Source organism: Mauremys mutica, chromosome 14, assembly GCF_020497125.1.
Source record: "Mauremys mutica isolate MM-2020 ecotype Southern chromosome 14, ASM2049712v1, whole genome shotgun sequence".
Taxonomy (NCBI): Eukaryota; Metazoa; Chordata; order Testudines; family Geoemydidae; genus Mauremys; species Mauremys mutica.
This window is the reverse complement of record NC_059085.1, coordinates 24,013,160-24,157,338: the sequence shown is the minus strand read 5'-3', so window position 1 is coordinate 24,157,338 and position 144,179 is coordinate 24,013,160. Positions and strand designations below refer to the sequence as shown.

At 41.3% G+C, this 144,179-nt stretch overlaps 1 long non-coding RNA gene across 1 annotated transcript; it reads left to right on the top strand.

The window, feature by feature from the left end:
- The first annotated feature begins 34,004 nt into the window (after positions 1–34,004).
- On the top strand, positions 34,005–116,453 carry LOC123349230. The gene is made up of 4 exons (XR_006573424.1): positions 34,005–34,108; positions 81,688–81,783; positions 112,745–112,873; positions 115,756–116,453. It is a non-coding gene; the product is annotated as an uncharacterized LOC123349230 (long non-coding RNA).
- Positions 116,454–144,179: the final 27,726 nt, after the last annotated feature.

Below are 144,179 nucleotides of genomic sequence, written 5' to 3'. Positions count from 1 at the left end.
CCTTAAAACTCACTGATTGAAAGGAAGAGTGGAATAGCATTGTACTTTTGTTACTAGATTGAATGTCAAAAATGACTCTAGCCTGGCATTCATCCACTCAGACTTTCAAAGTGTATTTCAGAGACTGACAAGTGTTGAACCCGGAATGCCTAGTGGACTAGGGACATTGGTTTTCTGACTGGTGGGAGACTGGATTCTTCTATATAACTTGTGGGGTGGGGACATTTATTATTAAAGCACCAAGGTCTGAACTTTTAGAACTCAACTGGCAAGTTACAGAGGACACCTCTTCAGACCTGCTAATTGCCTTAGATAACAAAACAGCATTCCCTAGGTAACTGAACTATTCCCAAAGTATTCCCTTAGACAAGGTGGATGAGACGATGTCTTTTATTGGACCAACTTCTGTTGGTGAGAGACACAAGCTTTTGATACACATAGGGCTTGGCTACACTTGAAAGTTGCAGCGCTGGTGGAGGCTTTCCAGCGCTGCAATTAGTAACCGTCCACACCTGCAAGGCACATCCAGCGCTGCAACTCCCTGGCTGCAGCGCTGGCTGTACACCTGGTCTGGTTGGGGTGTAACGATTGCAGCGCTGGAGATCCAGCGCTGCTCGTCAGGTGTGGCCACACACCAGCGCTGTTATTGGCCTCCAGGGTATTAGCAGATATCCCAGAATGCTTTTATAAATTACTCTCTTTGTTTTGTTATGCAGCCTCTCTTTGTTTTGTTGTGAACGGGGAGCTCCGGAGCTCCGTTGATCCCGGAGCTGCTTATAACACAGCTCCTGTTTGCTTTGATCAATCTGTACCTGGCTGTGAACAATCAAATAAGATAATGAGGCAGGCAGGGAGTGAGTGTTTGCTTGACAGAGAAATAGCGGGGAGTCCGTTGGATGCAGGCTGTTTGCAATTAAGAGTTAAGACTAAGGGGTCGCGAACATTTTCTGATTTTTCAAGGCAGGAAGCTAAACACACAGTGTTGGCTCCAAAAATCCACTCTCTCTCTCCCCCCGCTCCCTGTCACACTACAGCCCCACCCCATCCCCCTCTTTTGAAAAGCACGTTGCTGCCACTTGAACGCTGGGATAGCTGCCCATAATGCATCACTCCCAACAGCGCTGCAAATGTGGCCACACACCAGCGCTGGTAGCTGTGAGTGTGGCCACACACCAGCGCTGTCCCTACACAGCTGCACGACCAGCGCTGTAACTCCCAGCGCTGCAACTTTCAAGTGTAGCCAAGCCCATAGGCATGTGTGGTCACAGGGGGGTTTATTTCTGTATTGTCTCTGGGTGGCCCGTTCCATGATGAGATCTACTGGTGGATTGTCCCTGTTTGAGAAGGCAGTTTTGACTGTGTTAAGGTGTACATCTTGGACTTTCTCCTCAGAGCATATTCTGTGGTATCTGCATGCCTGGCTGTAGATAACAGATTTCTTGCTGTGTTTGGAGTGGTTACTGGATCTATGAAGGTAGGTGTGATGATCTGTGGGTTTCTTGTATATGGTATATGTATATATTTGTAGGGTTTCATTGTTGAAGCTGATTGTGGTGTCCAAGAACTTGATGCTAATGTGGGAGTTCTCCGGAGAGTTTTTAAATGGATGGGTGGTGGTTGCTGAAGTTGTGGTGAAAATCTCTGAGGGAGTTTAAACTGTCTGTCCGGGAGATGAAAATATCATCCTTGTATCTCAGATATATCATTGGTTTCATGGTGCATTTGTCCAGAAATTCTTTAAGATGGCCCAAGAAGAGGTTAGCATACTGGGAAGCCATCCTAGTACCTATGGCTGTTCCCATGGTTGGACAAAATGTTTGTTGTTGAATGTAAAATTGTCACCCCACAATGGACCTCTTATGGGTATCAAACAACTACAACCCATACTCTATAGGGACCCCATCTTGAACCCCCACTTCTGGCCTTCAAACCACCTCCCAACCTCGAAGCTCATCATCCAAAGCAAACTCCCCATAGACCAAGACACATCAACTCAAAGCGGCACCAGACCCTGCTGGAACAACAGATGCAAATCCTACAGATATATCTCCACCGGTACAATGATCAACAGTACCCACAACACACCTTGTCTTGGAAAACACTGCCCCACCCAAGTGAAAAACTGCCTCTTGCAAATCCTGGAAAAAATTACTTGGGAAGTTTTCCTGGAGGCCCCTCGTTTTTTCCACCTCTCCCTCGGGAAAGCCGAGAAAGAAAACAAACAAAAGAGAAACCCAGTTGTTGCCACCAGCTAATTGAAAAACATATGCACAGACCTTTTAAGACACAAAACCAATCACGTTCTTAAAAATGGTAAATTTTATTAAAAACAAAAAGAAAGAAAATACATCTGGAACTTAGGCTTTTGTTAGATTTTAAAAGAGCAATTCCAAAAATTAAGCACCCAAAATAGCTGTCTTGGGGTTTCAGCTTAAAGGTTATAAGCAAACAAAAGCATCTGGGGTTAGCACAGAGAAGTCCACAAGCCTTACAAAAAATAAAAGAAATAAACCTAATCACGTAACATTCCCTGTCCCAATGAATCCTTTTAGGTATGCACGATGAATTTTCAAACCTGGTCCAAACTTTACACAGCATTCCAGCTTCCCCCGTCTCTTCAGCCCAGAGAGAACAACAGAGACACAAAGGGAAAGCTTTTTTCCCCCATTTTAAAGAGTTCTAGCCTTCCGACTGGTTCTTTTGGTCAGGTGCCCACTTGCTTTTCTTTACCTGGGGGCCTTTTAAACCCTTTACAGGTAAAGCAAAGTAGCCACCAAAAGGGACTTTATAGCTAACTGGCTGGCTGGGTGTCCATAAAAGGGAGCTCTCCCTTCATTTATCACAGGTGTTAATTGAAAAACATATGCACAGAACTTTTACCACTCTACCTTGAATGGTCCCTAGCTACTTATGCTAAATGGTCTGTTCCACCTTGCATTTTGCTGTGATGCTGGGTGTACCTTTCCCAGACCTGAAGAAGAGCTCTGTGTGGCTCGAAAACTTCTCTCTCTCACTAACAGAAGTTGGTCCAATAAAAGATATTACCTCGCCCACCTTGTCTCTAATATCCTGGGACCAACAAAGCTACAACTACACTGCATAATGTATTCCCTGTAATTCTAGATGCTATTAGAAATGTTGAAAAGTCTTGTGGCACCTTATAGACTAACAGACGTTTTGGAGCAGGAGCTCCAACGAAGCCGACGAAGTGGGTCTTCACCCACGATAGGTCATGCTCCAAAACGTCTGTTAGTCTATAAGGTGCCACAACATTCTTTGCTGCTTTTACAGATCCAGACTAACACGGCTACCCCTCTGATACTAGAAATGTTGAGCTAATCATCTCTCTTTAGCTCAGATAAAACTCACAAGTTCGTACCCTGAACAGTGCCTTTGTGTTTTTTCAGGGAACAGTTTACTGGCTCCAATTCCCAATCTTCAAGGATACTCATAAGTTTCACAAAAAAACACAGCCAATCAATCATCCCAAGAGTGCTGACCAGATGTTCCATATTAGCTAGCAAATGATCACTTATCACAACTAAATTGTAGTCAATCAGCAGCCAACACCCTTTCTTTGGCATGGAGAAGAGCACAACATGTATGGTCAGAACGGAGCAGGATTAACTGTGTTGTGAACTTCTGCTAATTAAACCCTCTATTAGCCTGCTCTTAATCAAAGCAAATGGCACAGGGTATGATATGCAGACAGGTACAACTGTGCGTAGCAGCCATGCAGGTGTTTAATTTTATATTTAGCAAGCGTGCTAAGCAGCAGTCAATTTTTTTTGGTAGGGGGTTCAAAGACACGTATGTCTCAGAGTAAAATTAGTTTGCCATTATTAAGTTACTCAATCAACCTCACTACCTCCACGTTCAATCTCAGCCTCTAGGGTCTGAATTAGAGAGGCAGATGTATACACTGGGAAGCTTTCCAAAAGTAATTTTAATTTTTCATAAAAGGGGAAGGCTGAATGCTAGCTCTACTAAGCAGCACGTTTCTGTCTACTGTGATGCCATCAGAAGCACTGAACGCAGGACACGATCAGAACATGATGGGTACTGGGCAAGTCAGAGGGAGATGAAAATTAGAGACACTGTAGGTATCACTCAAACTATAAAGCCACAATCTCCATAGTGTAAAAGACCTATTAAAAACAGCATGAAGGAGATGGCCTACAAGAGGATGTGTGAACAGAGAAAATAAATCCAAATCCAGGCACAGAATGAAACCTACAAAGAGACAACTGGGATGATCAAAAACCGGCTAAAATATCTGCAAAACTAATAGTAAAAGAGTCCAAGCAGCATCTAAGTATTTCACAAATGGATGGCCTAATCTGGCACTCCTTGTGCACCAAAAAGTCCCACTAAACTCAATGGGTGTTTTAGGTGTACAGAAAAGCAGAATTAAGGGGAAAGTAGAAAAATATTGCAGCTGTTAAAAGAAAATTGCCAAACTCTTTTCTTTTGGGGTAAGTGAGAGATTAGGTAAAGGACAGCAGGCAGTAGAATCAGGAACACAATGCGAAAAAATTACTTTCAGGGAAAAAAATGGAAACATCCTTTCTGACAGGCAAGTAATATGCCCAGAATTAAACCAGGTAGAACTAGTCAGTATCTTCTTATGTGTCAAAGAAATAAATACATATAGCACATCCAGGGTCGGATGTGTGGTGGTTTCTGTACAGCAGGATGCTTTTTCTTGTTAAATCAGATTCATAGTTAGCACTGGCACACTGCTGTTCTTTGGATGGCTGGATCGTAGGTACTCTAGTAGCACTGAATAAGGCACCATCAGTAGTATTATCAGCAAACCCCTCTAATGCAGTTTCTGTTGATAAAGTGGATGAATCTATAAAGTGCTTGACAAAGGATCCAATGCTATAGAAGTGGCTACAATTAATTCCCCCCACTATGGCTTAACCTTCTTTCATTCCAGGAAGGAAATATAAGTCTTTTGCCACTGCAGATAGCCACATTTATAACAACCAAGAATACAAAATGTCTAGCCAATGATTTGTATTAGTGAAATTATGTTCTTCATCTACATTTCTCACATTTACCAACAGTTAGCACAGCATGGGATTTGATCCACCACAATATTTCTCTTTATCTACAACAGGAAATATCTGTGATGTCTTAAATACGATGGTGTGGTAATCATTGATAAGAGTTGATTTTTAAGAGTGACCACTGTACAATGTTTCCTAGTTTATTTGGTCTTCACTGTAAAATTTCATCCAGAACTACTGATCTGCATTTCTTTCGCATGATATAATGAATTCATCATGAAACTTTCTCTCCAACTGCATAGTGTCAACAATCTTTTATGCTGTTTAATGTTATACCCGTCATTCTTAGTAGTTGAAGTTGACAAGAATATAGAGAATTGTTTATTCCAAGAGAACACTACTTAATTTCATCAATCCATCAGACAGTAAGGGGTGATTTTAACCACTCACAAAAAGATTATAGAATAAAAGATTATTCTACTGGCAAATGATGAACTGGATAACGTAGTACTAGGTCTTTTATTTTTGGCTTATAAGATTTGATAACATTTAAAATTTAGATACTTTGGAAACAACTATTATTTCCAGTTATAATCGTCTCATTGTTTATGATAAAGACAGCATTTCATAGGAACCTTAATAGACACGTTGTAGAATTTCCAAGTATTGTATAAGTAGTAGCATTATTTGTATGAGTTTTCCGCAAACAGCAAGTGGGGGACTCATGGAATTGCTCTACTTTACCCTATTCTGATATCTCCAAGAATTTGGCAATGACTTTCTGTTGCTGTGGAACTGACATATCTGAGGTTGCATAAAGACGAAAGAATGGTCCTGATCCTGCAAACACTTATGCATGGGACAAAACTTTAGGCACCTAAGTAGTTCCTCAATGGGACTACTCAAGTGCACAAAGTTACTCTCTTTCATAGATGTTCGCAGGATTGGAATCTAGGTCCCCTGTACACAGCTACCGTTCAAGTCTCTGTTTCCTATCACAATGCATTTTATGACTCAATTTTGATGCAAGAAGTTCCATAGTTTGCAAAAATTGGAGATAACACAAAGGGTAACCCTGACTGACAGGGAGAATAAGTGCTGACCTGTCTTTTATCCACTAGACATTCTCTATTAAGATATGGTCCATACTATGAAAAAGAGTGAAAAGCTCTGTTGTAGAGCTTAATGCAGGAGCATGCTATAGCACAATAGGCCAGTTCAACAAATACACTGGAGATGTCAATTTGACTTTTCCCACCTAGACTGCGGATTCAAGAGTAATATTAGTGTTACATGATAAACTACATGAGAGTGTATTTCCACAAATAAGTCTCCTGATGGGTGAAAGTAACATAGATGACTTACCAGTACAGGGACCTGGCTCCAGGCTCCCGGAAGGGGTGGGGCTTTGGGCAGAAGGGATGGGGCTGGGGGTGAGCCTTCCTCAAGCAAGCCCATCTGTGCTTCCTGGCCCATGCCACCCAGGCCTCCGGCGGAGATTTAAAAGGGCCCGGGCCTCTGATTGCTGCCACAGGAGTGGCAGCAGCAGTGGCCAAGAATCCAGGGTCCTTTTAAATCACCAGGCCCTGGGGCAGCTTCCCATTTTACCCCCACTGTCGGCGACCCTGCTGGTAGGGTCCCTACTGGCAGGGCTGCCGACGGGGTGTGGGCAAAAGGGGCTGTGATGTTAAAGTGCTGCTGTGGCTGCGTACAGGCCAGTACTGGAGGCCACTTATCGGTACGCTGTACCAGCCCACTTCCACCCTTTTCTACTGAAGCTTTTTCTGATGAAATTCATATGAGATTTTATGTCTTTATTAAATAATTAGAAAGTTGAGGGATAAACGTGGTCCCATGATGCACCACAGCAGTTCAGCTGGAGTGGGGAGAGCCTGTTGCATCATGGGAGAAGTAGTCTGGCCCAGGGAGCCTAGACCACAGAGAATGAGAACTTGAGGCAACCAGACATCATCATCTTGCAAGATACAGTGGTAGCTCAGAATGATGCAAGTTAACGTCGAATTGACCCAAAATAAAATGTTTTGATCTGGTTCAACAAAACTGAAATGTTTAATTTTGAGTTGACCCAACCCAAATGAAATATTACATTCTGATTTTCCAGATATAAAATAGAAAGATTGACTAAAGTTATATGGAAACTACATTTTCCATCAAAAAGCTTCTTCAACGGAAAATTTCTGAGTGGCTCTAGTGTTAAACAATTTTGGGTTTCATATGCAACAGTTGGCAAGGATGGCAAAAATCTAAATAATGGCAAAGCTCACTTGACAGCCTAATTCCAAGATGACATTCAACACCACATGGGACAGATGCTTTTTGTATATTATAAATAGAAAGAATTTTTTTTCTTATGATCAAATTTGTTGATTGTATCTAGACTGACTTTTCTTTACTCAAAGGCTGCAGTATAAAACATTAAAGTGCAAGAGATTGTTTTACTCAAAAAGCATACATAACATGGAAGACAAAGGACATTGTTGCCAGCAGTTTATATTACATTCATCACACGTTTATTAAAAACCCACAGACATTGTTTAGTCAGCACTTTTATTTCAAAACGCTTTCCTCTTCTATTTCTGGAGACGTAACAAGATTTCTTTAAATATTTAAAGGCTCCCTTTTTAGAAATAACTGAATTGGCTTCTTGTATAGCAGATGCAAAGAAAATGGATGAAACACTAGTTATACCACAGAGAATTAGAAATACTAGCATAATAGATATTCAGGTCAAAATAAACATAAAATTGAAGTCTACAAAATGATTGTAGGAAATGTCAAAATTTATATTTATTACATTAATTCAAAGACATTTTTCAGCAATAGAAATGATTTGTTCAGGCTGTTGTGTAGCTGCACTTTACATTTAATATAAATTATACCAATAAACAACATTGGGCTAAACTATATAAGCCCAGTCTGGATTTCAAAAGTGATTCTTTTTTGTATTAAGTATAATGAATTCCTTGAAATGAATAATTCACTATGGTTATTTCTGATTTTCCTCTTGTGTATATGTTCAAGAAAATAGTACCCTGAGGCTTGAATGTTTACCAAATAAATACTTGTTACCTTAATGTTTGTTCAAGATACATAAGAAAGTCTCTGCATTACTAAGGCATTCTATCATTCTTTTCTCTGCAAGACTATATAAGGCAAGTCAAGGAACCAAAATTACCAGCTGACTCAAAAAGTCTCTGTTTCTACACCAACAGTTGGACACAATAATACATACAGTATGCAGGGATATTCCTTTTGATCTTTGGAGGAGTGATTATGGTGTGTTGATTAGGAGCCTGAATTGTCACAGATTTGAGGTGTAGCAGATGGAAAGTAGAGGAAATACTACGGGAATTTTGCAGAGTGAATGAGAAGGAACTTTATGGGCAGAGAGGCAAAACCATGCTCTGAAGTGTCCCTAGCCTCTGTTTGCCAGAAGCTGGGAATAGGTGACAGGGGATGGATCACTTGATGATTACCTGTTCTCTTCATTCCCTCTGAAGCACCTGGCATTGGCCACTGTCGGATACTGGGCTACAGGTCTGACCCAGTATGGTTGTTCTTATGAATTGACTAAAATTCACCTACTATATTGACATAAGGAAGAATGATAGCGATTTCAGATTCCTTGCACACTCACACTTTGTGGCTACATTGGCTTTGACAAAAAATTGGCAAAAAATTCTTGTTGGGTCTTTAAAGGTACGATTGGGCAAACAGATATGGGGCCGAAACCGACAAGATTTGCTCAGTAGGAGCTGAGGGCTGAGTAACACCATATAGGATAGGGCCAAGATCGTGCACAAAAAAGTATGTGTTTCTTTAAATGGAGCGGAAGGGAAATAAAAGCAGGTCATATAACAGCAGCACTCCATATAGAGAGTCATATTTTAAACGTGAGCAGCTCAGCCTTTTTGGCACATTTTTAGCTTGCAATATTAAAAATTACACGTGTCTGATCAGACGTATACTAGGTAGTGGTATGTTCTCTTTCGAGAATCAAATGCTAAGCAGTGAGTTGGGTAAGCTTGGAAAAGAACAGATCCTACAACCACAAAAGATGTTTCCCCCCCCCACTGTTCTCTTGTGGCTATACAGAATCAGAATTGGTGGTGTATGGCAGGAAAGGGGCACTGACTGCAGAAAAGCATAATAAATGCCACCTTCCTTTGGCTTCCCCCAAAGAACTGAAAATATCTACTTTGACAAGGTGGCCCATATGTCCACAGGAAATGCAAATGTAGTAATGTTATTGTTAATTCAGTTGGGATTAAATTTCTAAAGTGGACTTCACTTTATCTGTGCTCCGAATTAGTCCCCTAGTTCATATGTGAAATTTAAAGATTTTTTTTAAAAAAAAATCATGTTGAATTCTTCCTTTCATCATTAAGGGTATGTCTACACTATGAAATTGGGTCGATTTTATGCAGTCGATTGCATATGTCCATACTAAGCGCATTAAGTCGGTGGAGTGCGTCCTCACTACTGTGGCTAGCATCGACTTACAGAGGGGTGCACTGTGGGTAGCTATCCCACAGTTCCCGCAGTCTCTGCTGCCCATTGGAATTCTGGGTTAAGCTCCCAATGCCTGATGGGAGCAAAAATATTGTTGTGGGTGGTTTTGGGTACATGCCGTCAGTCACCGCTCCCTCCGTGAAAGCAATGTCAGACAATCGTTTCGCACCTTTTTCCCGTGCAGATGCCATACCATGGCAATCATGGAGCCTGCTCAGCTCAGCTCCCCATCACCACTGCTGTTGAGTCCTGGGTGCTTCTGTCAGCAGATGGTGCAGTAGGACTGCTAACCATCTTCATCCACTGCTTCTGCTGCAACTCTGGTCTCCTGCTCTTGTAAATGAGCTAAGTCTCAATAGCAAATTTCTCCAAGTTGTCAGTCATCTAACAGTCATCATGCACCGCTTCCACTGCAACTCTGCTCTCCTGCAGACGGCCTATCATGGCATGCATGGAGCCCGTTCAGCTCATCGTCACTGCTGCTGTTGTGAGCATTGTAAACACCTCGTGCATTATCCTTGAGTATATGCAGAACCTGGCTAAGAGACGGCAGCATGAAGATGATCGTGAGGAGAACGTGGACACAGACATTCCTGAAAGCACAGGCTGTGGCAATTGGGACAGCATGGCAGCACTGGGACTGGTTGATACAGTGGAACGCCAATTCTGGGCCAGGCAAACAAGCACAGACCAGTGGGACTGCATAGTGTTGCGGGTATGGGATGATTCACAGTGGCTGCGAAACTTTTGCATGCGTAAGGCCACTTTCCTGGAACTCTGAGTTGCTTTCCCCCACCCTGAAGTACAGGAATACCAACATGAGAGCTGCCTGACAGTTGAGAAGCGAGTGGTGATAGCTCTGTGGAAGCTTGCAAGGCCTGACTGCTACCGGTCAGTCGGGAATCAATTTGGAGTGCGAAAATCTACTGCGGGGACTGCTGTGATCCAAGTAGCCAATGCAATCACTGATGTTCTTTTATCAAGGGTAGTGACTCTGGGAAATGTGCAGGTCATAGTCAATGGCTTTGCTGCAATGGGGTTCCCTATCTGTGGTGGGGTAATAGATGGAACGCATATCCCCATCTTGGCACTGGACCACCTTGCCAACCAGTACATAAACCACAAGGGGGTACTTCTCAATGGTGCTGCAAGAACTAGCGGATCACAAGGGAAGTTTCACCGACATCAACGTGGGATGGCCGGGAAAGATGCATGACGCTTGCATCTTTAGGAACTCCAGGCTGTTCAAGCAGCTGCAAGAAGGGACTTACTTCCCAGACCAGAAAATTACCATTGGGGATGTTGAAATCCCAATAGATATCCTTGGGGACCCAGCCTATCCCTTGCTCCCATGGCTCGAAGCCTTACACAGGCAGCCTGGACAGTAGTAAGCAGCAGTTCAACTATAGGCTGAGCAAGTGCAGAATGGTGGTAGAATGTGCCCTTGGATATTAGAAAGCTTGCTGGCGCTGTTTGCTGACTAGGTCAGACCTTAGCGCAACTAACATTCCCATTGTTATTGCAGCTTGCTGTGTGCTCCATAATATCTGTGAGAATTAGGGGGAGATGTTTATGGCAGGGTGGGAGGTTGAGGCAAATCGCCTCATGCTCCATTATGAGCAGCCAGACACCAGGGTGATTAGAAGAGCACAGCTAGGCGCACTGCACATCAGAGAGGCTTTGAAAACCAGTTTCAAGACTGGCCAGATTTTCAGTGTGTCAATTGTGTGTGTTTCGCCTTGATGCAAACTTGCCCCTTTGTTGATTTTAATTTCCAAGCCAACCGCCCTCCCACTTCAAAATAAAGTAGCTATTGTTTTGAAACCATGCTTTCTTTCTTTAATAATTAAAAAAAATAGATAACGGACAAGGTAGCCCGGGTGGGATGGGGGAGGAGGGAAGGACAAGGCCACATTGTTATTGTAGCCACACTACAAATCAAACTGCTTGAATGACAGCCTTCTGTTGCTTGAGCCATCCTCTGGAGTGTAGTAGCTGGGTGCCCGAGCTTCCCTCCCGCGTTCTTGGGTGTCTGGATGAGGAGGCTATGGAACATGGGGAAGCAGTTATACAGTGGATGCAGCGGGGGTCTGTGCTCTTGTTGGCTTTCCTGCAGCTCCAAAACATGCTTCAGCATGTCCGTTTGCTCCCCATTAGCCTCAGCATCATGTCCTGCCTCCGCTCATCACACTCACTCCATTCTTTCCTGGCCTCTGTCACTGCATGCCTCCATGCATTGAGCTGTGCCTTATCAGTGCGGGAGGACTGCATCAGCTCGTAAAACATGTAATCACAAGTGCATTTTCTTCACCTTCTAATCTGCGATAACCGTAGAGACAGAGTTGACAGAGGGAGCGTAGAAACATTTGCACCTGGGGGGAAATAAAAAGGGAGAGTAAAATTGGGTTGGCTTCTTATGCCTTCATAACATGTGGGAATGGTTTTCAAACTGCAGCGCCCCCCTTTCCCAGAGCAAGCAATGGGTTGGGTTTCACATTTAAAAGGAGGGGCTTCAGTATTCAGGTAGATGTGCAGCACATATCTACCCCCACCACACCACGTGGCTATTCTCTGGGATGATCCCTTCTCCCCTCCCCCTGCTGCATGGCTATTCTCCGGGATGATCCCTTTTTGGCCAAGCGCATACAGCTCAGCACGAATGGGGTCCTTTTACTGTTCCCTTACAAAAATTCCCCTATTTCAACCAGGTGACCATGAACACTATTGCTTTTAAACCCTGTACTGTTATAAATGTGCACTCACCAGAGGCGCCTTCAGGGTCGGGGATCCCGCCTTGGGAGGGTATTGGCTCCAGGGTGATGAAAAGTTCCTGGTTGCCGGGGAGAATGGATTCACCGCTTGCCTGCTGCGCATTCTCCTCCTCCGCGTTCCATGAGACTCCCCCCTTGCAAGTGTCCACAGACAGTGGTGGGATAGTGGTAGGGTCCCCTCGTAGAATGGCATGCAACTGTTCATAGAAGCAGCATGTATGGGGCTCTGACCCAGAGCAACCGTTTGCCTCCTTGTCTTTTGGTAGGCTTGCCTGAGCTCCTTAACCTTCACACAGCACTGCTGTGTGTCCCTGGGGTAGATTCTGTTCAACATGCCCTGTGAGATTTTGGCAAATATATTTGCATTTCTTCTTTTGGATCAGAGTTCTGCCTGCACAGATTCTTCCTCCCATACAGCTATCAGATCCAGCGTCTCCCTTTCAGTCCATGCTGTCGCTCCTTTGAGATTCTGGGACTGCATGGTCACCTGTGCTGCTGAGCTCGTCATGCTGACCAAACAGGAAATGAAATTCAAAAGTTCCCAGGGCTTTTCCTGTGTACCTGGCTAGTGCATCAGAGTTCAAAGTGCTGTCCAGAGCAGTCACAATGGAGCACTCTGGGATAGCTCCTGGAGGCCAATACGGTCGATTTGCATCTGCATTACACCAAATTCAACCCAGCAAGGTTGATTTTAGCGCTACTCCCCTCGCCGAGGAGTACAGAAGTTGATTTTAAGAGCCCTTTAGGTCAACAGAATGAGGTCGATTGTGTGGATGCACTCATTATAAAATCGACCTAACGCAGCTAAATTTGGCCTAATCCCGTAGTGTAGACCAGGCCTAACTCTTCCTGGATGGAAATCTATCCGGAAGCAGATGCAGGGGATTTTCTTCAGAATTCTTGTGTAGGCATGCAAGGTTTGGCAAATTGTACATCTCCCCTGATGGGCAGGGACTCCATTGGTAGCCTAATACCTGCCCTAATAGTAGGTCTCCAAATAGCCCATACTTACAGAAGTGCCCCAAAAGTTTTAGCCTGCATGGCCCACCTCTACTCTAAATTCCAAGTGATAGTTCAGAAATCAGTATGTGCAGCTATACATTTAGCAATCCAGGATGGGATCTACCATACTGTGATAAAAGGTAGTGTTTTGCTGTCATGAAACAATTTTAGTTTATAGCTTTCTCTAAGGGGTCCATCAGGAAACTCCTCGAGATTATAGTAAGCCCAGTAAACAAGACAGAAATAGAGTTATAGTCAGTTTGTTCTTTGTGTAAAGTGGATCCATGCTGACAATGTTCCTTGCATTTTAGGTCCAATGTAGGGGAAGAAGGAACAACAACAGAATAGCAAAGTATAATACAAAAGGTTGTCTCATGGAAAGAGATACTGTGATTATGGGCGCAATAGAAGGATCTAAGATAGATAATTATTTTACACTCAAACTTAATTACTTGGGTGCTCCTTTCATTAATAGGTTTAAGCTAAATTTTCCAGAAGTGCTTATATACATTGTCAACTGGATTTAGGCACTTCTGGAAAGTTTAGCCTTATGGCTTTCCATCATTTGGTTATTGTTACGAACAGAACGCCTGAATTCAACACTACATAATACTCAGTTGATGTGAATCAAACAATGACATGATCAGTGAAGAATCAGAGAAAAGATTCTGAGAAGACGTTCACTATGTAGCCAGTGCAAAGTTAAAACATTCAGCCTAAGTCTGTTTCAGAGCAAATGCTTTTAAAACTACTTATTCATAGTTAACTGTTAGACTCAAAAGAAAGCAATCTTTCTGAGATTCTATGAGAAGAATACGTTTGCCTACTAGACAGCTCCAGCTAAATTGTAAATGTTTGGAGAGTTTAGAATTCAATGTATTTGGTTAGCGCTCTGTGTCTTGTTTTATGTGCAATGGTTGTGATGTATTCCAGCTTCATTTTGGTCCAAGAGTTAGTTCTCCATAGGACCACACACAATGTGTGTCTCCTCTATAGCAGGCTGTATCTGAACACAAAATGGCAGCTGACTATGCAAAAGGTCTTTTCTTTCCGCTTATAAGTGCGCTGCAGGTATGCACAAAAAAAATCTCCAACTCATAATAGATACAAATTACATATACTACAATAATATTTTGCTCTTTGTTATGCAAAACCTAAAGATGATTTAAAAAGAACTATTTGCATCTGATGGATTATTGGTAATGCTAATTTCATAAATCCTGATCCTGCCACACTTGTGTGTGCGCGTGCACACGGGCATGTGTGTATTAAATAAAGACTTTCAGACACTTTTCAAAAATCAAAGCATTAGTAACTTCATCAAAAGGAGAGGATGGAATTTATTGCTATCATTGGGCATAGTACAAGAAAGATCATTTGCAGAATACACAGTATAGCCATAACACTAATCAATTAAGACTTTCCCCTGTGGTTTAATAATTTAATTGGATCTGTCAAATGAAATTCAGAATTTTTTATATTCATTGAACCACAAGAGAATAACAATATTTTGAAATCTGTGGGATACAGGAGTAGGCTGGTAGCACCCATAAAATTATTTGTAAGGTTGCTGACAAGCAATATTCCAACTAAGTCAAACAAATTACTGTCAAAATTGAAATTTAACCATGTCAGTGAAAACAGAATTTTACTTATTTCCATAGAAAAGTTGCATTGTAAAAATGGAAAGGACACACTCCTTGGACTTATTAAAATAAATATAACATTATAATTAAAATGGATGCTAAATTGTAAAAATTACCTAGAAACACTGAACAGATGAGCACAGGGAAATGGCACACATATCAAAGCACTCAAGAAGGAAATGAGAATAAATACTCCCTCTAGTAAATGTTGCATCTCTACATAAGCAGTGCGATGTCAGCGCAGTCTAATAGTGTAGCTGATGTAATTAAACAACACAATTCAGGTTTATTATATAACCAGATGGAAGGCTGTAGGCAGGCTGAAACAGCACTAAAGGAAGATTCAATTAAGTTGGCAGAAGATCTAATTATGCAATGCTAGAACCAAAAGCATAGAAATTGGATCAGCTCAGTTTTAAAACTTCTTTCCAATTGTTGAAAAGTTTAATTCTACACCGACATTTCACAGATTATTTTTTGTGTCTTTTTTAAAAAGGATAAAAGGGACATGAAAAATGTAGCATTATCTTTGGTTTTACTGGTCTGAAAAATACTGTATATTTGATATTGCAAATGATTACAGAGAGACGTGTTGCAACAGAATAAACTCCAACTAGACTAGAGACAGGCTTTCATATTTCATCTCTCAAGAGACAGAATATTCATTGGACCTGAACAAATTAAGGTGCAATTAAACCAAATGAACATTTTATTGTTAAAATGCAGACTCTTAAGCACATTGCAGATTGATAAGCATGTCCCCAAAGTCACTAATATCTGATTAATTGAGCTGATATTTAGGCCTACTGTTGACACTTTGAGTGTTCCAGCCTTTTGATACTTTTTCTAATTGTTAAACCAAAATTAATCACTTAATTGCCATCTCCAATCTCTCTCCACTCCCTTCCTATTGCCTATCAATTCCTGGGTGACCTCTCCACTCCAAATGGGCAGATTATTCCTGAACCCTACTTGCTAGCCCACCCCTGTTTTACCTCTCATCAAGCTATGGGCTCTCTGCCATCCGTAGCCAATAATGCACTTTATAGCCAACTACTCACTCCTGCCTCCTATCCTGAAACCAGAGACAGAAGTGGCAGCCTGAGAGGGCAGTGGGACAGGATGTATGAGTATTCACGTCCGAGAAGGACCGGCTTTGTTTAGATGAGCTATCTATCTTCTATTGGGCAGCCTCTTCCAGGAGTTCCTAGATCCTTGGAAGTAGGCCAGTCCTGAGAGTTTAAAAGCCCCTCAAGATTAACCTGTATTCTAAGGGTCAAAACACATAGCTAGAATCTAGCGCATCTTATTTGGGGTTTCCTTTGAAAGCCACTTATAAACTGCAGCTATAGCAGAACATTGCAGCACCACACCTCAAGGCTTTCACTCACAACAGTTCATGCTACTAGTGCTGCTATTCAGTAAGCATGCTGCATGGTCTTACTTTTGATATATAAAGCCCTTAATATGTTGGGCCAGTCTAGCTGTAGAACTGTGTGTTACCCTGTATCCTGCTCTGCATGCAACCAACAGGATCAAAATGGCTGATGAATGTCCCATTTTTAAAATAGGGGAAAAGGCATTACTAACAATGGGATATTTCTTGGAACACATTTCCCCAAGAAAATAGAAGGAAGGGATCAGTGGGTTTTTCTTTGTAAAGGTTCATTCTGTGCTATATCTTATGTAGCGCAAGCACTTCATATCCTATCAGTGTAACTACTACAGAAAGTTGTAGCCACATAAATGTAGCCAGAGACGGAACCTGGGAATTGTCTAAGAAGTGTCAGCTCACCTACATGGTCACTCAGGGCCTACTGTTTTGAGGTCTGCTGAGTTGTATAACTCCACTGTAACCATACATACTCAGCAAAGCACACTGTTGACAGAGGGCTCGCTTTCCATCACCCTGACTTCATCGGCTTCTTTTCACATAGCACCAGTGATGGAATTCCAACATCAGCTCCCAGGTTGGCAGGTGCCATTTGCTGTAGGCCAGCCTGCCAATATGCCCCAGCAGTCTTTGCACTGATTATGACTGAAAGGTGTCAATGCAAAGGTTGCTGGTAAATACAGGGAGAGTAACATTCCAGGGTTCAAACAATAGTGTTTGCCCACACTATTTAAAACTGATTTCTTCTTCATAAGTCTTTTCTATTACAATTTGCCAAGTGCCTCTGTGTTTGATCTGTGGTTTATTTATACCCTTGTCCCCTTTCTTTATGCAATGATATGATTAGACATCTGAAAAATTCAATTGTCTTATTCTTTCTCCTTTCATGTCTATCCCAATTCAATCCTCTTTCAATTTTCCTCTCCTCTCCAGCAATTCCTTAGTAGTATAAATCATCTCTCTCTGATCTGGATAGATTTTATTGGGTCACATCATCATCTTTCAGAGTAGCAGCCGTGTTAGTCTGTATCCGCAAAAAAAAAAACAAAAAAACAGGAGTACTTGTGGCACCTTAAAGACTAACAAATTTATTTTAGCATGAGCTTTCGTGAGCTAAAGCTCACTTCTTCGGATGCATAGAATGGAACACACAGACAGGAGATATTTATACATACAGAGAACATGAAAAGGTGGAAGTATGCATACCAACAGGCAGAGTATAATCAATTGAGATGAGCTATCGTTAGCAGGAGGCAAAAAAACTTTTTGAAGTGATAATTAAGATGGCCCATAGAAGGTGTGAGGAGAACTTAACATAGGGAAATAGATTCAATTGGTGTAATGACCCAACCATTCCCAGTCTTTATTTAGACCACAGTTAATGGTATCTAGTTTGCATATTAATTCAAGTTCAGCAGTCTCTCTTTGGAGTCTGTTTTTGAAGTTTTTTTGTTGCAAAATTGCCACCTTCAAGTCTGTCACTGAGTGGTTAGAAAGGTTGAAGTGTTCTCCCACTGGTTTTTGAATGTTATGATTCCTGATGTCAGATTTGTGTCCATTTATTCTTTTGCGTAGAGACTGTCCGGTTTGGCCAATGTACATGGCAGAGGGGCATTGCTGGCACATGATGGCATATATCACGTTGGTAGATGTGCAGGTGTACGAGCCCCTGATGGTGTGTCTGATGTGATTAGGTCCTGTGATGGTGTCACTTGAATGGATATGTGGACAGAGCTGGCATCGGGCTTTATTGCAAGGATAGGTTCCTGGGTTAGTGTTTATGTTGTATGGTGTGCGGTTGCTGGTGAGTATTTGCTTCAGGTTGGGAGGCTGTCTATAAGCGAGGACTGGCCTGTCTCCCAAGATCTGTGAGAGTGAGGGATCATCTTTAAGGATAGGTTGTAAATCTTTGATGATGCGCTGGAGAGGTTTTAGTTGGGGGCTGTAGGTGATGGCTAGTGGTGTTCTGTTATTTTCTTTTTTGTCCTGTAGTAGGTGGCTTCTGGGTACTCTTCTGGCTCTGTCAATCTGTTTTTTTACTTCAGCAGGTGGGTATTGTAGGTTTAAGAATGCTTGATAGAGATCTTGTAGGTGTTTATCTCTGTCCGAGGGATTGGAGCAAATACGGTTGTATCTTAGAGCTTGGCTGTAGACAATGGATCGTGTGGTGTGTCCGGGATGGAAGCTGGAGGCATGTAAGTAAGTATAGCGGTCAGTGGGTTTCCGGTATAGGGTGGTATGTATGTGACCATCGTTTATTAGCACAGTAGTGTCTAGGAAATGGACCGCTTGTGTGGATTGGTCTAGGCTGAGGTTGATGGTGGGATGGAAATTGTTAAAATCTCGGTGGAATTCCTCGAGGGCTTCTTTTCCATGAGTCCAGATGATGAAGATGTCATCAATGTAGCGCAAGTAGAGTAGGGGTGTTAGGGAACGAGAGTTAAGGAAGCGTTGTTCTAAGTCAGCCATAAAGATGTTGGCATACTGAGGGGCCATGCGGGTACCCATAGCAGTGCCACTGACTTGAAGATAAATATTGTCCCCAAATGTGAAATAGTTGTGGGTGAGGACAAAGTCACAAAGTTCAGCCACCAGGTTAGCCGTGATATTATCGGGGATACTGTTCCTGATGGCTTGTAGTCCATCTTCGTGTGGAATGTTAGTGTAGAGGGCTTCCACATCCATAGTGGCCAGAATGATCCCTCACTCTCACAGATCTTGGGAGACAGGCCAGTCCTCGCTTATAGACAGCCTCCCAACCTGAAGCAAATACTCACCAGCAACCGCACACCATACAACATAAACACTAACCCAGGAACCTATCCTTGCAATAAAGCCCGATGCCAGCTCTGTCCACATATCCATTCAAGTGACACCATCACAGGACCTAATCACATCAGACACACCATCAGGGGCTCGTACACCTGCACATCTACCAACGTGATATATGCCATCATGTGCCAGCAATGCCCCTCTGCCATGTACATTGGCCAAACCGGACAGTCTCTACGCAAAAGAGTAAATGGACACAAATCTGACATCAGGAATCATAACATTCAAAAACCAGTGGGAGAACACTTCAACCTTTCTAACCACTCAGTGACAGACTTGAAGGTGGCAATTTTGCAACAAAAAAACTTCAAAAACAGACTCCAAAGAGAGACTGCTGAACTTGAATTAATATGCAAACTAGATACCATTAACTGTGGTCTAAATAAAGACTGGGAATGGTTGGGTCATTACACCAATTGAATCTATTTCCCTATGTTAAGTTCTCCTCACACCTTCTATGGGCCATCTTAATTATCACTTCAAAAAGTTTTTTTGCCTCCTGCTAACAATAGCTCATCTCAATTGATTAGACTCTGCCTGTTGGTATGCATACTTCCACCTTTTCATGTTCTCTGTATGTATAAATATCTCCTGGCTGTGTGTTCCATTCTATGCATCCGAAGAAGTGAGCTTTAGCTCACGAAAGCTCATGCTAAAATAAATTTGTTAGTCTTTAAGGTGCCACAAGTACTCCTGTTTTTTTTTTTTATCATCATCTTTGATTCTCCAAAAGGTTCTTTATATCAGTTTTCTAAGGTGCCAAGTAGCAATGCCCACCTACATGGTTTCCAAAATCTTGTTTAATGTCACACAGTGCAGTTGCAGCACTGGTACAAAGCAGATTAAGGGAAAGCCATTGCTGTTTGACTGGTGCTTAAACTGTTACTTTTAGGCAGGGTTTCAGCTGTCTACTAGAGAAGTACATTCTTACACTATATTCAATTATGAGTAAAAATACATCCCGATATAACATGACCCGATATAACACGAATTCAGATTAACGTGGTAAAGCAGTGCTCTGGGAGGGGGGGGGAAGGGGCTGTGCACTCCAGCAGATCAAAGCAAGTTCTATATAACGCGGTTTCACCTATAATGTGGTACGATTTTTTGGCTCCCGAGGACAGTGTTATATCGAGGTAAAGGTGTAATTCTGAATCATATAACAAAAGATTGCTTCATACCATTGCTAGTCTTTTCAGAATAAAATATAAAAAACTAAATTAAAAGAATAAAATATTAAAGATTGATTGAGTCATAAAAATCAGAGATAGGGAAAAGTCAATTAGATGGACTTACCTATTTCCCATGATTCTTCCTTAAAGAATATTTTGTCTGTCTGAAGTAGAGAAGACCAAACTACTCTCTAAATGGTAGCACTTATTCCATTATTACATATTATTCTTAATACATTAAGTAATAACTGTTGTAAATCATGATATAGTATTTTCAATTTAAACTGGAGGTCAGGAACTTCAGAATCAGTCTGGATCCAATAGACTTTTCACTGACTCCACTGAGAATTGGATCAGGCCTGTAAAACTTAAGCCCCAATCCTGCAAAGACTTACTTGTCAATGGGACTGCTCAGGTGTGTGTGAATAAATGTGTGCCAACTGGGGCCTTGAACTGCATCTTTTTTTTTTTTTTTTTTTGGCCAATTTGTCACAGGTCTCCAAGGCAGTAGGTGATTTTCCATAATATGGGACCACACTCCTTTGCCATCAGAACTCATTAATTAAAAGATAGCACCTTCAGTCCAATACGTGACGTAAAACTCTGACTCTTGTTTCACTTTCACCAACATACAGAGTCACTGTAAGGTCTCTCTTAAAGAGTTGTTAGCACTTAGGTGTGCAATATTAGACAGGCCTCTGGTCCTTCCTCTCTGCTGCGCTGATTAACGAACAAGTTCAGCTAAGCTAGAAATTCTGTGCATAAGACCGAAAGTCACTAAATACTGTTGACATGACCCAAAGCTCAGTGAAGTCAATGGGAGATTTTCAATGGGCTTCGGATCAAGCCCTATTTGTCTTCAGAGCAAAGTAAAAATTTGGGGATAGATACAAGTTGTTTTTTTTTTTTTTAAATATTCAGAATATAAATTGCTCTTTAATTTGTTAACAGGCTGATCCCAGTAAACAGATCAGTGTTCAGCAGATAACTATTGGAGACATGAACGCCATTAAGCTTTGTAATCAAGACTTTCAAAATATTGGTAGAGAAGGCTCAAGTTCAAAGATTTTGCTGATTCTAGAAAGATCATTATAAATAAAGGATCTTTAAAGCATTGTTTGGTCAGACATGAATTCATTAGGCCTTCAGGGATTTGGGTAGAATCCTCTCAGCTGAACTGAATTAGATCTTAGATGATCACACATTCCATGGCTGTTGCTTCAATTGTACTTTTTAAAATGCTCCTTCAATATAAAGTGATAAAAGCTTCTTTGGCAATATCTTTACAACCACAGTAATGTTCTGTGAATATCATTTAGAACAGTTCACATTTCAGGTATCCATTTCCACCCTCTTCTTTATGCACTGACTAATACACTGCCCACGAGAGGGTTCATTTTAGGGGGAGAGCAAGAGAGAGAAAATGCTTTGATTATCACCTCAAAAATTATGATGTGCTGCTGTATATACAAGCAATCTTGTTAGTTGTGGAAGAGGTTTGTTATTTGGGAAAGTAATTATATTTGTAATGTCTAAACTCTTTGGCTATTATTGTGCTCAAAAACTCCAAGCTATTAAGAGAAAGCAATGCCCTCGTAGTGCTACATGCTGCACCTTCACCACATGGAGATTATCTTCCACGCAATAACATTATGAACTCAAAGCTCATTAAAAGCATCCCTGTAAGATCATAGGAAATCCTAAGCTTTTAAGAAGAGCTAGAGTGGGAAGGATGTCATGTAATTTTATTTGACATCTTAAGGACAGTTACTTTCCTATTAAAACAAACAGCAGCATGATGCTTAATCAGATGCTTTACATATTAACCGCCTACATTTTCAAGCGTGGAACTGGCATTTAGCTGGGTAACTTGTCTAGACTTTAATGGGAACAGTCTAGACTTTGATGGGAACAATGCCAAAATACTCTTTGTAAACTTAGGAGGTAAGTGTTAGTGATTGTGAAATAGCATGTGGTAAAAGATGTAATTAAGTTGAAATTATTTACCATTAATTTTACATCGATATGGCACCCTCTATGGACCAAATATCAATTCAGTGAATGTGCATAAAAGACTGAAGTTTGCTGTGGGTGGTCTTGAAAGTGGCTTTATAGATAAACGGAGAAGAATGGCCATGCTTCTGTATAGAGCTTTAAAGACAAACTCATTAAGAGAAGTAGTACAGCCATACAGACAGACTAGCACAAACATTAGCAAAGGCTGTTAAGCAACTTGAACGCCTCATTTCAAATCTTTACTATATTAAGAGTTCCATTTATAGAGGCCAGGTTTGCCCACTGACCACAGGAGTGGGTTTTGATCACAGGAGTCAAACCTGTGCCGCTGTGAAATAGGATTGCTTTCGCAGTCAAGCGTCTGGTTCAGTTCCGATATTAAGGTCCCCTCCTCCTCTTTTTTTTGGGTATGGCAAATTAAGGTGTGTTGGATTTTTCAGGAGAAGACTGGCAAGGTGTTTATTGTGTGAATTTTACATGTGTGCATGGGTCTTTATGTGCATTTTACCACATATGACCAACAAGCATAGCAAAATGGAAACAGTAGGACTAGGGTCAGTCCATTTAACGAGTATTAGAACTACTATTGGGCTTTAGTGCTGGGGGTAGGAGCCTAAGGGGACATACACAAAGTATACGCAAGATTCAGAATTTGCATTGTATATATAAGCTTCCCCAGAGGAGAATACTAGGCACTAACACGACTAGAACAAATCCTTGAACTCAGGCTCCGCGCTCACAGCGGCAAATAGATTTTTTTGTCTGAAAATAAAATCAGAGTACAAACTGTTTAAGGACTTTAGGACTCGACACCATTGTTAGATGGTGGGTGGTGGCGGTGGTGTGTGCGCCAGTGACAGCAGTAACACACTATTCATTATGCCCAGGAACATGGTCCAGAAGCCAACCAGTTTCAGATGAGGAAAGGAAGAGGCCAATATAAAGTTAATTTCTCATTTCGATAATGTATGTGTCCTTGTATTATAAGGTGATCAAGAATGGCATTTGAAAACCATGGCACTTAACAAGATAGCTCTAGTGAGAGCACGCCTAACTAGGCATAGACAAGCTTATTAACTGAATTACAAGTCTACAGTGGACAACTGGGTTGGAAAGTTCAACTCAGACAATACCGAGTTCACATTCTGCTAAAGGTAAGATTGCCGGAGTAAGAGCAGAGTGGGAACAGAATTCACTGAAACACCAGGGTAAAAAAGGAGCAGAGACAGGGATAGGAAAGAGAAAAACATCCTAATGAAAAAATCCAGCGCATAGGGAACTGGTTTCTGCCAGTTTAGCTTCTGGGGTTTCTCTCAACCTCAGCACAGAGCACTGTTTCCTCTTTAGTTAGAGAATATTTCAGGCCTGATCCTGTTCTCACTAATATCACAGTGGTGAGTGAAATATTGCTTTGCCAACCTGAGAATTTAAACAAACAAAAAACACCACCACCACCACAAAATCCTGAGTTATTAAAAAAAATAGATGGTTGGATTCTTTTTATTTGTCTTTTCATGTTTGAGCCTTTAGAGTTCAAGTTTTCCAGCTTTTCTCTGCAACCTCGAGGGCCAGAAACTTATTTTTGTTTACAAATGAAAGTTGAGATTCTTACATGATCACAGGACTCCTGGAGATGGCGCTTCAAAGAAAAAGATAAAGCCTAATTAAATCCAAAGATTTGACAAAAGTGGCAGGGAGCCCTGATCCCAAAAGTTCTTAAGCATGTGACTAAGTTTACTCACATGTGTATTTCCATTTAGGTCAACAACACAACTCATCTGAGTAAAGTGCTCACATACATAAGTGTTTGCACCATTTGGGCCTAAATACCTAGCAGATGTATAAGGCTATGTCTACACTACACCTGATGTTGGAATAACTTATGTTACTCAGTGGGGGTGAATAAATCGGAAGTGGCATAAGTTACACAGACATAAGTGCTGGTGTGGACAGTGCTAATTCGGCGGGAGAGCTTCTCCCACTGACATAGCTACTGCCGCTTGCGAGGGCTAGAGTAGTTAGGCCGATGGGAGAACTCTCCTCCATCAGCTTCAAGTGGCTACATTTAAAAGCTTACAGTGTAGCCATGCCTGAAGATAAAAGACAGATACCTCCTGTTGATTTCAACAGGAGCAGTATCAAGCCCTCTAAAAATAATTTGTCCTTGAAACACAATATGGGTTTAAACAACTGGACAAGAAACTTCACAGGATCAATAGTTTTGCAAGCTCTGCAAATCAACAAGCAGTTGTGCATTTAGCCTGTGGTTTTGCAAAGTTCACCTTCACCCATCCTTGCTTAAGTGATTTTTTAAAAAAAATCAATAACCTATATTTAACTATTACGTTAAATGATATCCAACATTATGTCTATTTTAAATGCCAGTAAAAAACTTTCAAGCGGATTGCAAATCAAAAGAAATCTAATATATTAATAGAATGGCTGCATCTGTTTTTATACAATAGCACTTATATACTGTCACACTTTTTATGCCTCATTTTATTAAATGTTCTTTATACAAGCTATTTTAAATTTAGAATTAAGCTTTCTATTAGAATAAATTTTACTATAAATAGTGAAAATGGAAAGCTTAAGAAACTTAAAGACTATGAAAGCCCTTTGTAAAATGTAGACATCAGACATACCGGGTTGGGGAAAAAAGCCCTTTCTAAAAATTCTCTGACAGTTATGCAGGGTTACACAGTGGAAGTACTTTAATGATTGTGTATAATTCTTCCACAGTTCCCATAATTGCACTGACTGTTATGCTAGCTGGAGTGCTAGCTGAATTTAAAATAACCCTTTGCTCTTCTAGGGTTCAATCTGCAAGAAGCTGAGCACTCTACATGTATGCACACGCTTAAAACTAAGCATGTGCATAAAAGATTAGCGAGATTGGCAGGATTATGCCAATACGTGACTTTCACGTATGCATATATACCAAAGCATTTTAGAGGAGGAAGGTAAGTATCATGATCTCAATTTTACAGAGGGGAAAAATTGAGGTCTAAATGATTTGCTGAAGATCACACAATAGGTCAACAGGTCACAACAGAGCCAGAAACAGAACTGAAATCTCAAGTTCCAGTCCAGTGCCCTATCCACAGACCATGCTTTAATTTACCATTTGAATGAAAAAACCCTTTCAGTAGGTAATCTTGATTGTCCCCTGCTCCTTACACATCAGGAATCCGACCAAACCATGCAGCTTCTCTACTCCATATTGAAAATTGTCTTTGTTTTTGCCTTATCTGTGCCCAGATGTTCTCTCTCCATAACTACATTAACCACCTCCTCTCTAGTACTTCTGATTACTTCCCTTTGGTCCCTCCAAAATGCAGCTAAAATGATCTCTTCTCTATCATTCATACCACATCACTCCCCCCCCCACCTTTGAATCCTGGGCTCCTCCTTGCTTCCCATATCACATATGCACTTCTCATCCTTGCCTTCAAAGCCTGGCAGAACTGCTCCAGCCTCCATCCAGATCTTGTTTCTGACAACATCTCTGCTCATGCCCTTCTCATCCCATTCATCTCCCCATCCTCCTTTGTGCCTCCTTTCCATACTACTCTTAGGCATGGAATGATCTTCTCATCTCAGTACACCCAGGCCCCAGCCGCTCCTCATTTGAGTCCTTCCTAAAAAGACTTGTTGGTTTAATGCCTCCTGGAAGAAGCAAACACTTTCTCAACCCTAGATTCATATCAGAGTAAAAGACAGCGACAATCAGAATAACCAGGGTATTTTGTCTTCTCTTTGTCTTTCCAACCGTAAACTTCTTGGGGTAGAGAATGTCATCATGGGTCTCCAACACCGTGCCAGCACATTTTTGTTGCTTACTATACATAATAGCTTATGGGAGCTCAGATTTTAATATTACATAGAGCAATATGATTTTGGTTATTAATGTTACAAAATAATTAACTATTTCTGCTACAAACCTCTGAATCCCATCATGCTCCTTTCATTACTTGATATTGCATATTTGTAGAGATGGTCAAACTTATGTTTTGCTTAAGAGGAGGAAGCTTTATCATTGAGATCTCTGCCCTCCCCTTGAGAATGTGGGCTGTGTGCAGTTGGAGTGGTGAAATACAAATGTGAGCTGAAATCCACTGCTCCACTTGGGATACACATAAATTCAGATCCCATGGCCCCTTATCCATAGCATCTCTCTGTTGTGATAACCCAGTTGAACCGTACTAGGGTGACCAGGTGTCCCAATTTTATAGGGACAGTCATGATTTTGGGGTCTTTTTCTTATATAGCCTATTACCCCCACACCCCGTCCCAATTTTTCACATTTGCTGTTTGGTCACCCTAAACCATACACATACTGAATTGCTCTACCAAAACACTCAGCACCTGGCAGGACCTAGCCCTTGCATAGAGAAGGCAAAAAGGTTACCGTTATTACTGCCTTAAGATAGCAGTAAAAATTCTTCATTTGAAACAGAAAATACATATTTAGCCTTGGGCTTTGTGTGGATAAACAAACTTGAGACCCACTATAGTATTAACTGGTCTTTTTAGTAATACCTTGAGCGTAATTTTATGGCTGGCACTTAGACTTCCTGTCAAAAGAGATGTTATAGATAAAGTAAAAAAAAAAAATAAAAGACAGTAAAAACAATATTGATTAAATTGCAGAAGCAGTGAACTGTGAAACAGATCTATTTTCCTGTAGGCTTTTGTTACCAACTAACTATAGAGCCATTAGCATGAATGTGCTTTTCCTAATGGTTTAGCAGAACTGATATCTGAATGACAATGTTCTTCCACCAGGTTTATACTGCCCTATAAGTGCAATGAATGAAGCAATTTTACTGGACTTCACAGAACAGAAGCCTCATTAATTTGGGAGCCTCAAAATGTTCCTTTTACATTACCAATTCCTTCCTAAAATGAATAAAAAATTATTTTAGAAAATTCTATTTTAAACATTTTTCAATTCCTTTTCTTTTTTAAGTTGTGAAAGTAAGTTAATAAGAAATTGTGTGGCTTTGACTGTACACATTCTTTCCTATGGGTTTTAATCAATCAGTGACAGAGCAATAAAATAGGACCAATATAAACTTACAGTAGGCTTCTGTATTTTTTCAAGTTCTGTAGGTGTCATTTATGAGCACATTTTGTTTCGTATTTAGTCAAAACAATAGCGTAACAGCAGCTCTAGAATGGAAGCATGCCTGGGCTTAAATAGAGGCTTTTTAAATGTGGAGAGCAGATTAAAAGTTCAGTAAACATTATAAAGAACCGAAGAAAGCTTGGAGACAGGGACTGTAAACGTCCAGGCAAAACAAAAACTATATAGCACTGAAAGAGAATAAAAAGATCCTTTTCAACATGGAAATTTGTTAGTGCACAAAAAATCCCTCCCCTTCAGCTTGCACAAGAACTCCCACTCAGCATACCCCTACATGGCAGGAGAACAAAAACAATAACTGAGCTATAAGCTCAAATAATAGAAATCTGTGGAGGTGGGGAATCCACACATTGAGCAATTACATATCTAGCAGAGTTTACTGTAACCTCCAGAATGATCCAGGGCCCAATCCTGCAAATGCTTATGCATGCATGTAAATGTATATATGTGAGTAATCCAGAGTGCGGGACTTCACCACTACAGCTTCTCTGCACTCCACCCACATAGAGCCCAAATATTGAGAGACAGAGAGAGAGAGAGAGAATCTCAGTTTAACAGCAAACTGGTACCACTGCTAGTGGTACCAGAGACCTATTATTATAACACTTAATGAATTTATGCTCTATTTACAAAGGTAGAGAAGTACCAATGTCCCCCATTTTACAGATAAGGAAACAGGCACAGAGAGATGACACGAATTCCCATCATCACTCAATGAGTCAGTGCCAAAGTCAAGAGAAGAAGTTAGGTCCCCTGAGCTGACCCTCTAGTGCACCACACTGTCCCCACGTTCAGTTAACATGCTTATTTACCATATTCTCAGGGGCGGCTCCAGGCACCAGCACCCCAAGCACGTGCTTGGGGCGGCAAGCCACGGGGGGCGCTCTGCCGGTCGCCGCGAGGGCGGCAGGCAGATTGCCTTCGGCGGCATGCCTGCGGAGGGGCCGCTGGTCCCGCGGCTTCGGCGGACCTCTTGCCTCCGAATCTGTGGGACACGGGACCTCCCGCAGGCAAGCTGCCGAAGGCAGCCTGCCTGCCGTGCTTGGGGCAGCAAAATGCCTAGAGCCACCACTGCACATTCTGATGCTCTATTCACTTGAAAGAGCACAGCATTAGGATACAGCTGCAAGTATTAATGTATTTACATAAAACCCCTAGATAGTAATAAGTCACTGTCAATAAGAACTACAGGAAAGCCTAACACACAGAAGAAAAGAGTCTGCCACTACACAGTGCTGTACTTGTGTGGGTTAGCTTGTGGGATTTTATAGGTTTCTCTTAGTCCAGTAGGAGTAGTTCAATTTAATAAGCTAATAAATATTGCTGAGTCACCCTACTTATGTCTTGTCTTATGATCTCGGACATTAAAATTTAAGAGTAGGGGAAAATAAAATTAAAATTGAAACTGTCTATAGAAACTCTGCAAATTCGGGGGCAGCGGGGAAATCTCTAACTTTTAACAGAATTCCCATCACCTTATTGTCTCAGCCAATAAAGCGTTGTTCCTGGGGGGTACAGCATGGCTTTTACTATCATCAGACTCTTGTTCACAATTTGTCTGTCTATGTTCTTCTGCTTCTTTTTTAAGCCAGAGTATTTGATAAGCTCACACAGAAAAACAATCCATTTCCCTACTAGAACTCACATCTCTGCCCTTCTTTATTTGTATAAGCTTGTTTGTTAGAAATTTTATTGCAGGACAAAACATTTTTGTAAAAAAATAAAACAAAAACAAACAAAAACACTTACAGATTCAGTTGTTCCATAACTGCCATAAAACCATTGTTAGGTGCTGGACGGCGATATCATAAGGAACACTCAGGATACGGTCAAGTCAGGTTTGTTAGGACAATTCTTTTGATTAAAATGTAAAGAAAGAGGGAAAAATTGATGTTCCCTTCAGTTTTAAAATGTGCTTCATGCCAAGAACAATGCAGTCATGACACAATATTCTGCTTTATATGTGGATAATGCCTTTCTTGCCAGAATGATTCCCACACATCAGAGAACTGCAGACACCTCTACTGTGGAGGCCACCAGCCAAGTGGACAAGTGAAATATAACATGGTACTCATCAGTCACAGGGTACTGGAGCAAACTCTTATGAAAACTGGCAAGGGACTATTAATAACAATTCAGAATAAAGGGCCTTACATTTTAAAGTTCTTATCCAAAATATGTTATGACAACATGGTAGCTGTGAAATGGAAGCTTTTTTCAGTACCTTTGAATTTAAATCCCCCTTCCCCTCACCCCAGCTTGCCTTTCAGACCATCTTGGAAAGGAAAGGATTTTGCATGTCCAAACACCTGCATATGGCAGGCTGTATGGTATACATAAAGAATGTCATGAACACAAATGCAGTAGGGCTTTCCTCAACCAAAATCCAAAGCAAAGGTGTACAGTATGAATCTCATTTCAACTAAGCACCTGATTGGAAGGAGAATCCTCTCCCTTACCTAACCATCTTCCTAGACATCCTACTCTATGATTTAGCTTTTCCATAACAATCCACCTAATTACAGCGGTATCCCTATACCTACAAATAATAAACCCCAATAATCACTAGGCTTGTTCCAAGTGGCAAGGCTGAAAGAGACAGACTTATGCATTTATTTCATGTTAAAAGCACTGAGGTACCACAATAATGGGTGCTCTATCAATTGAGACTCCTCCTTGACTCTCCCTGTCATTTCTTAGTAGGCTAGGGAGCATAGTTAGCTTACATTTATACCAACATCTTTCACCTCAAAAGGTTCCCAACGTTCTTTGCATACTTTGGACAGATCCTTCACAGTACTGAGCACTTGGTGGGAGCTGAGAGCTCTCTGGACCTTGGAGAACCAGACCTATTCACTGATACTCAGACTACATATGGGGTGCACTTTATTCACCACTGAAATGAAATCCCCCATGAGGAGAAGAAATATAAAAATGGCACCTGTAGTTTTTCCCTTTTTATTTTCCAATCTCAAATGGAGAAACAGATATTTAGAAAAAATGATATTTGCTAGTGATTAGCATATGTTTTCCAATAATTTCCATTGCCCACCCCACTCACCCAAGGTATGAAACCAACTAGGAAAACTTTCAAAACTCTAGGTTCAATATTCAAGTTGCTACTTAATTTGAAATGTTTTTCTTATATGGCTGACATTCAGATAGGAAAACTTATGACTGTACAAAGGAAAAAATACAATTCTGAAAGCCCACAAGTAACAAGAAGGCTAAGAAACCCAATGAGTGCAAAAAGAAAAATGATCAACAACCCTCAGACCAATGAAATTAGGCTCAGATGGCTTTTTATATATGATTTTTGAAAGCACAACTAGAAAGTCAAATCAAATATATTACAGGAATATATGATTGTATAATATGAGATACAGAAAATTACAAGGGATTTACATTTTATAATTCCCTTAATGCTTTGTCTCTCATGAGTTATGGGTCAGTCCCTGACTCTAGACATTGGTATATGTTCTCTCTTTGTTATAGTTGTGCATTTGCTCTCTTGGAGTTGAAATTGCCAACACAAACTATTATACAATTCTTATCGGGGTTCATAATTTAGTCATAAAAAATTTGCTCCAGGCTGAAACTTGGCATGCAAGGGCTCAATCTTGAAAAAAAAATTGTTTAGATTTAAAAAAAAAATAGGTTTCTTTGAAGTTTAGGAATGCAAGAACAAAAATCGTTACTGGAATGGGCTGATCTAAATAGATATTACACACAAAACAGTATGTTAGAAGAACATTAAGGTTGAAATGTCAATCACTCAAAAGTTCAGAAATGCCCATGCAACCTTAATTCAGCTCCCTGGTGTGTATGCTTTGTGATACACTATTTAACTACAGAATAGCACACTAATGTTACCAGAGGGTTCCGTACCTCATTCAGTGCAAGCTTCTACAAAGCATGTATGAACTGTTATTCTCCCCCAGGGATTTATAACTTGGCCAGATTTGGGTGTGACAAAGTTCCTCCTCTATCTTGGTGGGTCTTGCGCTTATTGGCGGATTTGTTCGCCTCAGAGATTCACCATGTGGGTCAGGGAACAGCCCAGAGACCTTCTCCTCTGGTAGAGCCCACAGTCCAGGTCAATGCCTCCTGTGTCTGATCAGGAGTTGGGAGGTTTGGGGGGAACCTGGGCCCACCCACTACTCCGGGTTCCAGCCCAGGGCCCTGTGGACTGCAGCTGTCTAGAGTGCTTCCTGGAACAGCTGCTCGACAGCGACAACTTCCTGAGCTACTTCGTCCCTGGTTGGGAGGAGGCCATGGGAGGCTCTAGCCATTTTGCCACTCCAAGCATGGCGGCACACCATGGGGGGCGCTCTGCCAGTCACTGGTCCTGCGGCTCCGGTGGATCTCCCGCAGGCCTGCCTGGGGATGCTCCACCGAAGCCGCGGGACCAGTGGACTCTCGGCAGGCACGCCTGCGGGAGGTCCACCGGAGCCGCCTGCCGCCCTCCCGGTGACTGGCAGAGCGCCCCCCATGGCATGCCGCCCCAAGCATGCGCTTGGCATGCTGGGGCCTGGAGCCGCCCCTGCTCCCAACACCTTCTTTATCCTCACCACAGGACCTTTCTCCTGGTGTCTGATAATGCTTGTATTCCTCAGTCTCCAGCAATATGCCTTCTCACTCTCAGCTCCTAGTGCCTCTTGCTCCCAGCTCTTCGCATGCATGCTACAAACTCAAGTGAGGTTCTTTTTAAACTCAGGTGCTCAGATTAGCCAGCCTGTCCTAATTGATTCTAGCAGTTTCCTCTTAATTGGCTCCAGGTGTCCTAATTAGCCTGTCTGCCTTAGTTGGTTCCAGCAAGTTCCTGCTTGCTCTGGAACTGCCCGTTACCTTACCCAGGGAAAAGGGATCTACTTAATCTGGGACTAATATATCTGCCTTCTAACACTCTCCTGTAGCCATCTGGCCTGACCCTGTCATAGTGGATTTTCTTCAAAATGACAAAAGGTACATCCCTGAGACTAGGGAAACCCCTGTGCAGAGTTTCAAGTCCCTGCACCAGTGTCTAGAGCTGAAGAAAATTCTCAGTGAAATGGATGTAGGCAGTAACATTGGCAAAACAATGTCTTTTCCCTTCCTTCTCCACAATGGCCAAACCATTTTAGCTAAAGCTTTCCAAACCAAGGCGGACACCCAGCATAGAAAATTGGAGCCTGAACTCTTCAAGTAGGGGACAGTCACAATGAATGGAAAACAGCGTCTTCTAACGGAAAGTGTTAGGCAACCTTAATATAAGCATTGCTGTCAGGACTACCTATAATACATGGATATATATGTACAGGCACACACACTATTACAGAGCCATTTAAAATTTAAAGTATAACATTTAACACAGGCCCATAACAGATTAGAATGCTGAAGAGAGTCTGAAAACACAGGAAATCAGAATGAGTTACGTTTACAAATTGGTTCATCCCACAGAATCTTGTGGTACCTAAAGCAATGTAGACCCCAGTCCTGCAATTGGGTCCACACAGGATAGATGCGAGTGTAGGAATCAGTCTCCCTGCAGAGACCCATTTGTCGGATTGCTGTAACCCAGGCTGCAGGAAACACTGGAATCTCAGCATTCACACCTAAACACAGCCCGTCAGTCACGAGTTCACAGCAAGTGACAACACCCAAAATACACTGGAAAGCAGGAAGAATTTAGGGGAATAATTAACCATGCTGGAATTTGGCCAGGATACTGGGATCATTACCTCTATTTTTAGGTACTGATTCTGTCTCAAAACTACAAGCATGGGCCCATTCAGTTCAATACAGGGCAGAGATTGCCTGTATTTCTTTTATACACTGAGCATATTGTCGATGCTTAAAATGTAATAAAACATTAAATAATGATAACATTAATAACAATGACAGTTTTGTACATTTTCAGTACTTGCTTTGAATTTATTCTATCATCTCTACTGTTTATATGGAATTTGTAAGGGATGGTTTTAAAACTGTAATCTCTGTTTATACATACTCGATTTTGCATATATAGTTTGTACCTCAATTTTCAGCATATCATCACTTGTGCCAAACCCATCTTCATGGACATATAAGCAGGAGTGCAAGTGACTGCACATGCTGCAACTGAAGCTATGCTGAGGCCCCTTTCAAAATCTGGCTGTTTGTGTCTTTCTTTGATGGACTTAGTTTGTCCAGTCCTTGTTCTCAGGAAGCCACAAACTCATTCCAAACATTAAAATATTATACAATAAACCGTGTTGGTGTGCTGAGCTAGTCTGATCTCTACCATCCAGACCCTCAGCAAATGCATTGGAAAAGCAGATGTCATCTGTATTTATTTCCTACAGGCTTTGCGACTTTGAATAGCTGATTACACATCTGACTGTTTACAGTTTAACAAAGCCTTATTCAGCTGTTAAAAAGGCACAGTTCTTACAAAGAACAAAAAGCCTCCTTCCTATGGAGAAGGCTCTAATTACTCTCTCTCTCTCTGACATAGGGCCAGTGTCCAAAGATAAACGAGCTCAGTTTAAATACTTCATGCTGATAAAGAGAAGAAATGAAACACTGAGCAGCTCTGGAAAGGCATTCCATTACATTCAGGTAAACCACCACCAAAGAATACATTCCATAATTGGTATCAAAATAAAAATGGATTATCCACGTTTCAGTCTTTCATCATATAGATGATGAAAGCTCTTCAGTGGGCTGGTAACCTGGTTCTCTCTCTCTCTCTCTTTTTTTTTAAATAGCCAGTCTACTTCAGTATCAGGGATACACAGAGGAATTTGTAAGACTCATATATATGATGCATGGTCCATAGAATCCTTATAATGGAGTCAGCATCAAGATCTTTTAGAAATTAGGGCCAGACACTGCTGCCACTGAAGTCAATGGAAAAATTCTCAATTGCTTCAGTCGGGGAAAGCATAAGGATCTTAGCTGTTTTCTTTTCTTACTGTAGTTGCCATCTTCTCATGAGGCCTCAATGTGGGGCTTCTTGAGGGACATACCACCTATCATTTCTAAGTCAGATATTGTATGGTTTTACTTTTCAACTGTTGCTGTGCTAAGCCCAGATTTATATGCAAGTTTTGCTTCCCAGCTTTAAGACGTCACCAGCCTCCTCAGAGGGAGACCAACTAAAAATACACGTACAAAGTATTAGTGAGAAGACTGCAGGGATCAGTTATGCATGGGCAGGGGATGAACGGGATGACTTAACAGGTCTTTTCCCCTCTTTAGTTTTCATGATCTCTATTAAAGTGGAACATATTGATATAATATGTTGGGAATGCAAGTGCTAAATTCTCATTTTAAACCATATGTGCCAGCATTTTGAAACCACTTGTTTTTAGAGTTAGCAAATGAACAGGGATAGGAACAGATAAGGTGGTCATTAGCAAAAGGACTGGAGGATTTCAGATAGATTTTAATGACAATGCTGTCTCACATCAGTCCTATTCTTTCCCACCTTATATTTGGGTAGAATAGAGAATCTTAAAAGACATTTTCTGGATTACAAACTCAAATCCTAAATGCAACTTTATCATGTTACATCCACTTTTCAGTTTAATAGTTAAGCCATTAAATGTTTGTCACTGTGTTTGCTTAGAATAAGATGAAGTCCCATTAAAATGATAAAAAACAACATTCACAATAACCTGAGTTCCAAATTGGGTTCAGTTCTCTGTACAGTATGTGCAAGATAATTTGACATGTACAGACAGTTAATTTTACTTTTGATGTAGACTCGTGGCAGACATCTCCAGGAAAGACACGCTGAGAGCTTTAAATGGCATCCATATAAAGACTTGATCCCTGCATAGCATAGTCCTATCTAAAAAAGGAATGGATATTCATATTGTTGGCATAATGAACTTTCACTGGTGGAAGTTTCCTGAAGTTAGAGCTGCTCTTGTGCATCTCTAACTTGTGGCAGGGCCCGGTGGCTCTGAACCAGAGAACCAAAAGCAACTCCCTGCAGCCTCCTTTCTCTGTTCAGAGTGAGGATCCAGCTGTAGGAGCTTAAATGCACAACAATGTTTTGATAAAGGATTGTATGAATATGAAAAGAAAATTGTTCAAAGGGTGGTGCATAGGCTTCGTGCAAGTGGCCGTGCACAATCAAATGGTATTTGGGGCTTGATTTTCAAAATGTGTACTCTGTAATTGTCCGTGGACTTGCACAGGGGATGGATTACTTGATGGATCACATTCAGTGAGAGAAAGTAGGCACCCAAGTGACCAGCCAGAGCATGGGTGTCATGTTTAATTATGAGGCATGCGATATAAATTCTGGACTCTGTACTGCTCTCAATTCATAGCAGATCTCCCACTGATGTCAAGGGGACGATTGAACCGAGATGAAGGAGAGAATACAGCATTTATGTTGTAACTACATTTTAATTTTTTTCCACTTCCTTATTGTTGCATTCAACATCACTTGGTGAGGCCACTTCTGCTTTTGCCATTTCTGTTTAACATCCCAGAGCTACATGGTCATTTGCTTACCCAAAATATCTGATTTGCATAAGATGGGATAATTGCTCACACATTTTTGCATGCGCATTTGAGCAGCTAGAGTTTTGAACATTCAGACTTGAACTGCAAGAAAATTTTCCAAAGCATAACTTGATCTGGGGTAACAAGTATTTTTTTTTTTTAAATAAAACACAACAAATTAATGCTTGTAAAAATATTGCTTGGTTGTGATTAAGAACAAATGTTGGAAATGTGGGTGTGAGAATTTGGACTCTAGCAGTTCTCTAAACTATATTACAATTAGTGTTGCATTTAGTGATAGGAGTGTGCTCCCATTTCTGTCACCAATTTGACTGGTATAGTGTTTTGATGGATTTCTAAAGGAACTGAAGCCATTACATAGATGTGTTTCAGGGATAGATTTTTTATACAATTAACAAGATGTGCAACTTTTACAGTGTTCATGTCTGTTGTGTTTACCATATTTATCATTTAAATAATGTTAGACAAAAACTGGCTTGTTACATTGCATTCAAATGGGCTTTAAAAGTGAATTTCACTCAACAGAGCCTTTGCACAACATTTGCAGGTAATGACACATCACAAATGCATTGTGGTGATTGAAACACCTGTAAATGGGACTGTGTATCCAGATGCCCAACCATAATAAATACCATGTTATGGTATATGCTGTGATTTTTTTATATTCTTCAGGAGAAGTGGCATCTTTTAAAATGTGCGCCACAATACAACCTCAGGTATCAGTTTAGATTAAACTGCATAGGATTAGATTGTCACAACGTAAAGTCTCTTGATCTGACCAAATTCTCAAACTCTGATTGGTTTTTTTGCACTGGGAGACATCTGATGCAATGCAGTGGGAGATTACTATGCTGCCCAATGAGAATATCTTTTTCATTTTATGATGAATAATAAGTGCACAATTCCTTTCTAATGGGTGCTGCTGTCTAGTGGCTAGAATGTAGGCCTGGCTTGACATGAGTAATTGGACATGGGTGAGGTCTTATTTCTTGGAGACAGGATTAGGGAGGTAAATGGATCAGCAGGCTAGAAACAGAATGTCTCTACTAGCTAAAATAAGGGGGAATAGCCAGGGAACCATTTACAATGGACAGGATAACAATGGATAAGATAAGCCAAGTCTGGAACATAAATTGAAGCAAAGAGCAAGTTGTGCATAGACAGCGCATGCTGTACAGGAATTGATTCCTACAAAGTGACCAAGCCAATCCCAAAGCTTGTGATACAATGTACAGTAAATGCAACATAATGTGTAAATGTATATAAAGGAAGGGGTTTATGCCCTGAACCCACCCCCTACATTTGACTTAATCAACTCACGTGTAGTTTGATTGGATGCCAATAAAGAAACCTCAGTGAGAAGTTTGAAGTGGAGCTGAGTTCTTGGGAACCAAGTAAATAAGGTCTTGGAGGTTATTGAGTGGAGAAGATCTCAAAAGCTACCCCAACATACAGCAGGGATCCAGGCAAACCAGGTTCTCATTTTAAATGAGTCTGACAAGATGGTGCAATAGAAAAACAGGGGCTTCTCATAACCTTTCCCCTCCCTCGCAGGCAGCCATAATTAATTTCCATGGAGTTGCGGAATATTAATGGAGCCTGATTGTACTGTGGGCCTCACTAGCAACCAAAGTTGGCCGAGAGATAGTACTTGCTACATTTGTTGAAGAGGTGTATCTCCCTGTGCTACCCCACACCAAGGCCTGTATGTCTAGGAAAGGCACAACCTATCCAGGCACCGGGACTCCAGCCCTGTTCCTCCTCCCCTTTCCTATTGTGGCTCTAGCTTGGAAGAGGCTGAATGGAGCCCTTAATGTAGGTCTGTTTGCAAAGTCTGCATAATTTTGTTTTGGTAAGACCAAAGTCCTAGGAAACCAACAGCAACAGCGTAACAACAAATCAAAGCACATACATGAAAGGAGGGAAAATTTAGGGAGAAATATTTTGCAGTTCAGCCTTCCATGAACTTACTGATTAGTAAGTAAAAAATTACAGGAATTCTGAAAAATACCCCAGATGAACCCTTTTCAATTTTATTACAAAATGCCTGTTCTGAAGTCGTTAAAAATGAGGCTGCATTTAGAGAGCGTACAGCATAGTTTTATGGCATAGACAGATAAAAAGGCATACATCACATACATATCTTGAAGCAGCATCATACGAAGGAAGTGCTAAACTAAAAAATCAAAACTAAGAAGTGCAGCTGGTTTACCACATTGTATCAAGCACAAACAAACATATTATGGTGATTCAATTAGTGCTAAGAGGCTAGAGCAAATGCAAGACTCAACATTTAATTACCTTTCGGCTATGCCAGTTGCTAAACTGTTAGCAGCATGTGTAGAGGAGTATAGAGTAGATGCCCACCCAAGAGTGGCACACACACACCAACAAGACTGTATGCCACAAACACAGCACAAGGTTCAGAACCTGGTGTTTCCTCTAAGTACCTCACACATAAAACTATTGCTACAAGGTATGCACCTGCCTTGGAACAAGCCAGTACTAGGAATATGTGGAGTAGGTAGGAGGACAAACTGCACTGGCTGCATGTTCTGCAGGAAGAATGGAGTGAAAGCTACCTTAAGGGAGGGAGACAAATGATTAAAAAGAGCCAGTCTTAAAACCTTCAGTACTGAACAAACCAGAAATCTAACTGAAACACACTCTTCTAGTGAGACTAGGTTAAAATGTGTATCTCACATCAAACCACCATGTTAAAAACAAAAGGTTGCAAAGACAAGCACTCAGACGTTAAGAAATGCCAGAATGAAGGCTGTCCCTGCAACCTTAATTCAGCTCCCTTGTGCATAGGAATCATGATACAGTTTTAATTTACTATCACAAATGGTTTTTCCACAGGAACTCTGCCTCACTCTGTGTAAAGTCCAGATCTTGTCCCCACTGCATTTCAGTCCAGAATATCTGCTCCATCTCCTCGTTGGCTCTGTGCCAGCGGGGGGTGGGGGAGAGAGAGAACAGGAGAGATACAGTATTCCTGCTCTCAATTCTGGTGCTCAGTGCCAGAGAGGCCGGCAGCAGCATACCCAGTACAATAGGCTGGCCAGACAGCAAGTGTGAAAAATCAGGACAGGGTGTGTGTGTGTGTGTGGGGGGGGGGGGGTAATAGGACCCTATATAAGAAAAAGACCCCAAAATCAGGACTGTCCCTATAAAATCAGGACAGCTGGTCACCCTACAGTACAAGTAGAATTTTCTGAGAATTTAGCTGCCAAATAAATATCTACTGAGCATGTGTGAACTGAGATTTTCCCCAAGGTTTATAAGTTGGCTGAATTTGGGTAGATAATCACAGGAACAGCAAAAAGCACATACCTGACACCTGGGCAATTCCCCTGCCAAATTTCAAGTCCCAGGTTCAAAGTATGGATGCTGGAGCTACTCAACAAAATTGTTAAGATTTTGTTGTTTTTTTCAATATGGACAAACATTTTCCCTTAATAATCTCTGAGAAACAGTGGAACCCATTTTTTGATGAAATATCCCCCCAAAAATTCTCCATCCAAGAATATTAATGGAACTGGCACTTAAAATTAGAAGTCCAATAGCAAGGATTTTTAATGAATCTGTAAACAGAGGTCATACCTTATGGCTAGAGAATTGCTAAAATGATCCAGGGAACTATAGGCCTGTTAGTTTGACCTCAATTGGAACAAATTTTGAAAGAGAAAATAGTTAATGACAGAGGTAAATGGTAACTGGGATAAAGTACAACATGGTTTTACAAAAGGTAGGCCATGCCAGACCAACCTGATCTCCTTCATTGAGAAGATAGCTGACTTTTTAGACAAAGGAAATGCAGAATCCATCTGGATTTCACTAAGGCGTCTGATACAGTTTCACCTGGGAAATTATTAGTTAAATTGGAGAAGATGGGGATTAATATAAGAATTGAAAAAAGTGGCTATGGAACTGGTTAAACAGGAAATTACAATGGGTCATATTGAAAGACACACTGACAGGCTGGAGGGAGGTTTACTGGTGGAGTCCCTCAGGGATTGGTCTTGGGACAATCTTATTTAACATTTTGTTATTAATGACATTGGCACAAAAATGTGCAGGTGACACAAGGTTGGGAGGTATGGCCAATAAAGAGAAGGACTAGAATATCATACAAGGAGATATGAATGACCTTGAAAATGGGAGCAATAGAAATGGGATGAAATTTAATAGTGCAAAGTCATGCACTTAGGGACTAAGAGCAAGAATTTTTGCTGTAAGCATGTGACATATCACTTGGGAGCGACAGAGGAAGAGAAAGACCTGGGTTTATTCATTGATCACAGGAGGACTATGAGCTGCCAGTGTTACGTGGTCATTAAAAAAAAGCTAATATAGTCCTAGGATGCATCAGGTGAGGTACTTCCAGTAGTGACAGGGAAGTGTTAGTACCATTATACAAGGCATCAGTAAGACCTCATCTGGAATGCTGGGTGCAATTCTGGTCTCCCATCTTTAAGAAAGATGAATTCAGACTGGAACAGGTGCACAGAAGGGCTACTAGGATGTTCAGAAGGAAACCTACCTTACAAGACTCAAAGAGCTTGACTTGTTTACCCTAACCAAAAGAAGGCTGAGGGGAGATATGATTGGGTTAAATAAATACCAGGGGGGGAGAGGAGTTATTTAAGGTAACCACCAATGTGGCAGACCCCTAACCTCTGGCTGAGTTACTGAAGTCCCCAAACCATGATTTAAAGACTTCAAGTTACAGAGAATCCACCATTTACACTAATTTAAACCTGCAAATGACCCATGTCCCAGGCTCCAAAGAAAGGTGAACACCCCCCAGAGTCTCTGCCAATTCCCCACCCCAAATATGGCGATCAGCTAAACCCTGAGCATGTGGGCAAGACTCACGACCCAGACACCCAGGAAAGAAATCTCTGTAGTAACTCAGATCCTACCCCATCTAACAGCCCATCACAAGCCATTGGGAAATTTTACCACTAATAGTCAAAGATCAATTAATTGCCAAAATTAGGCTATCCCATCATCCCATCGCCTCCATAAACTTATCAAGCTTAGTTTTGAAGCCAGATATGTCTTTTGCCCTCACTACTCCGCTTGGAAGGCTGTTCCAGAATTGGTTTGAGCATTGGCCTGCTAAACCCAGGGTTGTGAGTTCAATCCTTGAGGAGGCCACTTAGGGATCTGGGGCAAAAATTGGTCCTGCTAGTGAAGGCAGGGGGCTGGACTAGATGACCTTTCAAGGTCCCTTCCAGTTCTAGGAGATTGGTATATCTCCAATTATTACCTATTTTATTACCTATGGCTAGAAACCTTCGTCTAATTTCAAGTCTAAACTTCCTGATGGCCAGTTTATATCCATTTGTTCTTGTGCCCACATTGGTACTGAGCTTAAATAATTCCTCTCCCTTCCTGATATCTATCCCTCTGATATATTTATAAAGAGCAATCATATCTCCCCCCTCAGCCTTTTTTCAGTTAGGCCAAATAAGCCAAGCTCTTTGAGTCTCCTTTCATATGACAGGTTTTCCATTCCTCGGATCATCCTAGTAGCCCTTCTTTGTACCTGTTCCAGTTTGATTTCATCCTTCTTAAACATGGGAGACCAGAACTGCACACAGTATTCCAGATGAGGTCTCACCAGTGCCTTGTATAACGGTACAAACACCTCCTTATCTCTACTGAAAATACCTCACCTGATGCATCCCAAGACCGCATTAGCTTTTTTCACAGCCGTATCACATTGGCGGCTCACAGTCATCCTGTGAACAAGCAATACTCTGAGGTCCTTCTCCTCCTCTGTTACTGCCAACTGATGCGTCCCCAGCTTATAACAAAAATTCTTGTTATTAAACCCTAAATGCATGACCTTGCACTTTTCACTATTAAATTTCATCCTATTACTATTACTCCAGTTTACAAGGTCATCCAGATATCCCAGTCCTTCTCTGTATTGGTAATACCTCTCGGCTTTGTGTCCTCCACAAACTTTATTAGCACATTCCCACTTTTTGTGCCAAGGTCAGTAATAAAAAGATTAAATAAGATTGGTCCCAAAACTGATCTCTGAGGAACTCCACTAGTAAACTCCCTCCAGCCTGAGAGTTCACCTTTCAGTACGACCCATTGTAGTCTCCCCTTTAACCAGTTCCTTATCCATCTTTCAATTTTCATATTGATCCCCATCTTTTCCAATTTAGCTAATAATTCCCCATGTGGAACCATATCAAATGTCTTACTGAAATCAAGGTAAATTAGATCCACTGCGTTTCCTTTGTCTAAGAAATCTGTTAGCAGTACCAGCTGAGAGACCAGGTATCACATCACCTAATGATAAGACTAGAAAACAAAAACCGATGCCTTGTATTTTATTTGTAGATGGTTTACGTACTGGATTGATCAGTGATCTTTTTGCCATTGCAAATCAAAAATAGGATTACAATGTTCTGGCTGCTAAGTGCAATGTGGAGATTTGTGGCAATTGATAATAAAAGGGTGACTTTGTAATTTTGTAGGAAGAAGCTGAACCTTTTTGTTCCTTCTTGTCAAGTCTTCCGACCCATTGGACTTTGCACTGTAAATGAACCCTAAAGATTAGTTTAAAATAAAACTGAATTTTCCTGAGTGCCTTTTTAAAAACAACACCACCACCATTTCTTTGTATGTCTGTACTACAGGTCACACAATCTTTTCCAACAGACTGTCTATTTCTGCATAATATTTTTGGCCCATACGTCCCAATGTAGAATCAAGATGGAAACATTAAAATGCAAAGTTATTTTCACAATGCTACAATGTAAAGAATTTGTCTGGCTGCCTGTTTTCCACATTCCAATATTTCCTGTCTTTGACAGCCCCATTGCTGTGCAGAGCACAGTGTATTTCAGCATTATCTTTTAACAACTTGACAGGTCCACCTATTTTACTGTGATTATTTTATATCAAATTGGAAGCATAATAGCTCCTTTCTGACATTTCAAATCACAGGATATGTAGCACTGCATAAGGCCTATGATTTATCATCAATATTTTGATGACACATTACAGCACAATACTTGTGTTGCTAGAAGTGTTGCTTCCTTCTCTCTGCACTGCTCAGAAGTGCAGCCAGGCAGTATAGCATCCTGAAGTTACTATCGACATGATCAACAAAAATAGAATTCTAAAGACCTGAATGTGACATCAGAAAACCAGCTGGGAATCACTGCTATGGGGATACAGCAACTTATAGGAGTATAGGCTTTTATAGGACAATTTTCTTCTTGGAGGAAGAGGTGCGCTAAATGTTGGAGGGGCTTTACAGATGTTTATTTAGAAACGGGAAGTCTTTATATTATGGGATATATGTATTTTAATATACATAAAACAGCCAGAGACTAGGATGGACAGACTTGAAGAAAAGCATAAAATAAAGTTTACAGTACAAGAGGGAATATATGGTACTATGCCGTCATGCCACATTTTAAGTTTTTCTTTAAAAATAAAGAAGAGATTGTCTTATTAAGTAGGAGTGTATTGTTTTGTGTACGTGTGTGTGTGTAATTTTGTCCCTTGTAAAAGAAACCATTAATACTTCTCTATAGATAACAATTGTCAAAGCTGGGAGAAAAAACCCTCAACTATTTCCTGGACTACCAAGGCAGACTTGTTCTTTGGATTGTAACTGGTAATACTATTCGTTGTGTTCATGTAGGTTAACAGATTTGTTACATCACTGTATTTGCACCAGGCATACATCTCAGATTTTTCTTGAGCTTTATTTATTTTCTCAACAATTGCATATTCTGAGAGATCAGTAAAAACATTTTTTTCCTTAAAAGGTACATGTACTTTTCATGATAAAGACTGCTTCCATGAGACAGTTATGAAAGTGTTGATAAGCAGGGTCTGATACTATGTAAGTGTTCAGAGGGGTAGCATTGTTAGTCTGTATCAGTAAAAACAAGGAGTCCTTGCGGCACCTTAGAGACTAACAAATTTATTTGGGCATAAGCTTTTGTGGGATATAACCCACTTCATCAGACTCATGGAGTGGAAAATACAGTAAGCAGGTATAAATATACAGCACATAAAAAGATGGGAGTTGCCTTACCAAGTGGGAGGGTCAGTGCTAATGAGGCCAATTCAATTAGGGTGGATGTAGCCCATTCCCAGCAGTTGACAAGAGGGGGTGAATACCAGAGGGAAAGTTACTTTTTGTAGTACCAATGAGGACAATTCAATCAAAGTGGGCGTGGTCAGTTCCCAGCAGTTGACAAGAAGGTGCAAGTATCAGAGGGAATTTTCTTTTTTTTCAGTGCAAGTGTTGTAACTCTCATTCCCCCATTAACCATCCCCATCCACCTGTTTATAGTTATGCTTTGATGTTTTATGTCAAAATTTGATGGTAAGCTTCTTGGATCTGGGATCTATCACTATGTTTGTCTGTAAAGCACCATACACCCCCCTGTAGCTGTATAAACAACAAACCAGCTTCATAACATTATGCAAGACTGTTCAGTAAATGCTGTGAAATTCTGTGCCACATCAGAGCACATAGGGCCAGATTCTCAGCTAATGTAACTCAGATTAGCTCTGTTGCCTTCAGCTGAGCTACGTTGATTTATGCCATCTGAGGATCTGACCCAGAAAGCAGAGATGATCAGATTTGCTATTGCTTGATATGCTAGTCAGGAGCGAGAGCCCAACATTTTCAAATTTGGGTACCTTACATCCATATTTAGGCACTTAAATAAATGGCACTGAAGTTAATGGAAACTGTGGAGGCTCAGCATCTCTGAAGAAATCAGGTCACATATCTGTATAGAGGCACCTAACAAGTACTTTTGGGCTGGAATGAGGCATAGGCCACCATAGATCCATGCCCAAGGTCCCAAATCCTAGAGTCATGTACTGAAGGTCACAATCTTTACTTATTTTTCTAAGTGTCTAGCCCATGTGGCTGTGAAGAAAAACTTGAAAACATGACCTGAGCGCAAACCAATGCGCTGCCTGGTCTGCAGACAGCCTATGACAATAGCTCAAAGAAGTGTAAACTCCAACATGGAGTGAACATCCTACGTAGATACGAGACCTACTGCTCTGGGGACCTCCTACCAATACCATCCTATTAGAGGACTGTATGTGTGGCAAGAGAAGAATGGAGCTAGCCCCACCGACTCCTTTAGGCAAATACCTAGCAGAGAGATTGTAATTACTGCAAGATTCTGTTGCCACTCCTGCCTCTCATGGGAGAGCGGAGGATCAGGGATCTCCATGCTGCTTCACACTGACATGCTAGTGGGCAGGTGGGGACACAATGCAGAGGTGGGACTAGGAGGCTCAAAATCACGATTTGCCTTAATCTGATCCTGATAAGTATTTAGTTGCCCTCAGTTTTTATTACAATGACTAGACTGCAGCAGTGAAAGTTTAGGGCTCATAAAAGTCATCTTGGGTGGGACCATCATCCTACTAAATTCTCCAACCTTCACTGCCCCAACAACACTGAACACTTATTTAAAAAACCAAAAACAAACAACCCCAAACCAACAGAAACAGATACGACTTGTGACTACACACGTAAGTTTCCTATCAATATCTGGAGTAATTCCTCTGCGTCACTGTGGAACAATAGCTAAACCAAACAGCCTTACAATAGGGGAGTTGGAGCTTAGCACTTTAGCCTACAACAGAATCAGGCCCATAAGCTTGTTGGCAAAACTCAAAGGATGATAGCAAAGTGACAATATATTATGCAGTGAGTTGTTTTGGGGGCACATTTGTATAATCCACAGGTTTTGCTATAAAAAAAGTTCAAATCCCCAAATGTATTTGACTGGAGTAAATGTTTCACTTTTGGGGTACCCCATTGTGTCTATGTACAATATTGTAGCAGACATATATATAAGAATATGTGCTTTCTTGGGACCTCTGCCAGTTTTTTGTTTGTTTGTTTGTTTTAAGGCATACAGGGTGGATACAGTTTGCAAAGGAAAACTTTTTTGATGGGAGGGGACCACGGGGGAAATGTTCAGAGTCACAAAAGGGAATTAGATACCCAGCTCCCACTGAAAATCTCCCCCTTTATCTTCTGGCTTTTCATAAACTTACATTTCTATACACAGAGCACAGATGTGGCAAATGGTTACAGGTATTTCAAGTATCATTCGGGAGTTGTTTCCCAAGAATATTTGAAGTGGAGTGGGCAGTAGCATTTCTGAAATGTGGGTGGTTACCAAGCTAGGACCCTCATGCCTAAGAGGTGGCTAATAAATGCAAAGGACTGTGAAACTATAGGCTATGTCTACAGTTGGAGCTAGGGGTGAGATTCCCTGCTCATGTAGACATACTTGTGCTAGCTCAGAGCTGTAGCAAGGGCAGTGGCAAGAAGCAGCATGGGCTAGCTTCCTGGAGTACATATTTACAGGGTTCAGGCAGGTTGGTACATGTGGCGGGCTGCCAGTCTCCATGCTACCATGGCTACACTTCTATTTTTTGCCCACTAGCTTAATGAGAGCTAGCATGAGTATGTCTCTGTGAGCTGGGAATCACACCCTATCTCACAGTGTAGCTGTAGCCACCAGCATGGAGATCCTCAGCAGAGTGATGATTCTTTAATATTCAACACCCCCGAGACTGCAATGACAAGGAAAACATTAATTGGCCAAGACAAATATCTTGAGGTATCACCTACATTTCAATCAGAAGAATTCACAATAAACCTAGCCACAAATACTGTAACATGAAATGAGCTATTAAATCATTTGAGCATCAGACTCTGAAAGCTAAAAGCACAAGATAAATGATGCATAAGGATTTTATGATCCATAAGATCAAAGGGTGCTGGTAAATCAGGGAAAACTAATTATAGATCATGGGATTTAGCAGAAGTAGGGTAGATAAACCCTTAACATAGTTGTTTCTGTTGATCTGAAACCAGACTGATATGAATCAAACATATTTTATGATCACAAAGAAACAAAGATAAAATTTTGGGGAGGACAACAACATAAGTGAGCTACAGAAGGAAGTAATGGAACAGGGGGAGTGTTACCAAGAAGCTGTGAGTCTACTGATACAGCTTGTTCATCAGTTCTCACTATAGTCTGCCTAATAAAAAAATATTGGCAACATCAGAAATAAAAGAAAGAAGCTCTTGTAAAAAAGCCAGAAGGGATTGGATTGAACATAGATACACTGTTGTGAGATTAAATTAATTGACTTCAGAGATAATGCAATAGTATCAGAAGATAGAATAATAGAGCACAGAGGCAAAAATGCAGAATCATAGACAAGAGAAATGCCACCCTCTACTAGTGTGAAGGATAATATCTCATGTAAACTAACCATCTATCTTTAAAAGAAGATGGAAAAGATATCAGGAGAAAAAGAATTCATCAACACCAGCTATGCCACCTGCTACTCTGAGTCAGGCAGATCTCAAACTAGGCATAACTCTAGAGTACTTTGGTGGGAGAGCGCCCTGGGACATCTGTGCTAGGTGCCACAGGAAGTGGAGCTGGCAGTTCACGAGGTGGTACTCTCTCCTTCCGAGTTACCTTGGTGTAGGAGGTGCTATGCTTCAGAGGAGACTCAAACCAGAGCTCCTGTAGAAAACGGGAGTGTTAACTGTATTGTCTTGGACACATTCTCATCTGGGTATTACACCCAATAGCTAGGATGCTAGCCTGGATTCAACGGCCTGCTCTAGACTTGCGCTCTGACCACGGGCAGGTTATTTACTCTCTGTGCCTCAGCTCTCCATCTGCAATATGCGGATAATGACACTTCCTTACCACCGAGTGTTATAACCACAAACACATTAAAACTGTGAGACAATCAGATACCATGGGAATTGGGCACATGTAAGAACCTCAGAGATAGATAAAGTCCCCCCCTCCCCCGACATAATCTCCTAGTTCCAACTGGATAAAATATTCTTCCCTACGTATTCTACAAAGTTGTTCCATTTCATCTCAAAGGGGGCCCTAGCTATAGTTGTATACCAGACAAACACAGGCACAGAGGACATAGGACGGAAAGGGCACTTCTAGGTCACTGAGTCCAATCCCTTTCCATTGCAAGCAACTCGGTCAGATAATCCCACTTGTAAAAGTATCAAGTTCCAATTTAAAACTAGTTGCGTTGCTTGCCTCTCTCTGCTTGGGAGGCTGTTCTAGAACCTCACACCCCGGGGGTTAAAAATGTCCTTCTAGTTTCCAGCCCAAAACGTACTCAAACTATTCCAAGTACTTTGGAATCCTTCAGGACAAGAGGTGATTTAGGAAAGATCTATTCTTACCAGTTCAGTCAAGTGAATATTTAAATGCTGCACTGTTGAAATTATACATCTTTGACCAAGCAAACTGTTTAATATTCAAAATTATGTCATGAAAATATGAAGTGTATGAGTTAGATATATTCAGGGTTTGTCATCTAAAGCCATCATTGTGATCTCTTATTTGTGATATACCATGGATGTTGCCGAATAATTTGTGCACTTTAAGGAACTGCATGTTATAATGGCAATAGATTATAGATAAATATAGCTTGTGTTCTGAAGCTTATTCTTTTCTGGAATGATAGCTGTCATCAGCCGACACTGAAGTACATCTTAAAGACATAAAAGAACATCTTCCAAATTTTCTTAGGGCATCTTCAGGAGCATAAATGGATGATATTGCATTGAGATCTATAACTCATTGCTTCTGCCATCCTACCATCCATCTTCTATGTACCTGTGCAGGGCATGTGGTCCAGGCTGCTAGATTACTGTTTGTCTTTTCAAATTTGTTGGGAAGTTTTCCTGGAGAACATTAAAAGTTATCTACAGTTACTGTGCAAAACCTCTACATTGTAATTGCAGTAATAACATACTCCACTACAATTATGCTTAGAATGATACTTTAAAATTAATGTTTTCATTGTGCCTCCATCCATCTTGCTTACTTCTAAATGCCTATCAGAAAAGCAGATTTGAAGGACTAGAATTTATTCATGTAGGTGCACAGAAACTCTTTAAAAGGTGCCCTTGCAACATTTTGGGTGTCAAACCCTAAATTTAGATAAACAATATTAAGAACTGTTCTTGCATAATTAAATATCCAGAGCCCTCCCCCAGTGCTCAGTGCACTCCCATCTTCAAAAGCCTGGGGAAAGATGGATTGTACAACGTAACTGGAAAGTTAGCACATCTAGGTTCTCGTGGCCCAGAGAAGAGAGAATTCCAAAGTTTACAGTGCCTCACAGAGAATGCCCTACCATCAAGTCCTCTTTGTTAACAGCGAGAGCACACACTGTCTTGAGTGGACCCGGGAATTGAAAGGTAAAAAAAAAGGTAGCTGAAAGAAGAGAATCTGAAAAGTTTAACGTAAACTTTGTAAGCTAGATCGGCTAGGCCAGGGGTCTGCAACCCGCGGCTCCGGAGCCGCATGCGGCTCTTCAGCCTCCTTGTTGTGGCTCCCTTCGGCCTTGACAAAAGAAAAAAAAAGAAGAAAAAAGAATAACGGTTATTTATTAATTTAATTTTTATTTATATATTATTTTATTTTTGTTTATTTTGTTGCACAGTTATCTTGGAGTTCGAGGTGATACTTTAACATTGAATTTTTAAAAAGTTTTTATAATTTGTCAATTAAAATATGCATCACATCCACGTCTATAGCCCTCGCCTTTACCTGCAGACGGCTTCTTGAGTGTGCGACCCCCGCGGTAAGCTAACCATGAATACATCCCCAAAAAGAAAAATCTCAGAAGAAAATAGAGAGTTTAATTCTGCATGGACAGATTCCTTTGCCTTCACTGCCAACGATGCTGGCTTACCTGTGTGCTAGATATGTGGCAAGAAATTAGCAAACAACAAAAAATGTAACATTGAAAGACATTTTCAAAACAAGCACTCAGCATTTTCTGAAAAGTACCCAACTGAAGATGGGCGAAAGAGAGCGATTTCGGAACTACTACGGAAAGTTGAGCAGAGCAAACATACTTTCAAGAAGTGGATCAACTCTCCAAACTCAACTACAGCTGCTAGTTTTGTGGCAGCTCATGAGATCGTAAGGAGGGGGAAGCCGTTCACAGATGGAGAATACATGAAAGAATCGTTCATAAAAATATCAGAGCATCTATTCTCCGAATTCAAAAACAAACAGGAAATTATTCAGAAAATTAAAGAAATGCCTCTCTCTGCAAAGACTGTCAAGGACAGGATCATTAAAATGGCAACAAACATCACCAGTAAGCAAATTGATGACATCAATTCAGCTCAAGCATATTCAATTGCCTGTGATGAGTCAAGTGATGTAAACGATATTGAGCAGACAGCACTGTTATGCAGATATGTGAACTCTGATGGACCGCAGGAAGAACTGATTGAACTCATACCGCTAAAGGGCCAAACGCGGGGACAGGACATTTGTGAGGCTGTTTAGAGTTGTCTAAAAGCCAAAGGAATAAACACCACTCACCTGGTGTCAGTGTCTACTGATGGTGCACCCAGTATGAGAGGAGCACAGAAGGGCTTTGTGAATTTACTTCAAAAGTCGCTGGATCGAGAGCTGATGACGTTTCACTGCATCTTGCACCAAGAAGCACTGTGCGCTCAAACATTCCCCCCTGAATGTGTGGAAGTGATGAACCTCGTTATTAAGATAGTGAACAAAATAATTGCAAACGGGTTAAACCACCGACAGTTTTGTTCATGGTTAGATGAAGTCGAGAGCGCATATTTGGATCTCCTGCTGCACAACAGAGTTCGGTGGCTGTCAAGGGGAGACGTGCTGAAACGCTTCGCTGCTTGTCTGGAACATGTGAAAACCTTCTTGGAAAGCAAAGGCCTCAGCTATCCTGAACTGGGAGACCTCGATTGGCTGGAAAAGTTTTATTTCATGGTGGATATGACAAGTCACTTAAACACGCTGAATAAAAATCTCCAGGGAAAGGGAAGCATGGCCCTGCAGTTGCTGGAGGATGTTCTGGCGTTTGAGCGCAAGATGACAGTGTTTGCCAGAGATGTACAGAGAGGTACGCTCTCTCACTTCCCCTCCCTGAGAGAGTTCAAAGAAGAGAACAATCACATAAATTGTGATTATTTACACCGTGCAGTTATGGCAATGCAAGCTGCATTTGGAGAAAGATTCAGCGAGTTCAGAAAGGAAAAAAACACTCTGTCCTTCCCTGTCACACTGCTGGACATTGACCCATCCCTGCTGAACATATCCGCATTCACAGGGATAAGTCAGCCCGATCTTGAAATTGAACTGGCTGACATAGCGGATAAAGACTTATGGGTGTCCAAGTTCAAAAGCCTGACAGCGGATCTCGAAGAAGTCGCCCGTCAGAAGGACACTCTCGCTAAAGAGCACAAATGGAATGATATTGAAAACCTCCCCAAACCCGACAAACTTGTTTTTGAAACATGGAGTGCCATTCCCGACATGTATATGAACATGAAAAAGTATGCATTTGGAGTCCTGTCCATCTTTGGCTCAACATACTTATGCGAGCATGAACTTCATAAAGTCCAAATATCGCTCCCGCCTCACAAATGAGAGCCTACAGGCCTGTGTGAAGATCAAAGTCACATCTTACAGCCCCGACATAGGGAAGATCAGCATCGAGCTTCAGAAACAGAAGTCACATTAAACAGGTGAGAACACTAGCATTTAGTAGGCTATTATTATTCAGAAAAAAACATTTATTTCAGACCCGGAGCTGATGTAGTTTTTTATTGTATGTTCAGGTGCTTCGGTTGATTGCTGGCCGAGAAAGAAACCCGAAGAGGATGAGAGCACACTGAAATGGACTTGTCAAAAAACGTTCCTAATTTTATGTTTACTTTTTTAAAACTGCTAAGCTGCAACTATATGTTTTTTTATATTAAAGTGGGCTATGTTTTATTTTAATTTTACACAAATACGGGAAGGACTCAAAAAGGCCTGCATAGTTCAGTGTTTAATTTATTTCAAAGTAGGCCTACACATGCACACTGCACTTCTGTTTGTTGTATTCTGTTGTTGTAACAGGTAAAATTAAAAAAAGATTAAAACTTTTAAAAGTTTATAAGCAGTGTTATGTTTTGCGGCTCCAGACTATTTTTCTTTAGTGGAAGAGGGGGCAAAATGGCTCTTTTGATAGTAAAGGTTGCCGACCCCTGTACTAGCTGCAGCTGCTGCATTGTGTGGAGTCACTGTTTGATAGATTTCATTGCTCCCACCTGACCCTTCATAATCTGGTTCCCTCCCAAAGGGAATGCTTCTCTTTTTAATTTAGTGTTTATACTCTGGCCATGCCCAGAGATCCCAATCAGGATAAAGGCTCAATTGTCCTGGGCACTGTTCAAACATCCTAAAACATGGTTCCTACCTCAAAGAGCTTGCAATCTAAACTTAGATATTTAAGGTCTGATGGAATTCTAGTTGTCCCATAAAAACTTTTCAAAACAAAAATTCAGAGTCAAATGCACAGTACAGATCTCCACTGTATCTCTCAACTCCAGCATTCTACATGCTCAAAATCCCTTTGATGCCAATAATATGGTAGGAAGAACAGAATAGAGTCAAATGGGGAGCTGAAATGATTGATTGTCTTCAAAACCTTCTGATCTGGATGGAAGAGGAGAGATGTGGGACTGTGCTCTTACTTGGAGCTGGGCTCTTCTCAGGACTATAGCTCTCCTTTATATGTGGGACTTCTACTTCAAAAGGGAGGAAGAGTTATAGGACCAAGATACCTTATGAGAGGGCCTTTCCTTCTTACACTGGCTTGTTTTGATCCTCTCTTTTGTTCTACCGTTGATTCTCATTCTGTTCCACTAAGTAACCTCTGACTCACAGAGCTTCCTGCCAATCAGCAACAGGATGTCAGAGGAGCCGAGAGTCACTTGGCCCCATACCACCACTGGACTCAGTGTCTCTCATACCAGCAGGACTACATCCATACCACACAGGAAATGATGTTAAACTTAAGTATGAGCAGCAAAGAGTCCTGGGACGCCTTATAGACTAACAGACATATTGGAGCATGAGCTTTCATGGGTGAATACCCACTTTGTCGGATGCAACACGAAAGCTCAGGCTCCAATACTTCTGTTAGTCTATAAGGTGCCACAGGACTCTTTGCTGCTTTTACAGATCCAGACTAACACGGCTACCCTTCTGATACTTGAAACTTAAGTATATAATTCACGAGGAGTAACGCATCAGATGAATGTAACCATTTTCTGCTATGCAATATTTGCAAGCAGATCGCAGTTTCCTCAGATTTATTCAGACATATTCATCTCATTTTTCTGGTTGGCCAATGTAGCAGGGTGGACCCCTGCTCCTGCCCTGAAGGGGTTAAAAACAGCCCGGGGGTGGGGGGGCTGTGGCTGGAGAAAGCAGCCTTTAGGCTGGGGCAAGAAGCCTGAGCCTTTAGGCTAGGGGAAAGTAGGCTCAGCTGTGGCCAGGCTCCAATCAGGCCCAGCTGGCCCCTATAAGAGGCTGACTGGCTTCTGGCTCACAATCTCTCTCTAGCTATAGAGGGAGATGGGCCTGGCTGCAGGGAACTGGACATAAGGTACCTGAGTGGAGCAGGGCTGGGGAAAGGCAGAGGAGCTGGGGAGCTCCATCCTAGAAAGCCCCAGGCTGCGGCCTAGCATTGGGCTAACAGGTACTGGGGGGTTGCAGAGGGCAGCCCAGGGGTAGGCCAAGGCAGCAGGTCCAAACCCTCCTTGCCAGTGATGAATAGGCTGATACTGGAGTCTGCCCCAGGACGTGGGGCTAGACAATGACTGGCAGTAGCCATATACTGAGGCAAGGTGGGGATAGAGGGTGGGGGTTCCCCGTGGAGGGGAGACCCTGAGAGAAAGGAGTTACTGCCAGGGGGCAGCACCCCATGTAAAAGGGCACCGGATCCAGGGAGGGACACGGGGGCCAGAGGACAGGTGGATCACCAGCCTGCAGAGGGCGCTCCAGAGCTGGAGTGAGCTAATTCCCAGAAGACACCAGCAGGAGGCGCCGCAGGGGTGAGTCCACTTGTCTACAGCCAACAAGAATTATCATTGATTATTCAGTGTTAGAACTATGGCGGGTGAGTTATGATGGGCCAGAAAAAGTCTGTTATTGTCCTTCATTGAATGAGCATGCAAATGAATTTTCATGCATGTGAATTTGAAATAAACTTTTTCCATGCCAGTAAAATCTGATTGCTTGGAAAATTCACAGAAAAGGGGCATGAACACAGGTGAAGAAATTTAAAAAAAAACAAAACCAAAAATACCAGCAAGTATTTGTGGGCATCATTTCCCCAGATTATATTACATATTACATATAACACTAACACCCCCCCCATATACATATATATCATATACACATACATAGTGTATACAGTACTAAGTGCCCTCTAGAGCATGTACTCATTTACTTAAGTGGTTTCAAAGGAGGAAGTAAATGGGATCTTCAGTTACAGAACAATGTGGTACACTTTGTGCCAAAGAGATACCTACACCTACAGTGCTCTCTGTCAATAGCAATGAGAAATGGAAATGGAATACATTTAACTCCATTATCATTAAAGATTTAAGATTATTGCAATAATCTTCCACTTCTCCTTGGCTTTATGGAACCCAGCCAAGTTGATGATATATTGCTATGTATTTCATTCATTCTTGCTGATGAATGGCATACAGTATGTAGACAATGCTGATGTCCAGCCCCATAGAGAATTACATAAAAAGAGAAGATAAGCAGCTGCAGATGATGAAGAGCCAATTAACAGAAACCCCCTAGCTTAACCACATATTTTATATGGCAGGTGGCTTTGCAATTGAATGAACCAGTATTTCTAAAATCCAGAAAATGTTGAGGAACTGACTTTCTAAAAATGAATCTTAAACAGTTGCCTTCAAGATTTATTCCCCTCCTTGAGCTCCAGACAAAAACCAGTAGCTCTTTGACCTGAGTTCCATTATTTCTGGGTCACACTGAGTCCATAAAGTATTTTTGGCCTCTGCAATTGCTGCTCTTGCCTCAGTTCTTACAGAAGAGCTTTGAGCAGATCAGGCAGCACCACAGGCTTCACTAACATTTGTTAGCAGTAGGCTCAGGTGAGTGGTGATGTAACAGAGCTCACATCTTCCCCTTCACGAAGCATTAAGAGGCGATCCTCAGCCAGTGTAAATGGTGCCCAAGGTCTTACAGCCACACAGTGGAAGAGAACACATGTCGCCTGAGTCCCAGTCCAGGGCTTTATCCACACTGCCTCATCTGAAGATATTTTCTGGTGATTCCTTGACTGGAAGTCTCATTGAAAATTTAAGTGAAGGAATTGGAGCAAATACTTGGATAAAATCTGAACTGCAGTGCAGTAAAAACAGCTACATCAGGTACTACAAACAGATAACCATTGTATCAAGGTATAAAGGCACAGCTAATCTCAAACGCCTCCGCTGTTTGCCATTCAAAATTGAAAAGGGGTTTAACACAGTCCCACCACCAAAACTTACTCCGAGAGATGGATTATTTGGCAAGGGCAATAGCCAGGTTGCAAGAAGACATTGCAGCAAATTGATAGACAGTTACCTATTTTCTTGGAGCAACTATTGCAAATACTGTTTTGTTTTTTTAATTTCCATCTGCTCTTGAGATAAGTGAATTTATGCATGTTCAAGCACCATCTGTGACAAACTCCATTTCAACATTCTTCACTCCCCCCAATGCAATATGCAGGAAGATGTGATGCTACATGGAAAGCAGCAAATTGTTTTATTGCCAGTTTTCTAGGGCACTATCCTTTGTTTTGTTCTGTTAACTACATATTCAGGTGTACGAAAATATTTGTAGATCTGGATAAATTTTGAAGGCTGCTGCTATTTGACTAGATTTCCATACAGTGGCTCTATTTTAGTCTTTATATTTGCTTTCTGATGTGATAGGTGGTGATACCAGATGAAATTAACTGCATTTTCATTTATGTTTTAATTATTGCAGTGTCATAACACCTTATCATGTTACATTACTTTGTCATACAATAGGCTGCCAGTATGACATGGCAAATAATTGCCAATCAGTGAGGCAGCGAAGCAATTCAATGCATTACATATGGCTTCTTAGAACCATGTGGCATCCAAAACATCTGCATTTTGTTTTAGAGGACACAAGCTTAAAGTTGAAACAAAAAAAAACAACTGTTCTCCTTGAAAGGGCTCAGTGAACTGGTTCAGATCCACAGCACAATGAAGTCAATGGAATTCTTTCACACAGAAAGGCAGTAGGATATAGTGGATTGATCAAGTAGCTCCTGTGTTCTAAGTAGCCTCCTTGTGTCATTTTGACTCTCTGGGTGACCTTCAACAAGATAAGCTCCCCGTGTCCCCAGTTTGCTCCATCTCCAAGATAGATTATTGAGGATGGTAATACCTGTTAGAATTAATTCTTTAGTGGTCTGTGGAGTGCTCTGCAGATGTATATTGTATGAAAGTGCTCAATTAACATTTCTGATTTTCATTTACAAGCATTTGGGGGATTGGCTGAGACCATGCACAATAGTACTGAAATTCCATGAGAAATTCTATTCCCTGTTTCATTATTCTATTCAGTATCTTCAGCCCATCTGGACTGGAGAATTATTAGAAATATCTTGAGAGTCTGTTAAAGTTTCCAGCCTGATTTTGAGACCAAAGAGATTTAGGTAAGTTCATCTAAACTTCTGGATATGTACAACATTTGAATGCAAGGATGCATAGCTCAAATGAACTTGAGGTTCATCCATCAATGTAAGAAACTAGCTTATACATCTCTACTTGTGGCAAGCAAGATGCATTCCTCTACTAAAGAAGCAACACGGGATATTTTGAATTAAACCAATTACCTGTATTTTATTTGTTTTTAAAAACAAACAAATAAAAAGCTAAAGTCACCTACCCAGGGAATGGCCATGAAGTTCTGACTAACTCTTCCTTTGGGTTACTACAGAGGAAGACATATGGATAAGGAAACACAGCAGGCACACTGATTTTCTATAAGGCCAGGTCCACACAAGAAAAGTTATACCAGTATAATGGTGTCCATTAAAGTGTTTGCAGTGTGGGTCTCAGGATATGAAGGAGACAAGGACAAAATGTGTTTGTGAAAGAGATAAGCTTTCCTCAAAGGAAACCTGCACAACACCACCTTCAAAAGACAAGACAAGCCTAGAAGCTTAATTCATAACTCTGTTAGACAGCAACAATCATGGACTCAAAAGAGACACTGGCTTTATGTCTCATTACAATAATCTGTAAACCACTAACTCTCCTTTGTCCTATTACTGCAGAGGTGTTAATTGCCCACCTAGTTTTTAGTAGTTTCTTGCAACATGTGTTAACTCCTTATGCTTAAGGATCTGTTCCACCTTGTATTTAGCTGTGAAATGCTGAGTACCTACCATTCATAGGCCAAAGAAGAGCTCTGCAGAGCTGAAAAGCTAGTCTCATTCACAAACAGAAACTTGGTCTAATAAAAGATATCTTGCCCACTTTGTCTCTGTTAATTAGAGTGTGATTTTTTTTATCCGTATGTATTTATACTGTTATAATCCCTAGTGTGAATGTATTTATAATGGTATAACAGGTCCCTTATATTGGTTTAGCTTATTTCTATTCCTAAACTGGAGTAAACTATGTGTGTGTAAATGCTTTCATATAGGTATAACTGTGTCCACACTGTGTGCACTGTGTGTGCGCGCATGTGCGTGTGTCACTTTAACTATGCCAGTATTGTTAATGCAGCAAAACTTTCTCATACAGACAAGGCCTTTGTTTTACTGAAAGCTGCTGTAGATAACCTCACCATTCTTAGCTCCCAGGAGGTTGGAGGCACCATAGTCCAATGTTTCATATGCACATATGGGAATCCCAAACTTTTGGATATTTTATTCATGTTCCTTGGACGCTCACACTGTTAAAATTTGAGGTTATGTTTCTGGATCTGTCCTTCACTAGTTAGGTATCACTCTACTTCAAGCAGTGTTTTCAGAACACCCACAAACTATTTGGCTAAGGCCATGTCTACACTACCACTTATGTCAGCAAAATGTCTCTCACTCGGAGGTGTGAAACCCTCACCCCCAAGTGATGGAAGCAGTAGCGTGCACAGCGCTATAGCAGCGGGACAGCTTCTCCTGCTGGCATAGCTACCACCATTGGTTGAAGGTGGTTTAGTTACATCGATGGGAAACCTCTCTTCCATCGTCATAGAGCAATGAGAGAGCCTACAACAGCGCTGGTGTAGGCACAGCTTAAATAAACTCCTGCTCTTATCTCTCTCATTATTATAAGATTGGACTGACATTTTGATCATAAATGGTGTTCACGTAATCATGTTTCCTCAACACCTGGAAACAAACAGTTTGCAAGCATGAGTGGGTACATATTAAGGTTCTCAGTTTGCCAGCACTCCAATATATTCAAGAGCAAACTAATTTTCCCCATGCACAGAAATGGTGAGTGCATTTACGTGTGCCAATAGACTAAGCACATTCACTGTAGCACTGCTAAAGTAATAATGCCAAGTTTCCAACTCATCTTTAAACAGCATGCAGGGAGATGAAACTACTTGTTTTTCTTAGGAAACAATCTGCATATCAAAACACACAGACACAAGCTATAGATTGCAACAAAACAAACCACTACTGAAGAAAATGCTAATTTAATAAGAACATAAAACTATTACAGGGTCCAATTCCAAAGTCTTAGTCAGGGTCAACAGACCTTTTGCCAGAGTAGAGGTAGCAGAATGAGGCCCATAATACCGACCACCCCCAAGGCCAGACATAAGGGGCCAGAATTTCTTTGATGGGGGAAAATGTCCTCTCTCTGTACTGTAATTAGAGCTGCATGAATTTTTTGGTTTGCTGTCAATTAAAAAAAAAAAAAAGGAGGTCAAACCAAAAACAATATATTTTTTTAAATTTTAGACATTAAAAAGTCAAAAGAAATTTAATTTTGGTTCAAATAAAACATTTAGTTCAATCTGAAACAAAGTTTTGTTTCAATTTTGAGCATTTAACTTAATTTTTAAAAAAAAGCAAATTTCAAAATGAGACCTTGTTTCAAACCAAAAGATGGAAATGTTTCATTTTGGAAATGTCAAAATGAAACATTTGAACATTTTCAGAATTTTTTTTGAGGGGGGGTTTCTTCCAACGTGTGCAATTGGGCCAAAGAAACATGAATTTGTGAAATATTTTGGTGTTATGAATCTGTTTTTCAGCAAAAAAAACTTTCAGACAGAAAAATTCATCTCGCTCTAATTGTAATACATTGCACCTAACTACTCCCATTGCAGTGAGAGACTTACCATTATCTTCAATGGGACCAGATCTAGGTCAACAAGGAATGCTTTAGAAAATACCACTCTAACAACACTATGAAACTAACCCATTCCTGTTTTCTTGCAATTCAGCCTAGTGCACAGGGCCAATACAAAGTTGATGAGAAACAAATCTCAGATAAGATCTATTTTGAGGACTGAAGTGGTGCATACCACAGCGCAAGAAAGACAGTAGGTAATGGATGTAGTTTCATTAGGCCACGCCTCTATTCACTTAAAATATCTGGGAGCACCCAGCAACACATTGTACAGTGCTGGTCATCATCATATCTTTATAATCCCCAACCAGGTGCCAGCCATCCTGTTGCCGAGACCCTGCTGCCCTCCCCTTGTATGAAGTCAACAAAGGCTATAGAAAGAGGAGGATCAGCTTCTTGCTGTTGCAGATGTAAATACCCAAACCCTTCCTTAGGTCCTTTAAGGGAGGCTTTCCTTTTAAATCCTTTCCCAATTCATTTTATCCAATACTTGTATCCCTTCCATAGCAAGTGCATCCACTGGGCATCTGAAACTAGGAGGCACGAGCAAAATGGAAAGCCACCACATGGAAATGAACATCATCCTGAGATAATATGTTGCACAAGAGAGTAAACTGGAGTTCTAGTCTACAGGGCTGCAATTAGCTGCCAGTTAGAATTTCCAACAGCCTAGTAAATAACCATGTCTGAAAATTCTCAAGATCTTTGTCATTAATCTCTTCAACTTTGAACTGGTGAATATTTTAAACTGTTTATGATGAAGCTGATAGAAAAGGCAGCAATAGGTATCTATTAAATCCTTATATATGTTATTTTAGAAGTAGATGGTTTATTCAAGAGATCAGAATACCTCTTTTATAGAGTGGGTCTGGTTAAATCAGCTGCATAGGTAGGATTGCGTTTTATATAATGACATTTTTACTGAAGTTAGTGAGAAATATACTCTGCATGGACAAGAGCTGTTTTTCACAAAACATCCTCAGTCATTTTAAACTTGCCGTTTTTGTCAAATTACCAAGAGATTAGACCATATTTTGGGCTAATCGCTTGTAAAATATATATTTTTAATTGACGCTGATCTTGAAATAGATGTGTGGAAATATTAAGCCAAGATTTAGCCCAGAGCAAATTTTTACTGCAGTTTATAATGAAAATGCTGATGGCCCCCTTTGATAAAATGTTGCCAAGAGATACCGTTAAACATACAGACTGTATTAGAAATCCAGAAGAGGCAAAGTAATTAGTCCTCATTAACGTCTAATTGCTTGCAAAATGTTTTATATATTAAACTGGTTTCTGAATTATAGCACTGAAGAGATGCAATCTTAAAACCCTGGACTATTTATAAAATCTCTTGCAAAGAGCCCTTTGATTCCCCCCCCCCCCACACCCATATATACCTTCCCTGACACTCACTTGGGCTGAAACAGATGCAAGGGCTTGTCCCAACTCACACTAAAGTCAATGGAAGTTGGATCTTGGGTAAGCAGTTAAGCGTAATTTGTATCAATTTGGCATTGGGGGCCTGATTCTGTTTCCCTGCAGGAGCTCAAATTAGATGATTTAATGGTCCCTTCTGACCTTTAAAAAAAAAATCTATGAAACATTCCTTGGCCAAACTCCCACCGATGTGAAAATGGGTACAACTCCCATTAATCTGAGCAGAAGTTATATTGCTTATGATGGGCTGAATTAAAACACCAAAGAATATCCAATAGGTGTAAGACAAATTAGGTGCAAGTTGCACTGCTGTCCCACTTTCATAGAAGATGTTTAGAAAATGAATGCAACATACAAAATGTACGCCATTAGTATCACCGCTCAATTTGACTGTTTCTGTGACAAATTTCTGCCCCAAATGATTTATTTTCAGGATTTATAAACTGAAAACAAGAGGCTACGATAATGCTGACAAATCTTACTAGTGTAACTGCACAATGAGACATTCCATGCTCTAAACTTATGCCAATTAAATCTTTAAATGGAGAACTTAGGTGGAGGCGCAACAGAGTTTAAACCATCAACTTTAATTCTAGCCCTTTGTATGCGATAAAATGTGCTCTCTTTATATGAATGCATATTTGCCTATGTAATCAATACAAGTTGTTATGCCATTTTATACACATTATGTCCAACAGTTCAATACCAGCATTACATTCACACTGAAAAATGAGAATTTTGTTTTTTAAAAGAGAAAGTGCAAGATTTTTCATTCTTTCTGTACATACATGTACTGAGTTACAGCTGTACTGAAAGAAAGGGAATGTGAATTAACTATGTACACAAATATTGATAGAGATGTACAGAGCATTGCAGAGTTAATACGAAGTTTACATCTAATGAAGTTTGTGTGTAGGGCTGGGCAGGAAACAATGTTTCCAATTTGTGAACATATTGTGGGGGGGGGGGTGGAATTTTTCATTCCAATGCAAAACAAAGCAAAGACATTGCAAAATATTTTTCATGAAAAAACAGGGGGAGGGAAGGAAACACCCATCCCAGCATAGCCAGTAGCCCAGTGGGTAGGATACTCACCAGGCCTGTTGGAGATTCGGATTCAAGTCCCAGCTCTGCCTGATTTGGAGCAGGGACTGTTGAATCCTAGACGGTCACATTGCAGGTGAGTGCACAATCCACTAGACTACAAAGTCAGTCTGTCTCTCTCTCTGGTGCTGAATAGCTATTTATACGAAGTGGAACAGCTTTTACAGGAGAGATTGAGAAACCTTGTGTTAGATTTCCAAGAAAAAACAAAAAACAAAAAACCACCAGTACCACCAAGTTTTTGGTTCACAGGAAATTTCAATTTTTGGCCAGCCTCCAGTAATTACCTGTCACGCTCTTCATGAGGTAACTAAGTACCATTTTGCCTTTGGGGAACTGAAGCACAGACACTACGTGGCTTGCCTAGAGTAACACAGGCTACCTATGGCACAGGAAGAACTGACCCTGGGTACCCCATGGATCAGGCTAGCACTGTAACCAGTGGACTCCCCTTCCTCTCACCATCTACCCTCCTGAACGTTTGTTTTTATAGGACTATTTGCACTTTTAGGAAAAAGCCTATTGGAAAGCTTTGCTTTTTTTCCAATATTTGAATTCAGGTGAAAGTGTCATGATTTTGCTATCATCAGTATTTTGAATTGCTAGATACAAGCAGAAACACAAACACAGACTCTAAAGTGATTTCATTCAGCGGAATAAGGGTGCTAATTAGCAAATCTAACACTTATTTTTTAATGTCAGTTTGTAACTGAGTCCCTTATTACAATTTCAAATATGGTAATGACATTGAGAATAGTTTACTGAGAATTTCTGAGATAAGTGGGAAGTGATTAAGCAGATGAAGTTAAAATCGACCTTTTCTGTACAAATAGAGCAATGTAGCTCAGATCAAATATTGTGGATTCATATGTACAGTCTTGACAAGAGCACTGCATTAAAAATTAATTGATTCAGAACAGAGCATGTACATTTTGCCTCAGAATTCTATCAGGTACAGAGGGTCACAGGCAGAGAAACCATGCCGGGGTCTCTCTGTATATTAGCACAGAGGGCAATGTCAAGGGTGGGCTGGGGAAGCATCCTCTGATTACATGTGTTTAGTAACTGGAAGCCCAAATATTGAGGCCACAGATGGGCAGCAGCTGCTACTCCAGCCCACAGGCTAGAGTCAACAGAAGTGGAGCCTTGCTCTGCCCCCAATCCAGTGCAGAAACAATCACATAAAAGCTAATTACTCAGGATTTATATAGCAATCCAGATAATCTCAAATTTGCGGCTGGAGACAATGTTCAAAAGTAACCGTGCTACAAAAAAAAAAAAAGCCAGAAATCCATAGGAACTCTTTCCTATCAAGTTTAACATTTCTTCATACTTTATCTCGCAGGTGCCAACTTGCAGGCTTCTCTACTAATCAGTTGCCTGAATCTTCTCCAAGCATCTCTCAAATGAAGTCTATTAATCTTTATGCCAATGTGTCTTGAACTGAATTTTCTAGTAGCAAAAGTAAAATAAATGGTGTGTGTAATGGCAAATACTCACAGGGCTTTGAGTAATCTCGCTACAGATTTATTAGAGAAGACATTTTAAATATAAAGAACAGAAGGAAAATTAAAATCTGACTAATTACTATTTTAGGTTAATAAAACTTCTCTTTACACTGAATCTTTGCATATTAAAATACTAAACATTGTTGCAAAGTGCTGTAATTATCGGATTTGAGTGTCTAATTACACCAGCTTTCCTGAGAGAGACTGGAAATAAAATTAAGACCTGACAATCCACTGAAGTTTTTGGTTCCCCTCTGTAATTCATGTTTACAGGGCCTTGATTCCACTTGACACTAAAAGAGAGAGAGAGGGCAAATATTGTGGATGTGTACCTGGGGGAAGACGGAGATTAAATATGAACTATTGCTTGAAAATGTCTTGTGGCACAGAGTTGTGCTGGGCATGAAAACAGTGATTCTCTCTGACACTGACCCTCATTCATCATTGCATTACTCTGGTTTTACACTGCTGTGTAACTCAGTTTCAGGCAAGAACAATTTAATAGTCCCACAGCTTTATAGAGATGAAAGTTTCTCAGTTGACATTTTGTTCCTTTTTCCTTAAATGTGAAATTCTGGATCAGAGTTTAAGCTTCATGGGAAAAGCTACATTCATTCACTTTGCTAATTAGACTATGTGAAAGTTTATGAACTAGAATAGGGCTGTAATGTAAACATTTTGAACAGGAGCCTTTGACTACTCTGGAGATTTCACGTATGGGTGAAACTCATTTAAATATTTATGATTTATATGAAATTAACAGGTATAAAAGATTATCTACAATTTTAATATTAAGACTTTACATCACATTGTGTATTTTTTTTCTACCTTAGAAGTTTTAAGACATAAAATAAAAGTTATGTTTTGGGACAAAATCTCCTGTCAGGTCACTGCTCTCCATAGAAGACATAATGGGCTTAATTCACAGAAAGGAAGATGTAGGTTAGATATCAGGAAAAGTTTTCTAACTACAAGGGTTGTTAAGCTCTGGAACAGGCCTCCGAGGGAGGCTGTGGAATCCCCATCACTGGAGGATTTTAAGAACAGGTTGGACAAACACCTGTCAGGGATGGTCTAGGTTTACTAGGTCCTGCCTCAGCACAGGGGGCTGGATTTGATGACCTCACAAGCACCCTTCCAGCCCTATGTTTCGGTCATTCTATTGACTTCAGTAGAGTTACTCAGGATTTACATTGGTACAATTGAGAACAGTGCCCATTGCCTTCACCAGTACAGGGAACTCATCCTTTCGAGAAAAAGCTTTTTGGATTACAAAAACCGAGTCTCCATTTAGGTATTCTGCTTATATAAACTATGGTAATACCACAGATGGTTGAATGAACTGCGGCAAATCCCTTTGGTTGATTCATAGCCTTTATTTACTGAACATGGATTGTTTTGCATTTATTTTAGGCTATTATAGATAATGTGTGGGTAAAAATAATTAGAATTCTCTAATACACAGAAACGTAGCGAAAGAAACATCCATAAGGGCTGGAAAGCAGCTTTACAACAAGGGAGAAAAAACATGTTTCTGTGTTTTGGGTTTTTTAAATTTCTTGATTGTGCACCTCTACCCCGCTATAACGCGACCCAATATAACACGAGTTCGTGTATAGCGCGGAAGCAGCGGGGCTCCGGCGGCGCTTTAAAGAGTCCAGGGCTCCGGTTGCTGCAGGGAGCCCTGGGCTCTTTAAATCACCACTGGAGCCCTGTCACCACTACCCTGATAAAATGGGGTTTCAGCTATAACGCAGTAGGGATTTTTGGCTCCCCACTACCATGTTATAGCGGGCTAGAGGTATATTTCAAACATTCCCTTCCAGTGTGTGCTCCCAGACACTGCAAGATTGTGCTACTGCACAAAGCCCAGAAAATGAAAGTGCCAAGGAGTGAAGCTGAAGTTAACTAATCAGTATCCCAAATGCAGTGAAATGCAGAAAGGAAACAAACACAGGATTGGTGAATACTAAATTAGATAACAAACAAGGTTTCAGTTGTAATAACCTAATTACTAGTAAAAGACTGGGAAAAATATCTTCCAAAAGAAGCTTTATTTGTGCAGTTACCATGAGTGTGAATAAAAATGCATCCAGCTGGCCATGTGCGTTCACAAGCAACTAATACAAGAACACAGGAATGGTCATACTGGGTCAGGCCAATGGTCTATCTAGCCCATTATCTTGTCTTCTGACAGCGACTGGTGCTAGATACTTCAGAGGAAATGAACACAAGGCAAATTTAAAATGATCCATCATCATCCAGACCCTAGGACAGTCAGAGGTTTAGGGACAGTCAGACCATAGGGCTTTGTCCCTAACCACCCTGGATAGTAGCCATTGACGGGCCTGCATCGGACCAGTCTGCAGTTGTCTCTTTAATACTGGCGCCTTGAGGAACTGTCAGCTCTCCTTTTTCTCTTAGATTTTCTTCCCATGGGACCTTAGCTACCAATTCTCTGAGTTTGATAAAGTCTGCTTCTTTGAAGCCCATTATCCTCACTCCTTCCTTTCCTTAGAATCATGAAATCTATCATTCATGAGCACTGTCACCCAAATTGACTTTCATCTTCAGACGGGTAAGGCTGTACGGGCCGGTACGGCGTACCGGCCAAAAGTGGCCACCAGTACCGGCCCATTCACAGCTGACTTTAAAGGACCCCGCTTAAGGCGCTGCTGCTTTAATGTCGCTGCCCCTTTTACGACCACCGCTGCTGATAGGGCAAGGAGGATGCAAAAGGCTCAGCAACATTAAAGCACTGCTGCAGCAAAGGACCCTGCTTAAAGCACTTTAATATCATTGCCCCTTTTGCACACACACCCCCCGTCGCCAATGTTGGTGGTGGTGGGACACAAAAGGAGCACCTGCCCTGGGGCTGGCAATTTAAAAGGGCCTGGGGCTCTGGCCACCGCTGCCGAGCCCCAGGCCCTTTAAATCATCATTGGAGCCCCAGGTGGTGCAGCCCAGGCAGCATGGAAGGGCTGGCTGAGGAATGCCGACCCCCCCAGCCCTGCCCCTTCCGGGGGCTGAAGCCGGCCCCTGTAAGTCTTTGGCTTTATTTTCACCCCTGCCTTCAGATTAGCTACCAATTACTCCTGTTGGTCAGAATCAAGTCTAAAACGGCTCTCCCTGGTTACTTCCTCCACTTTCTGGAGCACAAAGCTGTCCCTGATACACTCCAAGAACTTATTGGAGATTGTGTGTTTTGCTATATTACTTTCCTAACAGACATCTGCAAAGTTAAAGTCCTCCATTACTACCAGGTCCTGTGTTTTGGATATTTCTGGTGTTTTAGAAATGCCTCATTCACCACCTCCTCCTCACCACCCTCACCATGACGTCGCCCCTATTTTTTAACCCTTTAATCTTTACCCAGAGACACTCAACTGGTCTGTCTCCTATCTCCTTCTGGACCTCAGAACAAGTGTATGTATCCTTTATGTATAATGCAACCCCTTCTCCCATTTTTTTCCTGACTGTCCTCTCTGAAGGAGCTGTAGCCCCATTTACCAATATTCCCACCAAGTTTCTGTGATGCCAATTAAATCATAATTTAGCTTATGTACTAATACTTCCAGTTCTTTCTGTTGATTCTCCCTACTCCTTGCATTTGTGTACAGACATGTAAAATGTTGATCAGTTTCCCCCACTGATTTACTTTGTATTGCTCCTTTGACTCTATTGTCATTTACCATGCCCCCCTCCAACATTTAAACCCTCTGTTAAGGTCACTTTTTTTTTTATACTGACCTCTGGGGTTTTGTCACTTGCCCCCACTGAATCTAGTTTACATCCCTCCGCATGTAGGTTGGCAAGTCAGTGTGCGAAAATGCTCTCTACTTTCTTGGTGAGGTGGACCCCATCTCTTCCCAGGAGACCACCTTCTTGGAACAGCATCCCATGGTCAAAGAAGCTGAAGCGCTCCCTTCGACACTATCTGTGCAGCCAGGCATTCATCTCCAGGATGCGTGTTTCCCTGCCTGGGCCCTCACCCTCAACCGAGAAGATGGATGAGGACACAACCTGTGCCCAACTCCTTCCCCGTAGCTCCCAGAGCCCTGTAGGCACTGCTAACTTGCTCAGGGTCAGACCTGGCAGCATCATGAGTGTCCACATGGATGAGTTGCATAGGGTAGCAATCAGAGGGATAGATGAGCATGGCAACCTTTCTGTAATGTCTTGGATGTGGCTACTAGGCAGGTAGCACACCTCCTGGGACGTCCTGTCAGGTCAGCAGATGGATACTTATGTTCCCCTCAGAAGTGAGTCCCCGACAACCAGCACCCTGCATCGAGCACTTGGGAACAGATTTTTAACTCCCATTGGGAGCAAGGTGCTTTTGAAAAAATCCCCTATCTGCATCTTTAGGCACCTAAATACCTTTTAAATATCTGTTCTCAGGCACAATAGTATCTGAATAGTTCTGGCTATAGTAATAGGTTCAATGACAACCTTGATAGATGAGTTAACGAATTTACATGTATACTCCTGGTAATTTCACATGCCAATTAGTGCTGCAGTGCAGCCTCACCTGAAGACAGGTCCTAGAATTTTAAAGATGTGATGCAAAGTATATTCATTTCCATTTTTACAGAGAAATGATCAATATAACTGACACTTTTCATTATCTTTCCCTAAATAAGCTGATTACATGAGCCTGTACTATAGTCTCCATTTCTCTGAAACTATTTTAAAAGAAACTCCTCATATTTAAACACATTCACATTCCTTAACACTTTGATTTTCTGAAAAATAGGCTCATGCTGAATACTTTGAATGACAGCAATACAATGTATGGGCTGTGTTTACATTCAGCAGGAACTTATTAAAATAATAATAAAAAGCAACATGGCTAAGCCATGAGGTAAAACAAATAAAAACTAACCTGAAGTGCAGTATCAGATGCCCAGTGTCAGGGAACTGTATGTCTATGGGAGACCAATCCTCTTCTATCTTAGACCTTTTCCATCTCTCACCTACCCTCACAAAAAACACCAAAAGCCTGAATCTGGAGCATACTTTTGAGACAGTCTAATAACAAAAAAGTCTGGTTATATACAATACACTAAATTTCTCCTACGTGGCCTTTTGTGCCTGGAGAAAACTCCCTTATATAATTCAAACAGCCACTACCTTATCTTTCTTTCCCTTCTTCCACAGGGGCCACAAAACCCAGCCTGCTGATCATGGCTAGGCAGGAGACTATTCCCCTTCTTTCCTTTTCCAACTCCATTTCTCCCCAGTTGTACCCCCATATAAAAGACATACAATCCATGTAACTAAAAGCTGTGCCAATACTTCACTAGACTCATTTACTTGTATATCAAATCCTCTACTCTTCATCCATGTCTTTAGATTGCAAGGAATTGGCAGGGCAGGGATTTTTCTCTGTGTTTGCACAGCCCCCAGCACAATGGAGCCGCATTCCCAACTGAACCATATATATTAGAGTAACACATGTAATACTGAATGAAAGAGGAATGGAGAACGAGGCGGGGGAAAGGAAGGGCAGAGAGTACGTTTATACAGGTAGAAAGGCAGTAAACAAAGTCAAAGAAAGAAGAACTTAAGACATTAAATAAAAAGGGACAGATACCACAGTGACTTACACCCCATTGGCCCACGGATTCTCGTGTTCTGGTTGCAGAACAAGGAGAGGAACGTGGAAGGGTGTAGTAATGGAGAGGGAAGAAAAAGAGGTTTTTGTTAATGACAAGTGAATAAGACATTTGAGACGAGGAAGTGTGTAAGTGAAGTGGATTATTTCCAGTCAACAAGGCAGCACTGATGAAAAAGAAAGACCTTGCTGTAAAGAATTGCAATAAGGGCACAGAGAGGAGGATAAACGTTTGGGATAGGAAGAAATAGGTGAATGTCTGTAACAGAAAGCAAGTCCATAAGCTTCCTTCCCCCCCTCTCCCTCCCACCAAGCCAGGGAAGATGCACAGAACTGGATTAACTACCAAAAAACCAAACCAAAACAAACAACCCACCCACCTATCCCAGAAGTCTTTAAACACCCAGCCAAAGTGTGCTGTGTATGTGAGAAGGTAAGAGACAGCATGATCCCAGCTTAGAAGTACCACACCCATAAAGCCAACTCATCTTGCTGACAAACAGAGGCCGCACGTGTACTTAAGTGATAGGATCAGCATATTTGGCCCACCTACTTCATTCTGGGCATGCTGGTAATAGCATCAAGCAGGAGGAAGGCCAGTATTCAGCTTTACCATTACAGTGGATTGAAAAATAAAATCTAGACCCTTTAAAGTGATTTTGTTTTCCTATTAAAAAAGTCAAATACTGAAAATGTTAATGAAATAGTTAACAACATTTTTAGTTTACCAAAACCCCTATTTTTGGTAAGTGAAAATCCTATAATATTTTTTATTTAAAAGTGAACGAATAAATTGGGGGGGGGGAAGCATAAAATATCAAAAACTGTTTTGTTTTTTTAATTAAAAAAATTTGAGAAATTTTCAACCAATTCTAATGACAGATTAAAAATGACTCTTACTAAAGGCAGGAATAAGACAGTGAAAAGCATGAATTAACAGAAGCAGGTATGAACTACCATTGGGCAACAGCTATATAGATTCTGGTGGTTGGTTGACTCATCTAGCACAAGCATGGCAAAGGATTCCTTAATTCTCATCAAAATCAGCAAGTAGGATATAAAGCCAGGAAAACTCACCTGCCCATACCGGGTACTTTAAATTTATTAACATCAATTCAGTGTTAATGATGGCAAGACCAGACTTAGTCTTTTTGGTCAGCGAATAATAGGTCAGTCAAACAAGTACATAAAGTACATAAAGAAACATACGGCAGGACCTAACGTAATACACAGAGAAGTCTGTGTGTCGTTCATTTATAAATGGAAGTCATTATCTAATGATGGCTTTAACCTGTAGCATCAGAAACAAACAACATATGGCCTGGTTTGCTGTTGTACCAGATGTCCACAGTTGTATTTCCGATTGGCACAGCAAGAGTTCGCACTGTAGTCTCACATCCTTGAAGTTTACTATTACTTTTATTACATAAAGGCTTTTTAACTGCACAGGTTTAATCAATTACTAAGTGACTGTTTTCAAACAGGCAAAAATCAAGCCCTAGTTTTACAAAAAAAGACACACACACTTAGGGTATAATTTGCTTTAGACTCACTCGCATGCACACATACCTGATCTGTGGATATACTTGTTACAGATGCACTTATAAAAGCAGGTGCTTAAGTGTTTGCAGTCGTCTTCTTTTTAAATTTGGGCTCTGTTAACATTGCTGAGCTGTGTTTTTATAAGCTGGGAAGATACTGTAAGAATAAATAGCATAATTCCCAGTGGAACAAACGAATAAAACATTTCACTTGTCACAGTGCTGGCATTTCATCACCTAGCAAGTTACATTGCATAAAGCAACATAATAATGTAACAGCTTGACATGTCAATATTACACTACATGCCTGCTGGCAATTTACAGTGATATAACTGATGAATTTTTTCTTTTAGTTAGGAAAGCAACTGTCTGTTCATGAAGCAGCTCAGATGAAATATTTGGTGGAATGACATGTGGCAAGTGTTTTCCAACTTTTTAGACTGCTGATTCAGGCTTGTTCACTGTGTCAGGTTGCAAACGGAATGGTTTACTCAGAGTGCTACACTTACTGAGATATTTGATTCAATCCATCTTGCAGCACGTAAGTAGATAAATTAAGGGAAAGCTATTAAGGACTACAGTGAGCTGACATCCAGAACAAGCTATGTGCTTTCGGGTCTGAAAGTAAGGCATGCTCTTTGCATTTTTAAATTTCAAACATCCAATGAAATCCTGCATTAGGCAAAACAACTAATCACTGCATACATATACTACTCAACTAATAACAGACACACATCATCTATTGAAAGCAAATTTTCCCATTACAATAACAAAACCCACTTCCGTATCACCTTATTGTCATGTACACTTACACACACACACACACACACAGGGGGGCAGCTAACCAGTTGTTTTGGGTGGCACCTCTCTTCTGTGCTAGTCAATCTCTCACCTTTTCCTCTTCTCTCCAGGATTCTTACTTTCCAGGAACTCCTGATAGATCCTCATCTAAACAGGGAGACAAATACATCTGCTTCTTCAGCTACTCACTCAGCCTCTGCCACCTTTCTGTTTACGTGCATTGCAAGGTCTCCCTGTCAACCAGAGTCCACCACCAGTGGGGTGTCTCCGCTATGGGGCAACTTCCTGCAGGTGCGGTGTGAAGCAGCTGCTAGGTCACTGGCCCATAGGTAGTCCGACAAAGAGATCTGCTTTTTTTGCAGGCTGTTATCAAAGGAAATTGGTAGGTGTGATGGTGCCAAGGGGTGCAGGGAGAGGAGAGAAAAAAAAAAAGAGTGAGAAGTAGAGGAGAGTTTTTATTCCTATGGAAGCGATGACTCCCTCCAAGCACACAAACATTCAGGGTGACCTTTCAGGTTCTCTCAGCCTGACCACAGCTTAATGGCTCCAAACCTGCACCACCCACAACACTACCTTCCTCATTGGTCTAGGTAATGCTGATAGGGATCCTCCATGGTGTTCCATTGGCAGCCTCAGTTGCACAGTGGGAGTCTTGGAGGGTCTTGTATCACACTCAGAGCATGACATTCAAGTGACACAAACTTCTGCTACAGATAAATCAATGTTGCTTGACTTGGGCCATCTAACTCTTACCCAGGAGGTTATATGAACTCTGTCACTTGTTGCATGTTGGAACTGAGATCCAATAAAAGGACAAAGTTTTCTAAAGCGAGGTGCTTGCAACTGCATGCACTCATGTGCCTAACCTATGCATACCAATGTCTAGTGTATGTGCAAATTAGGAATTTGCACACATCGGGGCCTAAACAGATATGGTGCTCAGTAGGGTATGTGCAAGAAGGCTTACAAGTGGAAACATCTGGTCCCTAAGGTTATTTAAATATGAAGAACTCCAATGCTTTGCTATATAATTTTTTGAACATACATATAAATCAATCAAGGAAACAATGGCCAATATTTTCTAGAGGAAAATATTAAAATCAAGCCTCTTGTTCTCTTGTGCATTTCATCTTGTGTCCCCATGCAGTGAAGAACCAGAACTCAGGGACCTAACAAATCAGTATCCTTCTGCAGCTGAAAAAGAACATCAGTAATAATCCAACACTGACCCATATGTTAAGAAAACCTGATAACCAGCCAAGCGCCTTTAAAAATAATCAATTTCATTAAAAGCCTTAAATGAGATTACTGAGTTTAATTACTATGCTACATTGTATTAATGTATACAGAGTGAATCCTTGATAGGCACATTAAAGGTTTCTTGCAATACTGAATAACATTGAAATATGAACAGAAAGTTAATGAATGAAATCCTATTGAAATGAGCCTTTTGAGTCAGATATCCAAAGGTATTTAGGTGCCTAGGGGTGATTTAAAAAAATGCCAAAGCACTTTAGTTGCCTAAATCAATAGGAGTTAGGTGCCTAACCTGTGTTATTTTTGAAAATCCCACCAAGCACCTCCTGGCATCTTTATGTGCCTAATGCTTTTGGAAATCTGGCTCTGTGTGTCTTAAAAAATAAAACAAAAAACAAACAATCATGTTATTTTTGGAAAATGTCATGGAAACTGTCTTGGTTTTATAAAGAATATCCTACAGATTTAAAACATCCTGCAAACCAACCATCAATACATGAACAGACGTAGTTTTTAAACAAACAGCAATTGCAGATTCATTTTTAACTAGATTGAGCAGCTGTTAACATTACTCTTTTGCATGAGAAATTATACGGAGCAACAGACAAGGGATAACTGATCTTATCTGAAGCAAACTGCATACGCACAATTTTGTTTCTTAGTAGTCAAAAAAAGCCTAGCTGAGTAAGGCAATATACAGTTTTATTTCAGCCAGACATGCAGAACAATAATGTCAGGGGAATTAGAAGGAAGTCCTTTTAAGGTAAGAACTGATTAAAAAAAGTAATTCTACTGACAGTTTCCCTCAGCCTAAGAGCAACAAATGAGTGAAAACTTTTCACATATATTGGTTGGGGGATCTGAACATAGTAGATGTATATAAAAGTTTAAAGTCTATATTTTTGCATGCCATTATATGCTAGTTATTTTTTTTAATAGAGGGCTGAATTCCCAAAGCCTTTCTGGACTTAAGGCAAAAGCCTCATCCCAGGACATAGGCCAAAAACATGTACTGTGAAACATGTGTTTCAATAGAACTGCTCCACAATTGTTACTGCAGCCTTAGGCCTTATGGAAAAGTGTAATAGGAATTAATCCAGTAGGAGTCTATAGATGTGAAATATGGTACTTTAGACATTACATGAATAAACCTATAGAATTTGAATAGAGAATGAGAGCTTTCCTGTAGGTTTGTGACTATTGTGAGAGAAATTCTATAACAATATCCTAATTCTCTATAATGGTTAGGAGTCTAGAGATAGAATCCCTTTTCTTATTAAATGCTGTAAGACTTTTCCCATAAGGGCAGGGTCTCTGTACCCTCAGTTGCCGTTGTGTCCCACACCCCTATCTGCAGGTGAGGGCACGGATAGTGTCCAGAGTCAGCTCCCCTGTGGTTACTGTGCCTTACCCACAAAGTCCCTTGTCTATTGGGACCAATGGTTTAAACATGGCCTGCTGGCTGTCATCACACAAAAGGTCTTTCCAAGCAATAAACATAAAATGGGTCCATCAGTGATTGCTATTCTAAAACAAAAGCAACTGAATGCCTTTTGCCAGATCTCTCCCCAGCTCCCAGTTGATCAGGGAATGGGACTTGCAGCATGATTTCCTTCAAAGTCATCCATCGTTGTACACACACACACACACACACACACACACACACACTGACATGAATTAGGCTGCAATACCTACAGGAATTGAAATACAATGCACAGATTGCAGGAGAGATTTTTACCATGCCTAAATAAATCACTTAGGAATATTTATTTGCAGTACAAGTCTGATATTTTAGACATGCATAAATAAATATATTGTGTTTCATAAAGCCACTCATAAGAATCAAAGACTGGAGTTTTGTTCAGACCCAAAGTAACACTTGATAAGCTGGGGAGGGCAGAATACCTTCCCACCCTATATGTACCAAGATGTTAATATCACAGCTAATAATTCCAGAGTTTTAATGATTCCCTTCCCTTAATCTTTCCAGAAACAGTGACTATACTGTGAATTATAGTATAGAAATTATACTTTTCACATAACGTGACACTGCCCCAGTTTGAGGTCAGCTGCAGGGAATTTGTTATTTAAGTAGTACAATAAGGCAGTAGAAATATTGCACAATTTAGAATAATTAAACTTAACTATGTAATTAAGTACACTTAAACTGTATGGTCCCCAGGGCAGGGACCTTGATATTTGGACAGTTCCTAGCATGTGCTGAGCACTACTGTAATTAAAAAACCTCTCAAATGTGTACCATATTTAAACTTATTACTAGTTTGATGCCAAGGTTTAATAATGGCCCATATCAGTTTAAAAGTTACCTCTATAATTAAGCTAGAAGTGATTTGAAATTATATATATATACACAAACACATATACATACATACATACACACACACACACACACGGAAAATATAAATACTAAATATTTGTGCTATTTTACAACATTTCTTAAGTTTCTTGGGCTGGAGATGTGATTGAAACGTTCTCACAGCTATAGAACAACTAGCCTTATTCTACAGAAGAATCTCTTCAACAGGAGAGACAGTGCACTCCACTGCAGAACACACAAAGCCAGTGGTTAGGACACTCTCCTGAATGGTGGGAAACCCACGTTCAAATCCCTGCTCTAAATCAAGCAAAGGTGGGTTCTGAATCCAGGTCTCCCACATCCAAGGTGAGTGATAAAGGGGGTGGCACCACCACCACCATTTTGCTTGGAAGAGACGTGATGTGGCTTAGGTGCTCAGCTCTAAAAAAGGATTCACATCTCTGAATCTTGAGTGGAGAAAGGCATCTCCCTCCAACCTGGACTTAAACAGCTCAGTCCCTTTGAGGGGTGGGCCTTAGGCCACACCCTCTGTGGCGTTTCCTACTGGCTCTCTCAGGCTGGTCAGCAAGCTGGCTTTGCATATCCCATTCTTAGGCACCTAACTCACCCCATGCATTGTGTAGGGGAGTCTAGGCCCCTAACTCAGGGCTGTCAATTCCACTAGGTGCCACGGTGCCTAAACGCTAGGTACCACAGCGCTGAGCGCTACCGCGTAATTCCCGCTTGTGAAGCCCACCCTAAGTGTCTCAAGTCAGGCATCCAAAATGTAAGACACCCATCATTAGAAAACAATAGGAAGCTTGTCACTAATGACATGCTAAGGTCACAGAGGGAGCCATTGCAAGAGCCAAGAATAGAACATAGGAGTCCCTGGCTTCCAGTCCTGTGCACCTACTGTACCATTCACCCAAGCCCAATCTGTGTTACATTTGGTCTCATGACAACCAAGAATGCAATAATCCAGAATCAGTCTTACAGAATGATAAATCCTGCTGCAAGGCATCAAGGGACATCTGTCCAGCTGAAATCCTCTTAGAGCTGGACGTTCATTATTTCAAAGGAAGAAGCGAGTTTATGGAAAGCAAATCAAACTATGCTGATCTTACAGAAATCTAAAGGCACCGATCAAATTCATGGAAGGAGGGGAATACATATAACATGGGTTACAAGTAGAAAAAAAAACCCTACATGGTTTCCATACGACAGTGTTCTTCCAAACACAAGCTGAGAAAAATGGAAATCCATTATGCATCTTAGAGAAATTCTTGAATATATACTGCTGAACTAGAGATAAAGAAATAATTACTACAAACAGTAATATATTAAACTCTCTGCAGTAGAGAGTTGTCTAAAGTTATTTTAGTTTGAAGCTAAAACCAATTTTGGGATTATAAAAAGTGATTTCAGAGTGAAGCTGGAATGCAGCTTATCACTTATCCACACATTACAATCTCTACATACAAAATGTTAGTCTTCCCCCATATATCAGCAAAAGTTTAGCAGCTAAGCATTGAGGTCTCATACAAGCTTACATGATTTTTAACAAACTATTCTGCAGTCCATGTTTACCACCATATTTTGAAATATAAATAATCAAAGCTAAGCAACAGCTGTCAACATAAATGAGCACCACAGTGGGCTCAACTAAGGAAAGTTTATTTATAAACCACCTTCCTCTCCCCTGATCCTGGGCCAGCATACTAAAGAAAAGCCTAAGGGCTGCCCCTAAGTTATGCCAGATGCAGTAGCATCATAGGGACAGTTTTGCTGGCTGAAGCTCAGGCAAAGCACTACAGAGGCTGACGCACACGCTCCCTTCCGTACCCTGAGGAAATGGGTAACATAGAATTGAGGCAGCACAAAGCATCCAGATCTGGGGCAGAGGACCGAGCCCCTTATCCTTGCTTCCCTCTTTATTCCTGCAGAGCAGCTGATGAGTTGTTCCATGCAGCCGACTTCAGTTCAAAGTAGCCCTGTGTGCCTGTAATGAGAGCTCGAACTCAGCCAGTACACAGCAGCACAGCGTACCAGCACTTCCTTCACGCTGTCCTCCAGAAACTAAGCTTCATTTAAAAAACTCCTGAAGTCTCTAACCATTATAGTTGCTGAGAGGTACACCTGGGGGCTCACATTTTGGGGGCTAAGTGACGAAGTGAGGTCTGGCTGTGTAGATATAATGGCCGATATAATGGCTTGGAGTTGCGAGCTTCCCCATACATCTCAGCTCAGATCCCGATGACCATACTTTAAGATGTCAGCATTACTAACTCACAGCTCAAAGCACGTGAGTAAGGAACGAGGATCATCTTATGAAGATCTGGTTAGTTGTCAACAGCAGCTCATTTTGGTACCACCAATGTGTGGGTGGGGGAGATGCTGCCATTTTTTAAATTACCACTCGCTCAAGAAGGAGTGAGACCCTAGGAACCTAGAAGAGCTCAGCTAAGCATCCTCAAGGGGGAGTCTCACTAGGGGAAACAAAGCCCCACGAGCCCAGCCCATGGTGTATTCAAATCTCACTGCGGGGAGAAGCCTACTGTGTGCAACCTCTCATGCAGGTACAGCTGATTCTGCGGGTGGAGCTTGGAAGAGTATTACTGCCTTTTCTCTCCCTACCTTGACCCTTGCCCATACGACTGTGCTGTGAGATAAGGCTATGGGAATCAGTGCTGAATGGGATTGTTTGGCCCCAACTATGGCCCTCCCATTCACTGCCTCCTCCAAGCCTCTCTGCACCATCATACAGGGCGATCCCCACAGAGCTGAGTGTGTGCAAAGGGGAGGAGTGGGGGTTGCATACTCTCTGAGCAGCTCACCACCATCCAGATGGAACTTTGTAGCTAGGGATGGGGAGAGCTGGATTTCACCCCCTTGCTCACCAACTCACAGATTTCAGAATGGGTTTCTCAGCCATTCATGTGGATGAGTGCGGTTCTGCTGTGTGCAGCTTCACAGCTCAGCACAAAATGAAAGACAACCCACTTCCAAAGTGTGGGTACAAAACCAACCAAGACAAAAGAAAACAAGCATAAGAAATTAAAACAAGTCACTCTTACCCCTCCCTTCATTACGCTGAATCCCCACAACTTCCAGAACAGGCCTTCCTTGTGTATTCAAATATGGGTAGATTTGCTTTCACTAAAACTCTTCTACTCCATTTGGCAACAGCCTGGGTCAGCACAGAGCTATATCCTCCTCAGTGCTGCTGAATATTCTTGCTGATGGAATGCTCACTGGAGCAGAGCCAGCACATCTAATTGCAAATTGAGCAAGTACTGGCCAAATGATCCCTTTATTTTGCCAATAGCATAGACAAGGGTCAGCTCAGGAAGTTTATTTAGGTTCTAAAAGATTAGCCTTCTGCATGGTTTCAAGTATCTTATATTTCAGTCGACTGCCTGTAATAGTCAAACACTGGGATCACGGAAAGCAATGTTAGATCTCTCCCACCAAGGGCTACCATCAGTGTTTCATGTCCCATGCAGCTAAGAGCAGAGAAAACATCTGTAGCTGCAGCATTGTAGGATATGCAAGGAGGCTAAATCACCACCAGGTTTGCCAAACCAGATTCCTTCTCAGTTTCCTCTCGCCTCTGCCTCTACTGAAGCTGGTCAAAGTTTTCCAGTGGAATAGTTTTCTCTCTGAAAACGCTGATTTGACCAAACTGACGTGTTCCTGTAGAACATGTCAACTCCATCAAAATTTTTGGTCAAGCCTGCCTGCCTGGTTTCCTGCCAATTCATCTTGGGCTCCCCTGCTCCCAGGCAGCAACGTGGCCAGCATAGCTCCCAGGTCCCCCCGCCTGCCCACATCCCCAACAATCCCACTGGCAGACAGCCCAAATTGGCCAAGGAGCAAACCCAAAAATTTTGGATTGACTTCACTCCTATGCAATTTCACTCCTGTGAAAAAAAACTTAAAAATGTTTGGCTTTTGATTGCAAAATATCAAAAAATTTCACAAGAGGGAAATTCTGTTTTTCAGTCAGCTCTAACCTCTACCTCCAGTTAGTGTGTTGTTAAGATCTATCAGAATGAAAAGATTTAGAACTACATGCATTGAGAAAATGCTCTTCAGTGTTAATGCAGTTTTTAGACCATGTTTCTGACATACAAGTTGAGTAAACTTGAGTAAACTAATTGCACAGATCTTGAGGCAAACCACTAAACACTGTTTATAATAGACTCTGAATTTAAACAGAGAACTAACAAGGACTGCTTTCCCCAAGTCCATTGAGCAGATTTCCATTTCTGTTTTCTCTAATTGCTTTGGCTTCTCGGGCACTTTTCTACTATAGCAGGTGGAAAAGAAGCTCTCAAAAACCTTTAAAACTAGAGATGATCGAATTGTGCATGTAACTGGTCTATGTGACCCCATGTTCCTATCACTGTTACCCTCATCCTCCATGCCCCATTTCCTCTCATTCTTATAGCTGTATGCTGCATCCAGTCTTAGAGATTGGGAACTTTTTAGGGCCAGGTTTGTTTCTCACTTATATTTGTACTGTGACTAGCACAATGAGGCCTAAATTCTCACTGGAACATATAAACCCTTTACAGTTATTCAAATACAGTAACTCCTCACTTAACGGTGTAGTTATGTTCCTGAAAAATGCAACTTTAAGTGAAACAATGTTAAACGAATTCAATTTTCCCATAGGATTTAATGTAAATGCGAGGGGTTAGGTTCCAAGGAAATTTTTGGGGGGCAGACAAAAGGCATTATATACTGTACAGTACTGTACTGTGGTTGGGAAGTGCCCCTGGCTTACCTCACACAGGCACAGCCTGATGCAGGCAAGGATGCTAGGAAGCACCTTTGTAGCAGCAGCTGCAGCTTCCCCGGAGAAGAATAGGCTCAGACTTTGCCGGGAATGCTCCAGGCCCGCCTCTTCCTGTCCCTGCTCCACTCCAGGCCCACCTCTTCCCACCCCTACTCCACCTCCTCTCTGGAGCACGCCAAGTCCCTCCCACCCCCAAAGTCTTAAGCGCCACCAAACAGCTGTTTGGCGGCACTTAGGACTTTCTGGGAGGGAGGGGGAGGAGCGGAGACGTGGCGCTTCCCTGCTCCTGCCCTTCCCTCACAGAAAGTCCTAAGTGGGGGAAGCACTGGGAGGGAGGGGGAGGAGGCAGAGAAGTGGAATTTGTGCAATGCTCCCTTGTAAAGTTGCTGCTCTGCCACAGAATCTTACAAGCAGGCAGCCAAAGGATGTTATAAGGGAGCATTGCACAACTTTAAACGAGCATGTTCCCTAATTGAACAGGGACGTAACATTGAAACAATGTTGAGTGGGACATTAAATAAGGAGTTACTGTAAGTAATGACCATTACCAAAAAGATATACCTGAGAAAATGGGTTAGAATCCTCCTCCTCCTCAATTTCTATCAGGGCTGCCCATAGGATTCAGAGGGTCTGGGGCAAAGCTGGGGAGCTGCGGCGCTTGTACTTACCCGGCGGCGGTCCGGGTCTTTGGCGGCGGGGGGCCCTTCAGTCGTTCCACGTCTTTGGCAGCACCGAAGGGCCCCCCTGCCACTGAAATGCCACCAAAGATCCAGACTGCCACCAGGCCAGGGTTCGCGGGGCTCCTGTGGGGCCCGGAGCAAATTGCCCCACTTGCCCCCCCCCCGAGCAGCCCTGATTTCTATACAGTCAGCTCTAAAATTGTCCAGCAGCAAAGTTAAGTTTGTAGCCATAAGTTTAACTATTCAGATCACCTCAATTTGTATGTGACATGACCCAGTAACCTGAGTGAGGGCAAACAGATTGAGAGAGACAGAAAACTTGTAGCTCATCTGAGTGATCTGTTGACCATTCAACATAAAACAGTGTTTAGAAAGAAGCTTAAACATTCACTTTAACACTGGCTGAGGCTCTGATGCAATACTGACTTCAACAGAGCTATGTTGATTTACACCAGCTGAGGATCAGGCTCTAAAGTCTGTATAACTGTGGCTGTTTCCAAACAAGCATACTCCACCAGCTTGTCTTCACACTTCCTGCATAATCTAATTGCCTTCCAAGTCACACAACAGTTCCCAGCATTCTTTGAGGCAGACTATTTGCTTAGTCCCAGAGGAAAATATGCTTTCTTCTGGATTTTCAGCAGCGCTGCCTTGACAGGTAACAAAGTGACAAAACTATGCCAGGCTGGCAGACATGGCACCTTTTACGCAGGAAATCTGCGTCAAACCCAAATTTAGACTGGAGTGAAGGCTAGAGGTATGTCCTCCATAATGCCTAAAGCACATACTGCAAATCAGTGACTAATGAAATGGGACATCAGGTATTATTTTTGCCAAAATATATTTTCAGCTACATCTGTGTGAAGCATCCTGACTATTTGATTTTGGAAAAGGCTGTACAGATGTTAAGCACAATGTCTAAATATTCTCAAAGTGCTAATACTGAAGTCCATCTGCAATTTTATCTCTGATCAAAGTCCTTTTATTTCTAATCCTAATTTTTTAACAGCTCCACCACAGTAATGTACCAGTGCTGGTTTTAACTGCTAGGGATGAGACACAGAGACTTCTGGATGTCTGCTTCCTTTATCGATATATTATTCTATGTGCATATTTAACTTCCCCCCCAAAATTTTCAGAGTGCAGTTGTGTACTTACCCTTGTTTACAAAATACTGTCCTGGCATGCACACATCATGGGCCTGTAATTTGGTGTGCAAATAAAGGCAAAATGTGGACTCTGGTGTTTGGAACTTTTGCTTTTATAATACTGATTCTTTTCCTGGTAGAAAGAAAATGCTTCATTAAAGAACAAAACAAGAGATTATTGGGTGAATTTAATGAAAGCTGCTGATTGGACGTCTTCCATCTACCCTAAGAAAGAGGTGAGAGCAATATTATATGTGCTGAAGTGTTCCCTGATCCAGCCCTACACCGCTGGGAGTGGGAATAGTTCAGACTCCATGCCCATTCAGATCCTTGACCTTTCTGCTTGGAACTTAAAGGTGATATACTACTAATTTTTTTTTTATTACAAATTCAGAACCACCACATCCTGTGCAAGTAAGTATAATTATCATAGGCACCATGGTTCCATCATCTTCTCCCAGGAGTAGCAATCTACTTTCCTAGTACTATACCAATTATATTACCAGCTGAGAGTCCACCTCTTAAGAATCTATTTTCTGGACATCACATTTAATATTTCCAAACAAGGCCCTCTGAAATAAATATTGGCTCTACAATGGACAACTGCAGAAACTTATAAAAAATGCATTGTAACGAACTATGAAAGCCATATTGAAGTAGCTAGCAGTATGGTGGCATCAGTACAGGGGCTAAGGCATGAAAACTGTTCTAGTGAACACTACGACTGCAAACTGTTATTTTTCATAGCAATTACTCCTCCAATTTTAGTTCCTAAGAGTTGACAGAAAAATGAAGCTTACTTGTCCTAAGTGCCTGCTGAGCTGCCCAGTAGAGATACATTTCAACTGTACAAAATAATTGTGGACCTCTAACTTAAAACATTTCCTGCAGTTTGCCTCTCCACTTCTACATTTTACAGCCATTAACAACCATCAGGCAGTACTGGAAAGTGGATGAGCAAATGGGCTTCTGCTGAAATCTGAAATCCAAGGTCTCCAAGTTGGTTAAGTCCCCCAAAGAAAAGGAGGAGGGAATTGTTTATATGTCTACTGAGATCCTGATACCCTCGCTCACGTTAATAGTTCCTTACTCCATGACTCTTCAATGGGACACTGATGGTGCACGGAACTATTCAACATGAGCAAAAGGTGTCAGCATACCCTGCTCTGAGAAGTTTTGGTGCACCTGTGTAACAATCACTATATTAATTTTACAATTTGCTATTATCAAACATCTAGAAGTGAAATAGAAAGTCATGAATACTACCCTGAAAAATTCTAATCCATTAAAATAATATACAGTGCATAAGTCTTCAAAGAGCTTTATAAATAAAGATCTACAGAGCATGGAATGAAATTACAGTTTTTGCATGTTTCTGGCTATCCAATATTGGGCATCACTGAGCAATTGCGGGTTTCAAGTAGAAATGCTTTAATAAATTAATTTTATCTATTGAAATCTTCAGAATACATGCCAGAGGCATTCTGAAATATTTTTCACTGTCTAGATAGCTATGTGAAACCTTCCCCCACCGCCCGTCAGCAACATTTTTGTAGCAAAAGAGTTTTAAAGTGTCAAATTTTAATCAGTTTGGTTGTATTTTGTGGATACATCCTCTAGCATATTTGGTGGTTATTTTCATAATATTTCAGGGGAAAGTGTTTTTTTGCTTATGGAAAAATTCTAAGCTACATGGATGCAAAGTATAATTTTTATACCGTATTTTTGAAAAATCTAAAGCCCATATTTGAAAATTCATTTATGCCCCACATACTTTTGTGTTTAACAATAATGCAAGGTTCATACTGGCTTACTTGTGACATTTTGGGATTTTGATCTTTTTTGCATTTATTAATTCTGACTTGTCTGTTGCAATAAGCTAGTTTAACTTCATTTTATCCATGGCTTTCTTGTAGAATATTAGCTGAACGATTTATATGAAGAATAAAATTTAGCTTCTGAAAGCTGAAAACAAGATGCATTTTGCAAAATTTACATTTGAATTGTTCCTCTATTTTCCCCTTCCCCCCTCCCACAACTGACCACAGATAAGATGCTGCTAAAATAACTTTAACGGTGTAGTAAAGTAACCTAAACAAAAACAAAAAGGGGGGGGGAGAGAGGTAGAGAAGGGTGAGAGGGAATGTCACATTTCCTTCAGTTGATATAGTGCCACAAAAAACACTGGCACGGGGTACATGCAAGATGAACTTAGCATTTGCATTGTTTGCAATGACAAAGGTATGTCTTTGTGCACCATCTGTGCATTTCACTTCAAAGCTCTCTGCATCACACCACAGCTTCAGTCGAACCTGAAATAAGTGATGCAGAAGTACAGCTCAAGGGAAAGTAGAAAGAAAAAATTTACTTGATCAGCATGAGAGCTAGTGGTTTTTATTTTGGTAAGCATTAGTGATCAAAGTAGTCTTGGACCTCTCTCAAACAGCTCTCTTATGCTGACCATTTGCTTCTTATGTTTTGATGTCTTGCTCATCACAAAAAAAGGAAGGGAATAAAATGACTGTAAAGGATACCTTAATTTACAATCTTGCAAGTCCTCATGTATTATTATAAAGGCTTTAATTTCCTTTCTGCGGAGTTGGCAGTATAAGATCTACATGTGGTGCACCATGGATCTATCAAGGCATTATAGTTTCCATGGTTTACTAGTCTGTAACCAGTGTGACTGTATTTACAGTTAGCAGTTTGGGTTATATACTGTACTAGTTTCCACAGAGTTATATGGGTTACTTTCAAACTGGAAAAAAATACAGTGGACTATGCGGAATTCCATAAAATTTACCACTATTCTGTCAATTCAAATTCCTATATTAATATTTGAAATTCTATAAAACTTGGAAGCACATTATTTCTGAAATCATTATGTAGCCAACTCAAAAGGAGAGGGAGTCATTAGTACGATTTGAGCACAGGAACATTAAAAAGTACATTAGGTCTCAAAAGCATTTCACATCCGTCAAGTCCTGAATGTGGCCATTGGAAGAGAGATGGAGGTGGAGCAGGAGATTATCATAATTCACCCCTGTGAAAGTAGCTGCAACATAAAGAAGAGAGATCTTTATTATGCAGCTCACAAGAGGTTTGCCCATAAGCCTGCTTCTAGTGAAGGGAGAGAATAGCACATTGGAAAATTAAGTTCATTCTTATTAATTCTTCATTCTTCTCAAGAATTAACAGCAGAGCTCATCCATGGTGCTGAACGCAAATCTTTCTAGGGATCTTAGAGAAAAAGATGGCTAAAAAGAAACCTGAGTGTGTTGGAAATGTGCTTACCCTGTTCCTTGTGCCTGAAGCATGAATAATTGATCTTGTTTTACTGTTGTCAGCTGCACTGTTTGTTATGAGATGTTTATGCATTGTACTTGTTCTGCTTCCTTACCTAAAAGGGCTGGTCTTGCAATCTCACATATATAAGTAATCCTTACTCACGTGCACAATCCCATTGCTTTCCATGGGAGTGTTCACAAGTGGAAAGATTGCAAGATCCAGCTCAGATTTTCAGTGGATTAATCATTGTTCACTCACATTGCAGTGAATGGCAACACACTTTTCCATTTGGGAATTGAACAGTCTTCCAGGGTTATCTACAAAATGTCCAATATGTATTATCAAGGACATGATGGACACTGCATTGGGCTCTGGCCCTAGAAACTCTTCAGACTACAATGCCCAATTTCATTTATTTGCAGGCGAGAGGCTTTTCATGCTGTCTGCACTTAAAATGAAAAAATGTGTTCCCCATGCAACTGTCATTTTCACAAGGAAGTCTGTTATCTTGCATTAACCGAGTTTGACACCTCTCTGGATAAACACCTGTATTCTATTTAGAACCTTCCACTTTATTTTCACAAAGCATTAGCAGAGTCATGGACCTCAAGGTTCTCATTGATGCATGTGGTTTATTAAAAGGGGGAGCTGGCTTTGTGGGAGTCAGGTACCATGCAAAGCTCCCAGTCAGTCTGGACTTTCTTTGGCCATGGTTTAATTCTAAGGTTTGTAGGTGAGTCTTGCTAGAGCTTGCACAGGTGACTAGACAGATCCAGACATTATTTCCAAAACATATTTTTATTTTAAATGATTTACTAGCTACCTGGTGTTTATACAAATAGGACAATCAATGGAATTATTAAGAAGCTGCAGACTAGTTGTGGACCTGAGCTGGAATTCTTGACCCAAACACGCCTGAGAACTGAAAGGGAAGTCAAAATCCAGGACATCAAACCCCTTGTCTTCCTTCAGGGTAGTGAGATAGAAGAAGGGATGGGGTCCAAATTCACTCATAGCAAAATACAGCAGCAAAGCAAAGAAATGATGGCAGCTGATTTGAATTCCTTTTGCCACTGGCTGATACAGGAGAGGACCATGTCCATGCAGAATAGTGCTTGGACCCCTATACAGGAGTACAGAACACCAGGAAGCAATGTGCAGGGAACTGAAGTTAGAGGACTGCCCCCCCGCCACACACAATGACTTTATGGTGAAAGCTTATACAATGCACAAAGCTACACAGGTAGATGTTACTCAGGGGTACTCCAAGAGAGTCAGTAATTATGCAAATAGCATGTTTATTCCAATGCCAACATAAGGGTTGCTTTCTCGCTAGCATGCCCACTGAATGTCATCGCCAACTTTATCCCTCCCGTCTTGTCTTTCCTTGTCTCCACACCAGTGAGCAGATGAACTGGTAAGCCTGCATCTCTCCTTCATTTACAAGAAACCTGCTCAGATGATCAGAACTCCCACATTTACAAGAGAACACTATACCAGGAAGCCAAGCACTGATCAAGGAATCCTCCCTGAATAACCCAGTAGCATTGGATAGCTGGTAGGCTCACAAAGCAGCAGATCCACTGGTCTCACCCCAGCCAATGCCATTTCCAAAAATCTCTACTTTGTCAAACCCCTGAATCTTCCCCATCACATTGACTGCAATGTGGAGCCATAGCAGTTCCGCTGCAGGTGTAAGGGGAAGGATTTGCCCCTCCTTGAATAGTGAGAAAACTCACTTGTGAAGGGATTGCAGAGTCCACTATGCATACATCTGTAGGTAACCCTTGTTCTCAATTATTAACGACTGTTGAGGCCCATTAGGGTAAAGATCAGGTATTTTACTTAATTGGCCATTATATACAAAAAAATCCCATGATACTAAAGTAGTGTCTCAACTTCACTAGCAATTTTTCGAGTCAAGGCACCCACCCACTTCCCTTGTAAAAACTCACTTAAATTGTGATGCCCATAAGAAATGAGTTAATGAAATTAAAAGCCTCCAAATTATTCCCTTATCTCTGTTTCCAGATACGTCCTGTTATCTCTGAATCTGATTCTTAGAGTATTTCTGAATCTTGTACAGCACCAAGCACAATTGCAGATCTTATTTGATAACTGCAACAATGATTTGAGCAACTACTATAGATGGTAAATACTAATGATCTTAGTATAATTTTACACCAGTTCAAGCACTGTGAAATCTGAAACAAACAATTAAAGTTCAGAGGATGTTTTGATGTGTAAGTTTCACAAAAACAGGTTAGTTTGCAGAAGTGATTTGCAGGATGAGAGGCAGAGTCATGCTTCACACATGTTGTTCAGGGGACTCTCCCAAGATAAGGGATGACACAAGTTGCATGAAGTCACGAGTGGGGAAGGTAGAAATGGAAGCTTGGAAGTCAAGTTGTAACTAAGGGAAGAGATGTATAAAGGAGCAACTTTGGGAATGCTTTGAAAGTAAAGAGACTGCTGTAGGTGTTTTTAAATAATGGAACCCACCTTTGAGTCACTGGAATCATTGGCCGGGCTTGTCATTGCTCCTTAAAGAGGCAATCCTGTAGTGGTATTCCCAGGACCATAACCACAATGTTACACAAGGCTTGTCCCTCCTCTTGGGTATTTGGACACTTCCCACAGGCAATTCCATGCTTAAAGGTGTTACCTTTTCATCCTCTCTCTTCTCTTAGAGGTTTTTGATATATTTTCTATATCTGAAAAGATATTGAGAACAGAAAGGATTTAAGTGCATGCTTTCTTAATAAATAAGACATAATGAAACAGTGACAGTCACATGTTTTGGAAAGTCCACGTACCAGTTAAACCACTTGGAAAGCATCAGAGGTGAGTGAATAATTCATAACAAACCTGTCTGTTCACAAATAGTCCATGAGCAGATTTCCATTTTCTTGAATTTATTTATTGGAAATCATTCACCAAAACCCCTCTGTGATTAATTTGAGGTCTGGAGACTGTTCATGAGCAATTTATCCAAAATAGTTAGTATTCAAACAGTATTGTGTAAATTAGATTGGACACCTAGGTCACACGACATTGTGTGTGTTCTTTATTACTATTTAGATTGTGAACCAAAGTGTGTGTGATAGTTAACTGGGATTAGAATGAGGCCCAAAGTTTACTATCATTTTAAGATGCACCATGTTTCCTGCATGCCAAAGAAAGATAATTCCTTAGCGCAGCTCAAACCATAACATTGAACTGGTACAGAATACAGAGAGAATCTCTCTAAAGAGGATACACAACCAACACCATGAACTGCAAGTTAGGAAGGGCTTTGAATATGTAACCAGTATTGAACATGGACAAGACTGGGATGGATTTTACTAGAATCATTATGCTAAGTGTGGAACATGGAAATCTCACTCTGACAACCAGTAACCACCGATATAAGATTGCTCTCAGACAGTGGTTTTAGTTACTGTACTTGCAAATGTACTGGCAGGAAATAACTTCAGATGACACAGGCATACTATCTTTAGCTCACTTTGGGAGATGGGTGATGTTTATATATTGTCAGTTACTAAATGTGCTTGTCCATTAGGTTCCTAATACTGGGGACACATTTTAGTTGCCTTATTCCTTGAGCAGTACCACATGAGTATGTTGAGAAGAATTTGGGTTCATAGTCTCATGCTTGTGTTTGTAGATGGTCACTAGCAAGCATCTCCACAATCTAACTATAGTAATGCAACTACTTTCAGAGAATGCAAGAACTTCTAATACACACGGCTGGTTGAAGACTAGACCCTTGGCAGAAGGCTTTCAAAGGGATTTTCAAAGGGTACATACAGAGAGCTTTCAATTTGGAGCGCAAGTAAAACCAGAGATGAGCAAACTCGTAGTCAACACATGATGGTTGTATTTCACCTTTTTTATATTAAATGTCCAAACATTTACTGGGATTTAAATTCATAATAGAGAAGAACATAAGTCAGGCACTGAGTTGGATCAGCCTTGCAAAATGTTATTAAATATAGAAGCCCCAGCACAAAACCTACTCACTGACCCTTCCTTTAAATCATAGAATAGAAAAAACAAACAAATGAAAACAAAACTAATCCTATTTTATTGGCTCATATAGTACATGTCCCAGGCAAATCCAGTCTTGCAAGACTCCATTACAGGCTACTTCACCCCTCAATAAAATCCTTCCTTTATCTGTCTGGTGGAACTGATCTGGAGAAGGTAAGGAGAGATAGAGGAGACAAGGGAAAATAATAAGGATAAGGATAAATCCAATTTTCAAGAGTGGCATACCCTAACTGCCTATATTTACACTGCAAAAAACAAAACAACCAACCGACCCACCCCATGACAATGAGTCTCAATGGCCAGGCCAACTGACTTGGGTTCACACTACAGGCCTAAAAAATAACCATGTAGATGTTCCTGCACTGGCTGGAGTCCAGGCTCTTAGACCCATCCTCCTTGCTGGGTCTTAGAGCCTGGGCTCCAGTCCAAGTTGAAATGTCTACACAGCTTTTTTTAAGCCCCACAGCACAAGCCCAACTCAGCTTTGAACCAGGCTTTGAGCCAAGCTGCCATGAGTTTTCCCCCACCCTTGAGTGCAGATATTACCTAGAGCTCCTAAGTCCCACTGTCTTGTAATTGACAGTGTAGAGCTTGTCTACATGAATAATTTGTTTGTGGCTAGCTGGGGTGTGAATCTACCTTGCCATGGACTAACCAATTGTGGGGAACCTGCTGATGTGCATTAAGAGTTCATGAATGCATTCTGATCTAGTCTCACATTAATAAACTGTTAGCGCGCTTCAGCAGAGGCTGCACAGACAGTTAGTCCACAGCAGGCTAGGGTGGTGTAGATTGTTCTCAGCAAGCTGGGGTCTGAATGTGCTAAGCCTTTTTTGAACATGGGACATACATGACTAAGGCTTTGCAATGCTGAGCAGAGAAGCACCAAAATACTATTAAAAATCTGAGCCACAATCCCTTGTTCAAGATCACATAGGAAGTTAGTGGAAGACTCAGGAATGGACCAATTTCAAGTCATGTGGTTTAAACCACAAAGCCATAACCATGCCAGAGTGAGGCGGACGTTGAAAAGTTTGCTTTATTTCTTAATTTAAATCACTGTATTATGAAATTAAGCCATAATATAACCAACAGAGTAGAACTCTGCATATATCATAAGCATCAGTTGACAATTCCAATATTGTCCATTGTCACTAACCAAATCAGTATTTTATTACTAGTACTCCTTGAATCAAAGGCCTGTAGGAGTTCAAGTTTCTTCATTCAATAGTGCTCCCTAAGGGTCCACATGTTAGGACAATCCAGAAATCTAATTCCAATCATACACCTGAGAGTGTAGGACCCTGCAAATGTAATCAACAATGAACAGCATTCTGTACCCACTGTACACTATATACTGAGTACAGCTATAGTAGGCAGTATGGGGTAGTAGTTAAAGCAAGAGGCCAAGGAGTCAGGAAATCTGGGTGATCTTGAAAAAGGCACATCAGGCTACAGTATGTAAAATGGAAATGCCACCTCTATAAAGCACTTGGGGATCTATTGTATAATAAGAGTTAAATATTCATATTCCTTTTATAGATTAAATATAACCTTTGCAGCAAAAGCATGATTGGACAAACTAAGAATCTAGCAAGGTGTCGGTCAAGCATTTCAACAATACATTCAGAGGCTTATTGCAGAAAATACTGAAAACAAGCAAGATCCGATCCTGCCAGATCTAGGAGCAGAAGCCTGTATATAACTAACACACACTGCTTTCCACATCAGACAGACAACTTCTCATCACCAATCTTTAATTAATGAGACATTAATATTTTGCAGACAATTTGCGGCAGAGGTGCTTATGCTTTCTATAGGGACAGATTACGCAAGGCTAAAAACCAGTTCTAAACCGTCAATCCTGTAGCAGATTCCTTGCTCCACCCACTACAAAGCAGCCAAGCCATACAGATATTTTATATTTTAATATATCTTCTAACTGTTTTTGTTCTTGACAAAGAGGAGGACCCCCTGAGAGCAGAACCCTGTGCTGCAGCTCACTGAACACTCCCGTTAATCTGTCTATGGCAATTTTAAAGGCTTAGAGAGTCTTTTGGACTCAGGAAACCTATTATGGCAGAAGATGACATTCATTCATCATTGCCTTTTACCTTCTAGACATAGATTAGTGACATTAACTTTGACAGCCCTAAACACTAATGTTATTACTGCAAAGCCCAGCAGTGCCACTATAGTTGAAAGTCTGTTGATGTTACCATTATAAACTGTTTTTCAAGGGGTTTGTAACTCCACCATTCGAAATGGCAAGAGGATGAAAGTCAAGACATAAATGGTCAGTCTAGCCATAAATTTTCATTTTTTTTTAAAAAAGGGGGAGAATGACTCATTTGCCCCAGTTTGTCAGTATTCTTGTGGTCTCAAATATTTTCAATGTGATTTCCCCTCTCTTCCCCCCAAGCTTGTGTGCTGGTTAAGAATGACATGTGTTTTTGTCTCCACTACTTGTGAACAGTATCATCCCAGAGTCTGAAAATAATTCTCACAGCTCAGTACGTGATAGGAAGGGAGTGTTAACTGGGTAGAGTGCTGTCGTCTTTTCCACAAACATTCTCTAGATTGATTTTGGAGCAATACTACACTTATGAAAAAACCAGCATATATGATATTTATACCAGGCCCAAACCAGACCAGCTTGGCACTACTTGCCATATACGTTGAGGACACCATGTTGGGTTCAAAATCTCAAGTCAGTCTTCAGTTGGTGTGAAGATAACCTTGCAAATGTGAATGGTGTGTAAATCATGGAGTGATGTCTGCCTGAGTTTGCAGAGCTCATAAAACAATAGGTCTGAGCAGGGTAAACTTCCCCGTTCATGTCAATCAGTTGTTGAATCACCACTGGGCATCTGCATTACTTCTCTGTGATCAAAGCATGCAAGACGGGGAAAGGTCATATTATGAAGATTCGCATCTCTCATTTTGGCAACACGCATCAAAGTCACTTGGGAGACTATCTCCACTTATTTTTCTCTCCCACTCTGGAAAGCCAACAAACCAGAAAGGACTGGTGCACAAGGGAACATCAGAGTCTCAACAAGGGAGAGCCAATCTCATAGAGAAGACGCAAGCATCCATCTTCAAGCATGGCCCTTATCTACATTAGCGCTTCCAGAGTTAAACAGAAAAAACACTTTCCAGGTTCTGACTTGTAAATGTACAGTATGTGCCTGAGCTAGGATATCAGTGTCATTGTCCAGGGCAACTGCACCTGTATTTCACTCTCAGACATCCAGCTCCCCAGCCACTGCCTTCCTTGGGTGGAGACGCACATCTCTCTCCCTTCTGACCAGGGTATGTCCAGGCTGCACAGCTCCCTGCCTTCCCAGCAGAGGAAAAGCACACCAGCTTGCTTTCTCTTCAGAGTCTGATAACAGGAATAATTGCTACAGTTATAAGGTACCACACAGCACTTCCTAAGCAAGGCTGCTTAATTCTTAAGGTAAAATCACTATAGGGAAAACATTAAACACAATAAAAGAACCTACATGCATGCTAATAAGCTTACCAGAGATCACCCCAAGCCTCACATAGGCTCTGGCAGGAGAGTTCTACAGCCTCTCCCCCACCCCCTGCCCCAGGGGGGATTCCTTGTGGTTGCAAATTTGTCCCAGCTTCAGCTCAGAACTAGCACTAAGTCTTATGGCTCCTCAGTAGGCCCAGTCCTTCCAAGCGTTACTGAAGGATTGGGGCTCGTCTGTTGGCTGGATCAGGAAAAAGGCCCCGAGTCAGTCTAAAACCAGATTATTTATCCAAAAAGCCTTTGTCTGTTGGTCCCTGGAATATCCAGTGTGACCCCAGGGGAATGTGGTTTTAAAGGGCTCATAATGGAAGTAGTACATTAGCATCCCCCATCTTACTAGAGGACGTACATACACCACCACAATATAGCACACACACAATTGAATTTTAATACAATGTGTCCCAAAGGTATTAACCCTAATTCAATAAGGTTTAACTTAATTCAGTGAAGTCTATCTTAATGCCATTAGGTTTGTTCCAGTGGGGGCATTCAATCCTCTTGAGGGGAAAAGAAACCCCACGCACCCAGCTCAGTGTATCCAAATCCCAAATGAGGGGGAGTCAAACCTGAGGAGTCCAGCAAAACACACAAGCATGTTGCAAAGATTTGCTCAATCTAATGCAAGTGGCATCTTATCGGGACATAGTGGACAGAGCTTGGAAGAGTAACCGATTTCTCCCCCAGTTCAGTCCCACATTAACAACACTATAAAGTTATATTGGTACAGAAAACCCATCAACTACTGTGCAGAATATCTAAAAGGCTTAATGTAGCAATGTTTTTTTCTGTTTAGCAATGGGTGAGCTAATGTACATAAGGTCATGTTTCAAGTTGGAGTAACCCAGGGGTAGGTGGCATGCGAGCTGATTTTCAGCGGCACCTGCACTGCCCGGATCCTGACCACTCGTCCGGGGGACTCTGCATTTTAATTTAAATTTTAAATGAAGTTTCTTTTTAAATGAAACCTTATTTACTTTAATATCTAACTAAATTATTGTTGTATGTATAGACTTATAGAAAGAGATTTTCTAAAAATGTTAAAATGTATTACCGGCATGCGAAACCTTAAATTAGAGTGAATAAATGAAGACTTGGCACACCACTTCTGAAAGGTTGCTGACCCTGGAGTAACCATTTAAAAGTTAAAACAAAAAAATGCAGGACAAAAATATTCTTGCATCCTTTCATTTATAACTGCAGTCTCATTCTAGTGAGACTTTTAAAATCTCCTTCTCTATGACATCATGGTCTCTGGAGAAAGTTAGAAATATAATCAATTACTTTGCTTGTTTATGACGTGGTGATCGTTATAAGCTGATTTGCCCTCTCCGCTACCCTTAATCTGAAAAGGCAAAGAGAAATCAATGCAATTACAGAATAGCAACATCTCCACTGTGTTAAACAGAGTTATTTGTCCTAGTGCGTCTGTAAGTGCCCAGTAATGTTAACCTCGGGGTGTGTGCTTTCCATTCAGCAAATTGACCAAAATGCTCCTCACATCACTCCACACAGTCATGTTTTAATTGTTTTAAGGTGAACCCACATTTCATTCATTAACATGGTGCTGTAGGGGTCATTCTGATGTATTTGCACTGGAGGGCCTGAAAGCTAGTTATAGAAATGCCCCTGTGCAGTGAGCTACTGCCTTCCAAACACTAGTGGAGGATTCAAACACCCCATGCCACAAATCTAGGAAACAAAAGACAAACAGACAAATCTGAGGGAGCCAATATAATCTTCACCATTTTTTCTAGTGGCTTCCCGCAACCCCATAAAATAATTTCAGCCTTATTTGGATTAAGGCTGAACCACTTCACCCTCATCCAGTTCCCGAATCCAGACAGTACTGGCGGGGGAGGAAGCAAACAATTGTATCAGTACAAAGTCAGAACTGAGTGTCATTGGCATTCTGGAAGCACTATCATACATATTGTATTGATTTCCCCAGATCATATCCTCACATGTATATGAAACAGGAGAGAGAGACTAGGACCATGAGGTAACCCACGAGAGAGCCCTTGGAACCAAATGTGCTGTCACTAGATATACCCATTGAACTTCCCCAAGAAGGAAAAAAAACCAACCACCACTCAACATATATCTGCATCTAGAGTCCATGACCAGCCAGACTTACATCATGCAAGACTTCTGGAATAAGGTCATTCCAGACAATTCTACAACCAGCCATCCTGACCATACAAACCACTTCACTAAACTGATTTTATAATAGTATTGAATGGGGAATAATTAACGCAGTAACTGAAACTGCCTGGGAAACTTCACCTCTTCCACTACAACCCTCATATATGGAATCCCACAAGGATCAATTATCTTTAGTCCTATTTAACACTTACATGCAATGACTAGGAGACCTGGTAATATGACATGGACTCAAGGATCAGCAATATGCAGATGATACACAGCTCCACTTAGTCTTCACCACATATGACTATGCCAACTAGCACCAAGATGGCAGCAGTTCTTGGATGAAACCATCTCCTGTATGAAGAACAGCTGACAAACGTAACTTGAGCAAAATAGAGGTTATGCTGCTGAACAGAGGAAAGCACTGAGCACCGTCACTGTAAATTTCTCCATCTCCTCTGGTTAAAAGTACACATTCACAATGGTCCATTCAGTCCCCTGTTTAGGAGTACCCTTGGATTCCTCGCCGATGCTAAAATCTTACATAGCAGCATCTGCAAATAATGCTTTTTTCCATCTCCGGTTAGCAAGTGAACTATTCCTGTGGCAGGCAGTGACCTGGCATCATGTATATTTGCCTGTGTCACATTTCGGTTAGACTACAGCAACACAGTATACCTGGGCACAATGTCACAGGCCCTTAGGAAACACCAACCAGAGCATGTTGGCACCTCTTCTCAGCACAAGAGAGGCTACCACGTGCACATCAACCTGTCCTCCACTCTCTAAACAGGCTTTCCATAGAATACAGAGCTACCTTCAGAGTTTCTGTCTTTATCTTCAAGGCGTTGAATGGCCTGGGCCTAGCATATCTAAAAGATTGCTTAAGGCTCTGGGATGAGGACCACAATTGTCAGCTCCACTCTTGAGGCACAATGGAGCAGTCGATTTCGATGGTACAGTTCCTATGTGCAGGAGACAGAGCTGCCTCAGGGATGGTTTCATTAACTATAATATGAATCAGTGTCTTTGGAAGAGAGATGCAGCAGAAGCTGGAGACATTCACCATTATTACTCACAAGTAATCTGAACAATCAAAGATAGCTTACTGTACACCAATAAGCAAGAGGTGGATAAGTCACGAGGCTTTGATCTTGAAAACAGAATACCCAATGGACTTGTTTATAGTCCAGATCACATTTTCTGTTCTCAGTCTTAACATGATGCTGCATACAGTGCAAGGCAACTTTAAAAACAAAACAAACCAGCTTTCAATTGGATTCTTTGTTTAAAAATCATGGAAAGATTATTTCTTGTTTTTATAAAAAGCTTGGTTTTACAAAACAAATTTTGTACAACTTCACTTGATAGTGCCCTTATCAAATGTGGCTAGACATATTTTAATATTGTCAATTTGTTTTTTTATAAGATTAGTGCAGAATGCTACTTTACAGAATGGCACTGTTCTGACTGCAAAGAGAAAACTGCACCATGCTGCAAGTGCACGGGTAACCTATACGCTTTATATTGCGGCACTGAATTTATTCCTCCAGGGGAGGGAGACAGAAGCAGCGTGGAGGAGCCCAGGCTCTTAGTTAGAAGGACCCAGAAACATTCAGAACAGGGTGTGGCAGTTTCTAGACATGCTCAGCAGCTGTTTCTGAAGCAATTTAGGAAGTTTTCACTGTTTGCAACCTACCAGGCAGGTGACACCCTCATCACGTTCTGACAGATAAGGCAATCAAACCACCGGGGGAAGGGTGTGTGTGTATACACACACACACACACACACACACACACACACACACGCACACAGGAGTTAGAGACAGACCTGTGGATTCAGCAGCTGATGGACGCAGGACCAAGAGAGGTGTCTGCTATGAGGGCTGGGTCCCAATTCTTGTACCACTTGGTGAGAGACTGACTATATCCTGCAACGTCTTGAACAAACCTTGTGGAATTACGATTAACTTAATTTAATGACGTTAACCCTTACCAAATCAGGGTTAATACCTTTGGTGTTCATTGCACTAAAAATACAATTCTGTATACCTTGAGTAGGAGTAGAGAATACTTCCTCCCTTATCAGCCCTTTGACGTCACTCCCTGACAGGTATGCACATACTAGTTCAAACTGGATTCCCCAGGGACCAACAGACAAAGGATTTTTTGACAAATAGCCTGGTTTTAAACGGACTCAGGGCCTTCGTCCCGATCCAGCCAACAGACAGGACCCCTGGTCCACGGAGGTCCCCAATCCTTAGGGTACAGTTGGAAGGATGCGGCTTACCAAGGCCCAGTAGGATTGGGTTGCTTGTTCTGAGCTGAAGATGTGACAAACTTGTGACCACAAAGGAAACCCTCTGGATGGGGCATTGAGATCCCGCTTCTTCCAGAGCCTATGTGAGGATTGCGGGGCTCTCTGGTAAGCTTATTAGCATGCATGTAGGTTGTTTTATTGTTTTTAAATGTGCTCTCTCTGTAGTTCTTTTACTTTAAGCAGGTTTGCATAAGATGTTCGGTGTGGTAACTTATAACTATAGCAATTACACCGGTTAGCGGTCTCTGAAGAGAAAGCAAGCAGATGTGCTTGGGCAGCCTGTCTCTGCTGGGAACACCACAGTGAAGGCAGGGAACTGTACATCCTGGAAATATTCTGGTCAGAAGGGAGGGACCCATGGTCTTCACCCAAAGAAGGCAACGGCTGGGGAGCTGGATGTCTGAGGGTGGGTGCCCTTGCTGGACCACTGAGGTGAAATACAGGTGTAGTATGACACAGGCCAGTGCTATTCCAGCTTTATTTACTGGGTGTCCCTCCTCTATGATAATGTTTGGTCCAACATGGTGTTTTATGGACCTAGAGAGAGCTTGGGGGGTGGGCGGGGGGAGAGAAGCATCCATTATGCTAGAAGGTACAGAGCCTGAGGAACTTGCATGTAGCTAACTGCTCTAAATTGGGATTTTCTCTCAGTTAAAGAGCAAATGGGGATGCACTTAGTGAGGTGAGGGGTCGTGAATTCCTGCCTGACATAGCTGGGCTTATGCAGAGATAGTTGCGTCTTATAGAGATCAAGAAAATGAATATTTTATACGCTGATCCCAATCCCTGTATCACTTTGGATACTGGCTACAGGTTTCTGTTTCAGCCACAACCGAGAGGACCAGTCAGCTGGTAACCTGAGGGTTGGAAGACTGCTAGCTGTGGAGATCCCCCAACTGTTTGTTGGCTGACAGGGTTCTGAAGTGTTTGAATACCTGAGCCCACTGCCATTTCCCGAGCTCTGAAGACTCCAGGTGACTGACACACTCACTCTATAGTCACCCTCTAACGACGGAGAAGTCATCTCTGAGATCAGAGGGGAAGTTTTAATATGTACATGAAAGTATTGAAAATGTTATGTTGAAACCTTTACGTGAATGTCTGCAACAGAAACAAAAGGGGAGAAGTCTGTATAAAGGAATTCCTGTAGATTTACTGTCTAATAGCTTTTGTTAAAAAGTTATTCCTATTATTCCAAACAATATGTACTATATGGTGTACTATCTGTATGCATTCAGTGTTGGTTTTACTAAAAGAGTATGTGCTTGCTCTGTGAAATTGACTAGGGATTCTTACCATCCATTTATCAGGGTTTTATATAAAACAGTCCTGAGTTTTAATGTTGTGTAATGCTTTCCGAAAATTCCTGAAGAGACTCATCTCTGACCTGTGCTTCACCACAGAGCTAAACTGAAGAAAGGAGTGTAATAATTATACAGAATATTGCCTGACCACCACCACCCTGTTACACACAGAGTTATTATTCAGGCTGTATCAGCTCAATCCCACACCGAACAAGATTTTTTGCAAGAGCAGTTTTTAAAATGTTCCTTCAAACAATTCCAATTTTCTCAATATCTCCATTTTTCCAACAATAAAGAAGTACATGATACAAGCATAATGACCCCTGTGTGGGCAATCCAGAGGGTTTGAATCCAGCACCACAAGCACGGCAGCACAGAGCTCTACTACTTGAGATAATAAAGTAGCTCCATTAGCTTGTAGCAGCAGAAGTCTGTTGACCTTTCATACACCCAGCACTATAGGGGAATGCAACACACTCAGTGTGTTACACAAGCTATATGAAAAAATGGACACTCTGAACTTTTAGAAAACATTAGTACTACTTTTATAAAAGGGTGATGATAGACTTGTCTAAGAAACAATTTAGAGGAAGTGTGTGTTACTGTTCTGACAGGTATATATAGTTGGGCAACATGTAAGACTACATAGGCGCTACCATTGCATCACATCAACAGAGCCAATAAAAAACTCTCATGTCAACATTTGAAATGTTTGTGTATTATTTGCCACAAAAATATTTCTCAAGGTCATATTATAAGATGATTGTGCAAAGCAAAGCAGCAAAATAAATAGTGAAAATATGGAATATTTCAATGCTTACATAGTTCACATGGTTTGAATTCACTATTGTACACATTAGTCAAACACTGCACATGTACCTTAATTACATATTATGATGGAAGGCGTTTTAAATCTACATCCAGTTCAGACTATCACGCAAATGTGTTAGATGTTTAGGGATTCCATCTATGCAGCATTAGAGCACTGTCCATGAATCATCTCTCAACATTCCCACTCTCTCAAAGGATTAGTCAGCAAGCCCTTGATGTTAACAGATAATCCTTAAACATGGGCATATATAATGCACAAAATGGAATACAGACAGAAGACACTCAGGTCTAAGGCCTTGTCTACACTACAAGACTATTTCGAATCAACTTAGTTCGAATTTGTGGATTCGACCTTATGAAGTCGAATTTGTGTATCCATACTAAAGACACTAATTCGAATTTCTGAGTCCACATTCACGGGGCCAGCGTCGACTTTGGAAGCGGTGCACTGTGGGAAGCTATCCCACAGTTCCCGCACTCCCCGCTGCCCATTGGAATGCTGGGTAGAGCTCGCAATGCCTGCTGGGGGAAAAATGTGTCGAGGGTGGTTTTGGGTAACTGTCATCATTCAACCGTCACTCACAAACGCCCTCCCTCCCTGAAAGCGCCGGCGGGAAATCTGTTCGCGCACTTTTCTGGTCGGTTACAGCGCGGACGCCACAGCACTGCGAGCATGGAGCCCGCTGCGATCATCGCTGCACTTATGGCCGTTGTCAACTCCTCGCACCTTATCGTCCACCTGTGCAACAGTCAGCTACTGAGAAATCGGGCGAGGAGGCTCCGGCAGCGCGGTGAGGAGAGTGGCGCAGACCTCTCAGAAAGCAGGGTACGCCGGGCAGTGGAGATCATGGTGGCAATGGGTCAAGTTCATGGTGTGGAACGGCGATTCTGGGCCCGGGAAACAAGCACGGACTGGTGGGACCACATAGTGCTGCAGGTCTGGGATGACACAGAGTGGCTGCGAAACTTCAGGATGCGTAAGGGCACTTTCCTTGAACTCTGTGACTTGCTGGCCCCTGCCCTGAAGCGCCAGGACACCCGGATGCGAGCAGCCCTGAGTGTGCAGAAGCGAGTGGCCATAGCCCTCTGGAAACTTGCCACGCCAGACAGCTACCGGTCAGTAGCGAACCACTTTGGCGTGGGCAAATCTACCGTGGGGGTTGCTGTGATGCAAGTAGCCCACGCAATCGTTGAGCAACTGCTCTCAAAGGTAGTGAACCTGGGAAACGTTCAGGTCATCATAGACGGCTTCGCCGCGATGGGATTCCCAAACTGCGGTGGGGCTATAGATGGGACTCACATCCCTATCCTGGCACCGGCCCACCAGGCCAGCGAGTACATTAACCGAAAGGGCTACTTTTCCATGGTGCTGCAAGGACTAGTGGACCATAGGGGACGTTTTACCAACATCAACGTCGCAAGGTTCATGACGCGCGTGTGTTCAGGAGCTCTGGTCTCTTTAGACTCCTCCACAGGTACTTTCTTCCCGGACCACAAAATAACTGCCTACAGTGATCCTCGGGGACCCAGCCTACCCGCTAATGCCCTGGCTCATGAAGCTATACAGGCGCCCTGGACAGTGAGAAGGAACTCTTCAACTACCGGCTAAGCAAGTGCAGAATGGTAGTGGAGTGTGCTTTCGGACGTCTCAAGGGGAGATGGCGGAGCTTACTCACTCGCTCGGACATCAGCGAAAAGAATATCCCCGTAGTTATTGCTGCTTGCTGTGTGCTGCACAATCTGTGTGAGAGCAAGGGCGAGGCCTTTTTGTCCGGATGGGAGGTTGAGGCAAATCGCCTGGCTGCAGTTTACGCTCAGCCAGACACCCGTGCCGAGAGAATATCCCAGCGGGAAGCGCTCTGTATCCGGGAGGCTTTGAAAGCAAGTTTCCTCGGAGATCAGGGTAACCTATGACTCTCCACTTGCTTTCAAGAGAAACTGACCCTGGGCCTGTGTCAGTTTGTGTCGATTTGGATCTGCGGCTACATGCCTTGTTCTCCAAGTTTCCCCCACTTCCAAAGCACGTTTTTAAGCAAAGTAATTGTTACACTCATTATTAATAAATCTTTCTTTTACTTTGCATTTCTGTTCTGGTGTTGAGACATGGACGCATACTGTGCTGGGCACGGTGTGCACTGACGTACAGAGCGCTTCCTCCATAGAGGACTGACATCCTCCTGCTCCTACATAGGTCTCTGGGGTGGGGGACGGATGACAGTGGTTCTGCATGAAGGGGAGGGTTTGCAGGAAGGGGCGAGTGGTGCCTTCTTTGCATAGGGGTTTGGATGACGGCAGTGGGCTGCGGGTTTGGGCGTAGGAAGGGGTGATGGGTGTGGGAGAAGGGTGACTATCTGTCCGTGGATGAGGGCTCTTGTTGGGGCTCAGGGCAGCGGATAGGCTCGTGGATCCGTTGCAAGTGCATCGTAAGGGCAGCCTGCCTTCACAGTAATGGCGTGACAGGCGCTAGGACCCTGGACAATTATACACATTACGAAATGAACAGGGGCAGCATACACAACACAGAATGACCCTGGTGCCTACTGACTGCAGTGTGTGTGTGCCCCGCAGTTGATCCTTTCCCCAAGTCTGTACCCTGGTACTGTAGGCTATACCGTGCAAGTATGAAACCCCTGTCCACCCCATACACCGAAAAATCCTCTGACAGGAAAGACATGACGGAAACAGTGATTAACAGCAAACAGCTTTTATTAATCTAATAAACAGTGGGGGATGAACCTTGGATTTGGGACTGGCTGAGCCTATAAGGGAAGCACTTCTACAAATTTCTAACGTGAGAAGTGCGGGGTACACGGCCGCTCTGCTCTGGTTCAGTGACAGTTCTCACGTCCTCTACCACCCCTCCGTCTTGTACTTTTGGGTGAGGGGGGGCCAGGACTTCTTGGCTGGTGAGAGCGATTGCAGAGACACTGCAGGGGGGCCCTGTCCTCCAGCCTGCGGTCCTGCAGGACATCAACAAGGCGACGAAGCGTGTCCGTTTGTTCCTTCATGAGACCAAGTAGCGTTTGGGTGGTCTGCTGGTCTTCCTGCCGCCACCTATCCTCACGTTCCATGAGTGTGCGATGCTGCTCACATAGGGTCTCCCTCCAGTGTTTCTGCTCTGCAGCCTCTGCTCGGGAGCAGACCATCAGTTCAGCGAACATGTCGTCCCTAGTCTTCTTCTTTCGCCGTCTAATCATTGCCAGTCTCTGCGAGGGGGATGCCGGGGCAGTCCGGGAAGGACCCGAAGCTGTGTGATGGGGAAAGTTAGTGATTTCCTTGTACAGATACATTTTCGCGAACAGTGAACACCGTCTAGTCAATTTCCATGAAGAAGACCGTACCGGACAACAAGTGTCACGTGGTCTCCAGAGAAGCACAACATTTTGGCCTACGCTCTGATTGGCTGCGCCATTGCACAGGAGAGCGGAGAAGTCGTGAGAGAGAGCAGAATCCCTCTAGCAGAGAGTCCTGGTAAGCCTTACAGTACATTATGCTTATCAGTTAACGGATAGCTGTGCCGTCGTGCTAACGGCAATCTGGAAATCAGATACTATGACCCTTTTGCAGCCACTCCCGACACTGCAGGGGAAAGATCAATGTATGCTTTTCCTGTGTGGCCTACAGCACGTGGCTGCTAAGCGCGGGGCTTTGTTATGCAAAGTATAAGTAAACCATTAAGAACAGTAACTATTCGCTAATTGCCCTAATTAGATGCAGCACTTCAGTAACGAGATTACCCTGAGGCGTGTCTCTCGAGTGCAGAAAGAAAGGATGTTAAGGGAAGCACTTCACCGACCGGGACCCTACGCGGCCATGCTGGTAGAGGCGATGGTTCCCCTGTATCTGAGGATGTCGTGGCGTGGAAGAGTGAGCTTCACCGGAGGACCAAATAGGGCACCTCTTCCTCGAAACCTCCTGCGGAGGGTATTTGAGGAACTGTTTGAAGCATTTGTGGAATTGTCCATGGAGGACTATTGTTCCATCCCAATCTGTGTAGACCTACTGTTCGTTTAGTTTCCCTTTAAAAACTTTTAGATATAGTATTTATAGATAGAATTTATATTTTTGGTATACATGTTTTCGAGCAAATAAATATTTTCTTGTTTATACGACTTACCGCCTGATCCTTCCCCTGACTCTGAGTCCGGGTTCACGGCCGGTGAGGGTTGGTAGGGGATCTCTGTGAGGGTGAGGAACAGATCCTGGCTGTCAGGGAAAGCGGCATTGTGTTCGCTGTCGCCTGCGCCTTCCTCCACGGACCCTTCGTCGTCTTGCCCATCGGCGAACATCGAGTAGGAACTGTCCTGGCTCACTATGCCATCCACTGAGTCCACGGTCAGTGGTGGGACAGTGGTGGCAGACCCACCGAGAATGGCATGCAGTGCCTCGTAGAAGCGGCATGTCTGGGGCTGTGCTCCGGAGCGTCCGTTTGCCGCTCTGACTTTTTGATAGCCTTGCCTCAGGTCCTTGACTTTCACGCGGCACTGCATCGCATCCTGGCTGTATCCTTTCTGTGTCATGGCTTGGGAGACCTTCTCGAAGGTCTTTGCATTACGCTTGTTGGAGCGCAGCTCCGACAGCACAGACTCCTCGCCCCACACAGCGATCAGATCCTGGACTTCCCGGTCTGTCCATGCTGGGGATCTCTTTCTATTCTTGCATTGGGCTGACTCCTCTGCTGGAGAGCTCTGCATCGTTGCAGGTGCCGCGGAGCTCGCCCCGATGTCAAAGCAAGAAATGAGATTCTAACTGTCCAGACAGGAAAAGGATTTCAAATTTTCCCGGGTCATTTCCTCTGTGGCTGCCAGAACATCCAAGCTCGGACTGCTGTCCAGAGCGTCAACAGAGTGGTGCACTGTGGGATAGCTCCCGGAGCTACTAAGTTCGATTTGCATCCACACCTAGCCTAATTCGAGCTAGCAAGTGCGAATTTAGCGTTACTCCACCTGTCGGGGTGGAGTACCAAATTCGAACTAAGGAGCCCCCTAGTTCGAATTAAATGGCTTCCTGGTGTGGACGGTTGAGCGATTAGTTCGAATTAACGCTGCTAAATTCGATTTAAGATCCTAGTGTAGACCAGGCCTAAGTGGCAGATGATCAAAAATCTTAACATGGAACAAAAAAATATTGAAAGATTTTCAGAAGCTGGTGTGTGCAAATTGAGCTTGGGCAAGAGAACACTGACATTTTTATATACAAAAATCAGGCAAATGCATTTTTTCAAGAGATGAACTAGCCTTTTGGATGCAGAGCTACCCAAGGAGCTTATGTGATCACTGCAATAGCATGCACCTTATTTGTGTGGGGGAACCAAGAAACTTTAGTTCTTGGAGAACTACGTAAACTCAAAGGTGGAAAAACCGAAGACAATAAAATAACCCAGAAAAGATGTAATAAAGTGTGAAAACAAAGCAACCCCTTAGAAAACAGTTATGAGACAAAAACATGGTATGAAAATAATAGTAAAGTACATTTGGTGATAAGCAGTGAGAAACAGCCATACACCTAGGGTAAAAATCCAGCAAACATGGGAACTTAAATATGAGTGACTGAAGCAATGTTTGGCAGGCAGCTGTAAAAAAACCCCACACTTAATATTTAGTTACATAATGCTTCATATAAAGATCTATTCAGAAGGATTGAATTTTTTTTGGTAAAAATCACAGGATCTCCTGCATCCATTTGTGCCCATGCAAAATTGAATTTGTGCAAACTTGCATTTTTACGTGTCCTTTAAATAGTTTAAGGATGGAAGTTTGCTCCTGAAAAATACATACAGAGCACAGGCACAAGTTGCTGCATACACAATTTTAGTAAGGCAAAGGGTGAAAAAAAGTCTACTCCAAAATGCTCAAACTACATAATGCTGTTGCAAAATAAAAGTTTGCTTAAGATTTGGTATGCTGGGTAAACTGGGTTTGTAATATAGTGGTCACTTGCCAAATAATCCAAGGTCCAGATCTGCAACTACTGAAGATATTTGTAACTGTGCCCATGGGAGTAGTTCCATAGACTTCAACGGGACAACTCTTGTAAGCAAACTTATATACTTGCTTAAGTATTTGCAGGATCAGGGTCTAAAAGAAGCCAGGGTGGTGTACATAGTTTGTAATAGGATCAAAGATGATTTGCTCAGATTTTTTCCTACTCTTGGGAGAAATCTCTTCCCTCAATGCCATTCACTTCCTTGTCTCAGGCATTGAGCTAAGAAGAACCAAAGATATTTTAATATTGGGTAAACTTTTTGCTACCAATATTCCCTTGTCATAATATTATATGGTACCCCATCAAATTAGTAACTAAATACCAGAGGTTGACATGTCATTTATTTGACATGACAACTCAAATTAGAGGGGTGGATGATAATATTGTACCTTTGGCAGAATTCCCCATTACCAAACATTCAATGCATTTCAAGGCGAGGCTAATGAATACACTAGAAAATGCATACTTGTGAACTCTGAATTTCTAATCTCATCTGGACCTTGTTGTGTAATTAGATTATATATAAAACTGTTAGACTGCAAAGTGCCACAAACAAAGCAGTGACTGAGGTACAGAAAATAACTAAGGCTATAGGAGCCCTTTTAAAAGCCTGCAATATTAACTACCTCAGTAACTTAAATCAAATTAAGATATATTGACTGAATCTTTGCATTATGCAATTTAACATGGAGTATTTTCTTCTCCTGATCTCATATACCATATATGTAAAGAATATTGTCGGACAGAAATAGCCATGTTAACCTGCTTTGTACTGTATGTTAGATGCTTTCCTGTTACTGTGTACATTTAAAAAAAATCACAATTGGCTTCAACCAAATATAAAGGAAACTAAAGTGTTTTATATCTACCTAGATAACGAGTGTATTGGCTACACTCAACTTCTGTGGTTGTCCTTGAGAACATGAACACACACAAACCAAAGACAGAAAAACACCAGCATATTTGGAAAGAAGAGATCATGCCTTTTTCATGTTTCTCTACCTCCATTCTAATTAATAAGAATATTAGCATGAGAACACGTGCTGTTTTGTTTTTAAGTCCATGTGCTCCATCTGAAGCTAAAATCTTATGTGATGTATTAATTTCCACAGCAACCAGTTGCAACGTCACAGACAGGATAAGAACTGTTGTGGATAGGATTAACTAATATCTCCAGAAACAAAGATACTGTTTTCATGGAAATTTGATTAGTAATAGTGAGATAAAGTGGAGGCTGGATTCATTTTGTAATATCAATAATTCTACTTTGCACTTTTGTAGCAATCTGCATCCAGTGATTTCAAGTATTTGACAAACCTAACAAGCTTTGTAACATTCCTCTGAAGCAGATGGAACAGACAGTATAAGTGGCTTGTCTAAGCCCAGAGTCAGGAAGAGAATCCAGAGCTCCAACATCCAATTCTGTGGTCCTTTAACCACTGGACCACACTTCCTTTGGTTGGATTTCCTTTAGTTTTTCTGACCTGCAATCAGTCATGAAAGGCTCTTCAAACAACTACTGCTCTTGCCCAGCAACCATCTGCTCTTCATTTTTATTTGAAGTCATGAGTTATTTAGGAAATTACAAAGTATTTTTAAGTTATATGCTACCACAGATGCAGCACTTACCAGGACTCATGCAAACTTGGAGACAAAAGTGAAACCCTTCCTATAATATTATCAGAGGAATTGGCACTGCAGCTGTTTACCATGAAATGTTCAAAAACACTGAAATCTACTATGGATGCGATCATGACAATACCGATCTATTTTACCTATATGGCAACTTGATACTAAAATGCTGAGTTATAAAAACAAAACCGTTACTAGATTGATAGAGGGATGCTTGACAGAGGAGAACTGTAGTAATATGAACTCATCCACGCTCTATGGAGAAGTAGAACACTCAGTTACTTAAGTCAGTGAAAGGAAGCACCAGGACTGCCAACTCAAAATTAAAATAAAAAATCACCAGCAAAATATAAAATTTCGTATTGACACTAATATTTCCCTACTGACAGTTTTACATCAACCAAAAATGCTCAATAAATACACATTATGTTTAAAACTACTGCTAGCATGATGTAAGATTGTAAATCAGTGTATGAATCACACATAGGCTATCTGTGGTCATAGGAACATTTTCACTTCAAGACAATTTCCCGTCACAATATTGCCCTTTAACTGACCATTTCCAGATGCAGAGAGGTTTTTCAGTGGCTGAGGGGCCACTCAGAGTATGGGAGAGGGAGGAGAAAAATTGAGTGGTAGGCACATAGATTTGACTTACTGATGTCATAAAAACAGAAAAAAAAAAAGAGACAAGTCACCACAGAGAAAGCCAACATCTTGCTGCTGGTCCTGTCTTTGTAATCCACACCCACTCAATATGGCACTTTGTCCCCTTCTAGTGGTGGCTGAACCACACATGGAGGTTGATGAGCCTGCTATAGCGTTGGCTTATAGACCCAGGTCTTTAACTTCAGGTAGTAGTAACTTGTATTTTCAACGTCCAGAGATCTGAGGTTCAATACCCACTGCTGACCACCAACCCAGAGGTGAGCCTTCCACCTAGGCTGGGAAAGTAGGCAGAGGGACTCCATTGGCAAATGGTTCAAAGAACACTGGGATTTAAACAGGCAAAAACTTAAGTGGAGGAGACAACGGGGACAAATGAAGGAATCAAAATTATTCAGTCAGGAAACTTAAAATGCTGCATTCCCCTTTCCTTTAGTGTAGATAACGCTTTACCACTCATTGAGATTTTTGGCTTCACTTTTCCCTGCACCTTTTCATTTATTCACTCCCCATCTGTGGCCCCACAAAGTTGCAAGACCACCTTGTCAACCTCCTCCTGGCATTGGCCAAACTGGCCATATGTCAATCAAGGAGAAGCAGGTGGGGGCGGGGGAAGAGGCAGGGTTCTTTGTCACTGTGGGACCTGTTTTTGTACACCTGTCCATTCGCATCTCTAGGCAGAGTTCTTCTGGACAGAGTCCACTAGTTCCCTGGACTCTGAGGAGCAGAGAGCTCTCTCATGGCTCTCTCTGCTAAGTATCCCCTTTCTGGAACCCTGAATTTAAATCTAAGACCCTCATGCGAGTTCCTGTTTTTTCATTTGTTGTCCCCCAGAATTAGTTGAGCCCTGTGATTTTTCTCTGATCCTCCACTTCTGAAGAGAGGGAGGCCCTTTTGGTTTACCAGATGGATCCCCTTCAGTTATTTCTGTAGGTTATTGATTTAACATCCTCAACTCCCTTGCCTGTTTTCCCATTGTTCCTTCCCTTCCTTTTAGTGCAATACAATATTTATCCTTATGATCTATTGGGCCTTTATTCCCTCTAACTAGGATTTGTAATATTCTATAGGTCGCAGGGATTGTCTGTTAGGTTATGCACCCAGCCCCTAGCTAGAGGCACTGACCACAAAAAACAGAGAGCGCCTGGGTTCTAAGAAGGGTGTCAGCACCTCAAGGAGGGATGAATAAGGGGCTCTGCTACACTTGGAAAACAGGGATGCTTAGTCTCTGGGAACTACATGTACTCAGAAAATCAGGCCCCTGGTTTTTCAGACAGGGCATCCAAAATTAGTGAGCACTGCTGAGACTGTTAACCAAACAGATTATCTGCAGACATTATAGACAAAGTAGAACATTATTCAAAGCATGTTTGCACAGGGTTTTGGTGAATAATCTGACCTGTTTATGACTCATGTTTTAAAAGACTTTCCTATAATAGGCTAGCCTGGAACTTTGCATTTAAAGTATTTCATCATAAACCAAAGTGACTAAAATTACAAAGCAAGTAGAAAATAGTTAATGTTGTGCTTGGAGTTATTCAGAATGGAGACTGGTATAGTTACCAATTAACATTTAGATTGCCTGTACAAAGGGATCTCATAAATTCCCCACACCTAAAGTACAACAGTTCCCTTGGATTTGGCCTTGTAAGGCTGCCAAAAGATCAGCGTTGTGCCATTTCAAAGAACATTTGCGCACCCTTTAGTCTCCAAAACAGTATTTGTGCACACGGTTTGTGTACATGAAAAAGTCAGTGCTCGAGATATTTCTCTCTTTTCCAACTATATTTGAGTTAGTTCCCCTATACACTATTTATCTCAAGCAACAAACAGAGGCAACCACAGCTCCTCTCCACATTATTCAAAATAAAGATATCAATTAATTACATGAAATAAATGCAGTGCTGTTAAGGTCAGGACATAATTTGCTATTCCTCTATCATTGTCTTACTTCTCCAGTAATGAGACGATAAATTTAATCCTCTCAGCCTACAACAGAAACAGGCATTGGCTCTTCAAACACTGTGCTGTGTGAGGCAGTGAAAGTTTGACATTTATCACAATTTCATTTTGGGGCTAAGATTTTTGTGTGTGAAATTTCACAAAAATGAGGGTTTTGCATTAAAAACAAGTTTTAAATTGCAACTCTGCTAAAAACATAATCTAATTATATTTTTAGCAAAAATTTAGCCTTTTTATTCAAAAGAGATGAATTTATAGTTAAGATGTAATTTTTCAAATGAAAAATGTATCTTTTTTTGTGCGCAGCAAATAGGGCACTTTTTGACATGAAATAAAATACAAAACGTTAATTGTCTTCAGTTTCACTGTGCAATTTGACCCAGCTATAGTATATGCAATGCCAAACGTTATTTTTCATTAAAGCACTAATCTAAAATTCCAGGAACTGTTCATTGTTAAAAAATAAAAAAACTCTCCAGTTAATCATCAACTCCAAATGGGTAACAACATTCATTGGATAAGTTGCTCCCTGAATCTGATGCACCATTGTCCTATGATCCCTTTACACCAGCTTCAGTGGTACGATAGCAACACAACGGTTGCCTCCAGACACCAGGGAATTCCTCCAGCACAGGACAAATTCCTAGGCAGCACAGAGTCGCCAGCACCCCACCCTCCCACTCTAGCATACAGGTTGTGGCTAGGGAATGAGGTCACAGCCAAAACAGTGCTATGATCCTTCTATCTCCAGCTGCAGGAATGACCTCTTGCGTTGCTGTAAGTTGCCCCAGTATCCAGCTCCATCCCCAGGATTGGGGGCAATCAAAGAGTTTTATGGCTAACATTGCTTCCGTACCACTTGGGTCCCAGGCTGAGCACAGTTCTACTGCAGGATTGGACCCTACCATATAGGGACCTGCAGAGGGAGCTGAAGAAAATACTATTCTAGGATTCAGGATAGAGGCCACTGACACTGTTTTAAAAACAAGGATGTCCGAGGAGGAGGAGGAGGATATACTGTACAGCCCTTAATTTATGACCATCCATCACTACCTGCCTAAGCATCACCAAAATCATGTTCAACAACAGAATGACTGGGAGGATTAGAGAAGCTACAGTATGTAGAAGGTGAATGGTGAGAGGGGGAAAAAGAAAAGAGAAAAAATCAAACCAGATAAAAAGGGAATTTAAGCATAAATCCTGATAGCTTATTTTGATTTAACTCTATGGAATAACCGAGTAGAACAAAATAGTCCACTGCCTACATCTGTAAGTAGTAATTCAGAGAAAGTGTAGCAGATTAAGTTACAAACAAAAAAGTCAGACTGAAACAGTGCAAAGCACTGCGCTCCTACCTGTTCACATCATGCAGAAATGGACCATAGCCAAGTCCTTTACAATATTAGTGTCCCTATCTCCCCTCTGACACTTTGCAAACCAGACAGAACTCCCATGCCTTTCAGCTACACACAGCTTCAACCTTCACACATTAAACATTTACACTTATCAAGACTGAGAAAGACTGTGTATTGCAACTGAAGCCCGGAACCATAACCACACAATTTAACAAGCATCCTTTGCAGTAAGTATCCCCTCTTATCTTGAGCAAAGGAAATTGGTCAGAAATTTCCCTGGCTACTTTTACCATCACTAGACCTTTGAGGCTTAAAAATCTTCCCACTGACTTTTCTGATCTTTGAATCAGGCTTTTGGAATGCCATGTAAAAAAGGTGTTTATTCCTATAGCCATTGCAGCAAACACACACATAGTCAGGGGAGAAATTCTGATCTCATCCCAGCTGTGTGTGCCTAGGCATGGCAGGAACCTAAAAACAAGAGGCTCGTTATAAACTGAAATTGTTTTATATTATTCTTTACCTTGCACAATAAGAGGCTGAGGTTCAGAACCCACACACAGCTTCACTTTGGGCACACAAACACAGCCATATGCAACGGAAAGGTCCTGCCCCCTTTGTCTGTAGGTATGTCTAAAAGAGGTGTTAGAGATGGTGGTCTGGATGATGTAAATGAAAGTCAGGCTCAAAAGATATTACATATAAAGTTGAAGGAAATAGGAAAACTATTTGCAAATGCTAAAAGCACAGCCCCCAAGCCCCAGGAAAGGAAGGGACATCATTACAGGATTCACTGTGTGTTCTGGTTTTGTTTTTTTTTTTGCTAAACAGCGATTTGTTTATAAAATATTCCCAGTGAAGCCTCCCCTCCCTCATTTCAAAACCGTGTATTTTTTGCACCCCACATAAACAAGTTCCACCAAGAGAGTGTGAAAAGACATATTTAGGACTTGGCTAAATCCCTTATGAGCATCAGCACTTACAGAGCATTTTGTGAAAGTAACTGCTTCTCTGTTGCACAGCAGGAATAAATTCTGTTCTTTAGTTCTCTTAAAATGCACAATAATGGTACACTGACATCGGTGGTAGAAAGTTAACTTTGACTGCTCCCCAGCAGTTTTCCTTTCTGTTGTTGTTTTGACATAAAATAATAAGGTTACCTATAATAATGGGGAGTTGTGTTTGTTCAGAGAAGTCATAGGCAGGTTAAAAAAAATTCTCCCAAAATGATTTGGTAGTACGCATCTTATGGGAAAACATTCAGATGTTATGAGACGAGAGGTGAAAAGCAAACAAAAAACCCTCCATCTAACAATTAAAAATAGCCTGTTCCTACAATTTTCTGTGAAGTCACTATAAAGAACGGTAAACTCAGAGTAATTTACTATCTTTGCACTTGAAATCTTTACTATACAGGCCATAACTGTATATTAAATGTGTCCCTTACAGTAATGTAACACTCCAGTTCCTGTTTATTAAGTGCATAAAAAGATCAGAGACACCTGTAATAATATAATCAGGTGACAACATTCTAGCCTCATTGAAGTCAATGGGAGTTTTGCCATAGATTTCAGTGGAGCTAAGATTTCCACTAGGTTGCCTAAATTCCAAGAATTGCAGTTGATCTGTCATCACAAGGAAGTGCCATGCACTACACAGCTGGCTTTCCACTTCCCAACTAGCAGGAGAAAACCACCTGCTTGGGAAGCCACAAGTCTTACACGTTAAGTGAGAGTGACCCCACAGATGGATTAAACAGCGATACTGCCATGGTTCCAGATGGAGCCTGACTATGGGAGAATATCATGGCAATGTTCATTCTGTCCACTGGGAGGTGGAATGAAGTCAGGGGAGAGAATTTATCTTCCATGAAAGGGATTTGAAATGCCTCAGAGCCCCCATTCCAACTGCTTTGCTGTTCTTCACTGACTAGATACTACATTTTGCACATCTGAACAAGACGACCACCCAAGAAAGTACTGCTGGGAGAGGAGGAAGTGGATGAGCCAAAGGAATGGATTGGATTTATTATGCAGTTTATAGTCTTCATTGCGGATGGAAAAAAAATCTATTCCTGTATCTGCAACATAACATTCTCCACTTCTGTTCCAGGAAGACCGCATTACATCAGGATTAAAAACTCAGCAAGCAACTGGCTGTTAGGGATTGATTCTGATCCTACTCCCTGATCCCTGCTGTAAACTCCCTTGATCATCTTGGAATCACTCATGCTTCACTGGTGTAAGCGAGATCAGTATCTGATCCTTAGATCTATGCTACGTTTGGCTCCAGTTCAGAGTCTTATTTTCTGAAACATTGGTTTGTCCATTTTTGGCAATGAGTATATTAGATTTTACAACAAATAGTTATTGTAACTAATTTGTACTTACATGAATAATTATGAACCAGGAGAATGCTGGCTAACAGTACTCTCTCACATGTGGAGAAAACCCGAAGCACAGCAGCAGCTGTCTGGATGTCATAATGAATTCACTGCTATTTATTCACTGGCTGCACACTCCTTTCTTTTCTGATGATAAATGATCTAATAGAACCTCATGCATTTCCCATTAGCTTGCATCATTACTTTAGTGAGTTATTGAACAGGAAAAATCACATTCACATGACAACAAGAGGAGTAAACAAAGTAACTGTTCAATACATATTAATGTCTTCATATTAATCAATACATGTAAGCTAGCTACCACACAGAGTTTGCTATTTTTCTCGGTAATGGCACCTATAATCAGTGATCACATTTTATCAGCTTGGAGGAATGCTGGGGCAAAAAACTTACATTACATCTATGTTAATATCAGGGGGTCTAAAAAAAAAAGTGATAATCTCTGTTCACAATTTTGATTATTGTAATCCATAGTAAATACAGCTTTGGCATTTCTGTAATGCACTCATGCATATTTTAATGGAACTGCCACAATATGTTTAGTATATAACAGAAATTATGCAGAACTGGACAAATATTTTGCCTGTAGATTGACTAGTTGTGCGCATGCAAGTGCGCACACACAGGCGTGTAATTGGACACGCAAGACAGTTTTACAAACACTGAACTAGGCTTGCTTTCCTTTTAGGTAATCAACTAATCAAATATGCAATGCATAATCTGGTCTTTCACCAGACACTAAACAGACAATAGTTACAAGTTATACAAGTTGAAAACAGTAAAGTTGCATGAACAATGTACACTGCTTCTCTAAAGCACATTAGGAAATAACTCCATTACTAAGACTCTAGTGTTGATGCTAAAATCTGAGCACTAAAATTCTAGCCACACAGTTCAGGTCAAAAGTAACAAATCAAGCTGACAGAAAGCAAGATGATTGTGTTGTAAAACGATGTACAAACTCTGACACAGAAAGTAGTATATCCCCATCTATTTTCAATACACTACATCTGTGGTACCATTGTTTATGCAAATATCAGAGTTTATTGCTGTCATCCTTCCTCTCAATGTACTGCATTTTCACAGATTTTAACTAATCAGCAGTATTCCATCCATATTTTCATGCATTTCAGTGAACAAGACACTATCAACAATTTACTGTTCACAGTAAATAAGTATGCACAAAGCAAAACAGAACATTCATAAAGGAACAGGCACCCTAAACTATCCTATCAAGCAAATTGCATTGTGGAAAGTCAGGAAGAGCAGGCATAGCTTTAAAAACAGCCACTAGTTAATGACACATGGGAGTACTTTTATATTTTATCACTTGTGCATTTAGAACTCAGTCAACATAAAAATTTGCATTTTGATTTTGGACTTTCACATTTTGCCATAAATTTAAAGCAGCAGCTCAAGAATTGAGAAATCAAGTGTCCTTCCTGTCAAAACCATAATAGTGTTACTGCAGCCATTCAAAAGTCAGGCTGAAGAGCGATGTTGAATTGGAAACAGACAATTTTTAAAATTCTTGTATCGCCTCCTGATTTTTCATTTGTGGCACAAAGCTCCAGTCACCAGATCAAGTGTCTTTCCTGGGCTCATTCATTTTTAGTCCTCTGCTGTAATTTATGGTCAGTCTTTCACTGCAGTTTTCCCTCATTGTTGCATTACCTGGCTTACCAGCCTACCCTGTGTCTGTCAGGATTGGGGACTGGTAATTTTCTTCAGCTTTGTTTTGGGAAGTGGCCAGTTAACTTAATAAATAAATAGAATAAAATATGGAGATCTACCCCTATCTCACAGAACTGGAAGGGACGCTGAAAGGTCATTGAGTCAAGCCCCCTGCCTTCACTAGCAGGACTAAGCACTGATTTTATCCCAGATGGCCCTCTCAAGGATTGAACTCATGACTCTGGGTTTAGCAGGACAATGCTCAAACCACTGAGCTATCCCTCCCCTTCCTCATGCAAAGGAGAACTGTCATGTACCCAGGAAAACACACTTTAAAAAAAACAAGAGTCTTCAAGCATTTTCATCTTAACAGAGATTGTCGCATGAGCATCTCCCTCATCTGCAGTCACATGTGGTATAGTTCCTGTGGCAAACATACTAACTGCTTACATGGAAGAGTATGGTGTGAAATCCTGACCCCCAGGAAGTCAACCAGGGAAGCTCTAATTTTTATGGGCTTAAGTCCTTATTTCAGGAAACCGATAAACCCAGAGTTAATGCTATTGAAGTCAGTGGAATTAACAGTACAGAGTTGGTATGAGCAGAAAATCAGTCTCAAGACGATAAACTCTGTGCTTTACATTCCTATATTTACATCAAGCATTTTCACCTCTCACTCATATGGTAGCTGATTAATTACTATAATTTATCAATAGAGATGGAAGAGATTAGGTCATTCAAGTTCATCTCCTTGTCCAAAGCACTTGGATACTACAGCAATCAGTTCAGTAGACCCCCCCCCCCCCAAGATCGATAGCACAGTATTGTTCACCACAGTACTAGTTTCAGCATTAGAAAAAATACACCTCATTTAAAAAAAAACTTCACCCTACATTGTCCTGCCTGTCCAGCAGAATCATTTAAGAGACATAGTGGTACAGTACATAGAAACTCAGTGGTACTGAATCCATGCTGTCTTTGATGCTGATTAATACTTTTATCTGTGTAGTGCAATTTACTTACACCATCCTTTGCTTCATTATAGAGCTCCAGCATTTTCAGAAACAAAAGTCTTGCCACACTGCATGATGACAGGAGAATCTGTGAAAGAATATTTTGAGCTAGTATAAACAAAAGCACTGAAGCGGATTGAATACCCAGGAGAGGGCAACCATCAATGTTACCGTTTCCTGATGCTAAGAAAACCATTCCACAGAATGGCAGTGCTGTCTTCCAGCCAGCCACAACTGCACAGACCTGATCAATCATTGTTTTTAATCTCATTACAGCCTGGTTAATATCTCAGTGTTTCCATTTTCCTGAAACAAGTCTCCTGACCCTTTGGTAGCTGCGTAACCAAAAAAGTTTCAAAGCAAATTACCAGTGTTAAATGGCATAATTTGTCTTCTCTACATTCATTATAGACATGCCTTGAGACGGTAGCTCAAATGAAAGATGATGTTTAATCTGTCGCTAAATTACATACATGTCTACTTCTAGCACTTATTAAGTCTTAAGCAAATCAATACCTGATTGCATTTTAATCAAGAATAGATAAACCAGAATATGTTAAGGTCTTAAAACAGCACTTGCAAAGCATTGCCAGAGTTTAGGCTAATGATATAAATGCACTGCTAAAGAAAATATTTTAGAATGTACACATCCAGTTCATGGTCCTGTATAGCTCACTGGAAGTAGGAATTTTCAGTCTCTTGCTTTGGAAAACCCAAGTTCTCAGTATAATAAAGCCTGCTGATAGAATAAATGATTTAAAAAAAACCCTCAATTCTGTAGATCCCAAGTCACTTTATACACCTTTTACATTCTTGTAAGCATGAAAAACACATGTTAATGAATAAGATTGCCATTTTTGTTGTTAAATCAATTTGCTTAGGAGGAGTTTTGTGTTTAATTCCCCACAACAAACTATTTTATGGCACTTCCTTAGCACTTTTCATTCAGGAATTTCAAAGCTTCTAACAGATGTTAATCAATTAAAGTCAAAACATCCCTATCAGGTAGGTTTTACTTCCATTTTACAGACGGGGCAGATATCTGCACCTCTGTTTCCCCATCTTGCCTAAGTTTACACACTGAGTCAGAAGCAGACCTGGAAAGAATTCAGGAGCCTTGACTTCCAGTTCACAGCTCTAGTTTCAAATTACAATGATGGGTTGTGCTATTTAATGCAAGGTCTTCTATGCATTCTGCTAATAATCACAGTATAATTGATGGTAACAAATGCTTTATACAAAAAATAACCTATGGTTTTTTTAAAACAGTTTTTGGTGTTTTTTAGTCTTTTAGTTAAGGATGCTGCAAGCAGTCTTTTGAAGAGGGAAGTCTAATGTTTTATTAACTCAGAAGACAATCCGAATCAATGAATTGTGAGTGTTAGCAGTTGCTATTGGCATATCTGCTCTCTCAGTTCCCAAGGTGTCTACCTACCAGAGGCAGTACTGTAAGCAGAAACATCTCAAAGTATGGATAGTTGCATGGAGTGCAAAATGACGGCTCAAACTACAAATCTTCAAGCACTTATTATGGGATACCTCATCTCTCCAGGTTGCCACATTAAATTACTAAATAAATCTTAGAATAAATCCTGTTAGCTAATTTTGAAAAGTACTTCGCTCCTTACAAATCCGTCTGAAGTGGAAGGCTCATGCAGTTAAATACAGCCGTGTGGCGTTCGGAGTGCTATAACACGTAGGCACAGATGACATTTTTATTTACTACTGTAAGACATGAATTCCACGACACCTTGGGTTTTTCTGTGCCATTCTTTCCTTGCCCAACCCTGATATCACAATTGCCTGCAGTAGTCATGCAATGTAGTGAAAGTTTAACAAAGTTCTCAGTAAAGAGGGGCTTGAATTAAAACCCCAGATCTTACCAGCCCATCTTTGAAGGTCAGGATCAGACTTTGACTCAAAATTCATATCTGGATCCAAACAGAAGCCCTGGATCAGAACTAGGGTGACCAGATGTCCCGATTTTATAGGGACAGTCCTGATTTTTGTGTCTTTTTCTTACATAGGTTCCTATTACCCCCCACCCGCGTCCCGATTTTTCACATTTGCTGTCTGGTCACCCTAATCAGAACACGTGAAGCTTTGAAGTCGTTGAAAATTTGGAATAGGAACAAAATTTTGCAGTTTTAGCACAATCCTAATTTTCAGTAGGATTAAAACAAGACTGGCTGATTTGTGGGGGCCTAGATTGTACTAGTACAGTGTGACTAAAATATTGCTGCTACACTAGTTCTGTTCCATTTAAAGCAGCTTAAACTCAGGGTTAGATGCATTTCCGAGCATGTAACAGAAAATGCCAATCACTCTAAAAGCATTGTAAGAAATGAACGATTGCTACCATTTCCTGAAAAATATTGAATATAGATTGCTTCAAAACATGCTTCCCCACACACATTTTGTATTTTAATATAAATACTCAATCTTCTGCTACTGTCAACTGTCTTGCAGCTTGTTAGGTTACAATATATTCTGTTTATTCCCAGTATTTTAAAAGTCACTGGGGAATAGTTAATTGTTCAGTCATGTAGTTGTGTGTACAACTGGAGAGCTGACAAGGTCTGTTCCAGTCTTCCAAGCTTGTTTTAAGTATGTCTTTGCTTTTTGTGGGTCATATTTTCCAAATTATCCAGCCATTTTCCTCCCCTTCAAACATACGTATCCCATATTTTGCTATCACTTCAACAGGATTGCACAGATTAGTCAGTGCAGAATTTAGCCCTTGGATTCTAGACGGCTGAAAACTAGAGCCCAGAGGCATGCATGGATCATATTGCAGCAAATATCTGTATTTGTGAAGAGCCCCACGGAGTTCATGAGGGGTCTACTCAGGGGCTTGGGTCCATCCACGTTGGTGATATTGCAAAAACCAGTGACCATGTTTTCAGTGTATGAATTTTTTTTAATATTTATGGTGTACAATTGCCTCTAAGCACCAAGATAACCTGTGAGATCAGTGTTTTGTCTTATTGGGAGTATTCCACGTACACACTGGAAATGCTTCAGTATGCTTATGGGATATTGGGTGGAGTAACTCTTCTAACAAATTAGATTTGGCAGCCCCAAGACTATTACATTCTGGATTGGTTTTATAATAAGGTGTGGGGGGGGGGAGGAGGGGATATATAAGACTGCCCATGTTTTATTTATTTATTTTATTTATCAATACACAGAGGTTTATTCCTACTACACTAAACCACCATAATGGTCATGGCCCTAACTGGAGGTGAAATTCCACCCCCCTGTAAAGGCTCAAGGCAAACCCTATGCTCCACTGAGTGCTGAAGTCACACTCAAATAACGCCTAACCCTTGTGCTGGCCCTCTGCAAAAGGGTGAATTTCACCCTCTAGTCATAGTCTGCTGATTGCGGAGACAGTGTGTAGTCTACTGTTTAGATTCAACTTTGGGTTTACTGGGTAAATGCAGACATGCAGAGAATGAATATAAAATAGGTGGTTTTCAACAGAGCACTTAAAAAAAAAAGACTGGTTACCTCCTTTTCAAAGGCACTAAGCACCCACAACTCCCACAACACCCTGCATTTTAAAACAAATTCCCATTGATTCTGTTTATACCACTTTTTCATTCACTTTCTGCAAACATTCCTGCAAAATAAGTGTTACTAGTGCAAATGCTTGTACAACACAGATATCAGCCTTGCACACTAGAATTCTTGTGCGAATAGGGTGACCAGACAGCAAATGTGAAAAATTGGGACAGCAGGTAGGGTAATATGAGCCTATATAAGAAAAAGACCCAAAAATCAGGACTGTCCCTATAAAATCGGGACATCTGGTCACCCTATGTGCGAAGCAAATTTTAAATTAATTCTTCTTGAGCATTCAGAACAGAAATGTAGTCAAAGAGTACCATGCATCTTATATGACAAATCACATTTAAGCAACACAATCTGAAATAACAAGTACATTTTAAAGTATTGCAATGTTCATAGACATTGTGTGAGCAGAGAGGTGAAATTCACTGAATACATTTCTTATTCATCGGTGCTTTAATTAAACGCACAGATAATATTACTACCTTGCAGGAGTGTGTGGAGTAGTGAAAGGGAGATCAGTTAATCTTTATAAAGCACTGAACCTTCCAGCTCCTATCAGCTTTCCATGGGAGCTGGTTGTGTAACTCCCTTATGCGCTTTTGAAAATGCAACCCTTTGAAGATATCAATCTTTATGTAAATATTATTCCTATTAGGAGTAAGTTCTGCAAATTAAGATGGTTGAGAATTCATGGTGATGCAATATCCATGTCATTCAGAATTCCAAACCTACCAAAAAAAAAGATTTTTTTTCCCCAACTCAAGTCAGGGCTTGAGATGTGACGCCAGTGCTTACAGGTTAAAATTCATTGACAAGACTCAACTTGTTCTTTGCTACAACTCAAATGAGCAAATTTTTTACAGCAATCAGATGTACGACAGATGGGATAGTGCAAGTTAGTCATGAGAATTGTATTACTGTTGGTAAAAATTAGTTCTGAGCTATATATTCCAAAACAAAAAAGAGTCATTGTCAACGTTCCTCCCCCACTCTGAACTTTAGGGTACAGATGTGGGGACCTGCATAAACACTTCTAAGCTTAACTACCAGCTTAGATCTGGGTTCGCTGCCACCATCCAGATTCCTCAGTGTCTGGAACACCCTCTTTCCCCCCAAAACCTTCCCCTCCCTGGGTAGCCTTGAGAGGCTTTTTCACCAAGTTCTTGGTGAACACCGATCCAACCCCTTGGATCTTAACACAAGGAAAAATCAATCAGGTTCTTAAAAAGAAAGCTTTTAATTAAAGAAAGAAAGGTAAAAATAATCTCTGTAAAATGAGGATGGAAAATACTTTACAGGGTAATCAGATTCATACAGCCCAGAGGAACCCCCTCTAGCCTTAGGTTCAAAGTTACAGCATACAGAGGTAAAATCCTCTCAGCAAAAAGGAACATTTACAAGTTGAGAAAACAAAAATAAGACTAACATGCCTTGCCTGGCTGTTACTTACAAGTTTGAAATATGAGAGACTGGTTCAGAAAGATTTGGAGAGCCTGGATTGATGTCCCCATTAGTCCCAAGAGTGAACAACCCCCAAAACAAAGAGCACAAACAAAAGACTTCCCCCCACCAAGATTTGAAAATATCTTGTCCCCTTATTGGTCCTTTGGGTCAGGTGTCAGCCAGCTTTCCTGAGCTTCTTAACCCTTTACAGGTAAAAGGATTTTGGTGTCTCTGGCCATGAGGGATTTTATAGTATTGTACACTGGAGGGCTGTTCCCTTCCCTTTATATAGTTATGACAGTCATCAAATCCCTTTGTCATGGGTGCTTCTTCAGAAAAATATGCATACAGGAGAATGTTCTGAGTTGATAACCTTTTTATACCACCCTGTAGTTCTTCAGGCTCACCTTGTACATAAATTCAGCTGTAATAGAGCGTGAATAACTCCACACTTACAGTTATCCTCGTGTTCGCTCACCATTCATAGGGTTTCCTATACTACACCTCACCCCAGTAAGCGGTCATTTAATGGGTTTTGTTGGATAATTCTAAACACCTAACAAACAAAGCAAGGACTCTAGCAGCATCACTCTAAGAAATGAGATATTTGTGTGGTGGCTTAGCCCTTGAAAGCCCAAGTCTCTTTCCCTCATTCTTACCATAGAGCGACCCTGTATTCCTTTACCAGAGCTGAACTATTTCCATCAACTCCCAGCCCAAGTAAGCTTCCCAGCGCATCTTCTCAGACACAAATAAAATTTGTTTTGTTCCATCACATCCCTCTCCGTCAAAGGGTTCATAACTCTTTAAAAAAGGGTATGAACAGAGTGGATGTCAACCTCCTGGGTTACAAATGGATTATCTGTACATGACTCACTTTTGTAATATTAGAGTGGTGAATTTGTCCCTTGTGAATTAAGAACTTCCATGGATTCCCTCAGACCTGAAGGTGGGACAACCTGGGCCATGGTCAAAACTGTTCTTAATGAACACTCCAATGGATTTATAAGTGCTGGAACATGTGTTTGCCTAGAGCTAGCTTGGCAACCTCGAGTCAAGAGGCTTGTGTCATGCAAAATGGAGAATGTTTCTCATCTTAAGAAGCTTAACATATGCACAGTTATTGAAATAAAGAAATCATAATCCTCAAGTATGGCAGCATTGGGTGACGTCAGTACCACCTGGAGCACAGTAACAGATCCCACAAAGGAAACTACAGCCCAAACATAACTGGCCCTGAAAGGGGGGGGGGAAGAGAGAGAGATAATTGCTCTCAAAATATCATGCAAGGGAAACCTCACACCAGGTAGATTAACATCTTGACTTAAAATGTCCTTCCTGAAAATAAAAATTGCTCCCCTGCAGTACTGGAGATATTCATTCACTAGTGAAGAGCACAAGAGGTAAGTTAACTGAGGGAATCTGTCTTCGAGTGAACATTTCCAAGGCTAATATTGGGGAGAGAGAGAGAGAGAGAGAGAGAGAGAGAGAGAGAGAACGAGAACTCCACTTTGAGAACAGTATTACACTTGAGGTTCACGTGGTTGGTCTTTCATTCATCTCAGGGAAGGGATAGCTCAGTGGTTTGAGCATTGGCCTGCTAAACTCAGGATTATGAGTTCAATCCTTGAGGGGGCCATTTAGGGATCTGGGGCAAAAATCAATACTTGGCCCTGCTACTGAAGGCAGGGGGCTGGACTTGCCGACCTTTCAGGGTCCCTTCCAGTTCCATGAGATAGGTATATCTCCATATATTTATAATCCACAGAGAAGATTACAGAATGTAAAAAAAAAATTACTCTCCTTTCTGTAACTAGATGTACAGAATAGTTTCTCAACATACCACCCTAATTCCATGATTTTTCAATAGACCATCTTTTTGACAGCTAATTATTAGAAGCCTAATTTAAGAAAACCTCCAAAGGAACTGCAACATTTATTGTGGGGAACAAACAATAGTCTTGGTACAGGTTATAATCAGGAATGACGGGGGTGCCTGTTTAAGAGGACCCATTAGGAGGAATCCTGAGGATAAGAGAAGCCACAGAGCAGCAAATCAACCTAAAGGTAACAGAAGCTGCTCATACCCATTCTATGTTTCCATTAAGGATTCTAAACTTACATTTTTAGATGAAGGAAAACAGCAACAAAACAAAAGAAAAGTAAACTCTCCATGAGAGAGCCTAGCGTGCATCTTTGTCCATTACAGGCCCTAGCAACTCTGAGAACATCACTGGTGCAGTGTCTGCAAACTGACAGGGCTCTTAGATATTCAAAGGCACAGTGCATAGAAAACAAAAGGCATCAGTTTCATAGCTTCAGACACCACATTTTTTTTAAACAGTGTTTCAATGGGTTCTCAAGGCAGCATAAAAGTTGTCAGAATTAAAGAATGACAGGACAAGCCTTTTAAGAAAGACATTGGTTAAAGAATGGAAAGAGAGGTGGAGGTGGGGGAAAGGTAAAGACACCTCAAACAGTAACAGAATTTTCCACGACACTATTCCCAGCATTATTTTAACTATAAAATAAATTATTCATAGTTAGAGGAAATCCAGCTCTCTGACTTGTTTGCCAGTCAGCTCACTCTTCAGATATTTGAGTGGATACACACACTAAAAGCATCATTCGATTTATTCTTAACTTCATTCCCAAGAAATTGTGCATCTGTTCCTGTGTAATTTGTTACAAAATAGGAACAGTCCTAAAACATGGCGTGAGCTGCACGAGGTTGCAGATAATCCATACTCTGGACAACAAGCAATGCATGACTGTATCAAAGAAGCTGAACGCTGATTAAAGTATTCTCACAGCAGGCAGTATAGCATGAATGGTATAGGAATAGAATTTGGAAGAATGTCAGAGACCAGGGCTGCAGATTTAAACCTGTTTCATAATCAGATCATCCAATTTGTACCATTATTAAACATTTATATTGCTCTAGCACCTACAGGCCACAACCAGGTTGGACCTGATTGTATTAGGTGCTGTATAAATACATAATAAATGACAGTCCTTGCATTTACATGAATGCACAGTAGTAATAATAATGAATTTACATTCCCATAATGCCTTTCATCCAACCAAATCCCAAAATTCTTTACAGAGGAGATTTTCAAAATTGCGCATGCACTTATGTACAAGCTCTGTCATATACTCGTGAATCTATAATAGATGCACTTTGAAGTTTGCATGCACATTAATTGAACACAAGTTTTTTCCTCCCCTTTAATATCTGGCCCTACAATCTTAGATTGCACAATTCTCTGCTGTATTTGCAAATAACTTGGTCAAAGAAAACCAATGACAGTTCCTCTAGGGTGAAATGAAAAAAAGTTTTATTGCAATTAGCAATACTGCATAGTGGTTTAGAACAGGAAGAGAAGATATCCTACCCTATAGAAATCACAAGCAATTTTAGGAGAGTGGATATGTTTTCTGTCTACCTATCTTGCATTCAAAGAAAAGGGAAGCCTGCAGCATGTCTATACATATAGCCTAAAATGCACCTCCTGTGATGTCAAAGGCATTTGTTTTGACTGGAAGGAGAAAAATGGTAGTAGCTCCTTTAAGGGTGTTCCCTCACTCAGGGGTTGGGAGAGGGGGTGGTAGGGAAGGCATCATCTGTGCTGGTGGTGCTCAGTTGAGCCTTTCTGGCTCTCGAGGAGGGTATCTAAGTCCTGTACCTTCAGGATGCTCCCTCTCTCATGTTCCAGTTATCAGTATATGCTAGACCAGCAGCTGGAGGCAAGGCACTGTGCCAGGCTATTGTGGGGGAGAAAGAGCCAACACACTGAATCTCAGAGTGTCAAAAAGCCAGTGAAGATCTGCCAAGGTGAGTCATTGTACTACAAGAGCACAGGGAGGTTGGGATTTACCGTCAAAGCAGTAGAGGTTGGCCTAGTGCCAGGTCACTCTTTCTTCACAGGGAAGGGAGGTTTCCGCAGAAAAGAACACTTCAGCCCATGGCAACATCAAAGAGCGCACATTGTTGAGGTTTCCCTGGCGAACCGTGATCCCAGTAGTTTGGCAGTGAATTTGTTACATCCACAGCCCAGCTTGGAATAGGAAGCCAGAGGGGTATGCTCCTCAATGGTGGCATCCAAATGCATACAAGAGTACAGAGGCCCCTGCTGGAGGGAATAATTCACAAATTTATATGCGGAACTCTTCTTGTTTATTCCTTCCTTCATGATTACATGACTACCTCACTGGCAAAGAATATGCAATCAATGTGCAACGGCAGGTGGCCCGTTCTTTCTGGAAGTTCACTTTCAGAGGTGAGGCAACGATGAGTTGACATGGATGGTGGGGCACGTTATAGGGAGCCAGGGAAAGATCATGAGACCCAGTGGTATTCTGTATTGGGCTTACAGGCAGAGGCGCTGGAACATTGTTCATAGTGCTGAAAGCCAGCCCCCTTACTCCTGTCCACCCCCAGAGCTATGGCTGGGAGCCTGAGGGTGTGCAGGGCTGGGAGTTGGGAGCGCTGCAGCACCCTCTGCAGCCTTAGTTCCTGTGCTTACAGGCAGACAGCCAGTTCCCCTGGAGTTTCACAGCTGGGCCTGGGTGGCAAGGCAATTCTGAGTTGGTATGACACATGGGGCATGTTTTGGGACCAGCCGAGACCCCGCTTACACTCGTTGGCAGCAATGAAGCATGCACCTGAAATGATTATTGTAAACCTGGGTGAACTCTGTTTGATTTCTAATAGGGGCTGGAGAATGATTTAGGGCAGATCCAGGACTTTTTAGTGGGCGTGACAGTAAACGGATCTTAAATACTGCCATAGAGGGCATGGTGGGGAGCTGCCAGGCCTCCATGAGTTAACAAGGCCAGAAGATGTGAACTGGGAATGAGGAAGATCAGTCATTACCCACCAAAATATATTTAGAACCTGAGTTATTCAGGGTACACCTCACCGATCTGGGAGCAGATATATTTTTGGTCAATGCTGGGGAAGGAACTGTTAACCATCTTGTACCTGGCTGGCAGTGGATGAGAGTCAGCTAAGCTAACTGTGGCAGGTGTCCAGGGCCAGTACTCATTCCATAAGAGGTCTGGTTCCCTGGTGACAGGAATTGGAAATGGACTTTGGGGGCAGGCATCCCCTAAAGATGTTGGGAACAGGTTTGGGGCTCCTAATGTCTGGTCCCCGGAGGAGCCAAGCCCCTTAGCCCTCATGTAAAGGGCCAGCAATAGGGTCCCAGCAATAGGCTGGCAGTCAGGTGTAATCGATTAAGGAAGGAATAATGACCTGCTCTGTATGAGTTATGTTAGAATAGTTCCCAGATGAGTTAAGTTAATAAAGTTGTGTCCTAATTAAACCACATCCCTTTCTTCCTGCTGGTCAGGAACAATCAACAGACACCAAGGCAATCCAAGTGGGAATCATTAAAACATATCCATGAGAAACTCAGGATCCACCATCAATTAGAGAGACAATATGCAACTCAGTAAAACAAATCAACCTTATGGTTATGATCCTATCAGCTTAGCTTTTCACAAACATATTTCAGATTAATGATATACATTTATGGTGTAATACTGACGTGGCTATCTATTTTAAACACTGTTAATAGTGCCACCAAACTAATTTCTACAAGTAAACAGCGTTGTCTGGTTCTTGCCTAGAAAGTCTTGCACTGTTGAAAAATGTTTGAAGAGCAACAGTCATTCCCTTCAGTGGTTACAATTGTGGAGTATTGGGAAATATTTGTATTATTTTTTTTGTCAGTGTCATATGCCCCTTAGTGACTCTGGGATATTGGCTTGCATGGATGCAATGTTAGATCAAAAGGGATTGTTAAAAGAAACCAGGAGGGAAAGGTAAAACAATGGCCTAGTTAAGAAGAATTCCCTCAAACAATAGCTAGATGTATAGCCATGAAGAGGACTGACTCTGGGATTAGGCTGTTCGCAAAGGCGGAGAATTTGGAGACCTAAAACACACTGATCTGTTAAAGGGGCCCAACAGAACAGTAGAGGGGAAAGTGGTCAGCATATTGTGGGGCTGACCCACAGACAACAGACAAAGGCTATAACTTGGACCCCAAGAAAATGGGGACCACCAGGGCTATGTCAGGTCTACCTAGGTGCTTGAGGAGAATGGCAAGCATAGGTGACAGTATGCTTATAGGTCTTGTTGAAAATCCACTGTGTACTTTTTTGGGAAAAGTCAGTCATATTTTGTTCTGGAGAAGCTACTTCTGTATCACTGCGTACTGTCCGGGTCCGGCTCCAGGGTTTTTGCTGCCCCATGCAGCTGCGGGGGCGGGGTTGGGGAAGCCGTGATCGGCAGCAGCTCCACCGTGCCACTTTCTTCTTCAGCAGCAATTCGGTGGCAGGTCCTTCCCTCCGAGAGGGACCCGCCGCCGAATTGCCACCGAAGAGCCCGATGTGCCGCCCCTTCCCCTTGGCCGTCCCAAGCACCTGATTGCCGGGTTGGTGCCTGGAGCCGGCCCTGATACTGTCCCTGCCCATAGGCTGCCAGAGGGAGACTCTTGCAAGTGCCAAGCCCATAGAGCCTGCAGAGTAACATGGGTTCTCAACCAGGGGGAGACCCAGTTGGAGAGTGGTGGGACTGCAGGATCCCATCCCACACAGAAGTGAAGGCCTAGGCCTACCATATGAAAAGGAGCCCACTCAGGGCACTTGGAAAGGGTCTCAGAAGGAGCAGCCTACCATGAAACCATAACTATATCAATACAGTCATTTTATATAGGATTTCACAACAAAATGAACTCACAGCATGAATATATTTTATTCAGAATAGTGTTTGAGTCAGTTGTGTACCCATTTTTATGAAAAAGCTCTAAAATGATGATTCTGGGATGCACACGTCTACATTTAGGAAAAATTTAAAAGCATAATAAAAATCCATGCGCTCCAGAGCTTTTCATCCAAGAATTTCATAGTTTAAAAACAAAAACAAAACAGAAACAAAAACCCACCACCTTAAGATTGATTTGCTCTCCAAACTCCCCTGTGAGGCATTATTTTATCCATTTTACAGGTGAGGTTAATGGGGCACAGATGGTGAATAGTTCGCTCAACAGTGTTTTCTTGGCAAATGTAGGAATTTTAATGTAGGAAACTGGACTCCCATGCACCTCTCTGACAGCTAGAATACACACAATTAGGACCAAAGTCATGTTGCAATTTTCGTCTCAGAATCAGGATCACTCCCTGTCACAGACAATGGATTCTCGAGAAGGGAAGAGTCTATCCTGCTGGTCGTTTCCAGAAGCCGTCAGAAGAAAATCATTGAAATGTGCTTTAATAAAGAAAATTCTCTTCACCCCCACTCCCCCAGCTTTCTCACGGAGATTTTTTTTCCCCCCCCTCTAAAAATATTAATGTGTGGAAAAAGAATTTCTTAGAAAACTCTGAAAATGAAAAAGTTTAAACACTGAAGAAACATAGCAATTAAGAACTAGAAGTCCTCAGTGATTTGGCCAAGATGAATGGATGACTCATGCTGGGGCCCTAGATTAGTAATTAAGCATCTAGACAAGGGACTTGATTTTTCAAAAAAGTGCTGAATACCTAGCAGCTTCCATTGAAATTGTAGGTCTAATTTTTTCATGTTTGTCTATAAGTAGACATGTTTAAATAGTACCCACTATATCTGTGTGTGTGTGTGTGTGTCACTTTGAGTACTAGGTGTCCAGTTTTCAACCGGAATGCCGGGTCGAAAAGGGACCCTGGCGGTTCCGGTCAGCACCGCTGACTGGGCCATTAAAAGTCTGGTTAGCAGTGCTGCAGTTGTAAGGCAGGCTAGTCCCTACCTGTCCTGGGGCACCGTGCTGCGCCCTGGAAGCGGCCAGCAGGTCTGGCTTCTAAGCACGGGGTGGGCCACAGGGCTCCGCGCACTGCCTGAGCACCCGCTCTGCACTCCCATTGGCCAGTTCCAGGGCACAGCACAGGGCTAGGGCAGGCAAGCAGCCTACTTTAGCCCTGCTGTGCTGCTGACCGGGAGCCGCCTGAGATAAGCTCGTGCCCCAACCCTGAGCCCCCCAAACCCAGATCCCCCTTCTGTATCCCACCCCCCATCACCAGCCCCACGCCAGAGCCAGCACCCCCATCCCAGAGCCGTCACTCCTCCCACACCCCAACTCCCTGCCCCAGCCCAGAGCCCCCTCCTGCATCCCTCATTTCTGGCCCCACTCCCATTTAGTGCCCTCACGTCCTCCCGCACCCCAAACCCCTGCCCCAGCTCAGTGAAAGTGAGTGAGGGTGGGAGAGAGCAAGACACCAAGGGAGGGGGAAATGTAGTGAGCAGGGGGTGGGGCCAGGGTGTTCCATTTTGTGTGAGTAGAAAGTTGGTAACCCTATGCATGTGGGGTGCATGCGTATATATGCACGCATATTAATATATATTTTCTCATTTGTGTGCTTGTGTATCTATAGATATAGATACTCAGATTATATGAGAGATTTCACAGTGATAGTGGCACTTAAGGATATGTCTACACTGCAATTAGACACCCGTGGCTGCCCCATGTCAGCTGACTCGGGGGTGCAGGTTTCAGGCCACCGGGCTGTAAAACTGCAGTGTATACATACCAGCTCGGACTGGAACCCAAAATCTGGGACCCTGTGAGGAGGGGAAGGTCCCAGAGCCTGGCCTCCAGCCAGAGCCTGAACCCAAATGTCTACACTGCAAATGTACAGCCCCACAGCCTGAGCCCAAGTCAGGTGACAAGGGACAGTCCCAGGTGTTTAAATGCAGTTGTAGAGACATACTCTAGGCAGTTAGATCAGACAACTGGGAGTCAGGAGCCCAGGATTCTGTTCCAGGCTCTATTTCTTTCTGTGACCTTTGGTAAGTCTCAAACTCTGTGCCCCAGTTTCCCCATCTGTAAAATGGGGATACTATTCACCTGCCTTTGTGAAAATCTGACATCTTCAGGTAAACATGCAGTATAATCCAACATGGATTATATCTTCATTAGGGTGCGTAACCCCTACATTTTTCAGTTTGCTATCCCAAAGTTTAGACGCTTGTATTTACTTACACACACTCTACTTTGTTCAAGGCAGCATGGAAAACAAACCTAACAAATCATGTCTCTCTCCTGCTGGCATAGATCATTTATCAAAATACATTTGAAGCCTAGAAGAGTAATGGTCAGTTCAGGTTCAATCCAAGCAGTTTCAATGGCTGGCTGTGGCTATTTGGTTTGCATATGAAAAAGCCCCTCAGCTTTCTGGGGGGAAAAGAAAAATCCAGACCGACATAAAAGGCTTTCAATATGTGGCAAATTTAAATGAGTCATAATTATTGCATTCCAACTGAGACTCCCATATTACAATAGGCAACAAACTCTGATAAGGCTATACATTAATTTAGCATATTAATCTCCAATTTTTAATATCTAATATATGTGCAATAATTGAGGAATCTGTCTAGGCATAATTTATTAATTTTGTGCGTGATTATGAATTCTTTGTATGTTTAAAACAATACATTTTTGCCTCATATTTCTTGTGCTAAGGAGCCTGGTGCCTGCATGTCAACTGGACTGACCAGCCAAGGTCCTTAAATTCTAAACCTCCTCCACATTGAAGTTAAAGAAGCAAGAATGGTCTGGAATTTGCATTTCAAGCAAGGGCAGAAAACTTGTAGGAAAGGGCTCCAGACCTAAGTTGATGAATATCCACCTCTAAAAGGATGCTAGAAGCAAGCAGAGATCCTAGAGGGAATAGAAGAAAGGCCTAACCAGCAAACACCACTATGTCTCGGAGGTCAAAAAGTGAAGGAATCAAGTGAGAACTGCCAAAAGTCAAGCTGAGTTAGATCTTGCAAAGAAAATTAAAATATTAAAAGGTTCTTTAGCTGTATAAAATGGGGAGAGAGCAAGTGGGGCTGCTACACAGCAAGGATGTGGTAGAGATGAAGTATAATCGAGGTTTAGCTCAATGACTAAGACGAATATTGTGTTATCAGTAAGGATGATAATGTAGACATGGGGGTAAAGGCTAGAGGGGATGGAAATTAACACATCTGAGGCAGAAGAAAAACCTCAAAGAGCTTACTGTCCTCAAATGGGGAGGGGTGGAAGATCCTGAATAATCTCCAGCCCAGAATAATGAAAACCGGCACATGAAATTAAAAATCCCCACTACCAGATTTGCAATCAAATAATCAAATAAGGGGTAGTACTATAGGGCTGGAGAACTGCAAATATACTATCTATATTTAAGATGGGGAAAAAACATCTGATCCAGGCAGCTACAGATTTGTTAGTCAGAACTCAGTAGTACACAAAGTTTAAGAACAAATTTTGAAGGAAAGAGTAATTAACAACAGAGGTAAATGGGAAGTGGGATAAAACGCAACATGGGTTTACCAAAGGTAAATCATGCTAGATTTTAAAAAGGGCGGGGTGGGGGAGAATATATATATTGATTTATCAAAGAGAGTTAATACAAGGAATTGCATGTTGGATCCACTGCATGTCATCTCAACAGCAATAAAGCACTTTTCACCCATTTTACACTAGTGCAAGCTATTGACACTAGTGATAAATTAATAATTTAAGAGAAAAAACCCTCCCCCCCACCAAAATCTCAAAGACACTAGTTTGAAAAAAAAATTACCATCCTATGAAGAGGGCTATTAGAATGGAAACAGGAACCTTAGCGGTGATATTTTTTGAAAAGACGCGAGGATGTTTCAGTTCCCTGAACTGCATCACTGTTCTGACATGTTATAACAGCTGTATAGAGAAAATCAAATGTTAAGAGTGGGATTTTCCTTGTAAAAGCTATATCAAAATAAGTTTGCTCTGGAGGAAAAACAAAAGTATATGGGAAAGGAAGACATGTCTGCCTGATATTAATGGAAAACTTGCCTGGACCTGTCAAGAAATGGTTCAACACCACTCCAGGCATGTGAAAAGCATGATCTGTAATGAAGCTCACATCAGTGAGACCTAGGGCTAACCTGCTAAGTGACAGTTTTCAAGTTAAGGAAACCTAAGACTCTCTAAACTTGTGTACACTCAAGTTTCACAAAGATTAAGAATACATTTAAACTTGCTCTTTTTAGTTGGTTGATGTCCCCTTTTTTCCCCCCAGCTACCTCCACCAGCTCTTGGACTGCTGATCACCATTTTGAATGTGGCAAGTATCTTGAGATACATGGGAAAATTCAAGTAGGATAAAAACCATGTGTCATTTGACTAAGAGGCATGTAATGGCCCTTTATTCATTTAAATTGTACCACCATAGGATAGAGAACAAGTGCAAACCAGAGCTCTTACATTTTAGAGTCTAGAATCATAGAATTTAAGGCCAGAAAAGAGCACTAGGCCATCTAGTCTGACTCTGGTGTATCACAGGACACCAATACCACACAAAATAGGTAATCAAGTTGTATGTATTTGGTATCGACCAACTTCAATTGGGCACTGATTATTTTATTCGTTCCAGTTGAGGATGAGCCTATCAAGGATTTCTGCTAAGCCAACCAACTGCAGCCTGAATGATCTCTTCTTTCCAGTGGCATTGGCTGAAATCAGAAATTTATAGTGTGTTTTCCAGGTGAATTGGTTAAATAACTGTAGCCTCAATTCAGCAAAGTACCTAAGTACATGAGTAATACTCTTGAGTAAAACAGCATTACTCATGTGTTTAAAAAGATAGGCACGTGCTTTAGTATGTTGCTGAATCAGGGCTTTTTAATAACATGCAAAGACAAAAATAGCCACTGTTCAGTATGTCAGAAACATATCATTCATTATATATAATCTCACACACACACACACACACACAGTAACTATCTTATACAAAACTCATCATGGGGTAAAATTCACAGGTTAAGTACCCATTAGCAGGGCCGGCTCCAGACCCCAGTGCGCCAAGCGTGTGCTTGGGGTGGCATGCCGCGGGGGGCGCTCCACCGGAGCCGTGGGACCAGCGGACCCTTCGCAGGCACGTCTGCAGGAGGTCCACCGGAGCCGCGGGACCAGTGGACCCTTCGCAGGCACGGCTGCAGGAGGTCCACTGGAGCCGCGGGACCAGCGACCGCCAGAGCGCCCCTTGCGGCGTGCCGCCGTGTTTGGGGCGGTGAAATTGCTAGAGCTGCCCCTGCCCATTAGTACTTTTATGATTTTATTGCACACAGCAGGCTTGTTCACCAATAGTGCCTCAGATATTGCAAACTTGTTTTCAGCTACTGGGTCAAATTTCAAAAGTGACTTATAATTTGTACATGCAAAGTTTCAGGCACTATCCAATGTGGACACAAATATTGGAAATTCATTCACCTGCCTGATTTGTAGGTTCACAAAGGCCTGAGTCCACAAAGGAGGTAGCTGGAGGACTACATTATAAACACCGGTGCCCATTGCTTCAAGGACATGGAACCATAATCAGTAAAGTAAGAGGCCAGGTTGAGGCCTTTTGACCCAAGAATGTCTAGTTGATAAGAAGTGCTCTCCCAATACAGACTGGGTAACACCATTATTAAAATGAAACACTTTCTACTTGAGAAAGAACCACTTTCTACCAGGAAATAGCTGCTACTTGCCATTTAGTCATGAAGACGGATACACTGAGTAGAATTCAGACTTATTCAGGAGAGAAATGGAAATCAAACACTTATAATGAAGGGCCTCCAGCCATTTACATTAGAAATATACTACAGTAGTCTGGTTTCTGAAGCTTTTCCACAATTCAGATTTATATGCTTTTCAGCATCTGGTTCTGTGGTGTGTCCCCTTGGAATTTAATTTTTGTATAATGAAAGCAGCAAGAGACCTGAAAGATCTGTGGCTTTGCAGATTTGCAAAAACTACACAGCCCATTACAGCATGGGCAGAATCTGAGTTAAAATGACTTCTTACAAACCAACCACCAGCTTAATTTATGAGTGTTTCATTTGGCCTAGCTGCACCAAGTCTGATAATGAATATATGGATATATGCTATGACAGGTTGCGAAAAGTTATTTATTTAGCAGCTTTACTCTGATCCTATTCATTGTAAAACAACTTCTCCACTAAAAGGAGACCAGAGAGGAAAGAACCAGAGAGAGTTACTTACCACATGGATAGTATTTTCATCTTCATTTTATAGAGGCAGAGAGTCAAAAGCAAGCATAGGGTCTCACCAGCTCTTCATGATCCCAACACACAATATCAAGCAGCTTTTTCTTCCTGAGCCAGGGACTGAGAAATAAGAGCCAGTCTAACAGGGGTTTTCACACACTAAGTTCTCTTTTCCACATCTACTCTAATGGAACCTGTCTGTTCAAATGCGTCTCTATCCCTTCAGTGGGTAGTGCAGGCAACTTCCTGCAAGTCTGCAAGACCCCTTCACCTATGCACTACAAGTCTACATAATACTCTAGCAATCTACTGGGATGGGTCGAAGTCACATCAGATTCTCCTCCAAGCTAACAGGATTGTATTACCAGACTCCATTTCACTGCTCTAATATTTTGGCATAATACAATATGAAAAAATTACTATTTTCCTGGTACATGAGTGAGATATTTGATAGTATACCTTAATTGAGAGAACTGAAAGTGAAAGACTAAAAAACCCAGTGTATTTGCAAAAATAAGGCACTCCGTTTATCCATGTGGAGTGCACAATGGGAAGAACTGTAGTTTCTCTTGTAACTATATTCAGGAGGAAACTATTTGTAAATCAATGTAAAATTAAAATCTGGGTATAGGTTTTTTTTCAGGGCCTTTGAGATAAACCACAATTCTCAAGTTATTGTATTTGAGGTAAAACATGGACTTGTGACTATCACAGAATTGGGATCAGGGGAGTGGGGGAAAGATGTAACTTCTATTCCCACATCTGAAGTAAATGTGTTGCAAGTGATTTAACGTCTCCAGTAAAATCCTGGCCCTATTGAAATCAGTGGCAGAATTCCCATGGACGTCAGTGGGGCCAGGAATTCATCTCTATGTCTTGTCTACCTCTTGTAAAATGGAGCCTTATTCCCTACCTCACAGTGGAGTTGGGAGGCTTAGATGTAAAAGTCTTTCCAGATCCTCTGATAAAAGACATTGTAGTAAGTTCAAAACCTTATAGTTTATTGCTTCAATTTAAAAGTGTCACATGTAAGGTAGCCTCTTCAGAACAAGGGCTGTGGCTTCCTCCCTGTTTAGAAAGAACCACATATATTATTTGTATAGCCACAAAACGTAAGTAAAAATTATAAATGGTTCAAGTTTAATGTTACAGTACAATGTTTGCGCTCATAGGAGCGTAGCTGCATGGAGTTACAGTGATGTCAAAATGCCTGAATAAGTGGGAGACTGAAGGAAAAAACAAACGAAAAAAAACCTCATGCAGTTTGGTCAAATGGTTAGAGTAGGAGACTGGCAGTTGGTTGTAATTCCTGTCTCTGCCACATGACATTGGCTGAGTCATTTCACTGCTTTGTGCCTCAAGTTTCTTCACCTCTGCAGCAGGTATTAAAGTCACCCACCATGTACAGTTATAAGCCGTTAATTCCTGATTGTTCTGAGCTGAAAACCTGCAGCTGGGGAAGGAGCTGGATGAGTGTCAGGGTGTGCTGTGGGCCAGCAGTGGGGAGCAGGTGGAATGAGGAGAGGACAGCCATTTTGCCTAAAGCCCCCACAACATTCTCTCTCCTTTACAAAATTGATTAGGTATTAAAGTTCACTTGCCCATGGCAAATACTGAATTTATCAATTGTCTGAAAGAATGCTTGGGGCATTCTGCCCAGCAGTCTTCCACAGCCCGAGGGGCTGAAAATATTACATCTACTCTAAAATTATAGTAATGTTTTTGTCCTAAACTCAGTGCCGAAGCAAAGAGAACTGAAGCCTGTGAAGTGCTTGCATTTGAAATGGACTTTAACAAAGCAGAGCTCAAACGACATGGATTAAATTTCTGTACCACACTGTGAAGCACTCAGTTGTACAGTGTAGGTGTCTGTACCTTTCTAAGACACCCTTGTCATAAAACTCAACCAAAGTCTGGTTAATAATTCAAAAGGTAGAAAAAATAATGGAGTGCACAATAAACTCTTCCAATGTATAATATTCTCTCCAATATCTCTAAGCCTCTGCTTTGCAAGGAAATTCTGTGTGATGACCTGCTGCAGGTTCTCTTATCCTGTTTTGATTAAAACAAAAATAGCTAGGAATATGAAGAATAAATTAAAGGGAAAAATAAAAGCAACATAATTAACCAGGGAAGATGGCATAGATTAGTCTAAATGCCTGTAGCTTTATATATGGATAATCATGCTCTCAGCAAGGTAGTGTTTTCAGACAGTGACATAATAAAGCTACTAGACTACTGTGCATAATTTCCCCAGGCAGGTTTCATGCATGAATTATGTGGGCAGTCAAATAGAAGAGTAATCAAAATATGAAATATTCCTTTAAGAATAGGATTGCCAGATCAAATATTAGCCCCCTGCCCCCTTCCCAGAATATGGAGAAAGGCACAGCATGATAACAGTGTAATAAATATTGCTTCATTAATGTCTGCACTCGTTCAAAGAGATGAATTTTAAATGTTACCAAGGTTCCAGACTGCTTGTTCCGATTAGGCGTTCAAAACTCTAGCTGCCAGATTCAGAGAGAACGTTCAGAGTAGTATGATCAATCAGCACCTTTCACCAATGTGACATCTGGCCAAACTAAGCATGTGTTTACTTTAAATTCAGTCCTTGCTGGGTGGATAGAGAAATCTGTAATACCAGTGGAATGTATATACTACAATGGTGTACAATTTTCAAGAAGCCAGATCTCCCTTTATATTCTAATACCATAAAAAAAAAGATAAGATTCTAAAGAACTGCTGTCTGATCCTGACCCCACCCCTTGATGTAAGTTGAATGTGATTGCCATATTCAATCTCCTTAAAGAGAATGACAATTCCAGACCAGAGGGAAGAGGCCATCTGGCCGTCTTTCACACCTTCCTTCAGTCAACTTCATCTCTCTCCCTCCTCCCCTTTTTGGCAATTTGATTGAAAGCTTGTCCACGTATTAAGATTAAAGAAAAAAGTCCTCATGGATACAAAGTGCATGTAACCAGCAGCTAAAATAAATAGTTTTTTTTACTGAGAATTACAAAATGTGTTTATGAACTGTAAGAGTGCATCAGATTGGAAAGCAATAAACTTGTTTTTTAAACTAGAACTAGACTTAGCAGAAATTCTAACGTCTGGCAACCTCTGGAAAACAAAAGTCAGTCCAAAAGTGTGTGAACTAGAAACTTTAAATGATTAAGACATTTGGATTGAATTTAAGTGTTCAGCAAGAAAAGGATATCACAAGTTCATCAATACCCTGTAGATATGATATTTCATGATAATTTTATTTCCATATGTCAGTGTCATCCAGATATCAAAACATCACTACAACTGTTCTGAAGTTTTGCTACAATATTTTTTCATCTTTAATGGTAAGACATAAGAATAATCCAAAAACCTGAATCTGCAAGGCCTTGACTAATTATCTGCAGAAATAGAACTACAGAGACACACATTCTACTGGTCTATGATGGGCAAGCATTGTTTTAGGCATGAATAGTCACTCCCAAATCCTTTTGGATCAACTCCTCTAACTATTTAGAGAGTGCTATATAGTGTTATATGAGCACTGATCTCATGCCATTTTAATTTAGTGCCACATAAAGGTCAGAATTAGTTTTACCATATATCTGGCATGAGTCATAACGTACATTTCTCAGATTTTGATCATGTCTAAACTTTATTTTTCTTCTATAGAAAATGTTCCTAATTTTACTTTTATATAACCACTTTGCGTGTGTACCACTCCGTTAACTTCAGCAGAATCCTGCCTGACTTACCCCAGCACGAAAGCAGAATCACATCTACTAGTTTTAGTTGTGTTTCCTTCAATAGATTTCATGGGAAAGCATGTCAAAATCTCATATTTAGAGACATGCCTTTAAGGAATTACTCTACCAACTGACCAGTGAGATAACTTGCCAAGTTCCATAATTAAACTAAACTAACAAAAAAGCCACATTGTCCCCTACATTTGTAAATTAGCAAAAATGTTATTAAAAATCAAGGGGGAAGTTTCACTGACTTTCTGAAAAGATAAAAAAAGTCTCTGCTTAAGAAAGGATTTATTTTGTGAGCTTGGTATAATGGGCTCCAAAAAAGAATTCTGACAAATTACATTGCTTAGGTGGAAGTCCTGATGACATATCTACTCTGTGTTCCAAAGACTTGCTGTTTCTATAATGTATAAAACACCCCCATCCCTAATGATGTTGGCATATTCTGTTTGTACAGAATTTCATGCATTACAAATAAGAATGATGAATTTCAAATTCGAAGAGCCATACATGAAGTTGCATAGACACCATGAAAGCCAGGAGGCTACAGCTTCCTTACCAGTGGAAAAGGAGATACAAGAACCATCCTGTACTTTGCTGCTAGTATTCTCCTTGCATAGAATGAGAACACACACTAGAATCCTTCTCCAACTCTGCAAGTCCTTGTTACTCTAGGTAGACAGAGGAAGCATTTCCAGGCTAGGGTTCCCCCTCACTACTATTTATATAGCACAATGTTTACAGACAAGTCAGAATTTCCCTGCCCTGAAGAGTTTATAAACCTACATAAATTGTTAAGCTGAAAACACAAATGTTGATGACAGATAGTGGTTTAATGGCTGTAGTTGAAAACCTTTGGAATCAAGTTTCATTTTATTCTTGGCTAACCCAATGGCAGTTAAGAACCAGAACCTTTGTGGCATGGGGTGTGCTCCCAATTGGATGGTTATGCAGTTGCTGCCTACGTAGCTGTTTAACATTTGGTTTCTGCAGAACTTCTACATGCAACTTTGAAATTCTCTTCCTATGAACCTTCATGCCAGTAGCATTCAGCTGTGTGAATGTTCTTGGAAAACAAAGGCAGACGTACATAAGCATGGCTATTGAACATAATTTGCCCAGCTCTGCTTAAAAAGCAAGAATAATCTGCAGAGGAACACCGATGTGCTTCTGGAAACTAAATAAAAGATCCATCTCCTATAAGGCAGGTAGATTTCAGCAGCCAGAACAACATGGTCCAATCCTGTTCTTATTATGGCATAAACTAGAATACCACTGAAATTAATAGAGTTAATTGGAGTACACCTGATTTACACCAGCAAGTCAGGACTCATATGGGCATGTGGCAGAGAACACCTAGTTCTAAAGTATGTGTACTTACACACACAAATGGCCATATACATGCACAAACACAGAAATTGTTCAACTGACAACGTTTTTAAAGCAGCCATAGATCAGTATTGCTATTTATTCCAATCAATACTTTTAAAAAAAGTTAAAAATCTCCAATGAGCCTGCACTGGCATTTGGATATCCTAACATGCAAATCAAAATGAAATCTTTAACTACTCATCCAAAGCACAAAGTATGCATAAATACACTTGATCATTGCTACAGGAATGGCAGAAGAGGCTTTCAAATCTCTTTTCAGCAAAACATTTGTTGTGTGATCTGTCACACGATACAGATGGTTTCTTTTATTAAATACTGTACCTTTTACATCGGGCCTGTAAATTGAATTAGAGGTCACAGTTTACAGAACTTCTGCTGAAGTAACAAAGTACCATTTGAGTAAATGGCAAACAAGTAGCAGCTTTTAAACAATTTCAATGATTTTTATACTTGGGGAAAATTTAAAGAAATAACTTTGAAATACAGTAATTCATCAGAGAACATTATGATCATGACATGAGGGGGTACCAAATGAAAATTCTCCAGGGAGGATTCAATCAAGTGTTTGAAAGGGTTGAGAATGCTCTCATCAGGAGGTTTAAGCTTCAGATTGTGTTAAAGACTGACTTGTATTTTCCTCTTCAGCAAGTTTATTTGTTGCATATCATAAGACAAATCACACCATGTGCATAGCAATAGACCTGGTTGATATTTGGTCTGGTGAGGTTCAGTCTGTCAAATATTCAGGTGTGGAGTCTGTCTAGGACTTCCATCCCTACAAGAGCTCTCTATTTCCAAAGTCATCTTCTAGGCATCTAGCCTCCTTATGATTACAAAGCACTTCCGTCCCCAAGTCTTTAGCCAGCAGCCAGACTGATACCTCCCCACCCAACTGCCTTCATGGGAGGCAGAAACTCATTCTCTCTCTCACCCAGATTCAAATAACTTTCAGAAGAGCAGGCTGCTTCCCCATTACTGCTTTTCTTCTGTAGTGGGGCAAGGAAAAACATGGAGAGCAGTATTTCTCAAACTGGGGTCGCCGCTTGTATAGGGCAGCACGAGCCAAGGGACTTACTAGCCGCTGCTTCCAGCAGCTCCCATTGGCTTGGAGCAGCAAACCGCAGCCAGTGGGAGCCGCGATTGGCTGGACCTGCGGACGGGGCAGGTAAACAAACCAGCCCAGCCCACCAGGGGCTTTCCCTACACAAGTGGTGACCCCGGTTTGAGAAACACTGATGTAGAGTGCCCTAAAACTCCATCCCAGTGCATCCTGGGACACGTCTCCAACCCTAGAATGTGAAAGGGCCAAAAGCAATGAGAACGAGAGGTGTCCATTTCCCAGTCCTGCCGAGAAAAGGAGTGGCAAGAAAGCTGATCTATTGTCTTCCTGAAGATTTTCATCTAAGCCACTAGCTTTGTCCTGAGAGCAATGCATCCCAAATCAGGTTTGTGTGGCCAAATATCCTTGCATGATCTGGCTAGCCAACTTCTATTAATATTAATGTTGCTGGACAAGACTATCATTCAGTTCTCCCTCCCTGTGCCTACAGTAATGTTGTGCTAGTAAAAAGTTCAATTTTATTAAAATATATTTTTACTGTATCAGCTTCTGAAACTCTCCATTCATCAGCACTGCATGGCTGAGACCTCCACCTACTGTCATGGAGCAGCAGTGCTTAATTTGGATTGAAAGAGCTGCTGAGGCTCAAGCAATAGCTGATGTGGCAAGTCCAGAGGTGCCCTGGACTTCTGTGGAGCAGCCTTACACTGCTTGAGGTTTAGAATCAGAACTGAAGTTTGCCAACTCTCTAAATTTTATTATGAATCTTGCAATATTTGGTGTTTCTTAGAATCCCAGGAAACAAGCAGTAAGATGAGAATCTCAGGTTTTATTTTTTAAAAAGGTATGTTTCTAGCCCTCATACTTGTGAAAAAAAAGTTCCCAAAAGGTGATCCAATTGGACCCTAAAAGCTCCAAACCCAAAAGGCAAATAATGTCAATTTGAAGCCAATCTTATCAGAGGAGAAACTGCTATAGCAGCAGTCAGAGGTTGGGGGTGGAGGGCAGAAATCAGTGGACTATCAAAGGAGAAAATGCAACCAGAGAATAAAGATATGCCTGCTAGCCTGAACTGATAAAACTGGGGGACGTGAGCTAAGTTTGCAAAACAGGAAAATAACTAGTTCTGATAAGTGTGGCCTAATCACATAAAATGATAGGGTTTTTTTTATTAATTAGGCTGCACCCAATGATCTTCATGTAGGTGTTGGGGGCAAAGACCCTCCACCTTACATACAAAAGAATTTTGATCTGTCAGAATGCTAAGCTATTTTACTGCAAGAGAACCAAGACTCTCACAAGCATGTCTTTTAAAATTGATTCTCACCCTTCTCCCAAATACTTGTCTTAAATATAGTATTGTTGTGTGTGTTATACGCTCACAAGACTATAGCAATGGGTAGTCCATCAATGCTCAGGTAGAGAGGTCCACTGCCCTAGCTTCTGGCTGTGTTACAAACCTAAAAACTATACAAGAATTAAATACAAAAACTGAAGCCAAATGCATCCCAACAGAACATTGTCACTGATTCTCATTAGCCATAAAACGACAAAGTACCGGTAGATTGGAACACCTGAGACTGACATATGCGTCAGCTAAAAACCAGACAAAATAGTTGCAATACAGCACAATTTACTAAAGAACACACTGCAAGCACCTAATATTTATTCATCATACCTGGAGACATTTCACAGTGATATTGTTTAAAACTTGACTCTTATAAGACAGTTACCCAAATGGTTTCATGGTCTTGGAAGTGCTGATCGGGTGATGGAGGGCACTATTGAAAAGGATCACTATTATTAAAGCATTTTGGTTAATTTCTGCTATCCAGGATTTTGGAAGTAAAAATATTAGATGGTGTTAGATTTCCTTTACTTAGATCCGAACAAAGTTCCATGTTCAGACATGCCAGAATTAATGCCATAGAATTAATCCGGTCACTTAAATCATCTGATTTAGGTAAACCACATACCAAGAATTGAAAGGGCATTTTTTCACATCAGAGTTCATAAGTTGTATATTCACATCAGTTATTACAACTGTGCAAATGTAACCCACTCTACAAAGTGTTGGTCTTTATCCTTTCTGGTAGCTGGTCCATATAGGAAGAGAAGAGTATTATATCTGCCCAATAAGGGATCTTACCGCTTGGGCTCAAGCAATAGAGGCTCATGTTTTCAGTTCTGAACGTCTTAAGGTCCAGATTCCACTGATAACCCAAGCAGGGGGCGACTATGTGAAGTGGGAATAACACTGTGCCATTCTGATGTGGTAGCATTTCACCTCCACTCAACATAATTCAATTTTCGGAGGGTTCTCACCTAGCCATGCTCTCCAATGCCTCCCGCTGGGTTGCTTCCATAGCTCCTCTTTGCCTTGTCTCTTTTCTCCTCCCCTTTCCCTCCCTCTCACAGTATCTTCTTATCACCCTTCCCTCCCTATGTCACTTGATTGTTTCCCTCTACTACACTCATCAGCTCCACCTTTGCCAAGATGCCTACAAAAGGGTGGGCTAGTTGTGATTATTCCTCTTCTTTCCTTTTCCTGCTCTCCCCCCACCTCTATTCTCCAACTTGAAAGAAATCCTTGTAACTAACAGAGCTGGGCAAATTCTTCACCAGATTCATTTGCTAGGATGTTGTATCCCCATCCCCTAACCTTCATCCATTTGTGTTTACACATCACAAACTCTTCAGCCCTACAGCACCTAATACAATGGGGCCCTAGGACTTTGCATATTACCAAAAATACTTACTACTACTCTGCACATGTGTAAATGACAGCACAGAGTGCAAAGAAGTGAAGAAAATCAGGCCTAGTGTTAGAACTGTGGTTTGTACAATGTTCAAATCCTGCAGCTATAGAATTAATTATCTCAGTCTATGACACGTGGATTTATTAGAACACTAGGTGCCTGGAATTTCCCTATTGTCTAGAAGAGCAGGAAACAGACAAAAGCTGATTATTACAGTTGTTACAGGACGCATCTATATTAAATAAAAGGGGCCAAGCCAACTCCCATATCCCATCTATGGAAATACTTCCACTCATTTCAGTGAAAGTTGAAGAGAGCCCTATGGGCCCCACTGAATCACAGAAAAGTAGAACATCTAGTTCATCTTCCCTTCATCCACTCCCTCCACCCCTGGTGAGGCAGGATCAGTTATACTTAGACCATCCCTGACAGGTGTTTGTCTAACCAGTTCTTAATACCCTCTCATGATCAGGATTCCACAACCTCCCTTGGTAACCTATTCCAGTAGTTAACTATTCTTCTAGTTAGAAAGTTTTTTCCTAATATCTAACCTAAACTGCAGATTAAATCTGATAACTTCTTGTCCTGCCTTCAGTGGGCATGGAGAACATCTAATCACCTTTTTCTTTACAACAGCCTTTAACATATTTTAAGACTTATCAGGTCCCTGCTCAGTGTTCTTTTCTCAACACTAAACCTGCTCAGTGTTTTGTTGGTTTTTTTTTTAAACTTTTCCTTGTAGGTCATGGAATGTGTGTCATTATCTTAAACAGGAGTAGGACCAGGGCCTAAAACTGATGATTAACTGTTTTGAGAATTAACTAAGAAGAGCTCTTGCAGAGAGCTCTCTGGAAGTTAAGGATAGTATATACCTTTCTGGAATCTCTTATTTTTGTTTAATAAGAGTTCAGCAGTGTGTTATTCAGACTGGATTACTGGAACAAACCTCTCGGGAGTAATCGCCTCCATTTAAAGGTGCTTAAGGCTAATTGTAGAATCATCCACATTAGAACTAAAAAAACCAAACCACGCATACGGTCATGTTATCCATTCCCTTGACAATGCAGTACAAATTCCCCAGAGTAGGTTTCCTAGTGTTAGTCTTTTTGTATACCTCCATCCTATGTACACCTCTACCTCATAACACAACCCGATATAACACGAATTTGGATATAACACGGTAAAGCAGTGCTCCGAGGGGAGGGGGGCTGGGCTGTGGACTCCGGTGGATCAAAGCAAGTTCAATATAATGCGGTTTCACCTATAACTTGGTAAGATTTTTTTGGCTCCCGAGGACAGCGTTATATCGAGGTAGAGGTATATGTTTATGATCATTATGTATGTATATACAGTAGGTGGGAGAAGAGCCCTAGTATGAATACACATTACCGTGTGCACACACACACACACA